Below are 144,179 nucleotides of genomic sequence, written 5' to 3'. Positions count from 1 at the left end.
CTCGCATTACTTCTGCTGGACGCTGACTTTGTGTGCTGGCTTACTTCCGTCCACTGCTATAATAAATAATACGTATGTACACAGTCATGAATAATACAATAAGTGTAGGTATACGAGTATCCTTACCCTTACATTTTTTAAATGACCCTTTTGTGTGTCCATAACTTTTTCTTGTGGATTTTTAGTTATTCATTGACGAGCGAGCTTCGCGATGTTCTTCTTACAACCGACAGAAGTTCGTGGATTCAATACCTGCTTTACTAACGTATTATATACACACACATACGAGGTATGTTCAAAAAGTATCGCGAATTTTGAATTTTTGCAGGTTACGTATATTCGAATTTCGATTTTTTTGTGGCGATATGTTGGTACTCATGTCTCCCACTCATCCCGACGAGTTCGGCCATTTTGAATGTTCAGTTAATTGGTGACAGCTGCTTTGCTCGCACGTGTTTCGACTCGTCTTCGATTTTTACTAATTCAAAAAGATGGATCAAAGAATCTATATCAAATTTTTTGTGAAAAACGAATTTAAGTGGGATGCGGATGCCATCCGAATGTTGACTGTGTCATACGGAGAAGTTACTTCGAACCAAAGCAACGTTTATCGATGGTACAAAATGTTCGCAAAAGGCCGAGAAGATGTAAACGACGAAAAGCGTTCCGGACGCCCGAGCACTTCAACAACAGACGAAAAAATTGATGAAGTGAAGAAAAGGGTATTGGCCAATCGTCGAATCATCGTTAGAGAAGTTGCTCGTGAGGCTCGTGCCATTCGATTTTTTTCAATGATTTGGGCATTAGACGGAACGCGGCGAAATTCGTACCAAAACAGCTCAATTTCGACCAATAGCAGCATCGCATGAATATTGCTAATGAGATGTTGGTATCTGAACTCTGTCCGCGACGACCCAAATTTGCTCCAGAGGGTCATAACTGGTGACGAATCGTGGGTTTACGGTTATGACGAGGAAACCAAAGCTCAGTCATCTCAATGGAAGCTACCGCACGAACCAAGACCGCAAAAAGCGCGCCAAGTTCGGTCGAATGCAAAAGTTTTGTTTACCGTTTTCCTCGATTGCAGAGGCGTTGTGCATCATGAGTTCTTGCCACAAAGTAAAACGGTCAATAAGGAATATTACCTGCAAGCTGTACAAGCAATCCGCCAGAAACGCCCGGATTTGTGGAAGAACAAAAATTGGCTCTTGCATCACGATGACTCCCCTGCTCACACATCGTTGCTTGTGCGTGACTTTTTGGCCAAAAACAACACACTTATAATGCCACAGCCACCGTATTTCTCAGACCTGACCCCCTGTGACTTTTTCTTGTTCACGAAATTGAAGAGGCCCATGAAAGGACGACGCTACGCTACGATTGACGAGATGAAGACGGCATCGAAGGAGGAGCTGAACGAGATGAAAAAAAAAAATAATTTTTTGAAGTGCTTCGAAGATTGGAAAAAACGTTGGCACAAATGCATAATATCTCATGGGGATTACTTTGAAGGGACAAAATAGATATTAATGAATAAATAAATAATTTTTGAAAAAAAAAATTTGCGATACTTTTTGAACACACCTTGTACATACATATATGCATACGTAGTTTGTAGAGGATGTAAAAAATTATTATCACATTTTCCATTTATTCCGATAGCTAAATTAACATAGTCAGCATTATCCAATTTCGATTAAAAAAATTCCTCATTTCATTGAGAATGAAATAAGAGCTTTGTGCCAGTCGGACTTGACGATTTCCTTGATTTAATTGACTTTTAGATGCTAGGTAGGCCACTAGCAGAGCGAGTCTTAGCTTCCCAAAGTGGAACCACGGCCTTGCAGTTGCCTTTGGTGCTGTATTGGATCCATAAATAGCACACCACCGGCTCCGCTTTTTCATCTTGATCGTGATAGTACTGAATAATATTTCGCATCTTCTCTATTTTGTCTTCATTTTAGTAAGTAGAAAGGCGGAACTGTCTTCATCAAACAAATCAGTGTCCAGAAACCTTTTCTGGAGCGCAATGCAATTTTTTATCATCATCGCCTGGTGCCGATCCAAATTGGCCAACTCCTGTAAGGAGGAGATCAAATATCTTTGGTGTGCAAGTAACATTCCGAGGACATAGGAACATAGAGAGAATGAAATTGCTGATGAGCTTGCCAGGAAGGGGTCGAATCATTTGGCTTGAGAATCCTTTTTCCGTGTCATCGACATCCACTTGATTGTTATTAAAGGAGAATAACACAACTTATTTCTCAGGAATGCGCAGGACAGATGCAGCTCTATTTCTTTGTGTGCTATTTCGAAAATCCTTTGGACCCAGTGCAATGGATGCAGGACTCGGAAAATCCCGGAGACGCTACACCATTCAATTTACAACCTCGTAGCTGTGTTTACTGGTCATTGGACGATCGGCGCACACGCGGAAAACCTAGGTTTAATGCAAAAGCTGTGGGGCGACCATATAGAGATGGAGACTGTTGAGCACTTTCTCTGTAAATGTCCGGGATTGGCAGCTAGACGCTTAAGGTCCCTGGGTGCTCCTCTTTTCGACAGCCTGGGTCGGTGTTTCAACCTAACTCTCATCAACTTTCTCCGTTACATCAATAGCTCTGGCTGGCTGTAGATATCTGCCTGTTGATGCTCTCATAAAGGTATCTAACCGGCGCTTTGATGCTACTTGAGGAGTCCCTGTCTGGTATTTCAACCATTGTAGCAGCGTTGAGTTAAAGTTTCAAATCCATTTTCAATTTCAGCAAATTTTCAAGAAAATTCTAAACTTTTTTTTATCAGCATTTTTAGAAAAATTCTGGGCAAACAGTTTTATAGCCCGCTGAATTTTTGTATATGAAGTGCAAGTTTAAGGAGGGCAGCACTTTAAATTTTCCACTGGTTCAAAATGGTGATTGGTGACGAATGTTGAATTCCCTAGCAATATCACGGCTACTTAATAGTCTAAGAGCTCATGACCAAAAAACTCAACATATTTTATACTTGTTGAAATTTTGTGTGAGACTAGTTTTTTAATACTAGAATCGATATCCGGCGGGCTGGCTGCTCAATAGCGGTCTTAGTTATGCGTTTTTATTTTTTAAAATTGTTAATAAAAAAAGAAAGTGTGTGGTAGTTCACGGAACCCGCACGATTGAAGTGAAACTTCTTTTATCAACAAATCAATAATTTAACTATTATTTCAATATAATGCATGCAGAAGTCATGGAAAGCATGGAATGGAATTTTGTTAAACAGAATTATTTATTTATTTTAATATAAAAAGAAATGAATTTATTGTACTCAATTACATTTGGTTCTCGGCATTGTCATTATCATTATTGGATTCGTTTTCCAAAAATGAAACAAGGGCTTTATGGTAACTGAAATACGTAAAAAATGATCTACATTCTAATCTATCAAGGTATCGATGAAATACTGCATCAATGGTAGTTCCGCATCTTGTTGTTGGTACTACAAATTATCACTTATCGTACAACCGGAGGATTCACTGTCACGGTGTTCAACAGTAGCTCTTAATTTTTTACGCTCCAAATACTCACGTTGCCGTTCAGCACCTGTTTTCGGTTTCCGTTTTTGTTGATTTGATGCCATATTTAACAGAAATCAATCAACAAAACAAAATATGTTTGTAAGATTTGCTCAAAACTACACACACACTCTATGACGCGTCTCGCGTTACTAATATAATATTGTGTTTGGGATAACTGTCAACTGTTTCCACCGAAATGCGTTCGCAAAGTGTATGGTCTTTGGTATGGTAAACAGATTTATGATACATTATTTTGCGGCGACAGCACAGCGCGATAGCCCAGCGGCTAGCAATGTGGGCTTCCGATCCGAAATCCTTGGTTCGAATCACAAGAAAATTTTTTTTTTTTTTTTTTTATGCATTTATTTCATTTTGTTTTATGATATGTTTATGAGCAGATTTTTTTCATGGCAGAAATACACTCGGAGGTTTGCCATTGCCTGCCGAGGGGCGACCGCTATTAGAAAAATGTTTTCATTAATTTTGCTTTCACCGAGATTCGAACCAACGACCTCTCTGTGAATTCCGAATGGTGATCACGCACCAACCCACTCGGCTACGGCGGCCGTCAATCAAATGTCATATTTACAAATTACATTCGATAAGAATGCAATAATAAACGACCGCATTACATTCACGACGACACGCCACGTCAGTCTTTTAACAGATGGCGCTGGCATAGCGTGAGTTTTACGTAGTTTAGCGTAGTTTTACTCCTCACAGCGTTTCATCCACGCCACGCTTTTAACAGATGGCGCTGGCGTAGCGTCACATATCGATGAAACGCTATGGTTTTACTCCTCACAGCGTTTCATCCTTCGAGACAAAAGAAGTTTCACTTCAAAAACATTTACTCAACATATTTCATACCACTTGAAATTTTAACAGAATTCCATTTACGGTCTGTATAAAATGAAACGATGGTTGCCACCCATTCTCATGGTCCCAAAGTACTGCCAGCCCATGTTGAAAGTGCGTTGATGGAAGCACAAGTCAACATATTTTATACCGGCTGTCTTTTTTACACGACATTGGCAATACAATAAATTGATGAAATGTGTAGAGCCAGCCCATTCTGATGGTCCCATCACATGGAAAATTTGGAAAATTTCATTCCTGTGAGTGCGAGCGAGACCGACTTACGTGAATGTGGGCGCGCGAGAGAGAGCGTATATCTTTTATATACAGTCTCTCTCACACGCGCTGGCTCTACTTTTTCACTAGGAATTTTGAATGGTGATTCATAAGTCGCCATCAGCCTGCAATACAATAGGGGCGGTATTCAAGGACAACAGTTTCCGGACCCAAAGTACGACGTCATGTATAGTTAGTTCTTTCCACAGTGTTGGCTAGTAAAGACGTAAATTTTAACTTTCCGTTCGATTCTCTTACTTGTTATTTAAAATGGAATCTTCCATCAAGTGCGTTTTTTGTAACAGCAAAAGTACAAATGATAAACTCTTTGCTTTTACCGTGCATACTTTAAAAAAGTGCCGGGAAGTGTTGGACATTCGGAAGAAATTTAATTTAAAATATAAAGATGTTATTTTACCAGCATCAGAATGTGATGACGGCTATCATATAAAATGCCATAAAATGTTCTTATCAGTCATGAAAAAGTATTATGAAAAAAAGGCACTTACATCATCGGATATTTCAGTTCAAACAGGTATGCAAATATTTATTTTACTGTAATAAGGGAAGGAATATAATACTAGTTCCGATTATAATTTTGTTTTTGTATTCAAATATATTTTCCCAGATGAACCGACACCAAGCACTTCCTCTGCTCACGAAATAGAACAAACACATCAGGAAGGTCAATCTGCCATACAAGAACCTTCAGGTGAAAAATTAACCGAGGCAGCATTAAGTGTGGAGCAGGATATTTGTGCATTTTGTAATAAAAAATATAAAAAATCCAAAGGACGTCAGGCACCACTTGTCAGAGGAGAAAAAAAAATTCTCATTGAAGCCTTGGCACAATATTTAGATGTTGTGAGAGATAGTGAATTATTTAAGTCACTTTCTAACGAGCCTCCGCACTTATTTTATCACAAAATCTGTCGGGTTGAATATTTTAATAAATTTAAAAGCAATCCAACTGCAGACACAAAATTTAATCTGAATCGGGAACTACACAAGGAAGCTGATGATGAAATTGATCAGTTCATCCAAAAAAACATCATTGCTCGTGGCAGTTGCTTCTTTTTAATATATCTGGGTGAAATATACGATGATATATTGAAGAAATTGTACGAAGACCGTGGCTATAGTTATGATGGTTCATGCAACCTTCAACATTTGCTGAATAAAATTCTTGATAAATTCAGTGATGAAATTAAAGTCTCAGCTTTCAGAAATAAAAACGTAATTTTACCGAAAAATAAATTAATATATGATGGCCTTTTTTCGCTGTTCCAAGAAGATGAAATACTTCAAAAAGCAGCATTCATTTTGCGAAGAAGAATTTTAAATATTGAAAAGAAGCCTTTATCATCGAATGTAAAGTTGAATGAATTGCTGGCTGGAGAATGTATGATCGACCGTGATTTGATAAATTTTTACGTGATGTTGTTGAGCGGTGCTCGAAATCGACGTAAGAATACCCAAGACTTATATAGAAAAGTCAATTCAATTGCGGCCGACACAATCTACACGGTTACGAATGGAAATATGAAGCCTGGAAAGGATATTACCTTGGGAATGGCTATGAAAAGTTTAACCAGCAGCCGTAAAGTTATCGATATTCTCAACAAATACGGTCACTGCTGCAGCTATCATGTTCTCGAAGAACTGGAAACCGAAGCTGCATTTTCTCCTATAGAAAGGACTCAGGAATGTCCTGAAGGTATTACGTTGGCATCAAATTTAAATACTGGGGTGGCTTCCGATAATTTCGACATATTTGTCGAAACAACCAGCGGGAAAGATACCCTACATGATACGGTTGGTATCATCTATCAAAATGTAATTAATAATGATAGCAATGCTGCTGATGATGAATGTCAACGTGACACAACTGCTGCAGGTCCATCAAAGAGACGACGCACATTTGATGCAATCTCCACAGAACTTACACCGTACACAAAAAAGGCGAGACTCTGAAGAAATAGAAAATGACTATTTCAGTTCAGACTCGGAATCTATTTCTGACATAGAAAATTAAAAATTTTGTTTTTTTTTTCTATTCATTTAATAAATTAAATAAATAAATAAAGGAGTAAAAAATTAGAAATAAAAACTTGTTTAAGAAAAAGAAAAAAAAGTCCCATTCTTTAATGAACAAACCTTTCATCCTTCCGATTTTTGCAAGACTGTACGGAGAGACAGAATATGAACAATATACGCTCTCTCTCGCGCGCCCACATTCACGTAAGTAGGTCTCGCTCGCACTCACAGGAATGAAATTTTCCAAATTTTCCATGTGATGGGACCATCAGAATGGGCTGGCTCTACACATTTCATCAATTTATTGTATTGCCAATGTCGTGTAAAAAAGACAGCCGGTATAAAATATGCTGACTTGTGCTTCCATTAACGCACTTTCAACATGGGCTGGCAGTACTTTGGGACCATGAGAATGGGCTGGCAACCATCGTTTCATTTTATACAGACCGTAAATGAAATTCTGTTAAAATTTCAAGTGGTATAAAATATGTTGAGTAAATGTTTTTTATTAACAATTTTAAAAAATAAAAACGCATAATTAAGACCGCTATTGAGCAGCCAGCCCGCCGGATATCGATTCTAGTATTAAAAAACTAATCTCACACAAAATTTCAAGAAGTATAAAATATGTTGGGTTTTTTGGTCATGAGCTCTCCGTCTATAAGTGTAGATGTCCTTTAATTATTTCTATGACCTCAACGATGTTTTCAGTAAGTCATGCAAGTACAGAAGATACTCAAAATGAAGGCCTGCGTTGCTTACCAAACTTTTTGGACTACCCAATACCACGATAATTGTATATAAAAATTTAAATAGCGCAAATATGCAGACAAATAAATTAGAGGAAATGGATAGCAATTAATTCAACTTATTTTATTAAACAAACAAATATTGGATCAAAGTGAAGTAAGTGTGAAAAGCACGAGCAGAAAAACAAAGTGAAGCAAACTTGACCTTCAAAACTGGAGGTGATCAGCTCTGCACTTTTCACTCTCCTTCCCCAGAAATACTTATTGTTTCTTAAAATTAAATTATTTCACACTCTCCAGTCAGCAATAAAGTGGAATGAATCTCAATTAAACAAAACTGGCAATCAAGAACCGAATTGAAAAACAAAAAACTATCTGAAAAATTATAATACAATCAGCGGAATGTAGGTACTTTGTAAAAGCGCAAATCGCTGTTAAATAAATAAAAACCGTTATATGTGCATATGTATGTATCACAGACGAGCATTTGAAATTTGCCCACTTACGTCATCACTCGGACTTCCGTTGCAACAATTCATTTTGCCGGCTTACATAACTCATCTGTCAGGGGGTACGTGCAAGTGCAGGTGTATATGTGTGTGTGTGTCCGTCCATATGCACATGCATTCATGGAATTATCAGCAAATGTTTACTGCTATGCAGTGTAATTTTTTTGTGGAGCTTTTTTTCTGCCTAAGCTGTTTTTCTTACAAAATTCCCTTTTATTCGTATTTCAACTAAAGCGAGTGAATGAAAATACCGTTATTGTGTATTGCATTCGTGCATTTGTATTTACTTATTCAGCTGGTCTTAGGTTTCTATTGTTTACTTTTTTGTAAATAAGTTTTTCCAATGAATTTCACTGACAAGAAGTCGATCCCTCAACGGAGTATGGCTTCTTGGTAAAATTTATATAAAAAATTTTTGCACTCTAGTGGTTTTATATTTTTTGTGGCTTTACAATAAATTATGTGGCTATTTTTATAATACCCAAACAGATTTTCGTATGGGTTGAATAATACATTTTTTTATTTTTTTTTTCTTCATTTTATTTTTATTTCAAATATTAATTTATATACAGCAGGACCTTCCATTTATTTAAGATATCAAGACGCACACCATAAATTGGGGGAGGAGCTCAGCCAAACACCAAATAAAGAGTGGAAACGTCTTGATGCTTTTTCATAAATGGGAGTACCTTATTTGACTTTACTTCATATTTCCTAGCCTCACGTAATTAAGTTTTTTATTTTATATTTTACTTTTTTTTTTTTGCTATTTCGTTTGTTCTTTTTCCTATTGGTTAATTTCCTTAAACTTTTTATTTTATAATATCTTCCTCATTTCACTTTATTTTATTTTACATAATTAATTTTTGTTTTATTTTGGTGTTGGTTTAAGTGGTGATTCTTCCAGAATCAAACTAGCGCTTCCGCACCATTTTGTTGCCACATCCTCATTACCAACTTGTTTAACAGTTATTTACAGCAAGACTATATCCAGTCTGTGCGGTTTAGGAACCTTATTAGGTTGTTGACGTCTAAGCCAGACAGTTGCTCGAGACTCTCGAACAGCGGTTTGGCCAGGGTTAACACTCTGTCCTTCCATAGGGCAGGGCATTCGCAGAGGAAATGGAAGATTGTTTCTTTTTCTCCGGTTGTGTGCAACTGTGACAGTATGTGTTGTGAGGGATGCCCATTTTGGCTGTTTCCTCTCCGATAGACCAAAAGCCAGTGGCTGTCGTTTCATCTTTATCAATGTCGTTGATTGCTTGAGACTGTTGGTGGGCCATAACTTTCTGCTAATTTTGCATTTCCTCTGGTCTCTCCATCTACAATCCGCAATTCGTAGATATTTTGAGGAAATTGCATTATTGATTGCACGCAGTGGCGTGAATACCGTTTCTGCAAGAGCGTTATTCATGGCAGATCCTCTTCTTGCCAGTTGATCTGCTTTTTCATTACATTGAATGCTCTGATGTCCCGGGACCCATACTAAGGTAACTTTAGGGTTTTCGCTTAAGGTGGTACGGCTTTGTTCCACCAGTTTAGAGGTTGTTGTCGCCGAATCCAGTACCTGGATAGCATCTTGGTTATCCGAAAGAATAGAGCTATTGCCCTTAAAAGAGGGATCTGCGATTAGTAACCTACAAGCTTCCCCAATTGCCAATACTTCCGCCTGAAAGACACTGCAAGCATTAGGGAGATGCACTGATTTTTCAATTTTAATGAGAATATATGCCAGCTCCAACACCACAATCCATGTTACTGCCATCTGTATAGTCAGTAGTGTCGAAGTTGTTTAGTGAGAATCCCTTATTCCATTCCATTTCAAGAAGAAATGGAATGAGAGTAGCAAAATTTCTAATGAATGCTACCGTCGGGACGATGTAGTCTGTCCTCTTCGAGATATACTGGGTTTGTCGCAGTAATAGACTGGCATGGCCATGAGTTTTTTTCTTCTAGCGACCCGTTTCATTGAACCTAAATGCACTCATTTTTGCCATATTCTTGATATGTAGATCTACCGGAATAACGTGTGCCAGTGCGTTCAGAGCCTCCCTAGAACATGGGTTGATTGCACTGACTTTTATTGCACAGGTTGATCTTTGTATTCTGCCAAGTAATTTGATGTTGTATTCTCTCTATAGAGCTTCAACCAAACCGTATGGCTCACGTTAAAATTGGTCGTATACCCGCCTTATACAATCATAATGTGTACTTGCTTTGAAGACACCATCTTCCTTCTAACATACGTTTACAGGCATATAAGGCGATTTCTGCTTTCTTTACCCGTTATTCAAAGTTCAATTTCCAGCTAAGTTTGGAGTTCACAATTACCCCTAAGCACTTTGCACTGGTTGAAAGTGAGAGGGTTTGTTCATTAATATGGGGTAGAGTAAAAATTGGTACGTTATATCTGGTCGTAAATAGCATGAGTTTTGTTTTAAGCCACAGCCTCTAGCCCAAGAGTTAAGCTCGCTTAGCGCCCTTTGAATGATCTCACTGATTGGCACTATTGGTACACAGTCCTGATGCCATTAACACCACATCTTCAGCGTACGGGACCACTTTTACCCCACCTCCATTAAGTTTTAAGATTTTACTAATAGCATATAACCAGAGAAGTGGAGATAATACTCCCCCTTGTGGAGTGCCCCAATGGACCTTCTTGGTTATGTTGATATTACCCATATTAGCTCGAATGATCCTGGTTTCTAGCATAAAGATGATCCAACTACTACAGTTTTCCGCCAATAAGTCTATCAACGGCCTTTGGATGGCATATCCAAGAATTCCGTCATGGTATATTGTTTATTATTATATTTATTTTTTATTTTACGTAATTAGTTTTGGTTATATTTTCCTTTTTTATTTCCATTTTTCTATTTTTTTTAGTTAATTTCTCATAATTTTTTTACTTCTTTTTTCATAACTTTTTGGTTATTTTCCTAAAGAAATGAAAAATATACATTTTAAAATATTTAAAACACTTTACTTTAATGAATTTCAATTTATTTTATTACACTTAATTTATTTCTTTATTTTATTCTTTTTATTTTATTTTATTTTTCTTAATTTAATTTTTTTCCTTTTACTTTACTTTATCTTACCTTTTGTTTCCTTTTTTATTAATTTTCTGTTAATTCTTTAAAAATTTAAATTAATTAATTAACTTTATTTTAATTTTTTTACTGTCTTTTATTTAATTTTAATTTATTATATTATATTTTTTTTTTAATTTTATTTCACTCTAACTAATTGTTGCAGTATTTTACTTTATTAAACTGAATTTAATTTTCTTCCGTTCTTTTATTGATATAAATATATTATTATAAATATATATAATAATATAAATAATTTATATTAGTTTTTGTTTGCTGGTTTTTCATTATTTATTCGGTAAATTCCTTAAAAAATTTCATTTTTTTTTCATTTTATTTATTTTATATTTTGTTTTATTTTATTTTTTTTATATTTTTTTTAATTTTTTTTTTTTATTTTTTTTTTTATTTTGTTTTATTTTATTTTATTTTATTTTTTTTAATTTTATTTTTTTTTATTTTATTTTTTTTTATTTTTTTTTTTTATATATTCTTTCTTTATGTTCTAATTCTCATGTTCTTTTTCTTTTTGTTTTGATTTCAGTAGTTTTACAAAAAAATTTAATTAATTTTCTTTCTTTCGAGAACAAAAAAAGGAAACTTAAAAACTTAAATTATTGAATGCCAGACTATTAAATATTTTACGTAGCGACAAGAAACGCAATAACAGTCGCATATTTTATCTCAGTTCTCTTTTTCATTTTTCAAATTTGCAAAAAATATTTCAAAATAGTTCACGAAAAAGAACCATCGCTACGTACATACCATTTGACAGAGCAAATAAAAAGAAAATATTTTCCGAAAATTCCGTCGAGTGCCCTGAGAAGCGCATGCAAAGTGGAATTTAGAATTTGGAAAAAGAAAGAATAACAGAATACATAAATTTCAAATTTTTGCGCGCACAATTTGGCCAAAAACGTAATATTTTATTTCTGGTATTTCAGATGGCAAGTCAAGTGTTGCCACTTTCGTGCCTCCTTATAATACATGCAACCACATACTCGTATACCCACAGATATACAAAATACTCTGCTACGAAAATCTAAGCCAGTGAGTAGAGGTTCTGGTAGTTGACTGCACTTTTTGTGACTAGTTGTATAGGAGAAATTCACCTGTACAGGTGAAGGCCATGAAACCTAACTCCATTAAAATTATATCACAAAAGCTTAGCATAAGGGGGGAGCCTCCTGTAGAAGCCTCAAAATCGGTAATTTTTTAAACATATTTTTAAAGGCGATAAAATATTTATATTATTTTGAAGCTTTACACAACTTTATCTATCCTTTCGAGAGTACAAAAAAAAATTGTTTTCATTTTTTTTTTCTAAAATGGCGGCTCAGGATCATTTCTTGTCGGCTGCCTACGGCGTGAGGTCCCAAACTGCTTTATTTATTACTCCTAATGTATCGATCTGAAACAAAAAAATGAAATCGGTTTTTATAACATATTAAGGGAAAGGATGAACCTATAAAATTAAAAAACAAGTATAAAATTAATTATAAAATTAGACTTAAAAAAAAGTCAGAATTTAGGGATATTTTATTAACATTTTTAACCCTCAAAAAGTAATTAATCAACGCGAAATATCTGAAATTTTAGGTTTATCCTTCCGATAGAAATGTACAGAAAGGCCTCACCAAACTTCAAACAAATCGGTCGATAACTTTTTAAGTTACCATACGAGCAGTTTTTAAACAAGTCGTTTCGAGATAATTGAGTTTAAACTTTGAGGTACAGGAGAAGCTATAATATTATGAATTTCGGCATGAAAAATTCACAGTATATTCTTAAGATACTATGTTTTCAGATTATCGAAAAAATCGAGTTTTTTAGGCTTCTTCGTGAGGTTCTCCCCTTAAGATAACCTAGTACTGGTTTCGTCTGAAGAATCTCGTAAAAATTTGGCACTCACTGTGAAGATAACGTAACTTTTATAAAACAATAATTTTATGGACATTTAACTTAAGTTAATTTTCACATTTAACTTAAATTCAATATTAATATTTAATTATTTATATATTTATATTTATATTAATATTAAAATTAACTTAAATTAAAGGTAAACTTCAGCTAAGATTCAGTAGAAAAAGGTTCGAAGACTGAAATATTTGTATGAGAGTTTAAAACTAATGTCCAGCTCTGGCGGCTAGGCGCTTCAGATTCTTTAGCGTGCCCTTTGGAGATGATTTGAGAAAATTCTCCTAGATCCCTTTTCTCTCATCCACTACATCAACAGCACTGGATGGCTGTTGATGGTTTTCTTTTCCCTAAATTTTTTCGCAGGTCCACATTATGGTATCAAACCGGCACGAAAGTGTACCTGTGGTACTCTTGCCATCTAACCTACCTACCTTAAAACTATGCAAATAAAGGTCTGTCGGTTGACATATTTAATCAACATCTTTTTAGCATTAAAAGTAGATAGCAGGCGCACAAATAAACACGCGAGCGATCTTCGATTCTCACATTATCGGAGCTAGTAAGTTTTACTGCGTGGTCTTTGCTCTATCTATAGAAATAACTCGCTGGCAGAAATAAAAGTAAACACAAATATTTCGTTTGGGTTTTATTTTTACATTTAATTTCACACTTTTTCGCGTTGGCAGCTTTGCAAAACAAGCGAAATAAATGCAAATTTAGTTTTCTAAAAATAAGAACTCGAAAATCCGCAACAAATACTGGCAGCTATTTTTGCTTTCGCTTGACGCCTCGTTTGCTCGATTTCATTTCACATACATAAATATTTCTGTCTTCTCCTTTCTGTAACATTTATTTTCTCACTTTTTCTACTTTTAATTGTACAACAAATTTCTTTTTAAGTTTTTTTAGTTTTTTTTTGTTTTGCCGCTGTGACGACACCTAAAAATATTTTCTTTTTCATTCGAATAATTTGTTCTTGAGCGGAAAAGTATTTAATGTCAGTGTCAGTGCGTAGGCGGCCCATCCGCCACAGCTGCGCCACTAACATACCAAACACTCTTACTAATTGCCTCGAAAATGTTTCTATGCCATAAGCACATATTTCTCTCGTTTTAATTACCTAAGCAGTAAATAATTTTTAAATTGTTTTCTTTCTTTCTAGAAACGACAGTGAATTCCCGAAAATCGGCGTTGGAAAATGCTCGCGAACGGCTCAAAGGTGAGTGTGCAGGGCAATTCATAAATGCGTTAACAAAACAAAATGTGTTTATAAGATTTTTGTATTAAAAAATAAACAGATATTTTTCAAATATTTTGAGGCTGCTAATGCAAGGGGTTGAGGAGTAATACTGTTGTTTGAATTTATATAAATAAACCATTGATCTGTTCCGGAAAGGTTTCCGGACCGTTTTATCTCTCGAAGAGGTGATCAGAATTGACCACCGAGATCCTATGAATTAACACCTTGCTACTTTTTTCTTTGGGGCCAAGTGACCCTGTATATGGATAATGGCTCACATTCGCCATTGCAAAAGTGCCCGAAAGCTTTCAGTGAGTCTATTCCGTTTAAACTTAACTGGGAATGTGCCTGGTTTAATGAAGCAGAATTCTTCTGTCTTTATTTCGTTTATATTTTTGACCCAGAGGGCGCCTTTCTCTTTTTCGCGCACAACCATCAGATACCGCCTCAAATAGAACATAACCGCTGAGGCTTTATTGTAGAAAAGGGGCATGTGGTAGTGCGGAATGGCACGCGTATTGTTCCCGAGGAATTTCATTAATCTTTAGAAGCAACTATAGAAGCTATTAGCAGTATTTGTTGATCACAGGTTTTCGGGATTTGTTCCGCCACATAACTTTCTTCCGAATACCAATATTAGCGGTGATTGATGAATCTGGGTTATCGTATTTTTTTTTTTTTTCTTTGTTTACTTCTCTCGAGAGCATAGGGCCTCGACAAGACTTTTCCATCGTACACGGTTCTAGGCTGTTGTTTTTGCACCGTCCGCCGTCCCATAAGATGTCGGCATCTGCTTGCGCAGCATCGACCCTCTCCAAGTGTTTTGTGGTCGACCGCGACCTCTGCTCCCTTGCGCATTCCAGTCCATTGACATTCTCGTGATGATATCTGATTCTCGTTACTGATAGTGTTTGGCAAGAATATTCTGCAGATGATGCGTAGGCAATTTGTTGATGAAGGATTGTAGCCTCTGTGTTAGTCCAGCCATGTTTTGCTTCGGTACAACAATACTGACTTTACGCATGAGCCGAATATTCGTAGTTTAGTGCGCCTAGAAATTTGTGAACTCCCCCATATGGTATGCTTTCGCCCGAACGCCATCCTTGCTTTGTTTAGCCTACAGTTGACATCTTCATCTGCTCCACCATCTGCCGTGAGGATGCAGCCGAGGTAGCCGACGACGAATTCCACCGGGCATCCGTCAAACAATATCTGCTTTGCGTTATTGTGATTAATTCTCATGGCATTAGTCTTGGCGCTGTTGACCTCCAGTCCGACAGCGCGACTAGTTTGTCCGCCTTCGCTTCAGGTCCTCAAGATGTCTAGTGAAATTCCATACGATGCCTTTACCATTATCGTATATTTAATGCAATTTCGGGATCTCGGAATAAGTCCCGGAACATGCCTTTTTTAAACTCCAATTTAAAAGCCCGAGATGGTCACCCATAGGTGCATTCACCTTCGTGTAAAAAATAAAGAAACAAATTAGCCCTATTGGGTTTCCTACCTGCCAAGGTCGAAAACATCTGGAATACCTTCTTTTTTTTGTCGAGACAACTAGCAAGTGCAGCACTAAGACATTAATTAAGGTCATTGTACTTCACTTGGATTTCCTTTTAATTTTCTTTAAATCTTCCCGATCTCCGAAGAAATCTGAGTAGATCTTGTAGTGCCAAGGAGCTAAGATGGTCGCTTCTTAACACATCAGTGTCAAAGACCTTAAACCTGATTCGAACGAAGTCGGGGCAGACGCGTCCGTCTCATCCTTCTCTTCACAAGCTGGGCAGAGTACACTGTCTGATATGCCCAACCCTTCCATGTGCATTGCCCACAGAAAGTGGCCCGTCATCAGTCCAACCAGCCGTCTGCACTTCCTTCTGCTTAATGACAGGAGGGTTTGCAACAGTGACAGGTAACATCAGTTTATTCCATCTGCATCCTCTCAAGCTCGCTTGTGGGTTGTAGTAACCCATTTGCTAACTGTGGCTTTGATCTGTCTTTCACGCAAAATAATCTAGATTCACCAAAACAAAAAGGAAACCGAAGTCATCAGTTTGTTAGGCATAGAGCACCAGGCCCCCCTTCATTTGACTAAAATACTTAAAACACCCACCCACTTCAACTTGTAGCTAAACTGTTATTACTATTAATACAATAATAAACATGTGTATGTATATCTCTATATGTACTGTACATTTGTATTTATTTGTTAATTTTTTCCACAAATATCGTGCAATCGTCAATCTTGAAATGGCTGACACGCAAATCTAGTGACACATCAAGAATTCTGATTGACAAAAAAAAATAACTATTTGACAAGCGCATGCCGAAATGTCAACAAAGTGGCGTGTATATACTTATACATACACAGGTATATGTACATGTGTATATATGTACCTATGCATGTATGATAGTGAATGCGTGTGAAAAACTGGGACAACCCTGAACTTTATCGGGTGTAGCCATTTTCGACGAGTGTGCCTCTATGTTTATATTTTAGTTTTTGGAAATTTCAGTTTAAATATAAAATTTTGAAATTTTTGTTGAAAGCATATTTGTTGAATTCAGTTGTATGTTATTTTTATATATTTTAAAATGCGAGTGGGTTATTCCGTGCGTTCAGCTGTTCACACTGTTAGAAATGCATAGGTGGGTTGTTATTTTCCGAGATTTTGCAGACTTTTAATTATATTTGCAAATTTAACAAATTTTCGGCTAATGGAATTTATTGGCACATTTTGACTTCCAAGAAAGGCGTGAAGAGAATAATTGTCATGAGATATTTTCTTGCTTTTCTTGCGTATTATAAATATTTATGCAAATGCAATTAATGTCTACACACATATACATATCATAAATATCTTACAGTAAAAAAGGGTTCTATCTCTTGAACAGCTGGTTCTAAAGTACGTATTACATATTTTGTGACTGTTCCGGAACTAGTGCCGAATGGAACAGTTGGTACCAAGTTTTGGTATAGCAGAGTAGCCGTATGCATAAAAGTGCGTATGTACGTATATACTGCTCGTATGAATATTATGATGACGTTCAAAGTCGGCGAGTGAACTAAAGCTTTGAATGCTGTGGTTCCCCGAATTAAATAAATATTTATAAGTTGTGTTTAAAATGCTAAGCAAAAAATGTGGAAAATGTCTTGGCAAGAACGTCACTCACACGCTTCATTTATTTGCAAGCTCATTGAATGTAAAGATTATTGTGCGAAATTTAAATAAATAAAGATTATTGTGCAAGATTTTTTCCACAGAGTACTACCACCTGTTCGTAAGGTGAATAGTATTTTATTGAACACCGCAACATGGGTTTGATAACAAAAGTATTTAAAGAAGCTTTAGTCCACTTTTTTTCGCTACTTTTTATTGGAAATGATAAGCCAAAAAAAGTATAAAACAAACATTTGTGGAGTTGCCACCTAAGGAAAATTAGAAACGGGTTTGAAAGCAAAAGTATTTAAAGAAGCTTTACTCTCCTCATTTGTTTCGATATTTTTTATTACAAATCCTAATCCAAAAAAATATAAAACAAAAAAAAAATTTTGTGGAGTTACCACCTATGAAAAATTAGAATTTTTTTAAACAATTGAATTATATATTGGAGTACGAATATCAAACGTAAGTAGTTTAAAAATCTTTAAAGTGTTTAAGGAAATTTTAATCCCCAATTTTTTTCGATAGTGTTACCACCTATTTTTTATTGCAAATATAGGAACATCTTAAACAGTCCACTTAAAGCTAAGTTTTAAGAAAAATCTAAAAAAAATTAACAAAAAAATTTTAGTGCGGTTGCCACCTATTTCTAAATTAAAAGATTTAAATTTTTTAAAGAATTTAATTAAATTTTGGAATACTAATATCAAACGCGAGTAGTTTAAAAATCTTGAGAGTATTTAGAGAAATTTTAACCCCCAATTTGTTTTGATAGTGTTGCCACCTATTTTTTATTGCAAATAGAGGAACCTCTGAACAGTCTATTTAAAGCTAAGTTTTAAGAAAAATATAAAAAAATTTAAGGAAAAAGTATTGAGTGGAGATGCCACTTATTTTTGAATGAAAAATTAGAAATTTATTGCTTAACTAAATTAAATATTGAAATACGGATAACAAACGGAAGTCATTTAAAACGAGTTTAAAAATCTTGCGAATATTTAGGGAAATCTTAATCCCCAATTTTTTTTCGATAGTGTTACCACCTATTTTTTATTGCAAACAGAGGAACCTCTGAACAGTCTAATTAAAGCTAAGTTTCAAGAAAAATTTAAAATATTTCAAGAAAAAAAGTTTTAATGCAGTTGCCACCTATTTTTGAATGAGAAGGTTTAAACTTTTTAAAGAATTGAATTAAATGTTGGAATACGGGTACCAAACACAAGTCTTTTAAGACGAGTTTAAAAATCGTGAGAGTATTTAGAGAAATTTTAATCCCCATTTTTTCGATAGTGTTGCCACCTATTTTTTCTTGTAAGTAGAGGAAGTTCTGATACAGTCTACTTAAAGCTAAGTTCTAAGAATAATCTAAAATATTTTAAGAAAAAAGTATTGAGTGGAGCTGCCACTTACTTTTGAATTAGAAATTTATTACACAACTGAATTAAGTATTGAAATACGGATATCAACCAAAAGTCATTTAAAACGGGTTTAAAAATCTTACGAGTATTTAGTGAAATTTTAATCCCCAATTTTTTTCGATAGTGTTGCCATCTATTTTTTATTGCAAATAAAGGAACCTCTGAACAGTCTATTTAAAGCTAAGTTTTAAGAAAAATTAATAAAAAAATTAATTAAAAAGTATCGAGTGGAGTTGCCACTTATTTTTGAATGAAAAATTAGAAATTTATTGCTTAACTAAATTAAATATTGAAATACGGAGAGCAAACGAAATTCAATCCCCAATTTTTTTCGATAGTGTTGCCATCTATTATTTATTGCAAATAGAGAAATCTCTAACACAGTCTAATTAAAGCTCAGTTATAAAAAAAATCTAAATTCTAAAAATCTAATATTTTAAGGAAAATTTTTTAGTAGGATTGCTACCTATTTTGAAATAAAAAATAAGAAGTTTATTACATAGGTAAATTAAACGTGTTTAAAAATCTTGAGATATTTAGGGAAATTTTAATCCCCAATTTTTTTCGATAGTGCTGCCACCAATTTTTTATTGCAAATAGAGTAATCCTTAACACAGTCTAATTAAAGCTAAGTTATAAAACAAAGTCTACAATATTTTATGTAGGTACATTTTTTTTAGTAGAGTTGCCACCTGTTTTGAAACAAAAAATTAGAAGTTTATTAAGCAACTGATTTAGGTATTAGAACACGAATATCAACCAAAACGAGTTTAAAAACTATTTAATTGAAAAACATTTTTAATGGTGTTACCACATAATTTTAATGAACAAATAGATATTTATTACAAGACTAAATTAAATTATGTGATATGGATATCACACAAAAGGTGTTTTAAATATGTATATAAATACAAAAACCACAACCAACCAAACAAAAACACATACAAGGTGGCGCAAAATTAATTTAACTTTAATTCTAATCAATTTCAATAACTTTTTTACTAATATAAATACAAAATGATTTTGAATGATGAAAATCTTTAAAAATTATAGATCTTCCGATAGGGTGATTAATTTTGTGCCACCTTGGGTACTACATTCAGACAATCATACGCACATATAGTATATATATAAATATTCATTAAGGTGTGTCACCAAAAAAAAAAGTTGCAGTTTTTCCACCGAAATTTTTGATTATTATAGCTGAAACGAGTACAAATAGTTTCTAAAAATATATTTTCTAAAAAATCGCCACAGAGTATAAAAGAGTTTACCTTGTAATAAAAAATAAATAAATAATTGGCGCGTACACTTCTGTTAGGTGTTTGACCGAGCTCCTCCACCTATTTGTGGTGTGCGTCTTCATATTGTTCCACAAATGGAGGAACCTACAGTTTCAAGCCGACTCCGAACGGCAGATATTTTTATGAGGACCTTTTTCATGGCAGAAATACACTCGGAGGTTTGCCATTGCCTGCCGAGGGGCGACCGCTATTAGAAAAATGTTTTTATTAATTTTGCTTTCACCGAGATTCGAACCAACGACCTCTCTGTGAATTTCGAATGGTAATCACGCACCAACCCATTCGCCTACGGCGGCCGCCTACCTTGTAATATGTCTACATAAAAATGTTTACAAATTTTATCAACGCAACCGATTTGTGCTAATATTTTCGAAAAAAAAACTCGAGGCGTGAATGCGTTAATTTTTCGAAAAATTAAAGGTGTGGTTAAATGGGTGATATGTGAAAAGATTGTGATTGTATGAAAAGATAATGTTCTGAAAAGGCTAATGTGTGAAAGAATATGATTAATCAGGTGAGATTGGTGTGAGTTATTCAAGTCTCCCTTAAAGTTTCCAATAAAATTCAAAGGTAAAATCAAAAATCTCCTTATTTTGATGAAATTTTTTAAACATTTTTTTGCATGCCTTCTAATCTTAAACTGCGCTCTCCTTTCAGATGATTTTTGAAGAAAAATATTTTAAAATTTTTTTTAGGATTTTTTTTTTTTTGAAATCGTTTCAGCCCACGTAAATCGAAATATGTTTTCCCAATATTTTGGCTGATTACGAGTATAAAGCGTTTTATAATTCCAGAGGAAAATAGTCCCGAATACTTTATGAAGCGTGATGCATGCTTATATATGCACAAACATTCTTGTATACATACATACAAATACATTTCACTTTCGCTTCTAATTACTCCACTCATATCAGTTGTCGTACAAAATGACAGTTGCCATGCAATTCAAAGCTGAAACAATTCAAGGTCGCTAGGTGAATTTCACAAAAGGGTACATACTCGTAAATATTATATATGTATGCATGTAAGTGCTTACTTACATACATACATACGATTATACCATAATAATAAGCAGGTGGTAATTTTTACGCTGCGGAGTGGCCTTCCACGTTTTTTATGGCAGTCAGTACATTTTCTATTTTATATAATATATAATATAGTATACTTTTTATAGAAGTATATACAAGAATTAGCTTATACACGAGCTTATACATACATACACATATGAGAAATAGAGGGTGAGCCAATGGATGGTTCATTTCAAGGAAACATAATTGAATAATTTTGAATGATTTTGGCTTTCCTTGATCAGCTTTTATGTCTTTGCTAACAATACAATAATAATAGTAAGAAAACCCCTTAAAGTAACAGAAAGAGGACTCGTACTGGATAGAAGGCCAAATTGGGGGCTCACAGTTGCAGCCTACCCTCGAGGGAAGAGTGGGAACGGGACGAAGTAAGACAGGGCGAGTCCATCCATGTATACACAGATGGTTCAAAACTCGAGGGCTGGCTGAGCGGAGGTGTATGTTTCGAGCATCAGGAGATCTCCTTCAGTTTTCGGCTTCCCGACTACTGTAATGTCTTTCAGACCGAACTGATGGCAATAATGAAAGCTATGACACTGGCACAGTGTGATGTGATACCTGGAGATGATCTCTACATTTTCACTGATAGCCAAACGGCGATAAAATCCCTCACAAAGCAGTCGACAACCTCCAAAGTAGCCATGAAATGCTGTACATCTCTTGACGAGATGGCTGAGTCATTTCACCGAATGATAACATGGGTTCCTGGCCATCGCGACATTGAGGGTAAATGTGGAGCCGATGAACTAGCGATACTCGGCACCAAATTGGCCGATGAGTACATAGACAATTACATAGGAATACCCTTGCAAACATGTAAACTACTTATCTTTGAAGAAATTGTAAGAGTAGCGAAGGAAAGATGGCGTAATGAAGCCACTTGCAAAATCGCCCGACAGCTGTGGCCGACTCTCAATGCTAAACGCACGGAACTTCTACTAAGAAGAGATAAGCACAGTCTTAGCACACTGATTTCTATTATAACGGGGAACTGTCTAATCGGTAGGCACGCAAAAGGATGGGTATGCAAACACATGACTTCTGCAGAAGTTGTCTAGACGAGTAAGAGGAAGAGACAAACCCGCACCTTCTGTGTCACTGTCACTGCTCTCTCCAGACATAGACTCGCCATTTTGGATAGACAGTCTTTTAATTGGAAGGATTCTGTCGGACTCTGTCGGAATGAAGGACCTTACAAACTTTTTGAAAAGTACATATTGGTTTTAGGAGGGATAACAGCTAGTTCCCCACGCGGCATCTCTATGGGCCATGAGCCTAAGTGTGTCTCACTGTGTACAACCGCTTCACCCTAACCTAACCTAACGAAGGTCACGCTCATTTAATTTTTGGGCATCGGATATAATGTGAAATTATAGAATAGATAACAGTAATAAATTTTGGAAGAGATAGTATCAAAATATTTGCAACAGCTTTTGAGATATAACCAGAATTATAAAGTGAATAGCTATGAACAATCACCTGAATCGCAAGAATCGTATAAGCGTCAAAGAAAACTTGCTTTAAATTTGTAAATAAATTTAGGATTTTAGTTACGAAACACCACTTTCATTTGCTGTATGACTGATGCTTGTCTGATAGTTGCGGCAAATTGTTTTGCGTGAAGAAGCATTCCTTTTATAACTCATGAATTATATCATTGCTACAACAACAACAATCCAAATACGTGCAATAAATCAAACTATAATTATCTGGTGTACACATACATACATACATTCGTACCTAGCACTAAAGTATACACTAACATACAAGTGTGCATTGCAACAACACTTGAACGCTCACCTCACCGCAGTTGTTAGTAAATTTCAGACTAAAGTGCTAATAGAAATTCTTGGAAGAATTGCACCTACGCCATGAAATAAATTAATTGCACACTTTTCAGTGAAGAAGCACCGTGCCGCCACCTTTCCATTGCGCTGTTAATGTTTTGCCACAGCAGGTAGCTCAACGCGCCACCAACACCTCGCCACTATGGCCACATCTTAGTTGGTATGCAAGCATGGCGTGTTGGTGGTAAATACCTCTTATACTTCGATCAGCATTCAGTGAATGGGTGGTGTAGAGGTGGGTGGACTCTTCTCTAAGATTTCAAGGTATTTAAAAAAATGCAAGTGGTGTAGATTTGAAGCCTGACGTACATACAAACATTCTCGTGCATGCAAATAAAAGTAAAACTACTTTTTTTTTTTTTTTCCTGAAAAGATAGATAAGAGTTTATTAAGTAGAAAAACGTTACAATACTTATGTTATCGCACAATTTACAGAATATGATTTAAATCTTAATTCTACATCATTATATTTGTATATTTATCACAGGTTTGGTTTTTTAAATGATTTTTTCTTTTTTTCGAAGGAAAAAACTACTATGAAAAACCTCCGCTATACATCTTACAAGCTAGGGTTAATCTATACGCATTTAAGTACCAGGGAATAATTGAACATTAAGAAAGTTCAGTTATTAGTAGTTTATTGTTATCTCTGAGCTGAGGAAGGCAGGCAGACAAACGAATGCGGCCAAGTGTTTTGCCAAATGAGTTCTTACTTTATTCGCATGCATTTTTATATATTTGTACACTCATTTTCACCAACCACTCAACCGCTGCCGCTGAGTGTATCAGAATAAAGAATTTTATTCGAATTACGTAGTTCTCGCGTGATGGAGTGGCACTAGAAATAAATTGAATATCGTTTTTGATTGTGTTCAACTTCCTGAAAGGTGTAATATATTATATATGTATGTAACTATTTACAGTCACTCACACCTTACTTGATACAGATACAATTTTTTTCGAATGTCTTCTATATTTCATAATAATTTTGTGAAAATGGAAAAACAGAGTATGCAGATACTGTGTTTTTCCGAATATAAGAGATCTCCCGAAAATAAGTCCTATCGAGATTTTAGGAACTTTTTGTAAAATACGACATCCCCTGAAAATAATTCCTAGTTAAAATAATGTGACAAAAAGAGTTCGTTTAAAATGAGTACAAAACGAAGGAGGTATTCCGTCGAGTATAAAAAGGGAGTGATGGAAGACTCCAGGGTTATAAATCTTCTGCAACATGATTGCTATGGATGAGACTGCGGTATTTCTAGACTAAGGAGCTCAAACTACAGTTCACCACAAGGCTTCTTCCTCAATTCACATTCCTTCTACCGGTTAGGATAGTGCACGTGTATTTTGGCGCTTCGTCTAAATGGCAGAAAAGTATCGCCATTTTTAATCACTGAAAGTGAGAAAGCCTGGTACACCCAAGCAGTTATAATATAAGAAAATGGGTTGATTTTTTACTGCCACCACTCTTGAGGGGTCAGAATAGAGGTTTACTAGTTTGGGATTCAGCCAGTACTGACCGCGCTAAAGACATGAATAACTTTCTTGCTGAGAGGAAGACTGATCAAATAATGATTCCGGCAGGAATGGCTCGTTACCTCCAGACACTTGGCATTGCAATAAACAAGCCGTTAAAAGATCATTTGGGGATGAAAATCAGTCAATATATTGAAAACAGAATGGTGAGAAATTATCGAGACAAGAAGTATTCATTTAACGATAGCTACATCGCAAGACATGAGAGATTCGGACCAATGATTCAACAGGAAATGGATTTGGAAGAAGACAGAATATAATTCAAAATTTTATTTATGACGATGTCTCCGAAAGGATGACATAACTGTAATAGAATAAATTTAAATTTCCGTATTCTGGGTAAAAAAAAATTAAACAAAAATAAATAAATATTCTGTTATTTTTGCCCTCCCCAGAAAATAAGCCGTAGCGCGTATTTTGGCCCAAAAAAAAAAGTAAGACAGTGTTTTATTTTCGGAAAAAGACAGTAATTTATTTATTTTTTTTTATTTTATTGCTCAACGTAAAATAAAGAAAGTGTCCTCTCATTTCATTGTAATGCAAAAAACAAAAACAAAAAACATATAGAGAATTCACACCCCATTTAGTACTTTGTTGGGTATGAATCACAGCTTGAAGACTATGTAACAATTTGTTTTTTTGAACGCTCTGGACTAATTTGGTCCACTCTTCAAGTATCGCCTTCTTCAAATCAAATTTGTTATGGATGTCATATTTTCTTATATTTGTCTTCAGAACCGAACACTTCTGGTGATTGCGCATGAGTTTCTTCAATGTGAGGGGAGATTAGGGGGTATCGCGCCATATAAAACATCTGCAATCTGGTCGAAATAAGTTTATTTTTACCTCATTTGCAAGATGTACGGTCCTCCAAAATTCGAGGGTCTTATTTAGATGGTGACACGAAAAGTGTAATCCCTTACTTTTATTCTTTGCATTTACGAAACGTTTATTAGAGGCTTGTTTGCCATTTAAATTGGCTTCTCTCAGTATTTTTCGTTGGATGGCAAGTCTTACTTAAATCCTTTTTGGTCATTTCAGTTAACTTTGGAGCGCTTTTTACTGGGTTTTTCTTCACATGGCGTACTAACCACTGACATTCTTTGTTTGCCAAAGTTTAATTTGAAGCCTGTCATATACGGGATATCGTATTAGAAAATCGTCGAATGACTGAAAGAGACTTAGTAGAAGACTCAGGCATCTCATTGCTTAGTTCAAGGCGCATTCATTAAAGATGGTGGCAGTAGACCAACAACAATGTTTTGTACGTTTGATTGTCGAAGCAAAGTATTGGGAAAGTAGAAAAGAAAGAACGAATTCGCCTTGTTTCATTCTGGGCTGACAGCCAACAAATCAGCTGATTTACCGATACCACTTTTAATAGATTCGCTTTGGTCTAGTTTAAGCAATATTTTTACCGAAAAAAATTGACGTCTTTGAAGTGGTTCAGTAAAGAGTTTTATTTATTTATTTATTTATTTATTAATGTCGTTTTCTTCCATATAAGAAATGTTCAAATGTTGCAAAACTCCAGGTTTTCCGGATCCCGGCATATCGGGATCTACGGTATCGAGATTCCTAGTACTAACTAACCGCTGCAGGCTATAACCACTAACACAATACTTCGATTAGTCAAGGTATAAAACACTTCACTACACTAATGCAAAATTTGTGGACATTCATAAAGTACAAGTACCTAGTTAAGGGATGGCAAGGAGATTCCTCGACTCTTTTCATTTACTGCCATAATTATGGGGATTCCATGGAACTCAATAACCTTTGCGCATAAATACTAAGTATTCTACTTAAGTGGGAATGCCTAGAACCAATACCTCATGAAACAATGAATTCCGCACATATGTATGTATGTGTATGCATCGGCGTAACTAACATCAAAGACCTTGCAGCAAGTGAGCTCACGGTGTGTGTGTGTGTGTGCACACACTGAACTCAAGTACTTGACCCGAACCCGCTAAGTGCCGCGCACAATGTTAATCCATTTAACGCTAACAACCAGGCTACAATTACACTAAGCCAACAACAACAACAACAGCAACAAAAGCAACATGGGTAAGAACCGTAAACAATTTAATAAAACTATACCTACAAAAGAAGAAAGCGAGAAAGAACAAAAATGTGTGAAACACCACTTGTCCCATTTTACCTGCACGCCAATACAGAGAGGGGAACAAGAAAGGGAACGGGAAAAATACATCGAAACAAAATATAAATTATTTAGAGTTTCATGGCGCATAAAAGGCGACGTGCGGCATGTCATGGATATAACAATAACAATACAACGAGTAGATATGTATGTGTTTATGTATGTATGTATGTAGATATGTATTTACCTTTGCAAATGAACACTGATCTGCTAAGGGTCAAGTACTGCAAACACGGCTCATCCCTCTGGGTTGGTAAGCAGAAAAGATGAAGACAGGTGCGATGCTTCTTATGTACCTCGGAACATTCCGGTTATTCGGTCGGTTAACGGTAGTTTTCGCTACCTGTATAAATATTATAAACGAGTAAGTGGCCACACCTCTTAGGTAATTATTACTTTTTATAAGTTCTTGGTATGAGTAGGATAATATTCTTAACTTATCGGGATCTCAACTCAACTCTGTTGCTAGCCTCTGTTGCTAGCCATACATACATATAAAACGCAGTCTGACATGTTAGAGGAGTACCCTGGTATAGCAATAATCAAAGTTTTTAGTTAATTCCTTATAAATACTTTGAAGCGACTCTGATGTTGAACTACTTTCAGGGTGTCCAGTGGCAGAATTAGGAATAAAAATCTAATTTAAAAAAGAATTACTAATGATAAGAGTTTACTTGTCATCCCTTGATCAATGCATACCCTCGCTTAGTCCAACCGGAACATTCTCCACTCATATTCCATCAAGGGAAGAGTGGACGGGGGTTCTACACCTGGGGACAGGGACTGCTGAACTTGTTCACGGATGGATCGAAGTTGGAAGGAAAGGTTGGCGGAGGAGTTTTTTGCGAGGAGCTCCACATCAGACTCAAATTCAGATTACCCGACCACTGCAGTGCTGCTCAGGCAGAGGTAGCCGCAATCGAGGAGGTAGAAGAAAGTAAATATTTACTCCGACAGCCAAACAGCAATTAGCGCCCACGTGTCAGTGACGGTTCATTCGAAACTGGTCACGGAATGACTGGACTGCGTCCGAATTCTTTGACATAAGCCTCATCTGGTTTCCTGGTCACAGCGACATTGCGGGAAACTGTGAGGCGGATGAGCTGGCCAGACAAGGGACCTATGAGGTGATTTCCCCGCGAAGGGAAAGAATTGGAATCCCCCTGACTACCTGCGGCATGCTCCTTGCAAGATGGACATCGCACCAACTCAGCGAGCGATGGGCAAGGACACAAACTTTTAAGGTCGCGAAATCCTTCTGGCCACGTGTGGACCGGGGGCGCTCGGGGGAGCTTCTGAGGTTGACAAAATATCAGCTCTCGAATCTCGTGGATTTTCTCACAGGACACTATGCGCGAGGAATGCATGCTGTGAGACCGGTATTTACCTGCCTGCTGATATAGCTGGCGTTGACATTCAAAATCTGATGAATTTCATCAGCAGCACAAAGCGGATGACGCAAACGCAGCACAGTCATCGCTTTTATTTCTGAAATTTATTTGCTCCAAATGTTGGCCATTACGTTGAATACTTACTTCGCTACTCCAATCAATAGAAAAGTGATGTCGGAATGCCATTAACTTCGCCAACGATATTTTCCTTTCCTGTGTGCGACTGAACTTAATGCATGAAAATTTCGCAGCCATGAATGAATCAAATCTTTACTTGAGGCATAACGTAAACGTCGAATATCGTAGAGCGAGCAAAATCTACCATGAGCACGCGAATCATTGGTCTTGAAATACGCTTCGATTTCGTACGCACGTTGTTCACCCGACCACTGTACGTAGCGAATAAATAACCCGCAAGAATAACGAAGCTAATGCGGTTACCTCTTTATTGTTTCTTGAAATTTTCACGTGTTCTTGGGATCTTCCCAACCCAAAAGGGGTCTTCTTCCTCTGCCTCCACCAGCTGGTACCGCACCGAACACTTTCAGAACTGGAGCGTTTGTATCCATTCGGACGACATGGCCCAGCCACCGTAGCCGCTGGATCTTTATTCGTTGCGCTATGTCTATGTCGTCGTAAAGCTCATGCAACTCATAGTTCCATCGCCTGCAACGGTCCAAAAATCTTCCGCAGAATCTTTCTCTCAAACACTCACAGCGTCGCTTCATCGGATATTGTCATCGCCCCAGCTTTTGTGCCATACGTTAGGACGGGCATGATGAGAACCTTGTAGAGTGTCAGTTTTATTCGTCGAAAGAGGACTTTACTGCTCAGTTGCCTACTTAGTCCAAAGTCGTACTTGTTGGCAAGAGAGATTCTCCTTGGATTTCAAGGCTGGCATTGTTATCGGTTTTAACGCTGGTTCCTAACTAAACGATGTCTTAGTAAATTTATATATAGAGGGTGGTTAAGTTTCAAAGGCGGCTGTTGATTTTGAATAAAATACAATTTTTTTAGGAAATTATTGGCATTTCTCTTTATTATGATAATATTAGTATGGCTCAATTACGTATAGAATAAAATATCGGCCAAATGGCCGCCGCGGCTCCGCGGGACACCTCCATCCAATGGTCCAAATTTTCGATGATCTCACCCTTTAGCTCTTGAATTGTTGCTGGCTTATCGACGTACACCTTTTCTTTCAAATAACCCCAAAGAAAGAAGTCCTACGGTGTTGTTGACGTTTAGGTGTGGTTCACATTCAACATCGGCCCTTGAAATTTAACCACATATATATAGGGTGGGCCATTTAAAATTTGCTTTTTGAATCGGCTATAAAAAAAAAACTAATCAATATTTTTTCAAACTAATTTTTTTATTTTGAGGATTGAACATTGTCATTTATGAATAAAAAATAATATCGTTCAAATGATTGCCACGACTGGCTTTACAGAAGGCCATTCGATCAACCCAATTTTTAAGCACATTTTCGATTGTTTGGGCTCCAATTTCATGAATGGCAACTTCGATTTCGTGTTTTAAAGCATCAATCATCTCTGGATGGTTCGCATAGCATTTGTCCTTAACGGCTCCCCACAAAAAATAGTCCAACGGGCTTAAATCACAGCTCCGTGGCGGCCAATTGATATCGAAATTTCGGCCGATTATGCGGTTTCTAAAAACGGTAGCCAAAAGTTCGAGTGTAACTTTGGCAGTGTGGCAGTTGCACCGTCCTGTTAAAATCAAATGTCGTCCATGTCATCCTCTTCAATTTTTGGAAACAAAAACTCGTTGAGCATGTCACGGTAACGTTCGCCATTTACTGTAACCGCGGCTCCTCGCTCATTTTCGAAAAAAAAATGGCCCGATGATGCCGCCAGACCAAAAACCGCACCAAACAGTGACTCGTTGTGGATGCATTTGCTTTTCTGAGCCCCAAATCCGACAATTTTGCTTATTGACGTAGCCACCGATGTGAAAATCAGAAAAGAAGAAGAAGACTCACCACTTTGGAAATTGGTTTTCAATATTTCCCAATTTTGTTCAAGCGTATAGCGTCCCATTTCGTAAATGTCAAACCTTTAGGTAAATTATGAACACATTTGACATGTCATTTGTGTTACCATTCTCAAAAAAATACTTGGTTCAAAAAGCAAACGCTATATGGCCCACCCTATATAAAATCCTACTTCCTAATGACAATGATCTATACATTTTACGCTTTGTCAAAAGCTCAGGATGGTTCAATATGGAAAGGGAAATGTAGCCCAGCCCCTGTGGGTCACAACGGACCCATTTTGTGGTCTAAGTGGCTTCGCTGTCTCTAAGTGCCATGCGGCTACCAAACCTTACCTAACCTGAGATTAATAAAGAATTACTTAATCTAAAATTAATTAAGGGCGTCACGTTTTTTTCGTAAACAATATCAGCTCTAGTCTCTTATGTCTAAATGTCATTCAGTGTTGCTTTCATCAGCTGCCTCGTCGGAAACAATTTGACAGGCAATTTGTTTGTGGACGAAAAGCTTCGTTCACTGGTTGCCACAACAGTCCGTTTTGCGTTACCGAACGGATTAACTTTAGCAGCATTCTCAATAATTATAGCATTACGTAAACAACAACATCTCCCTTCTCTGATTAACAACTCTTGTTTTTGTATCGTCTATCGATCTCTTCCGCCTTCGCCCATTTAGGTTTGGTTATATAAATACAATATTTTTCTCGGAATATCAACTACCGAAAAAAATGTTGATAATTTCGAGCTTGTAAAAATCCGCTTATCGACTCATTAGATACAGGGTTTAATTGAAAAATAATGAGCCTTCCAGCGCGGAGCGTCTGCCAAGCAATCAACCGAATCGGCTGGTGGGGGAAAATGATCGTTGGACCTTCCCCTTCCATTTCGCTGGCAACAGCGGTGCTGTGAACATCGCGCGAAAGCTGTTTTAAAAGTGTGTTAGGATTTTGCAGTGGCGAAAATGCAGCGATCGTTGGAGCAACGTTACTCCATAAAATTTTGCGTAAAGCTAAACAAAACGAGTGCCGAAACCATTGGGCTACTCAAGGAGGCTTACGGGGACCAATCTCTGTCCAGTGCCCAGGTAAAACGGTGGCACAAGTCGTTTAAGGAAGGCCGGGAGGATGTCGAAATCCAAGGTCAAAACCATGCTGATAATCTTTGTCGACTCTCGAGGCATCCACAAGGAGTTTGTACCTCCAGCAAGCACTGTTAATGCGGCATTTTACAAAGAAGTGCTCCTTCGGCTGAAAAACCGCGTCGCCCGGGTTCGGCCCGACCTAGTCAACAATTGGACCCTTCATCACGACAATGCGCCGGCGCACACCGCCTTCCTCTGCACCTCTGCATTGGCCAAGATGGGCGTTCCGGTGCTTCCCCACCCTCCCTACACCCAAGACCTGTCCCCTCCGGACTTCTTGTTCCCGCGCCTGAAGAGAAAGCTGAAGGGGAGGCGTTTCGACTCCATCGAGGCGATCCAAAAAACTGTGGCCGCCGAATTGAACGCGATTCCGTCGGGTGAGTTTAAAAAATGTTTCCTGCAGTGGAAGGACCGCTACCAGCGGTGTATTGACGCTCAAGGGTCCTATTTTGAAGAATATTAGTTGTATAAAAGGTTTAATAAAACTGCTTAAAAAAATAAGGTTCATTACTTTTCAATCAAACCCTGTATATGTGGAGTTTTAGGGTTTGTCTGTGTCGACATGGTGCATACCCTTATCTATCCAGGAGCAAACCTGGTATCTATCATCCTAGTGTGTCGACGATGATTTCATTGTGGTAAATCACCGTGAAGTTACAAGTTGAATAGGAGACCAGGAAAGCTATTCAAAGTGGCGCAGCTCAGGTGAAATATTGGAAAAAATTTCGGTAGGAAACCTAAAAAAATATTTAAATTGACGGCCAAATCCTACGCAGTGGAGCTTTTTTCAGCCAGTTAAGTTCAATAGGAAGCCTGAAAGGGATTCAAATTGACAAAGTAGGATTCAGTAGAAAACATGGCTGATAATTCAAGTTACCCCACACAGTCGTGTTTTTCTCGAGCTACACCAGGGTATCTTTTAATTTGCCGGTTGGAAGACCTGCAGGCACATCAATCCTTCTCAGAATAATTATTGCCTTGAAATAATTGGCAAAACTCAGTTTGCGCCGAATTCCAATGAATCCTTACTTTACTGCAAAAAACCATGATACAGCAGAACCGCACATAAAATCCAATCAAATCATTAATGATTTTATTTTTTATGCACAACAATAAGGTAATAAACGAATAATTTATTTTCCGCCACTGGCCACAGACAACCGGCGCGATCAACTTGATTGTGTCGAAGCGATTGCCCAGTTTGGTCATTGATCGGCGCTGAATGCCGGTGATTGGCAAAAGCCAATAAACACACCGCCACTTCATGTGCAGATACGGATATGTATGCATACACAACCAAGCCAACTTAGGAGAGAGAAGCAACAAAAAAGCGCAATCGAGCAACAGCTGTCCGTTGCAGCGAAAATATTTACAAGCGGCGATTCCACTGATTTGTGCGCGTATGTGGAAGATTGTAAAGAACAGGCAAGTGTACAGAAAAAAAGAACTGAAACATAGCAAGCTAAAACCACAACAACAACAATAATAGCAACATGACCGCGCCGCATCAACACAAATCAACAACCGCCAAACGTTGCACAGCTTTGAATCGGTCGGCAAAACGCGGCCACAGTCAATCCGCATGCAGTCAGACAATGCGCGGCCAACAACCGACAATCAACAGCCCAGGCAAGCCACTTGGCCGGGGCACAACCACCAACAACCAAGTAGATACGACATAACTTGTTGGCGACGCAAGTCTGCGAACGCAATAGCGCGCGCGCCCTCACCCGCCCCGCCACTGTGCAATGTGCGCGCGTTTTATTGACTCCAAACCAAACGCGACGGCTGCGGCAAACTGATTTAATAGAGGTGCGGCGCGAAACCGGTGAATGCGCTAAGTGCGCGCGTGATGTGCGTCTGTGTGTATACCTGTAAATCGTGCAGTCGCCACAATGGCGATTCCCAAACAACAACAACTACAGCAAAAAAAAAAAAAAGAAATATTAAAACCACAACAGAAGGCTGTAGAAAATTGTAGGCAGCAACACCAATTTGAGCGTACGAGCCCCGAACAACACACGCCGCCGTCGCCAACATTTATTTACAGACACGCCAGCGAACTGACATTCACAATGACGATGTGCATGCACACACACAAGCACACTCGTGTTACACATATACGCACAACCAATCAAAATAAATAAACAATTATAACGTCGATCGACCGCTCATATGAATCGAGTTAAGTTGAGTCGTCGCGCGCGCAGCTTTACTCTTTTCCAGTGGGTGAATATGTAATGCGAGGATCATTGATCGCCTGCGCGCATGATTGCAATGCATAAGGAAATGTTTTTTTTCTTTTTTTGTGTAACCAAAGATGCTTCTTATGTTGCGCGTCCATTGTTGAAACGGAAATGCGGCGGCAGTCGATTTAATAAAGAATGAACAATAGATCGAACAACTGATCAATCGATTGGAAGCTATCAATCGGCGAGTTAAATGTAGCGCTGTCGCGGCTCAAGGTATGTCTGTATGTGTGTGTGAACAAGTGAGTGACTACTGAGTGACTGAATGACTGCGCGTCGTAGTCAGCACTGATCGATGGTAGCTGTGGCACAGCTGCCTCACTCACAAACAAGAACAGCTGCGAGTGTTGATGGCTTAGGACACAAACAGAACAGCAACAAACAAATAAAAAAATTAAGTAGCTCGCTAACAGAAAAGCTTAAGAAGTCATCAGGTAGCCGTCAGTGGGTATGTCAATAGCAGCTCGCCCTCAGTGATTTACATAAATCATTGCTGACTATTTTGTCTGATGTAGATTTGCCTGTCTTCAATGTAACAAATAATCGTATTGCAATTACTTAGGCGCTGATGGTTAGAAAAGTAAATATTACCGAAGCTAGTAAAGATCGCGTTCACACAGTGCCACCTTTGGTTGAAACAACTTGTGACTTGTGGGCGAGGGGAGATGAGGAAAGGAGAGGAGCACTGAGTTGCTCGCGCTCGGGCAACTTGCTTTGAGTTGTCATAATTCTCAATGTTGTTGTTGGCTGCAGACTAAAAACTAAAACAATTGCAGTCGATGGAGTTTTCCTGTGTGAATGGCACGGACAACACCAAAAGAGAATTCGCATAGCAACAGCAACGAGAGCAGTGCAGTGAGCGCAAGGGGGACAACAGCAGCCATAGACACCTCGATCGCTCTGCACTGAATTCAATACCTCGATAGTTTTGCTTAGAAAACTAAATAACAAAGCTATTCAAGAAAAATTTTCTAGGCATACTCAAATTTTCTTATCTATGATGTGATTAAGCACCACGTTTTGGTATTTAACAGCTGATTATATTAGTAAATTGAGAGTTTCTCATTTGGAATTATATATATTTCCAATTTTAGTCTTCCATATCTAAGACCCTGATTTTGTGCGTAAAAATCGTGAACAGTGTAGGGCCACGTGCTCAGCGAAAGTTCCGTTGAAATTTACAACGCTAATCTTGCCCGATCCTTTCCTTTGCGTTTGTTACTCCTTCACTTAGAGAAACTTTTGCTGTTAATTAGAAAGATTGCGTAGCAAAATAATTTGTTATGCGAACTCTCGCGCTATTCAATTTCCAAACTCATAGCGGTGGTCAACGGCCACTGGCTGAGCGGAACTCATGTGGAGAAACTTGGACTTGCGTAAAACCCCAATTGCAGAGCAGAAGCTGGGGGATCCGGCAGAGAAAGACTGATGAACACTTTCCTTGCAAATGTCTGGGTCTGACGGGTAGGCGCTTGAGGTTCCTCAGTGTCCTTTTGGGGGATAGTCAGAGACAGTTTTCTAGCCTAGATCCCGTTTCTCTGCGCCATTAGATGGCTCTAGATGGCTTTTCTTCCTTTAAGTTTTGGAATTTTTAACAGATAGTGGTCTACATTACTACCTTGCCATTTAACCTAAATATGAACTCACTATAATGTGTAAATATTACTTTTTGGATTTTGGGAGCAGCCACATTTTTACTATTTAGATTTTGGCAGCGGCCTTGAGATCTCAGACACTCACATGCGTAGTTCATTTGAGCCTTCCGTCATGCGTTTCCACCCAAAAATGTCCAGTTGAGATTTCTACAGCTAATAAAGGATGCGGCTTTGTTAATCCCAAAAGCTCTCTCGAACACATCACCTCAAAAAAAAACAAAAACCGCTGCAGGTAAAGGAAACCTAATCCTTTTCCAAATATGCCTTGTCGCTACAGTTCGTCATCTCAACAAGAGTCTGTGCAGTTCTCGATTAGAGGAATAAATTGTGAGTTTAAGGCGGGTTCTTATGTCCAATTAGCGCAAGCTCTTGGTATCGACTCAGCTTTAAACTGTCTGGGAGTGCTGCGGCATTACCTGTAATATTTCTAAGACAATAGATGGCTGCTAGCCGGGTTGCACGTGGCTTGACTGTATGCCACTATTTGTTAAGGTCTAATAAATTTCGGCATCAGCCTTTTCGTTGCCCTAAATGTCATTTTATCTACATACCTTCAAAAGTGTCAAAGTAATCCATCTGCCAAGCTCATTAAGTTTGCAGTTAGAAGAAGAGCTGTGGAGTTTACTTACACAGCTACACACGTTGGATGTCTGAAAAAACTTCAGCTCAAGGGCTCAAGGGCGTAGTCTACGAAGTCTAGAGTCACCTCAATAACGACAATTGAAGAATAACCACAAACAACATTCTGAATGTTGAGGCATTACTCATGAATATTGCACTAGAAGCTAAGGCTTCCAGCTCTCCTACTCCTTTTTGTATAGCCGATTTCATTAAACAGTTCGGAATTGCACACTCTGCTATAGTTGCTTAGCCCTCTAGGACTCTTTCTTGTTGTTGTTTTACCCTAATATAGAAACGGTTCATTTAGGGAATTATTATTATTAGAAGGCCATTACGCACTGCGACCAGAGCTGATCTATTGTGAAAGGCCTATTTTGTAACCCTAGAGTTTTAGGCTTTTTAGAAATTTTAGCACAGTTTTGGGTTTGTTGTTCCAAAGATTGCATGGAGATACTACGATACCACCAAGGTGGTGAAGTCTTTGTCTGCCCAACGCAGGACACTCACAAAGCACATGTTCTGAGCTTTCTATGTCCATTTCGCAAAAGCGGCAGACATTGGTCTCGGATAGACCAATATTGTTTAGATGGTACCTCAGACTGCAGTAGGGAATAGTACCCAAATTGCTTCTCTACAATTCATTGAAAGCCTCACGAAATCACGGCCCAAAAAGAAAATATTGTACTCTCACAACTTTGTGGAAGAATCAAAATATTTGGCTTAGTTAATAAATATAAATTTTGCGCTGGCTCTATGAAACTCAGAAGTAAGTCTATGCAGTCTGTGTCAGAAGAAAAGAACCGATTTTTTCATCTAACTTTAAGATAGATTTCGTTCTGTTTTTTGATGCGTAATACAGGGTTGCCAATATTCGACGGACCCATCTGGCAACCCTGTATCTTTTGACAGAGACGTCAGATTGCTTAATGACATACCGCGTTGGAAGCGTCAGTCCAATCAGATTTTTACCATGGAACACGCCACGCGAGCGCTCCCAAGCTGTTGAAATTTACATTCAATAAAAGAAGTCAATTGTGAAAACTCAACGTGCGTATAAAAAATGAAATAATGTGAAAAGTGCGCCTTCTAAGAACACCATTAAATGTTTGTACGAAAGGTTATCGACTGGTGATGCTCTTTTTAATCCAAAGAGGCCAAATCAAAACCGACCAAGGCGTCGCCAAGGACATCCCAAAATCACCGTTCTCAGCAGTTGGGCATTGCTCGGACCACTTTACAACGAATTATCCGCATTGATTTGCATTTATTCCCGTATAAGACTCAATTCACGCAAAGATTGTTGCCTGCGGACAAGCCTCGTCGATTGGAATGGGCCCAAAGAGTCATCGAAATCCGTCGGGTCCGTCGAATATGGGCAACCCTGTAGTCCCACTTAAGGGCTACAACGCCAGTGCCAACTCAGGTTAGTGTCGTTTGAAACTTTCCCGTAAACGCAACCAAGTAAAAATGAGTGAGAAATACGCGAAAGCATTTCGAGGCGGTATTTTAATGCGCGCATTTGAAAGAGCCGAAATTATCTTACGCCGCGCCTGCAAAAGTGATTAAAAAATCAAAAAAGTTTTTTGTGATGTGGAATCAGTGGAATAAATGGGACAAAAAAGTTGATGACTTTTCCGAGCGCGTCTTGAAGCGAGTGACGACAAAACAGCAGGATAAAGTGATCGTCCAACTTTTTAAGCGAGACACTTCTTTGTGACTACACCAAGCAAGCAAATTATTGCTAAAAAGGAAATAGATGTGAGTATCAACAGCATCGAACGTCGACTGAAGGAGGCGAACATATCCTACTGTCCCACATCATCAAAACCACTACTCTCAAAAACGCAACCACTACTCTCATTGAGAAACGCAAAGTTGGAAACTTATTGGAGTAAGGTTGTTTTCTCGTATGAAGCAACTTTCTGGACTTGGGCTACACTTTGCCTATGACCCATACTAAAATCGTACAGCACACTGTTTAACACCCGGTGAAAGTGAAAGTTTCGTGTTGCTGCTCCGAGCGCGGCTTCGGATGTTTGAAGCTCTCCACCCAAAATTTGAATGCCGAAAAAATGGTCGACATTTACAATCGAGGACTTTTGAAGTCGGTGAAAAAGATGTACCCAGGAAAAAACAATGATTGGGTCTTGCAAGAGGATAATGATCCAAAACCCCAAAGCCGACTCTGTAAGGCCTGGAAACAAGGAAATGGCGTCACAGTAATGGCCTGGCCTTTCCAGTCCCCAGACGCCAATCCCATTGAAAATATGTGGGAAATAATGATAACGCATCTTGCCGGGAGGCCAGTCCATGATTGAAGTTCGCAAAATCTGGTCCTGTTTTGTCAACGAGCCACACAGAAAATCTGCTTCAAGGCATGCCGAGAAGATGCCAGGCTATACTCGACAACGGTAGAGGCTACACGGCTTATTGAGTAAATGCGACTCGTAGTTTTGTATGCTCCCTGTAGCACAGGTGCACTAATACTACATAGTACTCGTACCATACAGAGGTATACCTCCTTTTATAGTTTTATAGTTTATTGATCATTATTTATGTTTGTGTGTATGTCACTATATGCAAACTTCTTATTGCTTGCCATAAAAGCCTACATGCCATTTATGTGTACGGGTATACGAGCAAAAGACTACGTCATACCCACTCATTCATTCACTTTCACGATGATGTGACGGTAAAGGTGTCATTTAATCAAACCAGTTTATCAAATGTAGCCATTAAATAATCGTAAAAGTTTATGTAGTTTCGTTTGTTCATTCAACCTATCTTGGCCGATGGTTGAATGTCAATGGAAGAGTGATTGTAAAGAAAGAGGAAATGTGCATAGGCGTACGCATTTATTCAATGCGCTTTGCCTGTTTATCTTATTTGATTGATGTGATTAGAAACACCTTTGTGTGCAGGAACACTAGCACAGACACACATACATTCCTGCATATATACAATTGTGTTCACATAATTAGTCACCTCATCTTTTTACAATATTCGCAATATTTTTGTTGCCAACTTGGATTTTTTATATATTATAATTTTTATTTTTTTATAAAAATCTAATTCATTGCACAATAAAAATTTTATAAAGTTCCATGCTTTCTAGAAAATGCACAAAAACAAATTAAGGGGTTTAGATTAGATTATATTAGATTTGTGGGGGGGTTGGACAAGTCCAAGCACTCAGTCAGTAAATCATTGTACTACACCCGGATAAATTTCAGTAGAAAGAATAAAGATAGGAAAGATAACAAGTGGATGGTAAGACGGATAAATTGGTTTGAGGTCACTCTTCCACAAATCTCTTGGATTCATTGATGAATTTTAAGAGATCCGAAAGAGGAAGAGTATGATTTTTATCCATATTCAATATATCGCAACCCAACACCCTACGTCTGATTCTGGAAAATGCAGGACAGCTACAGAGAAAATGCTCTGCAGTGTCGTCATTCTCAAAGATAGGATAGGCATATCGGGCTGTCGGCGATCCCCCTGGGCAGCCATATGCTGACCATAGGCGTTGTGCCCTGTGATTACACCTGCCAGTACTATCAGCTCCTTTATGCTGAGTTTTAGTGGAAAGGTCGCTATTTTTCTTTCACAAAGCACTTGGCTACTCTCAACGAGTTCAACTCAGACCAACGACCTCTGTGGGTAGACCTCATGAAGTCGTCAATCCATAGTTGAATCGACGCGGAATTGACGTCTAGAAAGGGTTCAGGGCCTAGTGGCATACTTGCAGAGCCTTCATTTGCCAATTTATCAGCTACCTCGTTCCCTGTAATTAAGGAGTTAGGGGTAGTCAGAGGCCCGAAAAAATTAATATTTTCAATAATTTTTATTTGCTAGTCAATTGCTTTATTTAACAAAAATAAAAACATAGCATTAATACATCAGATTTCGTCTTGACTTTAGCAAAATTAAAAAAAAAAATTCTAGTAACTGTAAAAGTTATCGCTGTTTGTATGGAGCTCGAGAAATTAGTTTTATTAATAAATAATATTGTGTCTGATCGAAGCTTTTTTCAAAAATAACAATATGGCGGCCTCAGGAAATCTTTTTCAGATTTTCGAGAAAAAAACCGACAATTAATTGTTAAAAAAAATCGATAAAAAAATCCTGCGCTCAGGCACGAGTTTTTTTTTCAAAAGCAGTATAAAGTTTATTGAAATCTACTAAGCTGTTTTTAAGTTACAGTGATCACCAGTTCAAAAAACATAGTTTTGAGAAAAACCCATTTAGGTTAGGTTAGGTTAGGTTAGGTTAGGTTACGGTGGTAGTGGGTCTGCACGACCAACTCACTTAGACCGTACAGGTCCATTGTGATAGCACTGTGCTACACGGGAACCTCATTTATCTTCCTTCGTGGAACCATTTTGTGGCTCTTACGAAACGTAGTATTGATCCCAACCCCACGCCAGATAGTTCTGTAAGAGAATTAAAAAAGTATTTACCTAGACAACCTGCTCTGATTTTAGCTAGGAGTAGCACCCGCCGATTTTCCCAAAACGGATATTACTCCCTTTGCCCACTCCAGCGATTTAGCCTGGTCTTCGGTTAGCTGGTCTATTGCTATCTCTCCTAGTCTAAATAAGACCCTGTTGGCCGCCTTCTTCTCATAATAATTTTGCTTGGAGGGACGGACATGTTTAGCCGGTCCATCCCATTCTGCGCTTGTAAACTGTCTAGAGGTACTAGGCCCTTCTATGGCAACCTGCCGGTTAAGCTAAAAGCAGGTGCCGAGCCCCGCCCTCTATAAGAGGTTGAGGTGGGATGGGGATTGTTTGTCCTAAGCAGAGTTGCCCCCGCAGTTCCTGCTATTGGCCGATTTGAGGCCGGTTTACCCAAGCCTCCTCGCCCCCCGCAGTGCTCGCCGTTTCGCTTACGCCTCCTCTAGCTCCTAAAAGCGGCGGTCTGACCACTGCCTTCCTCTCAGCTGTAGCAGTAGTCGAAGCCAGCTTTGTTGGTTTTTTGGGAGGACCGACCTCCTTGTAAGTAACGTATTTCCTGTTCGAATTAATTTTTGGTCCCACGAGTGTCCGCCTGTGCAGAGGTCTGTGTGCACAGGTAAGGCTAGATAGAACCGGAGGTCTCCAGGTATCCGGAACACTCCGTTCGTGACTGGGCTATTTTTGGTCTGGGTCACCAGCCAGGCTGAACCTCGGCACGGGTCGTATAACACCATGTTCCGACCCAGGGCAGAGCTTGGTCATCGTTCAAAAAGCAGCCCGAATCAAGGGAATTGAGTGCATTCGCTCAATACTGGAATGTATTCAAAGCACCACACTATCATCCATTGATAAGGTCTGATTAGTGATTCGACTAAGCCTCCGCACCACGGCAGGGTGTCTGCCTTCGCGGAGGCCATTGAAAGTTGCTATCGGCTCCGGAGCGCCCAAGCGCCCTTTGTTAATTGTTGAATAACTCGAAAAATATTTGTGGGATTCACTTCAAATTAAAAAAAAATGCAAAAAACAAAAGTCTAATTTTTTGAAAATTCTGACTACACCTAACCCCCTATGAATGGATTGAAAAAACAGCACTCAATCACTCTGGTGCATGCATCTGGTCCAGTTCTGTTAACGTTATCTCGTTCGGTAAAAGCATATGTTCATATGTATTTAAAGTCGGATACGATACGTACATACATACATTGCATACCGCTTCACATATATCACAGTACATATGTACATATATATTTATTTATGGCACACGTAGTACGTACAGAAAAAAAAAACAAAAATTATATAGCTGCTATTTTTCATTAAAGCGCTGCGATCGCAGCTGGCGTTATTCATCTATTTCACATACTTACACACACACATATGTACATTGCACAATCTGCATATACCCGACATGAGTAAATATGGGCATAAATAGAAAAGCTGTTGATAAGAAATGTTATACTTAAAACCTATAAAAACAGGAATGCAACATCCAAACGCCATTGAATGACTTGTTAGATTTACTTAGCTCATTAGAATATACTCGCAACACATACTTACGTATATTGAATAATACAAACAACAAAGCTATTGACATGCGAATGTAAGAAAAGTTGGTGTCGGTTTCTTTACATTTCTCATTTTTGCATTCCAAGCGCTGGTTTTAAATAACACAGGAAAAATATTAGACTATTAGCACTTGGAATTTGCCAGCAACGCTAAAAACTGTGATGATTGAAATTTATATTATAGAGGGTCTTGTTTGAAAATAAAATATGTAAAAAATTAGATTTCTATTTTTCAAAATTACGGCTCCTAAGGGGTTAGGGGTAGTCAAAGTCAGGAAATATTTTTCAGATTTTTGTTTTTCAAATCGGGTTTTAAGTTACGGTGAACACCAGTTCAAAAAACATAGTTTTGAGAAAAATGCATTTAAAGTTTTGCTATCGATTCCGGAGCGCCCGAGCGTCCCTGTTAATTGTTGAGTAACTCGAAAAGTTATTTTCGGTTTCACTTCAAATGTTCACACAATATTTTAAAGATATTATACTTTAAGAAAATGCAAAAAAAATCCCATTTTTTGAAAATTTTGACTACGCCTAACCCTTTATTTATTATTTGAGGAAATGGCATAATTTAAATGCCCCCTTAATAACGTCTACGGCTGTCACGCGAGAATTAAAATTTTTAAGGACTCAGCCAGACATTATGGCATAGAGCTCAGCAATCTCGATCCAAATGTTTTGTTTCAGCGCTACAGTCATTGTTGGCTTATTCACGTAGACTTTGCTTTTCAAAAATCCCACAAAAAGTAGATCGTTAGTTGGTCCAGGTGACCGGTTTATGCCGCCATTACGTGAAATTAATAGACCGGGAAACATAGATTGCACTAATGCAATGTTTTTCCGTGTTGTATGGCTTGTGGCTCCATTCTGTACACTGGTTGCACATCACTCTGATTAGACCCATTATCACATAGGCCTCTGTAGTCTGGCTAATATGGTTAACTCCAGAGGAAACCCCCTAACCAGACTTTAGAGAAGTGTGTGCTTTAGTAATAACAGGTGCTTTGAGTACGACATCTCGGGATGCCCTTAATGCCATCCTAAACTTGCCGTTTTGATTCCAGATAGAGATCAATGGTTAAGTCCAGAGGATCTATTAACGGGATTTCAGCATACTTTCGATACCGACGGATCCAAAACCAGTGATGGAAGCGGATCTGGATGGTACTTAGACGAAGACACTAAGTACTCCTATGCCGCAGGACAGATGGCCACGGTATTCTTTACGGAGTTTTATGCTATCTTGAGCGTAGTATACTGGCTAATTGAGAAAAAGTGGCGGGGTAGCAGTTTTTGAATTTGTAGTGACAGTCATACTGCACTGAGAGCCCTCGCTAACCCACGCTGCTCTTCGAAATTGGTCGGTTAATGTAAGACAAAACTGAACAGTGTTGCAAAACACAACAAAGTTTGTCTTATTTGGGTGACTGGACACTGCGGTATTGCAGCGAGCGAGTTGGCTGATAAACTAGCTAATGAAGACTTTGCAAGCACACACCCAGTGGTGTTCCTGACCCTTCCTAGAGGTTAATTCTGCATCGATTCAACTATGGCTTGACGACTTCATGAGGTCTACCCATAGAAGACGTTGGTCTTAGTTGGGCTCCTGCAAAGTACCTAAGTGCTTTGTGAAAGAACCAAACAGGAAATTAGCGACTTTTCTCCTAAAACTCAGCAGAAAGGAGCTGAGCGTACTGGTAGGTGTAATCGCAGAGCACAACGCCTGTGGTCTACATATGGTCACCATGGAAATCGTTGACGACCCAATATGCCTGTCTTGTCGTAAAAACGAGGGCACTGCAGAGCATTTTCTCTGTGCCTGTCCGGCGTTTTTCAGAATCAGACTTAGGATATTGGGTTGCGATATACTGAGTAGATCAAGTTCATACGCTTCTTCTTCCGGATCTCACCTCTCCTCTTCACTATTCCTCTTCCTCATGAATGAATCCAAAAGATTCGCGGAAGAGTGACCTCGCACCAATTTGACCGTCTTACCATCCATACTGTATCTATCCCGTCTCTCTACTCCTTCCACTGTAATCTATCCGGGCGTAGTACAAAGATCTTTCTGACTGAGTGCTTGTACTTGTCCAACCCCCCACAAATCTAATCTAATCTAGTCTAATGCGATATCAATTGAAACCCGGCCACAAATAAATACCAATAAAATGACGCCACATATAAACACCCGCTAATATTTTTAATCATAAAAAACCTCAAGTGGGCATGCCAATGTGTGCGTGAATATTTAAGGTTTTAGTGGACGATAGTGGCCAACTGTGCCAAAGGCACACAACTCTCTGGATACATACAACTGCCACACGCATTGAAGGAAGAATAAAAAACCAAAAAAACTAATATCTACTCTAGTCGGTGGTGGCAATAACTTAAATGAAATTCTAATGAAATATTTATGCCCATTTGTATGTCGGTGTATGTGTCTGTGCATACATTTCTAAGCAAAAAATTAACTGCCAATATGTCTCCATAAATTGTTGTTGGGCGAAATATATACATACACACATATCAACATATGTTTGTGGTGGCGAAACAAAACTCGCAAAACTAGAATTTTTAAGCAATCACACACACACATTCATACATACAAGCGCATACCTACACACTCGGTCACAAATTCACGCCAACCCACTACAATTGACAAGCGACCAACAAGACTGGCTGGCTGAGTGCGCTATTGTTGTTGGTGTGGTTTTTGCTGACCGCTTAACTTCTTGTTTGATAGCTTTTACTGTTCTTGTTGTCTTTGCCAATGTAGTCTTCCACTTTATAGCCACATAGTAGGTACAGGAATAGAAACCTTGTTTTTTTTATTATTTTTATTTTTTTTTATTTTATGTTTTTAGTTGTTGCCATTCTATGCCGAAGTCATAGCATAGAAAAAATGGCAAGGAATTTCGATTGAGAGCAACATGTGCGCGATTGCCGCGATAGCGGTGGTGATGCTGACGCCGATGGCGCTGGCACTGTCGTTGGCTCAGCTGCAATTCCCTCAACGTGCGGGCAAACTTAGTGGCGAATTTAAAACGAATTTGTTGATCGGCGCACAATGAGCAAATATACATACGGTATTATTATACATATTTGTATGTATGTATGTAAGCAGCTCGTACTATGTAAAAATACGCATACACACACCTAAATATATGTTGGTACATTTGCTGGTAGAGTTGCCACGAATGTGTTAAAAACTAAATGAGATTGCTTTGAAGTGATTTGGGTCCACATTCACGTATTCATGCATACTAGGGCGGGTCGATTTAAAAATCGCTCATTGCTCTGTGAAAATCGTATTCTAGGGATCAAAATAAGAAACTTTGCCGAAGGAACCATACCTCTGAAACGAATTCTGATGTCCCCCAAACTTGGGTCGAACGAAAAATCCCACTTTGACCCATTTAGAGTGATCCAATCGAGTCCAAATGTATGACCGACCCCCACTAACTTTGGACGGCCGATCCACCCATGCCAGTGGCACACCCCCTGGAACTCCCCTGGGGGGTTTCCCATACAATCATTTCAAAATATCACCATTTTTGGTCTTTACATGAGAAAAGAAACTAAAAAGTTCGACCCAAATTGGGGGACATCAGAATTCGTTTTAGAGGTATGGTTCCTTCGGCAAAGTTTCTTATTTTGAGCCCTAGAATATGATTTTCACAGAGCAATGGGCGATTTTTTTGCCTCCCCACAAATCGACCCGGCCTAATGCATACATATATTTCAATTTGAATTTTGTTTTTGAATAACTTTTTGGTAAATAAAATTTTAAAAAAGTTGTAAGTGCTAGAAATCTTTATTTTGTACGCTCCTTTGCATGACTGTTTGTGTACTGCAGTTGTCTAGTTTACAAGTGCCAAATATGATTCACGTATTTGCCTTGTCCCTATTTGGGGTCTACCCTCCTTGTCCGCATACGCCAGGTTCCTCTGTTCTGCGTCGTCACATCATCAAGGTGTTGCTCTCTTATGGGGGTAGTCAGAGGCACAAAAAAATGATGATTTTCAATATTTTTTTTTGCTAGTCAATCGCTTTATTTTACAAAAACAATATAGCATTAATACATCAGGTTTCGACTTGACTTTAGCAAAATTAAAAAAAAATAATAATAATTTTAAAAGTTATCGCTGTTTTTGTGGAGCCCATTTCTCCAGAAGTCCCTTGCGTTGATCATCACAAGCCCTTGGAGATTAATCTAAAATCAATCGGAAAAGAGAAATTAGTTTTATTAATAAATAATCATGCGCCTTTTCAAAATTAACAATATGGTGGCATCAGGAAATATTTTTCAGATTTTCAAGAAAAAAAACTGACAATTGGGTCCCGGGGTCCCATTTCCTTATTTCTCCACTTTTGGCATGTCTAAATATGTATAATTGGGAAATATAGGGTGGGCCATGTAAAATTTGCTTTTTGAATCGGCTAAAAAAAAAAAAAACTAATCAATATTTTTTCAAACTTTTTATTTTATTTTGAAGATTGAACATTGTCATTTATGAATGAAAAATAATATCGTTCAAATGACTGCCACAACTGGCTTTACAGTAGGCCATTCGATCAACCCAATTTTTAAGCACATTTTCGATTGTTTGGACTCCAATTTCATGAATGGCAACTTCGATTTCGTGTTTTAAAGCATCAATCGTCTCTGGATGGTTTGCATAGCATTTGTCCTTAACGGCTCCCCACAAAAAGTAGTCCAACGGGCTTAAATCACAGCTCCAAGGCGGCCAATTGATATCGGAATTTCGGCCGATTATTCGGTTTTCAAAAACGGTAGCCAAAAGTTCGAGTGTAACTTTGGCAGTGTGACAAGTTGAACCGTCCTGTTGAAACCAAATGTCGTCCATGTCATCCTCTTCAATTTTTGGAAACAAAAACTCGTTGAGCATGTCACGGTAACGCTCGCCATTTACTGTAACCGCGGCTCCTCCCTGATTTTCGAAAAAAAATGGCCCGACCAAAAACCGCACCAAACAGTGACTTGTTGTGGATGCATTTGCTTCTCTACAGAAACGTGTGGATTTTCTGAGCCCCAAATCCGACAATTTTGCTTATTGACGTAGCCACCGATGTGAAAATTAGAAAAGATGAAGAAGACTCACCACTTTGGAAATTAGTTTTCAATATTTCCCAATTTTATTCGAGCGTATAGCATCCCATTTCGTAAATGTCAAACCTTTAAGGGGGTAGTATGGTTAATTCGGTGTAAAACAAGCAGATTTTTCGAAATTTTTTTTGTCGACACAGTTGATTTATTCAAAATTTTAAAATTACTTCATTATAAAGTCATATTTAAAGAATATTGTGTGAAATTTTCATTGATTTTTATGAAGAAATGAGTTGGTGGCAGCGAATCTTCGCGGACGTCTCATAAAAAAGTTTTATTGCGGTGTCCCTCAGAACTCATTACTGGATCAACTAAAATCAAAAAACCAAATTGATTTCATCAGCTAATAAAGTTTCGCAGGTAACAACATCGAATTTTTTTTTTTTTTTAATTTTTTAAAGCGCTTTGAAGTCAAAACACCGATTTTTCATAAAAAAAACTTGAAAACTTTGTTGTTTTAAAATATGACAAAATTTAAAAAAAAAAACTCGACGTCATTACCTCGTGAATAAAGTAAAGAAACAAAAAAAACAAATTTGAAAAGAATCGGTGCAGTAGATATGAATCTACAGTGGACACCGACCGTAAAAAAGGCAAGTGTGAGAAGAACGCGTTTAAAGATTTGTGAAGATTGTGAAATCCGGTTGGAGAGGTAGATACTTAATCCTTTGTGTCTTTGTCAATTTTACTCTAATGCACTTCAAACTTTCACACAATAATCTTAAGATGTTATAGAATAATTTAAAAAAAAAAAAAAAAAAATGAAAAAAAAAAAATACCATACTACCCCCTTAAGTAAATTACGAACACATTTGACATGTCATTTGTGTTGCCATTCTCAAAAAAATAGGTGGTTCAAAAAGCAAACGCTATATGGCCCACCCTGTACAAAACTTGAAAATTAACGAAAATTAGGAAAATACTACGGGAGTAATGTCTTCACAATACCCGACGCTGACTAGCCCACATTAGCCACTGTACCACTTACAAGGAAAAAGTATTACAAACTTTTGTTTAAACAATTTAAAAAGAGTTTCTCACCGCATTAAAAAATGCAGAATAAAAAACAAATGAAAAACAAATCGACTGCACTTCACAAAATATTTTGATCAACTGCCCATTACTGATGAGAGTCGAATTCAAAAGACGAGCAGCGTAAAACATCAGTTATATGAATTTTGAAGTTCATACGAAATCTTTTTAGTGCATATTTATTATTATGAAAAATACAGACGTTGACCACATTACCCGAATAGCCCACAATACCCGATCTTACTCTATATATTTTTCGCAGTATACCGTTTTGGCACCGTTTAATGTCTTCATAAATGATTTTTGCCCTTCTTAGACTTCATTTTGGAAAATATTTTAATATCAAAATTATTATTTTATTATTATTACCAAAGTAATCTAAACTGTCTCTCAGCCAATTTTGTTTTTGAATACCTTTGAACCTCAAAACCAACCTTTCCCCCTTTTGTCATATGACCTGTAGAAATCATAGAGGAAACAATTTTCCACATCAGCGCATTTACCTAAATTTACGTGCCACGTAAACCTGTTCAACTACAAGTTTCTCCTTTCATGTCATCTTTCATATCTACAGAATACATTTTGAGTGCTGGTCGTCGAGTTAAGTGATTTAGATAGACAGAAATGGCAATTACTTTAATAGCACCTGCCTTGAAAAATTACATCTCAGTAATTATTTCAGGAAACACCTCAACCAACATAATTGCACTCACTTAATAACTGCAAACTCACTTTCCTAAACAAATTCCAAAACCCAATAATACTAAATCTATAATCCATCAATCCCTTAATCCACACCACTCAAAATACATTAACAGCGCCTGGCAACCCGGCAATCTTCATTCGCATTACCTCAGCCATGATCTGATCAGCTCAAGAACGATTATAGCGCACAACCGTAGAACACTTCAAAGACAACGGAAAATAAAATATATGAGTATGAGAAAAAGCAAATATCAAGCAATGAACAGCCGAATGACCCAACGAGAATCAATCGAGAGATTGTCTGCTGTCAGAGCAGTACGAGTACCGCCGCCTCCACCCTCAGCGCAGCCCAAGTGTTGCGCTGCTGAAAACAACGTTCACTACGAAAATAAAAATAGCAATAACCAACTACGTCAAAAGAACAACAATGGCTAAGAATAACAACAAGCGATGTATGTAGGTATGCTCCAACGTATGTGTGTGTGTCCATCGTGTATAGATACAAAAACAAAAGTTATATAAAAACAGTGTGAGGCACTTTGGCGTCTGGTTGTCGCCAACAGCTTGGCACATCTCTACCCGCAACGCACTGCACCAATGGAAAGCACAGCAGCAACGTGTCTTCGAAATCGGATGATTCTTGAATATACGTTTGCTGGCTTTGAATTTTTATTCATACACTATTTTTTTTTTTCATTTGTATTCAACATTGTTTTTGTTGTATTATATTTTGTTTTTGATTTTGTTGTGGCACCAACAACAAATGGCATACATGCCTACACACATCCATGTATAAGTAGTATCTTACCGATCGTGCTGCTCATGACAGTCATACGCGCGATGATGATGATGTTGCATTTGATGATCATCAACACCTTTTTAGTATTGCCCGGGAATTACGGACGATGGGGATGACGCGACGTGACGTTGGTTGTTGATTGGCAGCGTTGAATGAGTGCGCGCCACAAATGTTCAGATTCGAGGAGCAGCAGCAACAATGTGAGTGTTTGCCTTCACTCAAATACAATTGTTTGTTTATATGCACATACATACACACACACACAAACATATACATAGCAACTGTCTGGGACGGCAGCGAGTGGAGAAGCACTTCCTAACATCGTCGTCTATCGTTCGACAACGTTTAAATGCCGCGCCACCAACGAATAGGCCCATCAGTCGCCACCACAATAGCAATAACAAAAACCGAAACAAAAACAAAACAACAAAAAAAGACAAATCGATGCGATCACCAGAAGCGCGCGCGCGCGATCATTGACGATCGGCATTTAATGGACGACGTTTCGACGACGGCGACTCACTTGTTTCTTAAGGCGCGTCGCTGGCTCACACATTCGCCACTACATAGGCGGTAGTAGTAGTAGTTGGTTGCCCACCACCACCATCGTTCAGCTGCTGGAGCTATTTTAGTGAGTAATCGAGCGGCTGAGCGAGTGAGTGGGGGTGTGGAGAGCATGTGACGACCATCACTTCAACTGTTTCATGGCTTTTTGTTGCTATTTTTTTTCGTCGTTGTGTACAATTGCGGGTTGGTTGATCATTCGACTCGTTCTACGCATTCGTCGTCATTCGCTCGTCTGTTTGTTGGTGTTTCGTGCGATTTCTTTTTTGTTGACTTTGTTGATTTGCGATTACGTTCGCGTTCGCAATTCTTTATTCCGCCTCTGGCTTCGCGCCCTCAAATTGTTAAATATTGTGCAGCTCTTCCTCTTCTTTTTACAAAGTTTTTCATTTGCATTCGATTAAAATTCATACATTCGCTATTTGTTTTCATTGTTCATTGTTCATAGTGAATTGAGTGTAGCACTTCAACGGTAGCCTACACACACATACACACATACATGCATATGCGTACATAAATCAGGCAATGGCAGATCGCTCGGCCTGTTGGTTATTGTTTGTTGGTTCGTTGAGCATTTCTGTAGTTTTTTGAGTTGATTTGTGGAATGGTAGATTTTGCCGATTATTGAATTTTCAGATTGTTCGCATAAAATCAATCATTGATACCCAACAGTTGCTTTATCGCTGATTGAACAAAAACGGAATGCATATACATACACACATAGTGCCTATGTGCAAACAGTGATGGGCAAAAGTCTGTATACACCCTCTCTTTCGTTGGTTTTAAAGTCCAAAGAGGTTATTGAAAAATGTGTTGGTACAGTTTTATTTGAAACTTTGTTCTAATCGCACGTGTAACCTGACCCAGTCGTCCTGTATGAGGCCAATGTCAGCGTTTCTTTCGACCAGGAATACCGCTAAATTCTGAAATCGTAACAGTTTTGCTCTTTTTTCAACAGAGGCAATAAATAATTGTTATTCTATAACAAAAATTAATTTTTTTTTCGGTCAAATATAAAACCTAAAACTTAGCCGATACTTAAAATCGTTAAAAATTGGCCCAAAAGGTGGTTTGTAACAGAGCAGTGTTTAATATAATAATATAGTTAAAAAAAAACAATTGCAAAAAGGTAAACTGCTATTTTAGTTCGAAAAGGAAATTAAATTTTTTTTTTTTAATTTTTTGTTTTTTTTTTACCGAAAAAATAAAAGTCAAATTTCAACTTTTATTTCTAACCAGCAAACATAAAGCCAGCCTCTTTACTTGTCATTTTTGATAGCAAAAATATCAGTCAAAAAATAAAGGTTAATTGACTTGAAAGGCAAAAAATAGTTGAATTGAAAAAAATTTGGAAAAAGTCAAGCAAAATTTAAATCATCTAAGATTAATATTCCTTGGGCAACAAGCATCGCATGGCACAAATGTTGACTTTTTGAATTGAAATTTCGAAAATAAGTACTATTTTTCTTCTTCTCTTCTTAATTGGCGCGATAACCCCTTACGCGATTTTGGCCGAGTTTAACAAAGTGCGCCAGTCGTTTCTTTCTCGTGATAACCGGCGCCAGTTGGACACACCAAGTGAAGCCAAGTCTTTCTCCACCTGATATTTCCAACGCAGAGGAGACCTTCCTCTTCGTCTGCTACCACCAGCTGGTACCGCATCAAATACTTTCAAAGCCGGAGCGTTTGTATCCATTCGGACGACATGACCCAGCCAACGAAGCCGCTGGATCTTTATTCGCTGCACAATGTCTATGTCGTCGTAAAGCTCATCGTTCCATCGTCTGCGATATTCGCCGTTGCCAACGTGCAACGGTCCAAAAATCTTCCGCAGAATCTTTCTCTCGATCACTCCAAGCGTCGCTTCATCGGATGTTGTCATCGTCCAAGCTTCTGCGCCATACGTTGGACGGTCATGATGAGAATCTTGTAGAGTGTTAGTTTTGTTCGTCGAGAGAGGACTTTACTGCTCAGTTGCCTACTTTGTCCAAAGTAGCACTTGTTGGCATGAGAGATTCTACGTTGGATTTCAAGGCTGACATTGTTATCGGGGTGCATGCTGATTCCTAAATAAACGAAGTCCTTTACAACCTCGAAACTATAACTGTCAACAGTGACGTGGGTGCCGGTAGACGGTTGTTTGAAGACAGGAGGTACTTCGTTTGGTCCTCGTTCACCACCAAACCCATTCGCTTTGCCTCTTTGTCCAGTTTGGATAAGCCAGAACTAACAGCGCGGTTGTTAAGGCCGATGATATCGATATCATCGGCATACGCCAGCAATTGTACGCTCTTATAAAATATTGTGCCTGAGCGATTAAGTTCTGTGGCTCGTACGATGCTCACCAACATCAGGTTAAAGAAGTCACACGACGGCGAGTCACCCTGTCTGAAAGCTCGTTTGGTATCAAACGGCTCAGAAAGGTCCTTCCCAATTCTGACGGCGCTGCTGGTGTTGAGCAACGTCATCTTGCATAGCCGTATTAGTTTTTCGGGGATACCTAATTCAGACCTCGCGGCATACAAATAACTCCTTTCCGTGCCGTCGAATGCAGCTTTGAAGTCGACGAAAAAATGGTGTGTGTCGATTTTCCTTTCATGGGTCTTTTCCAAGATTTGGCGTGTTGTGAATATTTGGTCGATTGTGAACTTTCCAGGTCTAAAGCCATACTGATAAGGTCCAATCAGTTGGCTGATGATGGTCTTCAGCCTTTCACACAATACGCTCGCTAGAACCTTATAGGCGATATTAAGAAGAATAATCCCGCGATAATTGGCACAGATTACATGATCGCCCTTCTTATGGAATGGGCAGAGCACACTTAAATTCCAAGCGGCAGGCGTGCTTTCATCCGACCATATTTTGCATAGAAGCTGATGCATGCACCTTACCAGCTCCTCGCCGCCATGTTTGAATAGCTCAGCCGGCAGTCCGTCGGCGCCCGCGGCTTTGTTGTTCTTTAGCCGTGATATTGCTATTCTCACCTCGTCATGGTTGGGTAGCGGAACGACCATTCCGTCGTCAACGATTGGGGTATCGGGATCTTCACATTCTCGGTGACATGAGCAGCTGTCACTGTCTAATAGGTTCGTGAAGTGTTCTCTCCATAATTTAAGATTGCTCTGTACGTGAGTCACCAGTTCGCTGTCTTTGTTCTTACAGGTCCGTCCATTTTACCTTACCTAAATTACATTTTCATATCTGATCTTGTCACTTGCAAAGCACTTCTATTTACATATCTTAGAATACCCAAACTGTCGATCGTGTCGTCACAAATTTCGTGTACCAAATCATGCAGTGTACCGATCACTTCCTGCGTTACGCTGCTATTAAATTAGAACTCGAGCCCTGGTCCACCTCCTTGCATTCACTTCACTTACAGAGCTCAACTTTTCCGAGGAGAATTTACTTGTAGCAAGTATTTCTAGTCGCTTCCCTACGACGTTCTAAGCAACTCATTTTCGTTTTCAGCAATCATTTTATTTATTTCTTTATCATATTCGTTTATTAGTTATGTGTGTTTTTTTTTTTCTTTTTTTCAACATTTTTTTCTTTTTATTACTTTTACATATATTATGTATGCACATACATACATACATATTATTTGAACTGTTTTCGTCGTTGTGCGCTCTTATCGCTTGTTCTGCGGCTGTCATGTCATAGCTGTCATTGTTGCTAGTTCTAACAGTTGTTCGTGTTGTGCTGTATTATCGTATGTTAAACTCGTTCGCGGTATTCGCTGTTGTCTAGTGTGGCCACCACTAGCACAGCAATTGTTGGTTTGGTTGGGGCGACTCTACATTGGTCGCGTTGGTCGTAGTCGTATCAACACATAGGCACCATTTTCGTCGCTCGTTGTTGGGTTGACGTACACGCCGTCTATGAGTCTTCAATTCTTGCGAACTTGTCGCATTTTTTTCAGTCACTCGTCGCTGCGAGCGTGGTTGGTATAAAAGCGATGATTCTTTAGCAGATTGTTTTTTTATTTTTGCCGCGTTGTTGTACCTACTATTTTATAACTCGCATCGTCAACGTTCTCTTGAGAGTAACTCTTATTTAGCATTGCGTGTTTTTACTTGATTGCTTTGATGATAAGAACGATCAAGCTGGCAGGTGCTAAAAAACTTTAAAGAATGTGAAATATGTATTTTTTTTATAAACTGTAAGTTTTTTCTTAGCAAAATCTTAAGTGCCAGAGCTCGACGACGAACACTCAATCCGTATGACGAACAAAGCTCGCAACGTGAACGATCGCTCAGTGCAGATCGTGCGTGTAATCAGTGGGGAAAAAAAATGCAATAACAAAAAACACAAGACAATCAGTAGTGCTACATAACCACAAGTGCTGGGCGACGATCATCTGTTGCATTTTCGCAGGCAATCAAAAGAAAAAAGCAATCAGAAAACAAGTGATCGTAGTCGTCGTCACCGGCACACTGACGACGCCATGCAAGTCAAGTGGTGATTTAAATTGCACAGTGTGAAGAATATACGAAATGTGTGTGTGCTGTGTATGTATGTATCTAGAAGTGCAGGCAGTAGCAGCAGCTACAAAAACATGTATGTATGTATGAGTAAGTGTGTATGTATGTTTGCGGCATACAAACGCTAAGCCAGCATTATTGGAGACACACCGACAACGCAAGTACATACATACATACATATGCACTACCTACATATACGTATATGTATTCAATGCCCCTTTCTCTCTCTGCCGGTCCGTCCCTCAGCCTGTGATGTCGCATTCAATTAACCCTCCCGCTCACTCGAACTATCATGTCTGTCCGAATGTCTGTCGATGTGTCTGCTATTCGGTCACAAGTGTAAAAATGTTGGCCGTTGCTTTGGGTTATTGTCTCCACTGTCCGGGTTCCATCGGCGCCGTTGGGCCACACAGTCACATAGTCACAGACACCAAAGCCAGACTTGTTTAGCCGTTGCTGTTGTTGTGCACTTAAATACACTTTTTTTCGCCTCTTTTGTTTTTTGTAATTTTCTGCTTCTTAGTTTACCCGCTGTTGAGTAGCTGTTATTCTTCCCCTTATTTGTTGTGTTGTTATTGTTATCATTGCCGACAACGCACTATCAACGAACTTGAGTGTTGGTGGGGCGTCTGCAGTCAGCGCTAACTTCAACATCGCAATCGGTGTTCCTCGTCGCCGCTGCTACTGCTGCTGCCAGATTTCTTGGACAGCACGATTTCTATGCACAAATGTATGTATGGCTGTGTGTATGCCTATAGGCAAGCCAGTGTGCGCTGCGACGTCTACGTCGGCGTTCGATGTTCGACGTTCAACGATCACTGCATTATTGTGTTTTGTGTGAATCAAATAGAAAATATTTCAGTTTAAGCGTAACGTTGCATACGTCAAGACCACGCGATTCTCTGTGTGCTGTCGAGTTAGTGTGAAGAAAAAGAAGTAGTGAGAGTGACTCGTCGAGAATGAAGAATCGATCGTGTTTATTGAGATCAACGTACGAGTATGAATTGAATTTATGTTTTTTGGGAAATAAATAATTGCATATCTACTTTTGTATGTAGATATGTACTATACATACAAAGCTTCCAAGCAGCACCACATTTTAAATTTTTATCGACAGCGCAGGAAACAAATGTTTTTATTTCGAAATGCCGCACAAGTGTTGTGAGCGGGCAAATAGATCGTTTCGGGAAATGAAAATTTTACAAAGCAAATAATTACTGAATTGAATAAGCAAAAGAAAATATGAAATATTTCCTCGTAGTTTCAGTAAATCAAACTAGTGAAAAAAGTGTGTCATCTCGTTCAATGGAATACTATGTCGAAACGCGAAGGTGGTAATATTCTTTCATAAAATTTTAATTGCATAAATCAACAATAATGCCAGCAGCGCCTTTGAAGTGCAACTGTGTAAGTGTGTGTGTGTGAGAATCATTAAAATAGTGCAAACAATTAAATGAAAAGATTTATTATGTGTTGACTGACGCGATCGCCGACGATCAGCTGCCAAATGAATTTAGAAAAATTTGAATTTCTCTAATTGAAACCGAGCATTTAGAAAAGTTTATATTTTTAAGAAAAATCGCACACTGTGCCACCACAAAACCCCTCAACTCATGCAGACAGAGTTTAACGAGAAAAGTTCAAGTGATCTGCAAACGATCTTCACTTCGCCTGAAGCAACCCAAACGTGCGCGTTAAGAAGCAGATAAAATTCGATTGACTCACTCCATAACCAAAAGTGCAAAGAATAACTGTGTCGCCGCATTTAATTGAGTTCCACGAATTTGCTGTGAGAATTCTACCAAATCAAGCCAAAGTAGCAGAAAAAACAAAACACGAAGAAACGCAGCCCAAAAACAAAAAGAACACAAAAGCAAACATTAAAACACTTAAGAAAAAGGTCGAGGAATACCCTGCCGGCACATCCCATTTTCAAACTAAACACGCACGTGCAGTGTGCCCGTGTATGTGTAAGTGAACACACTTGAGGAGGTATAAAAAGTGTACGCCGTAGCCGTAGACGAAGGCGAAGACGCAGACGAAGTCAGCACTGGCGACACAGTGTCCGACGTTCAAGTGGCCGACGGAAAAGCGCAACACTGCCTCCAGGAAGCAACAAGGAGATCAAAATGCAACAGCGTAACAACAACAACCACAGCACGCACACACATATTTGAAGTCATTAATAAACGAGTGCCGTGTGTACGCAGCAAGCAATCTAATAAAAACAAAAGGTATGTATGCATTTAGAAGATACTCACTCGCGTATTTAAATAGCCACACAGCCACACATTAGTATATATGTGTGTATATGTACATATAGTCCAAGCAAAGGTAGACGCAAGAACAAGCGAGGTAGTGACAAGTGGCAAAAGTTAAGCGGCGACGGCAGATCAACCAATAGCGAACAGCGCAAAGAACCTGAAAGGGAAGCAGGGCATTTTTAAAACAAGTTGAGCTAAATATGTATGTAGTTGAACGTTGTTTTGTTTTTTGTTATTGTTGTTGTTGTTGTTATACTAGCTTATTGGTAAGCAGCATGAAATGCGCATGGCGCCAGCATACCTGCCAACATCTATGGAGGTATGTCGATGCGAGCGGTCGTAGTCGCCATTGCGGCAGTTACCGTTGCACGCGAGACGCATAAACAAAACGAGCGACGGCATTGTTGTTGGATTCGAGTCATAACGTTGAAATATCAGGCAACGAGGCAACGAACACTAGTTTGGCAAGATCATCAACGACAGCGAGAAGACGATCAAATAACACAACAAGATCGGTTAATACCTGAAGAAACTAGAAATTGTCACAACGATATTTCAAAATATGTAGTATAATATCAAAATCGACAACAGCAACAACAGTAAGAAGTACGATAAATAAGCTAGTTAAGTTACGCAGTTAAGTTAAGAGCTCCAAGTGGCTTTAGAAGGCGGAAATTTTATATACGCGAAAAAAATTGTGATCAGAAATAGCAGCAACTAAGTTTGCGGTCAGGCAGCTACGGTGTTGCACTGCGTAAGTGGCATATAAGCTAAAGTTATAGCCAGAGTAGTGATTAGGTGCATAAGTGCGTGGGTGGTAGCATGCATGCTAGGGTGCATCGCTTTCCATACAAAAAAAAATGATGCTGTTTGTCCGACGGAATTATAAAATTTGTTATAAATATAGGGTTTTCCGATAAGAGGTGTTATTTTCATATTCAAAGAAAAATACTATTTTTTTTATATAAATGATCGGATGTTTATTTCATTATAAAGAGGAAGGTATGCCGTTATTAGTGGAAAATAACATCAGTCAAATGACCACCACGACCACGCACACAGGACAATATCTTTTTCATGAAATTTTCAATAACCGAATTTCAACGTGGCTGCCCTATGTCCTCGATAGCCTCACGATTTCCATCTTTGAGGTCTCGAATCGACCCTCTGCTGTTGGCGTAGACCTTCTCTTTCACATGGCCCCAAAGAAAAAAGTCAGAAGGTGTTAAGTCAAAAGATCTCGGTGGCCGGTGGCCAATTGTGATCACCTCTTCTAGAGATAACATGGACCGAAAACTTTTCCCGTAAAATATCTATAGTTTCGTTGCTTGTGTGGCACCTAGCGCCGTCTTGTTGAAAAAAACGTTGATGTTGTCCAGATCAATACCATCCAATTCCGGCCATAAAAAATCGTTAATCATCTCTCGATAGCGCAATCCATTCACCTGTAACTCCTGATATTGGAAAACCCTTTATTTTAAAACTTGCGCCAAAAAATTTCTAAAAATTTTAAGATTTATGTAACCTAAACCGTTGTGAAAGTACGGTCGTGTCTGGATATAGTGAACGTCCGATATTGTGGAAATTTAAATTTTTACATGGAATAGTCCAAATAGCAAAGCAAGGAAAAAGCGGGTATTCTTTTAACCCTTTGGGGACGAGTGTCGGCATATAGCCGCCTATATTAGTTCGTAGCCGCAAGACTTGCCACGTCTGTGATTCTGAGCGATAAGATACGCATAGGTATAGTAAAAGAGTCACGTTTTCATACAAAGATCTTAGGGGCCTTTAGCGATGAAGCCTTATCTTCCTTATAATGTAAACGTACAATGTGAGACGACGGCTGAGGCAGAACGAATTTCAGTTCTTCGATTCAGTCTCTCACTATCACGGTCAGAGGAACCAGCAGGCTTTTTATATATTTTTATATTTTATCCTACGCACGATGGCTAAGCGATCTAGAGATGATACGTTAGATAGTGGCAGTTCTGACGAGTATTACTTTGAATCTGATAAGACGGAAGCTGACGGCATTACTTCGTCAAGTCGAAGTGAAGTCCGAGCAATAAGGAATCCACTTAGGCATTTCAACATTAGCAGTGATATCAGTTTGTTTATAATTATTTTTTGATTTTATAAAAAATTTTTCTGGTGTTAAATAAAGCTTTAGTATTTATATCGTTCAACGTATTTTTGTTCTTTACTGCGCACTCCTATACATTTCGCCCTCAGCGACGCTCGCCTGCCGAGCGCCTCAATCCCCAAAGAGTTAAATAATACTTCTACTATGGCTGTTGATTGCTAGAAAAGCTGCTACCATTTGATGTTTTTTTTTTTATGTCGAGTTGGCTGGTTGGTTGCGAAAGTTTGTTATTTCGTGGATTTAAAGATTTCTGTATGCTAATATGGCGGCCAATATAGCCGAATGGATTGGTGCGTGACTACCATTCGGAAGATGCAGAGTGCATTCAATGAGGTTTGATGGATATTTTCCTTACCGATGGGTCCAAAATGAAATAGAATCTGGAGCCGGGTGGTACCTAAACGAGAATAATAGTATGATAATGATCCTTAAACGAGATCATTACGCTATGGGAGGAATAGCAACTGTTTTCCTAACGGGAATTTTTGCTATTCTGAAGGTAGCAGAATGGATAATTGAGAGGAGATGGAGCGCGAAACAGATTGGAGTCTTTAGTGACAGTCAAGCTACACTAAAGGCTCTGGAGAACGCAAATCAAACCTCAAAGATTTATCAAGAATGTAAGAAGAAGCTTAATTCTGTCGCAAGACAGAATAATCTCGTACTTATATGGGTTCCAGGATACTGCGAATGAAATTGCCGATGAATTGGCTAACTATGGATCAGCGGTTCCCCCACAGGGACCAGAGCGAATAGTCGGAATCAGTTCTGCACGAATCAAGAAGTGGATCAGCGTTTATGTACGCAACTTACATAAAGAGCTATGGTCCGTTCTGGAATGCCGTAGAACTGCAAAGTGTTTTGTGACAAGCCGGACAGAAAACTGTCGAACTTTCTTCTAAAACTTTGTAGAAAAGACGTTCGGTTGACGATCGGTATTTGTTAAAGGACACAACCCATGGAGTCAGCATATGACCACCATTTGGATCATTGAGGACCCGTTTGGCCTGTCTTCCTTAGAGGAGGCGGATGGCACTGGATGATAATTTTCTCTATGAGTGTCCCACATTTGCTAGAGCAAAGCTACGAATTTTAGGTTCCGATGTCATGAGAACAAGAAAAATTCGTTCTCTCAAAGTGGAGGTTATTTTCAGATTTATCAAAGACACTGGAAAATTCGCACAGGTCCAACTACCTCTATGACTATATTTTACCCTATCTTGTTCCTTCTGTTACTTCCTCCTTTCCTCCCTGACTATCTACCCTTTCACTTTCTAAAGCTTTAAATACAATGGACTTTTAAGCCTAAGTGTTTTAGGAGTTACCAAATCTCTTGGCGCTTATTGACTCGAACTTTCAAATTTCCAAAAATGTGCATCATTCGGAAGTGCGTAAGTTCGACTGTAAGTACTGCAAGAAGCCAAAAGTAAGTGTTTCGGCTCGTCTTCCTAATCACTGTGGCGTATTTCAGGCTGAAATTCTAGCCATTAATATTGTCTGGTTAGGAAAAATGTGACTACCTTCGGAGAAGTCTATTTTTACTACGATAGCCAGTGGCGATTAAACCTCTTGGTGGAGTCGTCACTAATTCCATTATTGCTCACAATTGTCGGGCGTCTCTTAACGAGATGGTGGAATATATTAGCAAGCATTTGATATGGGGATCAGGGCATAGTGACATACCTGGGAATTGCATACAAATTAGCGAGATAGGCTACTACCACTTGCGTCCCTCTTGCTATGGAGATTGTAGGTATACCCCTCTTAACCAACAAACTGCGTGGTGCAAGTAGCATTATCACTTCAGCCAATACGAGATGGGTTAATAGTCTGACATGTAATGCTACAAGAAGATTTTGGCCAAAGAGCAACGCCAGCCGCCAGAAGACGCTACCTAATCGGTCAAGGAAAAACGTTTCTATGTTATTTGCTTTGACCACAGGTCACCACTGTCTCATAGTTCGACATGCTCGAAGATTGAACGTACCTCAATTCGACTATTGCCGAAGCTGCAAGAAGGAGGACGAGGAATAGTCCGTTGGGCACCGTTGCTGTTACTGTTCCGCTTGACATGCCACTACGTTTAGATACTTTTGTTATCGTTTTTAAATTAAACTGATGACCTTAGGGATATTAGTGTCAACCAGATCCGTGGGTTTGGGCTTAAAACAAAACGAATTTACGAGGAGTAGCAGATTAACTGCTGCTGTGGTATCATAATGAATCGGTAACGGTCTAAGTGAGTTGGTTTAGAGGCCGACGGCCACTTCTCATAAAAGAATTCATAAAGTGAGCATAATTTTGTTTTTTAATTGAATCAAAATAATATTTGCGGAAAGGGTGAGAGAATATGTTTCCATCGATACCATAGAAGTCTAAATGCAGACTTGATTGAAGACCTAATTTCTCAGCTTGACTGTAATTTTTGGATATTCCAGAATAACAGCGAGATTAGTTTGACTAAGTGCCTATTTGTTTGAATTAATAGAAGAAGACAGCTGTGAATAGTATAATCGTTAGTGCAAGCGTCAAATACTGTAGACAAAATAATCATTCTCGAACCGTTTCAAGTTAGTGAATCGCGCTACAGGGTTGACCTTCAACTATGGTGAAAAACGAAAATGAGCGAGTAACTTCGTCACCAGCATTCGGCAGCAGAATTGTCACTCGCTCGTTTCATACATATGCACATACATGACCAATCAAGCGCAGTACAAACGGCAACGAAGCAACATCAGCGAAAACCGCGTTGATTTTTTGCTTATTTCACTAGCATAATCTCAGTTTTTTTCGTATACAATCCGCCTTCTTAACCCCAGTTGCGTCATTAAGTCAGCCAATCAGCTGATTCTTTCAATTTAGCTGAGAGCCGGTTAACGGTTAACGATTGGCCACACCATATGAATTTTTTTTCGACAATTTTTTACTCATTAGGCTCACAATATAATTAGTGACCCACGTAAATAACTTTTTGTATACATAATTCACAGTCGCGTTGTTAAAAATGTGTAGAGGCATACAGAAAAAATGGAAATAAATTTCAGCGCAGACCCCAGACAACGACAGAGAAGCGGAAAGAGATAGACGGACAGACAGATACAGAGTCAGACACTCGAACATCAGATATGGGACGCCAAATAAACGGTCAGACTGATAAAACAGAACACATGCCCGACAGTCACAATAAAAACAGATGCATACAACAACAACAACAATAATAATAATAGCTGAAGAGCATTGTACATTTGACGGCAACTGCAGCGCATTACAAAAACAACAACACTTGAAGCAATTAACATGCAAAGGTCATTTTTATTAGGAAATCAACACAGCCAAGCAGGCAACAAGTAAGTGATGAGCAAACATGCATACATACAGACATACAGACATATCTACGCATACATACGTATCTACCATCGCATGTTTGTGTGCGCATTGTATATTTAGTTTAGCCAGCGCTACACGCGTACATTTGCTTGTATTTTTTGTTTCTCCAATTTACTTTTTTTTTGTTTAGTTTTTGTTTACTTTGACCCACAATGCGTTAAGTCATTGTCTGTCCATATTATTGTTGACTTTTTTCTGTTTTTTTTGTTTTTGGTGTGGTGGCTGCCTTATTTTTTTATCTGCGCACGTATGCCATTGCATCTACATATGTACATATGTATACATTTGGATGTGTGTGTGAGTGTCGGTTTGTAAAAAGAAATTGTAAATTTTGAGGAATACCCTTATACATACATACATACATACATACATACATACATACATACATACATACATACATACGAATATGAAACGTTGGGCATAGCGCTGAGTCAAAGCATTCTCATGTGGCTTATGAACTTTCTGAGGTACCTGCATATGGACGTACCACAAACCCAGCGCTACGTACACTTGTGATCACATAAATCAGACCCTTCAGCTTTTTACAGTATTCACGACATTATTGATTGAGAATTTTTTCGTTAATATTTAAAAAAAATGTGGTTCATTAGTTGAAGTTGAAAATTTTGATAAGTTTTTGAAATTTTTTAAATTTTCGTTAATTTTTTTTTTTGTCAGGACAGACTAGCAAGTACAACATTCAGACACAATTAAATCCATTGTACTGCACTCGGGTTCCCTTTTTAATTTTCTTTAAATCTATCCAACCTCCAAAGAAATCTGAGTAGATCTTGTCAAGGAGCCAATGTGGTCGCTTCTTAACAGATCAGTGCCAAAGGCTGACCTCAAGCCTAATTTTAGCGAAGTCCGGGTAACGCACAGAAAGTGGTCCGCCATCTCATCCTCCTCTCCACATGCTGGGCAGAGTGCACTGTCTGAGATGCCCACCTTTTCCTTGTGCTTTACCCATAGAAAGTGGCTCATCATCAGTCCAACTAGCTGCTTACAGTCCCTTCTGCTTAATGACAGGAGAAACTGCGACAATCGGTCGGACATGACAGGTAACATCAGTTTTGTCCATCTGCAGCCTCTCTCTCCACCTGCCAGGCTCGATTGTGGGTTAAAGTAATCCGTTAGCTAAGCGTGGCTTTGATGGCTGCTGAAGGGAGTAGCAGAACGGACTCCGGGCCAAAGAAGTTGGCCTCAGAGCCCATACTATCTAGAGAGTCAGAGATCTCGTTACCCGCGATACCCATGTGTCCCGGGATCCATGTTAGCACCAGGATATTATGTATACTGACATATTACATATACTGACTCAACTGCCTTGAAGTGGTTGGAGGGCTGTCTAAGGCCATGAGCGCAGCTTTGCTGTTGCTGTAGACACGTACCCTTCTGCCTCTCCATTTGTTTTCCACAACAAAGTTCATCGCTTCTTGAACAGCATACACCTCCGCTTGAAACACAGATGTGTGCATTCCAAGAGCAAAGTGCAGTTTTGTCCCGCTGGATTCCACGTAGACACCATAACCGGAACTGTGCTCGGTCCTGGAGCCATCCGTGCAAATGTAAAAACAGTCTTTGCCGAGCTAATTTTCAGCATTTGACCACAATTGAGCCTATGGCATCACCACCCTGTATCTCTTTTCAAGTACGATTTTTGATGGCATGGAGTCAAGGGGCATGCGGAGGATCGTTGGATCGATTTTCATGCCTTCTCTGTTGTCCAATGCCGAGCAGGGGGCGTACCCATTCCCATTGTACTTCAGCCGGCAGATGGCCTTCAAGGCCTCTCCTTGGATGAAAACATCAAGAGATGGTAACCTAAAAAATAACACATGGGCGGCTCTAGGTTTATTGCATTCACCTCTAGTTCTGTTAGAACTAAACTTAACAAAAAAGCTGTTAAAATTTCATGCTTTCTATTCATTAGTTTGTGAGTTATTATACTAAGAGTGACGCTACTTTTGTTATTTTCAAAACAATGTATCCAAAAAGGTTTCGTGTTTTAATTGTCCATTGCTTTTTGATGGGAAAAAATACCGTTCGAGCGAGGAAATGGCTTGAAAAGTGTTATGGGGACTTCGCTCCATCAGAAACAACAATCAAACGATGGTTTGCTGACTTCAAACGTGGTCGTAGAGACACCGTTGAGGCACAAAGCAGTGGTCGTCCAAATGAGGCGGTAACGCCAGAAAACATCCACAAAACCATTTTGAGTGATCGAAAAGTGAAGTTGCACGAGTTAACTGACATCGTAAAGATATCCAACTACAGGGTTGGCCATATTAAACTGACCCATTGAGTAACCCTATAACTTTTTACTGTAATTTGAAATCTAAAGTTTACGTCAACAAGCCAAAGACACTAGGCGCACTTAAGGCCAATATCCGACGGGAAATAGCCGCCATATCGGCCGAGACGCTGGCCAAAACTATGGAAACGCCGAAAAACGGGCACATTACGCTATACGAGCTAAGGGCGACCACTTGCGCGATATCATATTCAAAAAGTGATGTAAACGAATCTCCTTGAACTAAATTAAATGTTTTTCACAATGAAACACAAAAAAATGTTTCTTTTTCCATATTTTTTTAATAATCACATGAGTCAGTTTAATATGGCCAACCCTGTACATATCCAAATACGTGCTAAGGGCGACCACTTGCGCGATATCATATTCAAAAAGTGATGTAAACGAATCTCCTTGAACTAAATTAAATGTTTTTCACAATGAAACACAAAAAAATGTTTCTTTTTCCATATTTTTTTAATAATCACATGGGTCAGTTTAATATGGCCAACCCTGTATATCAGAGTTTGGCCTACGTGAATTGAACTTCGCTTTGTTGCCACACCCACTGTATTCGCCAGATTTGGATCCCAGCAATTATTGGCCGGTCAGAACTTTCGCTCGAATGAGGAGGTTTTCGCTGAAACTGATACCTGTTTTGAGGCGAACGATGATTCGTTCTACAAAAGTGACATTTAAATGTTAGAGCGGCGCTGGATTGATTGCATTGTGCTTGATGGAGATTACGTTGAAGAATGAAACTAATTTCGAACAAAAAAAAAGTGTTTTCTTTGTAAAGCCCGGGACTTTTTAGCCCATGTGTTATATATAAGTTAGTATTGAGTATGGGAATAAGTTTCCATCTTTTCTTAGTGAAATGATATAATGTGAAGTATGTGCCATTGGACGCTACAACTTTACTCCATCTTTCAGGCAGTATAAGGATGCCACTGACGAGAAATCCACGATCTTTTGACTTGATCCATTCATTGAGCCAGTTTGCAATGCTCTCGTAAGATGTGAACCGCTCTCCAATAAGGGCTGACTGCATTGATCGGAACAGATGGTAACCTGAAGGTGCAATGCCCGGGGAATACGGTGGGTGGGACACGATTTCCCAATTTTGTCCCTCTAAATATTTCTGAACCAATTTAGCAACGTGTGGCGTGGCGTTGTCATGCAGCAAAATCTGTTTGTTATGCTCACCGTCCCGTTCCGGCCGCTTTTCTTTGAGAGTGCGATTCAAACGCATTAACTGATGTCGGTAACGATCGCCAGTGATGGTTTCAGATGGTTTGAGGAGTTCATAATAGATGACACCCTTCTGATCTCACCAGATGCACAACAAAACCTCTGAAGTATGAATATTTTTTTCGCTGTCGATGGACCTGCTTCACCTGGCAGGCTCCAACATTTTCGACGCTTAGGGTTATCGTAATAGATTCATTTTTCATCGCCAGTGACGATGAGATGAATAAAACCTTTTTTTTCTGCCGTTCAAAAAGCATCTCACACGTCACCAAACGTATCTCCATATCCCGTTTCCCTCAATTGATGTTGCACCCAGTTATCTGCTTTCTGGCCTATTCCCATCGCATGCAAACGTTTAGCGACGGTTGATCTGTCAGCATTTAACTCTTTAGACATATCATCAAGGGTTCGACATGCATGATGGGTGTTGACTTGCTTTTCATAGGTATTGTCCAGCATTACGCCAAATCCTGGAAAAGACCCATGAAAAGCAAGTCGACAGCCATCATCCCTGCTGAACGAGGGTAAAACGAAGTATATGCTGTCTACAACGCGGAACACACGAACGCACGTCATTTCGGACAACTATATCTTCGAAGATGTGCCAGAATTTATTTATCTTGGCACCGCCGTTAACAGCAACAACGATATCAGCCTGAAGATGAAACGGAGAATCACTCTTGCTAATAGGTGTTACTATGGGCTAAGTAAGCAATTGAGTAGTCGAGCCCTCTCTCGCAAGACGCTCATCATACCCGTGTTGCTTTATGGCGCAGAGGCATGGGTAGTGTCACAAAACGATGCAGTCGCTCTTGGGCTGTTCGAGAGAAAAATTCTTCGTAAGATCTTCGGTCCTGTGCGCGTTGGCGAAGACTACCGTTCAAGAATGAACCACGAGCTGTATGAGCTCTACGCCGACATTGACGTAGTTCAACGCATCGCCATCCAACGCCTGCGTTGGCTAGGGCACGTCGTGCGTATGGATGAAGAAGCTCCAGCAAAGATGGTGTTCGAGGGCGAAGTCCAAGGGAGCCGACGCAGAGGAAGACCATTGCTCCGGTGGAAAGACCAGGTGGAGGAAACCCTATGCTCGCTTGGTGTACAGAATTGGAGAAGGCACGCGCGAAGCAGAGGCGTCTGGAGAGAGCTAGTGAGGTCGGCCGTAACTCGGTAACGGGTGGTTATGGCCACCTAAGTAAGTAAGAGTATGTTCGAAGTTTTTCGGTGCCACTTCGCTCGTTCGACCCTTATCATTTACGTCGAAACTGCCACTTTGGAAGCGTCGAAACCACTCTTTGGAAGTTGTATTTGATGGAGCGTGATTACTGTAAATATATCATTAAAGATCCATATACGAAACGTTTCAGCTGCACTTTTCTTTAGAAGGTAATAATGAAGCATGACTTCCCGCAAATGCTGGTTTTTCGGGACGAGTGTGGACGTCATTTTGACGACAAATAAAAAAGGATCTTTCAGCTTCAAACGAATGTCAACTACTGCTATCGAGACCTCACATATACACCTTCAAATCACCGGTATATTACTATAGCGAACACAAAAATAGTATCAGCAGCGACACCTTTACGAGGGCGGAAACTTTTTCCCATATCCAATATAATTCTAAAAAGCAGTTTTCATCAAAAAAATGTATGCACCGAGGGGCAATCTGAGGGCGCTTGCCGTTTTGATCATCTTTGTATTTTCCGCCACAAAAACTTGAGTCTTTTTGTGTTAGCTGTTTAACGAAATCTTAACTTAGTTACAACCCACACATCTGGCAACACTTCAAATGTAGGGTAGCCTCTTTAATCATACCAGCTAATCTTTTTACTTGTATTTTATACGTAAATTTGTTCGTATGACTTGAACCAGCTGTGCCAGAATCTCTACAGCCGTCAAATAAAAATAAATATTTGGCATTCGCGCGCATGCACTGATCCGATTACTATGCCGAATGGCATGATCACAACCATCTTCAGAGACAAACACTTTTTCATTTTTTTTTTGTTTCATTTTAGTAGCGGCAATATAAATTAACTTTGTGAATTTTTTTCATCATCAACTCGCATTTTAATGGTGCTTTATTTTTCGTTTTTTTGTTTTTTTTTTTGTTTTTTTTTGTTTTTTTTTTTTTGTTTTTTCTATCGAAACTGTGAATTGCTTTATTGCCAACGCTAAAAACACTCACACACACGCACATGTAAAGCCTGTGTCATTTCACTGTATATTTATTTTTATAAACGTTTTTTTCTTTTAATTGGCTCTCAGCTATTTTCGTCACACTGTCATGCTGTGGCGAGTGTGAAATACCAGTTTGACAAGATCAGCGAAGCAAACGTAATCGACAACGCGGAGTAAGAGGTGATAGCGTTGGTGTTGGTGGTGCTGGTGCTGGTGATGTAGTTGGAGGGTGGGGCGGTTTGAGGAGTGCGCTGTTGGCGGGGCTGTTAGCATTTGTAGCGGCGTTTAGCAGCTGGCATTCCAAGTGAACACCGCGTCGCGTCATCATCGCCAGTTGTCTGCGTTGTGTAGGGTGTTCGCCGTGCTGCGCTGTGCTGTATGTTTGTGTGGTGGCGCTGTTAATTTTCTGGCCTTTGCTTTCCCCGCGCTTTGGGTCCATCAACATGCTATAATTGTTTAATTGTAGCTTTTACGATTCGGTTGCTAGTGTAGTTGTCGCTTTTGTCATTTCGTGTACGACGTCGTCGCGATTGCCATGTCTGTCACCGCGAAATTCCGTCCTTCAAATGTGCGATTTTGCGCTATTGAGTTGCTTTTGTTGTTGTGCTCTTTTTTCACTTTTTATTACTTTTTGTTTATACTTTTTTTGCCTCTTATATCTCTTTCTTTTACGGTTCATTTGCATGTCTCACCACCAGCTTTTGTCATCACATTTGTGTGTGTGTGTGTGTGTGTGTGTGTGTGTATGTATGTATGAATTCCTGTTTCTACGCTACATTTTTCTGCACTTGTGTAGTTATTTATTTTTAAACAGATTGGCAATACTCACTTCTGCGTATTTTACGCTGATTTCTTTGTAATAATAACTACCGGTTCCAATCACCAGCCGCGGCATGAGCACTGCGTCCAAGCAAAAAGCACAGCAAACCCAATCAACTTTACCGCTTTTGGCTGCTCAGCGTCAATGGAGCGTACGGCCACTTCAACACCCGCCATTTGAGGTATCTGGTAAGGTAAACTGGGCTGTCGTATGGAGTTTTTATTTACGCTACTGATTGTGTCTTTAGCTTCTTATTATGCACTGCTTCGCCACTTCGGCTCCCCTCTGCAGAGTCGCCATGTGTTGTTATGCTTGATCTTTTTTTTATTTATGTTTTGTGGTTATGGCCATTTTCAGGCACATTGTCAAGTGTGCGCAACGATCGATTCAATTCACCTTTGAATGCGTAGCAGCTGCTTCGCTTTTGATTCCATTTTCGATTGTTTTCTGGTCGATTTTGCATACAATTATGAATGCTGCCTTTTTCCTTATTAATTCATTTATTTGATTAAGTGGTTTGTGAATTTGTTGTTGCATAAGCTTTGGCATCGCACAACAGTGCCTTTCTCGTATTAATTTGATTGATTTTTTTTCTTTTGCAGCCATCGCTAGTCAGCGTGTGTAGGTATGCGTAGATAATTGAGCTGGTGATTGGTTTTGATTGATTCATTCAGCTTTAAATTCATTTATACTCGGATTGTTAGAGTTTGATACACTTAACGGTTGTTCGTAAAGGTCTAATGAAATGGAGCTACTTATATAAATACAGGGTGAGCCAAATAAGACCTACTAATGTCCATACTAAAGTCCATAGTTTGCCTAGCAGTATGCGCAGTTGCTCCATCTTGTTGAAACTACAACTTAGGATACTGCTCCGCCATTGGCTGCAAAAAGTTTTTAATCAATGTTCTGTAAGAAGCTCCTGAAATCGATTCCGGCGTTTCATCCTCATTTTCGAAGAAAAGTGGACCGATAACTCTAGTGGCCATAACACCGCACCAAACAGTACATTTAGATGGGTGCAACTGATGCCCTTGGATTTTCAGAGCCCCACAATCTACAGTTTTGTTTGTTGACATAACCATTTAGATGGAAATGCGCTTCATCCGACATCAAAACATTATTTAAAAAATAAATTTGTGTGGCTAATTGTGTAAAACGAATAGCGTATTGTAGTCGTTGTTGGTGGTCTTGCGATAGCAGTGCATAATAAATTTCCAACAATTCAATTATAACCTACAAAAAGCGAAAAATAAATAATTTATTTGTGCTTAACATTAGTACATAGGTCATATTTGGCCCGCCCTGTATATAAATATGCCAATATTTGCGGAAAATGTATATGCCGGGATACCCGATATTTTTAAAGTGATTCCAGGATGCGGAGATTCACCTTTGGATTTTTTAATCTGATTATTAAGTCAAAATAGGAAAATATTCATCATCATCTTGGCGTTGCAGTCCGGGGTGGGCCATTGCCTCCTCTACAATACGCCTCCATTCTTCTCAACAGTCCGCTTTCGCTCTATGTTGTAAGATTTTCATCTTTCGTGTATCGTCTTCTACGTCTTGCAACCATCGTCTCTTTGCCCAGCCTCTCCTTTTTGCTCCTTCAGAGTTTGTTTCAAACACTGTTTTGGTAGTTCTTTCGCTGCTCATTCTTAAAATGTATCCATACCACCGTAATCTTTGGGACTTTATAAACCGTGTTACATTTCCTCTCACGATTAAAAATCTGAGCTCGTGGTTATACCGTTTACGGTATCTACCATCTTCTTATCGTATAGGGCCGAATATTCTTTTTCTTTTTTTTCTTTTAAATCGCATCAGTAAATTCACGATCTTCAACTTCCGCCGTCAGGGATCGCATCAACGCCGTCAACAAAGCGTATTACGCCCACCTTAACTTGTTCAAATCCCGACTTTTGTCTAAAGCTACAAAGTTCACTATGTACAAGACTCTTATTCGACCAATCCTAACATATGGTTGTGAGGTATGGACTCTTAAGGTTGATGATTGTGCTCAGATTGCTCGCATGGAAAGAAAAATTTTAAGAAAGATCTTTAGCCCAATAAGAATGGATGAAGGTACCTATAGAATCCGATTGAACTCGGAACTGAACGATCTAACTCAGAACGAGACAGCTGTGCGTTTTGTTAAAGCGCAGCGCATAAGATGGCTAGGTCATGTGATCCGTATGCCTGTTGACTGTACCGTGAAGAAAGCCTTGACAGGAAAGCTAATGGGCGTGAAGGCCAAAGGCTGACCGATGAACCGTTGGATAGACGCAGTGGAACACGATCTAAAGAAGCTGGGAATGCGTAACTGCGAAGCAACAGCTCAAGATAGACCGCTTTGGAGGAGCATTTTGAAGGAAGCTTTGACGCACCCCGCGTTGTAACGCTATGAAAGAAAGAAATTCACGACCTTAACTTTGAGGGCCCATGTTTCACAGCCTTAGGTGAGACCCTTTTTTGTTCCTTTGATATCAATGAAGGCTTCATAAGTTTAATATGGCCAAAATATGCTCTGTTAGCTACCTGAATACGGTCTTATATAGATAAGGACATATCCTTATTTATGCTGAGCACTACGCCTAATATTTAAACTCTTGCATGAACTCAAAAACATAATTTCGGATTCTTTTGTGACTATCATGAAAGGATCGTGCCATGTACTTCGTCTTTTCTTCATTTATATTGAACCTCCCTATTTCTCGCAGGAATCACAATGTCGTCAAAGTATTTTTGTGGTATACCCACTTCTTTTAGGTGAAGGCCATCTACCGAGAAAATAATGGATTTCTTAAAGGTCTCAGGAGCTCAAGTGCGTACCAAAAAGCGCATATCAGGAGTGCTTTGCGTATTAGAGGAAGAAGCGCTAACATAAATGTATTAAATCTAGATGGAGGATTATTTTGAAGGAAACAAAATACGTGTCGAGAAACAAACAAATTCAAAGTCATAACACAATTCATGCAGTTTGGCGGCGACAACTCTGGATGCAAATGGCGGTGCGTTCTTGTGGTGAAACAGCACCCTCTTTTTCGCCAAAACCGACCGTATCTCCTTAAAATTTTTGTGAAAGCGGTCCAATAACTCACTGTAGAACTGTCCAGTGTTCGTTGAACCTTCTTCTAAAAAATCTACGAAGATGACGTCGTTCGCGTTCCAAAAAATCTTCGACATGACCTTTCCGGCCGATGGGACTGCTTCGCTTTCTTTGGATCATATTCCGCGGGAGAAATCTATTGTTTTGATTATTTCTTAGTTGTTAGTTGTCTGATGTGTAATGATGAATCCATGTTTCATCAGCGATGACAACTCGATACAAAAATTCTTTCGGTTCTCGCTTAAATTGCTCCAAACACTGCTTCGAAGTTAACAGCCGCATCCGCTTGTTGTTGCTTGTGAGCAATCGCGGCTCCCTTCGGTCCGACAATTTTTTCATCGCCAACTTATCATGTAAAATATTAATTGTCGTTCCGGTCGGCATACCTAAGGCCTCTGTAACTTCGCGCACTTTCGTTGGTCGATCAGCGAGAATCATGTCGTGGACTGTTTGAATGATTCCACGATTCCTCGTTAACCACGTCTGTCGGACATCCTGGTCGCTCCTCATCAAAACCAGATGTTCGCCCGCGTTTAAATTCACCCACGTTGAACTAATATCTAACTGTGGTTAAGATGGCGCAGCGTCCCCATAGTCATTATCCAACTTTGCTTTCATCTGCTCGCATTTTTCTCCATCCAAAAACAAAAAGCGAGTTACCGAACGATGCTGCTCTATTTCCATCTTAGCGGAAATCACGAGACTCGTCTTACTCGAATTTTTGAAGGAAAACGTTTTATTGAAGGAAGACGTAGGATTGGGTGGGCACAGATTTCATGGCTGCAAAATATTAGACATTGTACGGGATTCGGAAATATCAGAAACTTATTGAATGCGGCATGAGTCACAGAAGCTCTTAGAAAAATTCCACCCAGTATTTTTTAACAATTTTTTTATATAACAAATTCACGTACATATATAATATAAAATTTGGTACGATCGCTTACGCCCGAACATGCAAATAAAGGAGAAGAGAAATAGTAGTAGTGACAAGAACAGCTGATGGGCTGACGTCACTTGAGATGTGTCTCCAAAAAAACTGAGATTGTATTAGTTAGGTTAGGTTAGGTGGTGATGGTTGTCCAGAGAGTGGACCCACTTGAACGAAAGAAGTTTGGTTCATCCTTTGTGATACCATTGCAAGAAGGGAAAAAGAGGTTAGGGGAAAAAAACGATAAGACGAAACGAAGAGGGGTGGGGAGGGTTGAGTATTTGTGGACTATGAATGGTGACTAATTTGCGGTTGTGTTAGACGTTTTATGCTGCTGATGAAGTTCATCAGATTTTTGTATTAAGACCTGCTATATCAGCAGACGCAGAAAAGAAGTGAGAACCAAGATGTTTGAGTCTTAGGCCCGCGAGAGCGGGACAGTTAAGGAGCAGGTGCTGAGATGATTCCATCTCATCCTTCATACAGCTGATGCAAAAAGGACGCGAAGTAGTTCCGAGTCTCATGGCATATATATCCAGCGGAGAGTGCCCCGTTAGGATTGTGTTGGTTATATACGAAAACAATCAACCAATGAAAGCGCGTTGCTATCTGAACAACGACCGATTCACGACGAGTGTATGCATACATGTGAAACGATCGTGCAGAATTCGGCTGGCGACTCGCGCCCGTGACGTGGCAGCCGAAGTTCCCCTTACAATTTTATTGTTCACCATAGCTAAAGAGCAGACCTTGTAAATCTGTTATCCCTGCTGATGATCTTTTGCTTGATCATCTTTTTTTTTTTTTGTTTTTCCTTGCTCACTCCTCTCGGGAGCATAGGGCTCCAACAAAACCCAGTCTTGCGTTGGTTTCGTTAATCTATTTTGATTTCTGACAGGGTAGGTGATTAGCCTGCTGCTAGCTTGATCTTCTAGTAGTAACAAAAAAAATTAAAAAAAAACCCCTCAACCAACCATTTGCAAATAATTAAAACAAGGCGGTAACGTTTTCAAGATTTGTTTTACGTACCTCTTAAAAGTGAGTATTATTTATAAATAACATTTATCCTGCAAATCAGGGCGGAATTCGCTAATTTCACATACATTTTTTCAACCTATTTCGAATACGTAATCCCCAAGACCAAAATATGCATACATACGCAAGCCTAGAAAACAAATTAAGAAAAATACTTAATTTCGAATACAAATTGTTTAAAAATAAAACACAAGCAGCCGAATTTTTGTGGATCTATTTTTTCTAGTTTTATTTTTATTTTGGCAACCGCAGTTTGCCATTCAGCGGAACTCAGCCTGCACTCACTCATTTGTTTTTTTTGTACCCAAACAGAAAAATCCGATTATATGATTTGACTGCTGAGAGAGAGCGGGGGGACGGGGATGCATCGCATTGTGCCCCCTCTGAGAAAAAAAGAAACAGAATTTGTTTTAACTCAAATGCCTGCCAGCCAGCCAGCTAGTTGGCGCTGTGTATTTGTTGATTTTGGCAGCCAAGTTGAACGGATTTTTTTGCTTTTTTGCCATTTAATATTTTATGCATACAAAATTCTTTTATTTACCTACAAATGTATGCATTCAATTCACCCAAATGTTCGCTTGTGGGTGTGTGTCCCCGTATTTTTGTGTGCCATTCAAAAAGTGTGAAATCACCGCCAAAAATTTTTGAAATCATTTTGCGCGAAATAAAATAATCGTATTTCGAAAAAGCAATAAATAAAAATAAATATCAAAATTGCCTTAATATTTTTTTCTCTTTTTTGTGTTTTTGAATGTCATTTGACGTAGTCGTTCGCACTAAAAATAGCTGGGAAATTTTGGTTTTTTTATTTTTTTACTATTTTTTTGAAGCGAATCTGCCTGGGAAGCGCGACAGCGACAAGAAAATACATAATTTAATAAAATATTTAGGAGTGAACGGTGGGCGGCAAACCCACACAATTTCTGGTGGGAATTTTCTTGAGTAATAAATTTTCTTTTAAGTGATTTCTTGTTTTCGTACCAAAATATCACCAAAATACTCGAATGAGAAGTGTAAACAGGCGGCCTGCTATAAATAAAAAAAAACTCATCAAAAGATTGCTTGAATAATTAGCATAAAAAGTATTCGCATACAAATAATAAAATTTTCTATTGAGTTTTTTTAGCTTTAGCTTCGAAAATTTTTGTAGCAAAGAGTTGGAAGACATCAACATGCTTAGAAACTTTGAGTTCATCCCCCTGTCAACGGCTCAATGCATACCCTCGCTTGGTCCAAACGGAACTTTCTCCACTCATATACCATCAAGGGAGGAGTGGACGGGGAGCTACACTAGGTGAACTTGTTCACGGATGGATCGAAGTTGGAAGGAAAGCTTGGTGGAGGAGTTTTTTGCGAGGGGCTTCCAATCAGACTTAAATTCAGGTTACTGGACTAGTGCAGTGCAGCTCAGGTAGAGGTAGCCGCAATCAAGGAGGCAGCTGATTGGCTGCTCGCATGCAAGAAAGTAAATATTTACTCCGACAGCCAAGCAGCAATAGGGGCCCTCGGGTGACGGTGCATTCGAAACTGGTCAGGGAATGTCTGGCCTCACTTTCGACTGCGTCCGAATTCTTTGACATAAGCCTCATCTGGGTTTCTGGTCACAGCGACATTGCGGGAAATTGTGAGGTGGATGACAAGGGATCTGTGAGGTGATTTTCTCGCTAAGGGGAGGATTGGGATCCCCTTGACCACCTGCGGTTTGCTCCTGGAAAGATGGGCTTCGCGCCAACTCAGCGCGCATTGGGCAAGTACACAAACGTGTAAGGTCGCGAAATCCTTCTGGCCATGTGTGGGTCGGGGGCGCTCTTGTGAGCTTCTGAGGTTGACAAAATATCAGCTCTCGAATGTCGTGGGTTTTTCCACAGGGCATTATGCGCGAGGAAGGCATGCTGTGAGACTTGGAATTACCTCTAGTCCTTTTTGGATTGGATGATTAATTTTGCGCCACCAGAGCAGACACTCCTATAGAGTAGCGAAATGAGTTCCTGGAATGGAATGAATGGAATTGTGGATACTCAAAAGTTTGCAATGCACTTCAGGTTGAAAGAGACGATTTAAAGGATAAGAAGTGACTGATGGGGTCAGTATTCATTACTGCTCTGTAAACTTCCTTACGTTTTTTTATGAATCTCTGTACTTTACCGAATGAAAGAGAATATAACTCGTCCATTTTTGGATTGTAACTGGTCCAAACATTTACCATTTAAGTCTGGCGAAAGTCGGACAGTGGCAGAGAAAATGCTCTGTACTATCCTCATCCTTCCAACAACCATAAGTCGGCCCCTATCAGGGTTCATAGCTCACACCTGCTCTGTCCGTGCAGAAATTTTACTACCTCCCTGTTAGATATTTTCAGGAAACACCTGGTTGTTTTGCAGCTCAGATTTTTTTGATTCTAGCTTTTGAACTTCATTTCAGGTTCTACTTACATGCATACTATTGTTGCAGATATCGAGGGGTCCCTCTCTCAGAAAGAGTTTACTGTGTGCGCCTTCTTCGACATTGAGGGGGCTTTTAACAATGTGCTTCCGGATGCAATCACCGGGTCTCCGGATGAACTAAAGATCGGAACTGACCTTACTAGGATTATGCATAAAGTTCTTAGCGTTAAAGCGGTCGCAGCAGAGTAGGACGGCGCCTCTCTTCGCCAGCAGGTGAGCAGAGTTACTTTGCAAGGTGGTGTTTTCTCGTCACTACTTTGGGTTTTTCTGCTTATCGATTTGCTAGAGGAGCTAGAGAGGAGAGGCGACAAGGTGATTACTCACACCTATGACGTGGCACTTATTGTCAGAGAAAAATTTTTGGATACTCGGATGGAACTGATGCAGTGTTATCTGAATCTAGTTGGGAAATGGGCCGCGAATTGCGGACTCTTGATAAATCCTCTGAAGTCGGAGCTCGTCTTATTTACGAGGAAATATAAAATACCTAGAGTCGTACTCCCTTCAATGGCGGACGTTCCGTTGGTGCTCTCTAACAAGCTAAAGTACCTGGGACTTATCCTTGAGGGAGCGCTAAAGTGAACGCCCAACATTGAGGAGAGAATTAGGAAGCCAAGAGTCGGCTTGTATGGTTGTAAGAGCGCTATCGGCAAAATATGGGGCCACTCGCCTAAAGTTACGTTTTGGCTTGTACGGAGTCCTTGTCTGCTGGAACTCGCTTACATCGCGACATCAGTTAAGAAGCTTGAAGAGGTCCAAAGATTAAAATAACTTCGGCTTTCACTTTTTTGCGACACCTGCGGATATTGCGCGCTTAAGTATCACACATCTGGTGAAATTCATTAGTAGCTTGAAGTGGTAAATACGACCGTTGGTTGTCATTCCCATGGCAGTCGGTTCTACCTTACCGGAATGACCGGGGTTTTTACCAACCAAGGGCTGCCGCCCAAGTAAACTAGCCCTGTCTAGTGTACCGTACCCCCACCGTTGATTGTCATGCTCTAATACAAAGCCCCTTCTTGCTTTTTACCAGCTGTTTGATTCCTTTCCTTCGTCTGCTTCTTCTTTTGCGGCTCTGCAGAAAATATTATTTAAAATGACTTCGCATTGGATCACCCTTTACATGTTTAAATCATTTTCACACTTTTCTATGCTGATTGCGGACTACCTTCTAATTTTTTATACTAAAAAACATTTACATTTTTCTTGCTCGTTAACTACTTTTATTTTCTCGCTTTGTGCGCAAAATTTTTCACCAAATTTTTTAATCGTTTTTTTTTCTGCGCTCTATTCTTGTTTATACCTACACTCTTGCTTTTTAGTAAATTGCTAAACGAAATCGTTGCTAAATTTTTCTCATATTTTTAAATAATTTATGCCATTCATTGTTAGGTGCGATTTTTTTTTTCAGTTTTGCTTTTTGTTAGCGCGACCTATCCGCATTTCGTTTAGCCAGCATTTGCGATATATTTGCTGGCTATTATTTAAATTAATTATTGCTTTGCCAAACACAAATATTTTTGCTCCATTTAAATGCCGCCACCAAAGCGCGTGAAGCAGATGTTTTCAATATCACTGCGAGGGTCACTACTCGTATATTGAATTTTAGCATTCCTAAGTTTTGATAGGTGCCAACGGTCATTTCGATTGGAAAGCGTGATGTATTTGGGCCTAACTTTTTCTACACGCATTGTTATTGGCGAGTAGTTTGTGTTGTTTTAAATTTAGTTTAAAAAAAATCACGAAAATTTGTTCGCAGCGATTCATTCATATTTTTGATTTCGCTTTTAGAAGCACTGGAGGAGCACGAAGTTCGAGTTATTTCAGTTACTATGCCAGCAAAAATGTATCTTTTGGTACCAGGTTAAACTAAAAATGGTATGATCATCTAGTAGTAGTAGTAACAAAAAATATTTCTTTCCAAATTCCACAAAATTCGAAAAAAAGTTTCAAAAAATCGCCCATGTGAATAAGGTTAGGTTTGGCAGCCGCATCGCACATAGAGACAGCGATACCAATCAGACCACGAAATGGGTCCGTTGAGAGTTAAAAAAACCAATTTTGGAAAATTTGTACCGGTACGCTTCAAAAGACACGTCTAAGACCGGAACTGATTACAAAACCTCCAGCTATGCATTTTTGATTTTAAGGCTCAAATAAATATAATATATATTTTTTTTTTATTTTCCATTAGCCGCTACAAATTTTAACTCCATCTAGGTTAAGTTAGATTTCTGTGGCAGTCGGTTTAGAATAGCCAACCCATTTAGGCGATGTAGGCTCATTGTGGTACACAGGAACCTCAGCTATTATTCATCATGGAACAATTTAGACGTCTTTGCGAAGCGTAGGATAGTTTCCTCCCTACACCGAATAGTTCACAATTACACAGAAAGTGTCCTACTGTTTCTTCCTCTTCCTCGTCTCTACAGCATCTGTAGTGTTCATAAGAAAAAAATCCTACCCTCGAAGAGTGTCTACCTAACAGTCAATGACCGGCCACACAAACCACGACCTGACCTTTTGTGTTAGCTATTTTCTCTCTTGAGAGGACCTGACCTTTTCTTATCTATTTGCGGCCAAATTAGCCTGCTTGTAACACAAGTATTTTCTTCTCTCCATAAACTATTGGCCTCCCGAGGGAATATTATTGTTTATTCTTAATTTGCAAGTTGCCATAGGAATTCCAATATTGCCTCTGTTTGCAAGCAGTGGAAGATTAGTACCTTTTTAGCTGGCTCATCGGCCTTGCAATTCCCTTTAATATATCTAGGTCCCGGAAACCATATAAGACTGACCTTGAAGCCGGTAGTAATATCATTTAGTCTGTCAGGTACGCCTCTTTGGGGGTGAGATTGGGTTAAAAATGCCTTCGCACCTTATAGTAACCCTCGCTAGTACGTGTGTGGTGATTCGACTAAAAATATCTCTCCTCTTCTCTTGGATTTTTCGCTCCACCCCGCAACTGCTAGCGAGTTAGAGGGCCCTAAGTCCCAACAAAGGAATATCTGACAAGCTTCTCTCACTAAGCAGAGTAGATCTGCGTCTTTTAATAGGATATCTTACAGGTCACTGCAGCCAGAAGTATCATCTTAATAATATTGGTCTATCTGAGACCAATGTCTGCCCCTTTTGCGAAATGGACATAGAAAGCTCAGAACATGTGCTTCGTGAATGTCCTGCGTTGGGCAGACAGAGATTTCATCACCTTCGTGGTATCGTAGCATCTCCATGCATTCTTTGGAACAACAAACTCAAAATTGTGCTAAAGCCTAAAACTCTAGCGTTACAAAAATAGGCCTTTCACTATAGATCAGCTCTGGTCGCGGTGCGTAATGGCCTTCTAATAATAATAATAATAGAGGGCCCAGACGGCGTCCTAAGAAGAATACTTACTTATTCACCCTGCGTCCAGGGTTGCCTGTTTTGAGAAACCTACGCTCAATGCTCTTCAGCATAAGTTTCCATTTCACGCTTCTTTTTTCGGATTGTATCCTCCACGAAATTTGCGACGGCATTCCATTTTTCTTCGTCTATCATCGTTTTCTCGATTGTTTCTTCAGGTGTAAGTTTACCATAGCTCGTTGCAGACCTGTTCGCTCTATGTTCTACCTCTCGCATTGGAAAGATGTGTGCTCCGCATCATCATACTCAGCATCTCCATAAAAGCAGTTTCGTAGGCTCACTTTTCCCATCCACCTCAGCAACCTTTGGTCTTAATATAACAGCCTGCATTGATTTGATGGCGGCCTGTGTTAAGGTACACAGTTACCTCACTTTATGGCTAAGACTTTTGCCTGGTAGACGCTACAATAGTCCAGAAGTCGACCAGATAATTCTAGTTTTAATTCTCTCTTAGTTCGCAGCATCGACCTTCTCCAAGTGTTTTTCGGTCGACCGCGACCACTGCTCCCTTGCGGGTTCCAGTCCAGTGCCATTCTCGTGATGCTATCTGGTATTTTTTTTAATGTGTGACCTATCCATCGCCACTTTCTGCGTTTGATTTGCTTAAGGTTTTGCCTCGTTCGTTAGTCTCCACAGTGCGTCGTTACTGATTGATTGATGAAGGATTGTAGCCTCTGTGTGATGGTGTTAGAGACCAGCCATGTTTCGCTTCCGTATAACAATACGGACTTCACGCATTGGCCGAATATTCGTAGTTTAGTACGCCTGAAGATTTCCGAACTCCCCCACACTGTATGTATTCGCCCGTCCTTTCTTTGTTTGGACTGCCGTTGACATCTTCATCTGCTCCACCATCTGTCGTGAGGATGTAGCCGAGTTAGCAGAAGCTTTCAACGAATTCCACCGGGCATCCGTCAACCAGTATTTCGCCTTGGCGATGTTGACCTCCGGTCCGACAGTGCGTGACAACTCGACTAGTCTGTCCGCCTTCGCTTGCAAGATGTCCGGTGAAACTCCACTTGATGTCTTTTTTGTGCAGGGTCAGTTGGCTCATGACGTCATCAAGGACGATGGCGAAGAGAAGGGGCGATAGGAGACAACCTTGCCCTACGCTTATGTAAAAATTTGTTTCTCCTCTTCTCCATGGTCATTGAGTTTGCCACTCTCTTCTTGATGGGACGTTACTCTTGAAGCGCCTGTCAAAGGTGGGTTTAGGAAAAGAGTAGTCGATATCTTGGTTATAACTACCCATAGTATGCAGTACAGAAGCGTGGGCGAATCGCCAGGGATCCATAGCGTGCCACGTATTTTCCCACCAGATTTAGAGCAGGCAAGTTGACTAGCAGCTCGAGTGCATTATTTGGGATAATCCTTAAAGCGCCGGTGTTGCATAAAAACGCAGTTCTAGTTGTGGCTGCTAAAACAAGGAAAAACGAAGTAAAACACAGAGTTACACATTGCATCAGTGGCGCCAGCAAGAGGAAGCGGCAAGCGCGGTAATAGCATAGACACAACAACAATTTAGCGAAGTTCTCAACCATCTGTGCGATCCTTCTGCCAGAAAAATGTGAAACACAGATGGCGCTCCAAGCAATAAGAAGGCGGTCTTCCTAAGCAACGTCAGGTGGGCATTCCCACTACTTAGGACTGCTAGCGGTGGGCTAATCACCTACGCTGGCAGACATCGAAATATATTAACGAAACCAATGCAAGACTGAGTCTTGTCGAGGCCCTATGCTCCCGAGAGGAGTGAACAAGGAAAAAAAAGCACTGTGCTGGACTAATTTATTACTTTTTTTTTTATTCTTGCTTTTAGGATACTTAGTTTTTTTTTTTAATTTCATTGTTATTAGTTAGTAAAAACCTATTTTCAACCTCCGTCAACTCAACACGTTGACGTACATTTGCACATCCTGCCACACATGCCTTCATGCCTACATTTCTACACCCGCGCACACGTTCAAAACATGATTTGCCACTTTACCGCCTCGTCTTAACCTTTCGTTTACCTACACACACACACAGACACCCTGTTCATTTGGGCACTTTTGAGAAAAGCATCGCATAAATCGTTTTGTTTGTGTATTCAATATTTAGCGCGTTTAAAAAAAAAATACTAGCAGAAGTATTCAAAATGCTAAAGACAACAATAATTATAGTAGTATTTCATGCCACTTCAAGCGACGAAAAAAAATCGGAAAAAATAAATTCAAGCACAAAAAAAATAAGCAGCTATTTATTAACATTAGCTGAAATGATGAAAATTTGTACGTCAATATCTGGGAATTTCCGTTGTGCATATTTTCAAATAAAAAAATAACACAAAATTTGAAAATGAGATCCAATTTTTTTGCGTTTTTAAATGCTTTCTTAAGTTTATTTTGTCCATTTCAACTGCTCTTTAGAATAATAGCGCTTATATTTTGGTTTTTACGCAGGGTCTTTCAAGTGCGAGTTTCTTTTTTAGCGGTGGTTTTTCTTGTCAGCTCGCAAGTAGCAGTAAAAAGCTGATAATTTCGAAAAAGTGATTTCGATTTCACTCGAGCAACGCACAAAAATAATTGAAATTCTCTACTCAAATGGAAGTTCTGCGAAAATTCTCAACATTGCAAAAGTTTTGTTAGATTCTCTACTAATTACAGCTGTCAATAAACAGATTAGTAATGCATATCCGAAATATGTTTTTAATTTGAATTTGAAAAGGCGACTAGCACTTGCAACACTCTGTATTTTGATGACGCGCCGTAGTAGTCATTAACTTTTTCATATTTTCCGGCAGTTTCTATTGCAGCTATTGCTTGATGTCATCGCGCTGCTGCTTGTTTGCTGGGGAATTTCACTTGTAAGCATCAACGAGTGAAGCAGCTGGTTTCTTTTTTGCTAATTTGATTTTTATATTTTTGGTTTTTCTTTTTGTTTTTTTTTATGTCACCCACGAAAAGCGCTTGTCAATATTTAGATACATTTTCTAGGATTTTACATTTGGTTTTCTTACAAGGTTTTGTGTTCGAAATATGCAAAGGTCATTATCGTAAATTTTTGAATTGTTATTGGCTGTACAATTAATTTCGTATTTTTTGTTAAAAAAAAACCATTTATTTATGTATAAAAGCGAAAAAATATTTTATTCAAAATATTGTCCATCGGAAGCGGGAACTTTTTCCCCGTCTTTCACGCAATGTATGGATTCCATCCCAAAACAACTTCTCATCTTTTGCGCCCAGAAAGTTATCAAGCCATTTTTTAATACCTTCAGCGTTGGTGAACTGTATTCCAGAAAGGTGATTCTGCATCGACCGAAACAAGTGGTAATCAGAAGGGGCTATGTCTGGGATATAAGGCGGGTGAGGTAGAATTTCCCATCCGGCATTTTTCAAATAATTTTTGACCGGTACTGCAACATGTGGCCGAGCATTGCCATGATGGAAAATCAATTTCTCGTGTCTGGTCGCCCATTCTGGCCGTTTTTCGGCTATTGCTTGCTTCAAACGTATCAATTGTTACCTTTATAGCTCTCCCGGGATCGTCTGGCCCGACTTTTAGAACTCATAGTACAGCACACCCTTCTGATCCCACCAAATACAGAGCATTACCTTCAAACCATGAATATTCGGCTTTGTTTTCGACTTGGCTGGTTGGCCTGGCTTCACATATGATCTTTTACGCTTTAGGTTGTCGTATCCACTTTTCATCGCCAGTGACAATATGATGCAAAAATGATTAGTTTTTGTGACGATTAAGCAGCATTTCAGACATACAAAATCGTCTCTCAACGTCTCTCGGCTTCAATTCGTGTAGCACCCAATTTTCTTGTTTGTGAATGTATTCGGCTGCTTTTAAACGTTTAGAAATGGCTTGTTGCGTGACTTCCAATGTTTTCAAAGTTTTGTGTTTGACTACTAATCCGTCTCCCCATTTAATTTTGACTGGAGATTTCCTGAAAGCCTGTGGTTTGATGTCATTGGGCACACGGTGGTGAGAACTCCGAAGTTATGGCCAATAAGAGACCGTTAGCCTGCTCTCAGCGTGTTTGCAGGAATCAGCTGATTTGTCCACGTAACGGGGAATGTGACAGCAATTTACCTACGATAAAACTGAGTTTGTGTTGGTGATATAAGAAAAAATCAACGCAGCCATTGCTCATCCACTTCTCCCTCTTTCCTCATTCCTTCTATTCCATCTGAACAACGACTGATTGGGAGAGCGTAAAAATGCATGTGATATGAGCAGACGCGCAGTCATGCTGTGAATCTGCAATGACGTAGCGGTCAAAGTTACTCGCACAATTTCGGTTTAGTTGGTCAAACCGTGTAATCTGTCATCCGTGATAGCGCCTTCCTTTGTTTTAAGTCTTTATTATTTGATTAATTGCTTCTAAATCACGAAGGTTAGTACGCCTCCAGATATTTCGTGGGCGACTGAGTCGTCTGTGTCTTTGAGGGTTCCATTCCAACGCTCTTCTGTGTATGCTTTTCCTGTCCTTTCTGGGAGTGTGCCCGGTCCATCGCTATTTACGACCTCTTTTTCACCTTTTGGGTTGGTCCCTGCTCGATGATCGGCGCCTAGCTAAATACTCGTTAATTAAGAAAGCGATGTTATGATAAACATTTATTGAATATATTAATGATTTATCCCTTTAAATTGCAATGCAGACGAGTGCTTCTCTTAGAAGATGCCTCAATAGTCCATTCCTGCCTTAACAGGCGCCAGCTTGCATTACTATGAGAACAATTTTCAATCTGATATTAATTCTTAACTCAGTGCATACTGGGTTTTAGGTGCTCCCAATTACTCACATTTCATTTGAAAAAAGCTCCCCCCATTGCCTGTATTGTCCATTTATTTAGTGTTGTGATGTTCCGATTACTTTGCACTGACTGTGGAAATGTAAATATTTGCAAAACAAAAAAAAGTAACCGGAGCAAACAACCCAACATACAAACGAATAAAATTTTCTAGAAACACTCCCATTCAAGGATCGCATTATAATTGGGAAGCACAAAACTTAGTGCTTAAGATAAAATAATTTGGCATAAAAAAGTGGATTTTTTGGTATACATTTTAATTCCCCCAAAACGAACAACGTTTACTCTTTTAATCATTTTTAATATCTGCACAAAGAAAAAACACATTAGATGAGTGCAAAAAACAAAAAAACATTTGAGTGAAATAGCACAATTTTACAGATAAGATAAAAGCACTTCAGCTGCTCTTTTTTTTGCGGCCAGCAAATGCCAAAGCTTATGAATTATCAAAAAATGAGGTGGATTATTATTTTTATTGTGATTGTGTGACATTGTTTGCCCTTAACGAAAGTACAAGTTTACTTTCTTCAGAGCTAGAAAATTTGTATTGTATTTGTGTGTTATAATTTGGTACAGGACATTCCAAACGCTACTACTCGACAGCTGCTCATACGCCCAGTAGGACAGGGGACATTAAAATAATTCGCAAAATATCAAATGGCATGAAATTCATGAAATAAATGGAGGAAAAGAAATAAAGTTAAATTAAATAAAATAAAATAAATTGAAGTAAAATAAAAGAAAAAAAGTAAAAAAAATGGAAAATGAAAAATGAAAACTTTTAAAATAAAATAAAAATAAATAAAGAAGTTTAATACAAAAAAAAAAATAAAAACCAAAAAACTTAAAAATAAAAATAAGAATAAATAAAATAGTTGAATTGAATAAAAAAACTAAAAAAGCATAAAAGTAAAATAAAAAAATTAACATATAAAAATAAAATGTAATGAAATAAAATAAAATATCATTTAAAAAAACTAGCAAATCAAAAACAAAAAAACTTATTAAATTAAAAATAAAAATAAATTAAATTAAAGAACTGAGTAAATGAAAATAAAATCGATTGAAATAACATCCAACAATAAAATAAGAGTAAAAGGAAAAAAAAATAAAATAAATTAAAAAAATTAATTGAATTAAACACAAAAAAATAAAATTATAATAAATAAATAAAATCTAATGAAATACAACAAACTCAATCAAAATTACAATAAAATAAAAAAATAAAAAATAAAAAATAAAAATAGAATAAAACAACAAAACAAAAATATTTAAAAAATTAATTTAAGCACAAATAAAGTAAAATTTAAGAAATTATAAAAAACAAAAATAAGTAAAATAAAATAAAACTAAACCTTAAAAACTAAAATGCAATGAAAAAAATACAACAATTTCAAATTAAATTAAAATAAAATATCAAATCGAAAGGTAATTAAATTTAAAATAAAATTAATTAAATTAAATGCAATAAAATTAAAACAAAGTACGAAGTAAAATAAAATAAAATAAAATCAACAAAAATAAAATAGGTATATGCAAATGAAATACAACAACTTCAAATGCAAATAAAATAAAATAAAATAGCAAGGCAAAAAAATGTATAAAATTAATTAAATTAAAAATAAACTAAAATTAAATTAAAAAAAAATAAACATTTAAATAAATTATTATAAATAAGATAAAAAAATTTCAAATAAAAGAAAACTTAATAAATAAAAATAGAATCGAATCAAATAAAATAAAATAACAAATCAAAGGATCGAGAAAAATTAAATTAAATTAAATTAAAAACGAATTAAAATTAAATTAAATTAAATTATATTAGAAAAAAAAAAACAAAATTAAATAAAATACAACTACAGAAATAAAATTGAAATATAAAGAATAATTGCAGAATTCTGTCCAAGTTATCTGGGTACCGGGTCACAGTGGATTCGAAGATAACTGCAAAGCTGATGAGCTCGCAAGAGCTGGAGCTGCGCAATCAAATGTTAGTAACTTACCCACAATCCACATTCCGCTCTCAACATGTAAATTGCTCATTGATCGAGAATTTCACAGCATTGCTGATCGGAGGTGGCGAGTGGAAACTACTTGCGTTACGACCAGACAAATCTGGCCATCTTACAACCTGAAACAGACAAAAACCCTTATATGGAAGTCTTTAGAAACACGAACTAAGGCCTATAATATCTCTTATCACCGGCCACTGCCTTTTGAGCACTCACGCACGTTGGCTCGGGGATCCTCAAAACGACCTGTGCAGATACTGAGAGGACGAAGATGAGGAAGTATCGAGCAGGCATTTGCTGTGCAGTTGTCCCGGTCTAGCCAGAAGTCGACTCGCTCTTCTAGGCTCTCCAACAATTGACAATCTTTCAGTACTCTCGGACTTGAAAATCGAATCTCTCATAAAATTCTCGAAACGAATTAATATCTTTGACCAAAATCTATAATAAAAATCTTGGTTAGGTGGGGAAATCGTATAATATATTATAATGAGCTTTAGGGTAACACAACGGACCCAACTTGCGGTCTATGTGGCACTCCGATGCGGGGTCACCCTTAAACATACCAACCAACCAACCAAAGAATAAAATGCAACAATTTCGAATTAAAAAAAAATCATATAAAAAATCAAACAAAATTTAAAAAATTAGTTAAACTAAAAATAAAATTGAATTAAATCAAATGAGATAAAAAATAAAATAAAATGTCAGAACAAAAATATTTAATTAATTTCTAATTATTTTATTTAAATATTTTTGTTTTGATATTTGATTTTATTTTTTATCTCATTTCATTTAATTTAAGATAAATAAATAAAATATAAGAATTTCAAAAGGAAAAAATATAATAACAAATCAAAAAAAATTAAAAATGAGTTAAACTAAAACTAAAACTAAAACTAAAAAAATAAAATTAAATTAAATAAAGAAATACAAAAAAAAAAAAAAAATCAAAATAAAATCTGATGAAAAATAACAATTTCGAATGAAATTTAAATAAAATAAAATAACAAATCAAAAAAATTTTAAAATTGAGTTAAACTAAAAATAAAATAAAATTAAATGATATAAAAACTACAAAAAATAAATGAAATAAAATCTAGTGAAATATAACAATTTCAAATAAAATTGAAATAAAATAAAAAAATAAAACTAAAGAATTAAAAAAAAATAGAAAAACTAAACCAAAAACAAAACAAAAAATTAAATTTAAAAGACAAAATAAAAAAGAAAACAAAATAAATGTAACCAACAAAAAACTAAAGTCATTTAAAAATTATATTAAATAAGTTAAAAAAACAAAATGCAAATTAAAATAAAATCTAATGAAATATGACAATTTCAAATGAAATCAAAATAAAATTAAATTAAATTAACTAAGCTTAAATGCCATACAGTAAATTTAAATAAAATTGAATTAAGTTAAATTATATATATGTAGGTATGGCTCTTACATCCTTTATTTGGTGCTTGGCCGACATCCTCCTCCTATTTGTGGCGTGCGTCTTGGTGTTGCTCCACAAATGGAGAGACCTACAGTTTTAAGCCGACTCCGAGCGGCAGATATTTTTTGTGAGCAACTTCTTCATAACAGAAATGCACTCGGAGGTAAGCCAGAGCCTGCTGAGTGGCGGCCGCATTTCTATCACTTGATGATGCAAGCACGAAGACTCGAACCCGCGCACTTCTGATTGATAGTTGCGCACCAGGACATTCGGCTTCAACGGCTGACATGAGATAAAAAAGCGAAATACAATAATGTAATTAGAGTAAATTCAAATGAAATGTAATAAGTTTAAATAATAAATTAAAATATAATATAACGAAAAAAAGAAAATAAAAGTCATTTATATGAAATAGTGTTAAAATATATCAAAAACATCAAATAAAACAAAAATAATGATTTATAAAAGCAATTAAATTTACTAAAGTTATATTGAATGTAAATGACTTAAATTATAAGTGCGCAACTAAGTTCCCGCTGTTTGTCAATACATGCCGTCAGCAGTGTGTGCTAGTCGATTCTAACATAACCTAAACGTGATAAACCAAACTTAAATAAATTTAAATTTAATTAGATTAATACAAACTAATTTACATATATAAAATCTAATAAAGCAGAAAAATTAAAATAAAGTAATAAAACACTAACGATTGAAATAAAAATTAAACAAAAAAAATAAATAAATAATTACAAAACTCATAATAAATGAAATGTTTACCAAATTAATTGCATATTTAAATCAAACACACTACTGTGCTCTTCAAATCATACACAAACATCATTTACTCATTGCCTAAACAATCGTGAAAATATCGCATCATCAGCAACATTGTAGCCGTTGTTACAGTCGCTGACATTGCCAGCTTTACTGCGACAGTGACATGTGGCTGTGGAAATAAAGAAAAAACCAACAACAGTAACAATAGCAAGCGAAGTAAACACGTACTCGTCCCCATGCATGCTTACGTATATGTATGAATGTATGTATGTATAGGTAAATAACTGAAACTCGTTTCCAGCGAACGAACAAAAAATATCAAATATACGAATGAATACACACGGCGCTATTAAAACGAAAAAATTGTACATATTTCAACTTGATTCATATTTACCGCAGCTATTTACACGCAAGCGGCTACCCCAAAAGCCCCTAAGCCCGCTCACTCTCTCACTTTTCTCTTTCGATATCTCCATCTCACTCGCTCTGTGCACACTCATCGCTGTTGGTGGCTACCTCACCAACTTGATTCGCCCGTTTTTGCGATCGGTAGATTGAGGGTTTCCTCGTTTCTGGTGAATCGTCAAGCATAAGCAACAAAATAGTAAAAAAAAAAAACAAAACGATGATGAAGAAGAAGAATGAAACGAGTACGAAAAGCAACAGCGCAAGCACATGTACATATGTGCATACATACATACATACTTAAACTTATATCATCGCATAAAATACAAATAGCCAACGCTGCGCTTCGCTCTTAATACCAGTTGTTTGTTTTGTTTCTCGTCTTTTTTGTATGTGTTTTTTTTTTGTTTACTGTGTCGGGGGCAACCACGTCCGCTTAGTAGCCTCCGTCTGCTTGCTGTTCCTCCCGGCTTGTACGCAAGCTGATATGCCGCTTAAAAAGCTTATCCAACGCTTCACCGCTAAATACACTCTAAACGACGGGGCACACAGACACATGCACATTAATACACTGCACGTAAGTGGCTCAGTTGCTCGTGTACTATCAGTGAATCGCGCGCTCACTCACTCACTCACTCACTCACTCGCCCACTCGCCCACTCGCTCCTCATTTGGCCATTTGGCCGATCGTCGCCGTCGCTTTGTTGTATCGTTTGTTAATGAGCCACCTAAACATTCGTTCGTTCAACGTGCTTAGTTTGTTGTTGGTGTAGTGGCTGTTCAGCAATTCACTTCATTATGTTGTTAATTAAGGAAGTTCATAATAATGATAATGATGTTATGACGTCGCATTGTTGTTTCGTTTTTGTTTTTGCTTTTGTATTTTGTATTTTGCAATTCTGCACTGTTGCTATTCATTTTTTATTGTTGGGTAATTTTTGCCGTTGCTCTCTGCACAGCTACACAGTAATTATTTTTGTTTAGTTGTTGATTACGGTTGCTCATTTAGTTGTTGATCGTTGTTTTTTTTCCTGTTTTTGCTCTCTTTTACTGTTGTTTATCATTTCGAGTGTGTGAAATGGATGACGCGTCAGCGATTTGCAGTGCTTTCCAGTTTGAAGTTCCATAAAATATGCGTGTATGTATGTATGTGTGTGAGCAAGTGTGTTGTTTGCAATGCGCGTTTGGTTGGCACCCGTTTTCAAGTTTTCGCACTCTACATTCACGTTATCGCTGTTTGCTCATATGCACATACACATGCATGCATACAGATTTGTGTGTTTAGCTTTTATTCGTCTGCTGTTGTATGGTTTTCGTGCAATTAATTTGTATAGTAAGCGCTAGATAATTATTATACGTATGTATGTATGTATATATGTATGTATGTACATAAAATATGCAAATACTTTTGTAATGTGTACAGTGAAACTATTTTAACTTGAATTTTGTGTTGCATTTCTGCTTAAGGGACTTAATGCCGATTAACTGAAATTCCTAAAAGCGTCTTAAGGGGTTAGGGGTAGTCAGAGGCCCGAAAAAATGATGATTTTCACGAATTTTTTTTGCTACTTAATTAATTTATTTAACAAAAATAAAAACATAGCATAAAAACATCATGTTTTAACTTGACTTCACCAAAATTTCAAAAAAAAAAAATTAATAATTGCAAAAGTTATCGCTGTTTGTGTGAAGCCCGTTTCTCCAGAAGTCCCTTGCGGTGAACATCACAAGTCCTTGCAGATTCATCTAAAACCAATCGGATGAGAAAAATTATTTTTATTGATAGATAATCTCGAGCCGGATCGAAGCTTTTTTTTTTTCAAAATGAACAAAATGGCGGCCTCAGAAAATTTTTTCCAGATTTTAGAAAAAAAACCAACAGTTAATTGTTAAAAAAAAATCGAAATTTTTGAAAAAAAAAAAAAATCCTTCGATCAGGCACAAGTTTTTTATGTTTTTCAAAAGCTGTATAAATTTTATTGAAATCTACGTAGCGGTTTTTAAGTTACAGTGTTCACTAGTTTGAAAAACATAGTTTTGAGAAAAACGCATTTAAAGTTTTGCTATCGGCTCCGGAGCGGCCGAGCGCCCTTTGTTAATTGTTGAATAACTTGAAAAGTATTTGTCGGATTCACTTCAAATTTTTACACAATATTTTTAAAACATTATACTTTAAGAAAATGCAAAAAACAAAGCATCGACTTTTTGAAAATTCTGACTACCCCTAACCCCTTAAATGGTTTGCAGCTGTATTCAGCACTGTACTTACCTTAAGATTATTAACAGTTTTAGGTATTTAATGCAAATTATCAACAAAAAAGTCGCATTTTGCAACTCAAGAATTTATTCAGCTTAGCTGAATATGAGGCATAAGTAAAAAAATAGTATTGTTAGCTATATTCAAAAATGGCGGAAACTTCATTCAGCTTCTTTTTTTTTTTTTGGTGGGTGAGGTAGGGTTCAAAATGCCTTCGCACTTACAGCGACCGTCGTCTACTGCGTCGTGTGGTGTGGCCACTAAAACGATCCCTCCTCTCCGTCTGGGGAGACACCCTTCCTGGAACTGCTTTCTATATTACTTCGGGAGGGCCCAGAACGGCATCCATAAAGGACCAATTTTATTCACCCACGTCTGGGTCCACCATATTTGTAGCCAGCTTTCATGCTATAGGCTCGTCTTCTTGTGTCTCTATCCGAGCGGCTTCGCTTTGTTGCACTGTGTCGAGGTAAATCTTTTTTTTCGTAGTATTTTCCAGTATACCGTAATCAGGATCTTATTGGTCTCGATCCTGATGAGCTTTACAGCCCTGTCGCTGGAGATACACGGGGTCTATGAGGCTTTCGAGCCGAACCCCTTCCTCTCCTGCCGGATTTTAGTCGCCTCTTACGACAGGCATACCTTACCGCGAATGTATTCTTTCCCATAACCCGCTGGGTCGACTTCATTCAGCTTAGAAAAGTATGAAAAGATTTACTGTAACGAAAATCAGCATAAATTGCGCGCTGAATAGCAAAACAATTTATTCAGCATTCTGCTCTAATCAAATTTTAACATAAATTTCAGCAAAACAGCGCCGCATAGTTCAAAACTCAGCTGAATATCGCGAAACTCCGCTGCCTCTACCTTGGTGCTATAGATATTCATGAAATATATTCTCAGCTTGCCCTGGCTGAGTTATTTTATTATTCAGCTAAGCTGAATGTGTCAAAATGTGTCTGGCTTTCTCACTTTTCAAGTTTGCTTACAAAATTACTTTCATTAGCTTTTGGTTTCATACTCTTTTTGCTTACAAAAAGTTGCCTTCAATTCAAAATTTAGCCGAATATCTCGAAACTCAGCTTACTCTCGCTTTAGTACTACTGTTATACGGTTCATCTGCAGATATGGTATCAAACTCTTGCTAAATATATTTGCTTAACATTTTTCAAACTTATTTTAACTTTTTTTTTCATTGAATTTTTTGTTTTTGTTACCCATTTAAAGCAAAAAATAAGTTACATTCAGTTTCGTTTGTTAATTTAATTTAATTTATTTGCATATCTCACTTACGTCGTGGACTCCCCTTAACACAAACAAAAAAAAATCAAAAATCCACTTCCGCTGCTCTTCTCGCTCTCTGCTGAATGGGCTTAGGCATATTGCATTTTAAATTTGATTTCCATTCAACACACACAAACACGTTGTGCAATAATTATATTGTAATTTTCATTGTTGTTGTTGGCCTACTGGTGCTCCCCAGACCTTCCTTAGTCAGCGCTAATTATCACCTCTGCTTTGGCAACAAACTACAAAAATTGTTTGCTGCCGCAGTGGCTGCGCTTCATCTTGTTTCAGCGTTCACTCGCTTCTGTTGTGTTGTACACGATCAATGGCAGAAATAAAAATATTTAAGCATAAACAACAGCGTCCGTTTGTAAATCGTCAAAATCAATGCAGTCAGTGCAGGCTCTCCCTGCTGAGCAGTCAAGCAGCGAAGCAACCAACGAACTTAACAACCAGCCAAGCCAAGCAGCGGAATAATCAGCAAATTTTTCTATTGTTTTTTTTTTTTTTGCTTTTTTTACTATCGCTTTTGTTGTTTGTGCTGCGCTTAGGGCAGACCAACTCGCTGTAGTTTGCGAGTTTTTTCTGCTTCAACTGCTGGGCTTTTGTATATTTCAAGTTGGGTTTGGATGGCTACTATTTTTTTCATCAATTTTTTTCCGATTGCTCTTTTGATTTGTGTTGTTATTATTAGCGGTCATTATTTGCGCGTCAAAATCAAATTCAATATGGGTATGCACATATACTTTTACGTGCATTGCGTTTGTGTGTGGGTACTTCACTTAGCGCTACCGCACTTCACGATTTCATAGCTGTTGCCTATACGCCAGTCTTCCCGTATTTGCATTTATTCATTTTATTGCCGTTTTATTGTAGTTATTGTCTTAGTTTTTGCTATTATTATTTTAACGTTTTCTCTGTGGAATAAAATTAAGATAGTTAAAGATTTTAATACTTGCAATCTTACCGTTAGATCACAGCCAGTGCAGGAATCAAATTTTGCGTGACTGAAAAACTTATTAAAGCTAATATTGACTAAAATTGTTTTCACAACATTCACCATATCTCATGAAACTAGTTTAGCAACTGCTCACAAAGTAAGTAGTTGCGAACTGGTTCAAATATGCCTAAACACGCTAATAATACATATTAAGGCGTAAATCACCAATTTATAACTTTATGTTCATGTTGAAACCAGCAAATATCCAAATAAAACTAGTTGAACAATTAACTTTGAATTAAATCACTTCCCAACTGGGCATTTAATAGACGCGATCAGTATGTGTTGTGTGTGTGTGTGCGTTCGCGCTTCATTGCACACACACACGCTTACATAAGCATGCACAGAAATAATTATTCAAAAGTCTCTTTGGGGCGCTCCCGGCATACCGTGGTGTGACGGCAGCGACAGGGCAGCGCTTACTCCAACTGACCGAGCAACTCAGCTGACTGGTTTGCTTGGTTACTGGCTGGCTGGCTGGCTTGCTGGCTAATCGTATGATTAGTTGTTCGGCAGACTAGGCACGCCTTGTTATGTAGCTGAGTCGCTGACTGCCTGACTGGCTAGCTAGCTGACTGCTTGTCAGACTTGTCAGCTTGTTTGCACACGACGCTCACTCTTCCGCTCCGCTCTTCCTCTTTTATTACCTCGTTTCGACACGTTCAGTGAGTAAGTGTGAATTTTGTGGTATGTGCTGCTGAGCCACTTGAGCGCTCAGCGGCGGTGGCAGTGACGGCGGCAGAAGCGATACATACATACATATATATATATAGGTATGCACGTATGCACGTATTTGCATTACTAACTTCATTGTGTATAGTCAACTCCCCTACGCACTTCACACCCCTTCATCACATGTATGTACATACATATTTCTTGATTATTCATTCTTTGATGGAACTTGTTGCTGCCGCTTGTGGCCGTAAAAGTCGAGGTTGTTCTCTTCAAATGCCTCTTTTGCTTGCGGTTGGGCCGAGCCGCCTTTTTGTTCGTCTTATTACTCTCTTGATTGTGTTCGTATGCTTTGTATCACAAGCGTACACACATATCTACACTCAGACCCACCGACAGATGTTTGCTTTTATTATTATTATGCCCGTCTTCGTTCCGTTGCGCTTATTTTATAAACAGCATTTTTTATTTCCTTTTTCGTTTTGTTTATTTTTCTACTCAGCTGCTCTGCTGCCTTACTCATGCATACACTCGTTTAATACTTACATGCATACATACATACACACATAAATACATATGTATGTTGGTATATGCGTATTTGCTAGATTCGCCTGTAGATGTGCGTGTCTTTTTGCAGTTGTCTGCGTTTCTTTTGCGATTGTGATTTTTACTTGGAAATTGAATGAATTTCGCTTGTCCGTCTAGTCGCGTTTCGTATGCGAAGTCGTCCACAAAGCATAAGTGTGCGCGCGCGTCCAATTGATACGCGGTCGATTCTTCGAACTTATTGGTGGAACCATTTCAGACGTATCTAAATAAGTGAATAAGTATATTTGTTTGTGTATGACACTTTGGAGCTTGGTGAATACGACGTGTGTTACTGATACGTGCCAGCCTACACTGTTGATACTTGCTTACACACAAATGTTTGTTGTTGTGCTTCCTCCGCCCAGCCAAAGCCGTAAACACTTTGCCGCGCTGCGCGTTTCGCTCACCGTTCGCTGGTACATTGGCGGTGCGTTTTATTGCATTGCTTTCGTCTTAGCGACAACTGTCTACGTTGCCAACGTAGAAATTCCTTATTACTTATTATTACATTTTCAACGTACAAAGTGATTTTTTGTTGTTGCTTTTAAGACGCAACACACGCGCGTCTCTCTTTGCATCTCTCAATTCGCTGATGTCTTGACCTTTTTCTGGTGTGTTTTGCTTGTGGTCTTTCGTTTGTTTGCTTTTATTGGCAGTGAGTTTGCCCCGTTAAATTATTGCGCCGTGCATATCTGCTGATATTAATAGGCAGCGGTAGCAGCAGACAGCAGCGCGATAGCAGCCAGTCACTGTGCGTCGCCTCTCGCTTAGGCCATTTTTATTGCTCACAGCTCGGCCGCGCACATCTTCAGCGTCATCGTCATCATCATCATAATCAACATCGCAGCAACAGTTCAATTCAGTTCAGTTTGCCGCCTCAGTAAGGCGGCTACGTCAGTTGCTCGCATTTTGGTACAAATATTTTGCATTTTTGTTGTGTAAACCTGAATCTAAAAAACACAAAAAACAAGAACAAAAATGAACAAACAACGTGTATAGAGAATCACTTTTGTCGTGGACATCTCTATGGGAATTCTTGTAAAGTGAAAAAGTGTGTGTTTGCCTTTGTATTTTCTGGAATTTCATTTCATTTCCGCGAATCGCAATTCATCCAATCTCAATACAAACAATCCGACACTGTCTACGCTACCCCAGCAATCAGCCATCGTGTTCATATTCGTGTTATTCGCCGACAATACCCTACCAACAAACAATACAAGTGGCTCAACCGCACTTCGATACCGTCAAGTGTTCAATTATTACGTCTGTCATACTGTTGGTTGGTCGTTCACTCACTCGTTCGTTCGTTCGTTCGGTGATTCGTTCGCTCGTTTGCTTAGTAAAACAGGCGTTTTTGTTTATAAATTAGCTGACGTCGCAACGCGCATTCACTCGCCTACAACCGTACATACATACATATGAATGTATGTGCATGTGTGTGTACACCTCCGCACATGGATTTACTGGGTGTGAATAACTCATTTTTTTGTTGCTGACATTACTGGTGTTCCTGTTGGCGCTGTTTGCCATTCACGTTTATGGTGCTGACTTAAATCTCGTATTCAACATCCAAAATTCAACAAGCTTCAGTAACGTGTAAGTGCTATACAGTGTTAATTGTTTAATTAATAAGACATCATACGAGTTTTTTTTTTTTTGCCTTGTCTGCAGTATTCATTGTGCCGGCGATCAATTACAAATTTTACACTCGAATACAATGTTTACTAATAGTTAAACGGCGACGTTTTTTCCTGCGCGCGCGTCGAGAATATATGCGCCATAACATCTGACCTTGCTTGGAGGAATGCCGAAAGTGATACAGCGATTTTTGGTAGTAAAAATATTTGAATAGACGTCGAATGTATATGAAGTGATTAAATTAAGTCAAACTTTGCTCTCTGATACAAAAAAGAAATAAATTAAGCATAAAAATACTGCATACAGCGGAGCTCAATCATAATGCAAATAAACTTAAATCGAATAAACGTGAATTTTTTAATAAAGTTAGCAGCTTTATTTAAAGTGAATACCATAATATCTCTGCCATTCAGCTGAGCTGAATTATTGTGTCAATAAATCTAAATGAAATAAACGTAAATTTTCTGGCGGAAAAATTGTATTCAGCTGGGCTGAATACTGTTTTGAGTTGTTCAGCATAATTTTGAGACATGATTCTGTGACATTTCATTATTATCGAACGTATTTAGTAAAATATTAAATCAAATTATGGCAATTTACATGAAGGTTTTGCTTTCTTAACCATATATGCAACATATTATATAATATTATCATAATATCCGTACCATTCAGCTGAATTTGTGGCAGCATAAATTTTGTGGCGAAAAAATTGTACTCAGCTGAGCTGAATACTGTTTTGAGTTATTCAGCATGATTTTGAAATACGATTCTGTGAAATTTCAATATTATTGAACGTATTTAGTAACTAGGCTAAGCTAGGCTAAATACTGCTTTGAGCTATTTAGCGTGATTTTGAAATACAATTCTGTGACATTTCATTATTATTAAACGTATTTAGTAAAATATTAAAAGAAATTATGGCAATTCACATGAAAATTTTGTTTTCTTAACCATATATGCATGTATAGATTATATTACGATATTATCTGTACCATTCAGCTGAGCTGAATTATTGTGTCAATAAATCTATACGAAATAAATATAAATTTTGTAGCCGAAAAATTGTATTCAGTTGAGCTGAATATTGTTTTGAGTCATTCAGCGTGATTTTGAAGCACAAGTTTGTGACATTTCATTATTATTAAAGGGATTTAGTACAAAATGGTAATGGTGATGGTATGCATACATAAGTCTATTACCATACTATCTGTACTATTCAGTTCATAGATTATAGAATCAACAAATCAAAAACTAAATAAAAGTAAATTTTCTGGCGGAAAAATTGTATTCAGCTGAGCTGAATAATGTTTTGAGTTATTCAGCATGATTTTTAAAGTCGATTATGGGGCGTTTCATTATTAAAAAAATTGAGTAAAATGGCGAGAGTTCTAGTAACATTAAATAATTTCTTTTAAAATAATTTCAAATACAGTAAGAAGCGAACAAGAATATATTTTATAATAGGAAAGTGCTTTTTATATAAGAATTTCCTAATTCAACAATTTGCGGAATAAAATTTGGCCATACTGAGACTTATGCAATTGAAAAAAGTGCGCTGAATAACTCAGAATTTTATTCAGCTCAGCTGAATTTAATTTTTTACAGTATAATTTCATTTACAACTATTTCAAAAACAGTGGCAAGCAAACACTATTTTATTTTAGCTTTTACTTATGCATATTCGTTTACCAAATGTGCGCTGATTAGCTAAAACATGTATTCAGCTCAGCTGAATGTATCCTATCATTTAGTGTAACTAAATTTTGAGAATTTTTAGCTATGCTGAATATATAAAAGCGTTGCTGACTAAGGCTAAAACTTAAGGGTAAACATATTTCGCTTAACGTACTCTTCACGCAAATTATATTATAACATTATTGATTTTATTCAGCTGAGCTGAATAAATATTAGAGCTAAAGCGAATAAAAATATTATGTCATAATGTTTCAATAATTTAATAAACAATGTAGATACTCTGGTTTTAAACTGCACTTGTTTTTGCTTCCGTAAAGCTTAATTTTAATTCGTAAATTTCTATATCAGCTATTTTGTTTACTTGCCGTCAAATTTTATGCACATTCAGCTGTGCTGAACTCCAATTTACACAATTCAGCACACTATTTGCTTTGATAATTTATATTTTTGCTATGTTTTTATTATTTTTGTGTATTTATTTTTAACGAATGATAAGTTTCTTTCCATTCAGCGAAGTTTAATTGCACTCCGCCCACACTAGCTGAAAACCATATAACAATTTTTTTTGCCAACCGATGAGCTAGACTCGCATTCAGCTGAGCTGAATACTTTTTTCCTCAATTCAGCGCATGTTTTCAATAATTTTTTCATACGTTTTCTTCTAAGGCAAGTATGCAAGTATGCAAGCTGAGCTGATTCATCCTTGAAGTTAATCAAGGCATTAACATTTGTTCACTGAATTCAACAATAGTAATGCTGAATAAGAATTTTTACGAACTTTGTTTTTTGTGATGCTGGCAGAAAACACTTTTTATTTATAAACTCTGCTGATCTGCACGAAAGTGAAATAAAATCTGCAAAATTTAAGTTTAAACAAATTTTTATTAGGCGATCACTTATGGATCCGTAACTTTTTTCTTCTTCTAGTTTTCTGCGACTGTAAATTACCAAAATTTAATGTTTTCCGTTTTTTTTTGTACTTCCGTATGTAATTGCTTTACTTCTGCTTCAGCTTTACGAGTGCATATGCACAGAAGTTAATTGTAGCGAGCCTTTCTCATTTTATTCGATACCTCGCCACTTTCCGAGCCAACTGCACTCATGCCAACACGCCCCGCATCTTATTTAGCCCACTATTCTATCTATAAACTCTGCACCTTCGTCGCGCCTGGTCTGCATGCTGTTGTTGGTGGTGCTTCTTGCGACTCACTTAGCGTATTTCAGGGAATACCCACGCCGCATACCAATCACCTTAAATAGCACAGAATTCCGATGCAAGTTTTTTTTATTTTTATTTTTTTATATTTTGCACATTGCCAAACAAGAGGCAACAAGCCACAATGTGTGGCTGGCTGCGAGTTCACAAAAAATCCGCATTCTAAATGCGAGTAAATGAAAATAAATTTCGAGTGCAAGATACTGAAAAAATAGCAAAATACTAGGCGGGAAAAAAGCGCATTCATTGCATACGTATTGTACATATATACATATTTACATTTGTACATGCGTGCTAAAATCAGTTTCAATTTCCTTTGCCACAACCCGGCACTTGGCGGTAGTCGGTTGCACACATTTTGTCAGCAAGCAACGAGCGATGACGTACCATCAAAGGTAGCTGCTGCTGCTAAACGCTTTTGTCATTTTAATTGTTGGCAGCCTCAGCGGTATTGCAGGTATGTGCATATGTGTAAGTACCTGTGTACGTGTGTGTGTCTATATTTAGAGTCAGTAATGATGTTTGGCGACGACATCTAATTGCCGCACCTTCTTTACAACACCACAGTAACAACAGTTTTAAATCGCATGATTGTTAGCATTTTTAATTTTTTTTTATATAATTTTTTATTTTCCAATTTATTATGACTACTGCGGAGTGTATTTGTTGGAATTTGCTGGCAATGTTGTCATTTTTCTTTTACAGTCATCGCATCGACTAACTGCCGTGGTATTGTTTCTGCTGCTATGGCTCACTTTTTGTCACTTTTGCAATTCAAGCGAATCGTTTTTCAGAGCCGCAGTCAATAGTTTTTATTACAATTTGCTTTTTAAGTAAATTGCCTTTTATTTTTAAACGTAGTTTTTATTTTTTTTTTTATTTCACGTTTTATTAAGATTTCCCTTCCATGAAAACTACCAGTAAAGTTAAAAAATATTAAAAAAAAGTATAATCAACGGATTGATGTGGCCTACAATAAATACAGAAATTCGGACTTTTTTAATGAAGCAATTTTAAGTACTAATTTAATTTGTCATACGTAAGTATTTTGTTGTTGTTGGATCTTAAGATACAACAGGATGCAATAAACTCAATGTGTAGACTCCATAAATATGGTTTCTGGCACGAAGACGGAACTTCGGGACGCAGAGAAATCTTGAAGTTGCTATCTGAGCAGTATCCACTGTTATTGGCACCTAAAGACGACCTGATGCCCACAGTTTCATTTGGAAGGAAATTTGATGTCAGATTTTCATTGTGTGAGCAATCCCATAAATGCATTCAGGGAAGTTGGACGGATACTTTCTTTACCGATAGGTCCAAGAATGAAATAGGGTCTGGAGCCGGATGATACTTAAGCGATAATAATAAGTATCCAAACGGAAATGTTTGCCTTCCTGAAAGTAGCCGAATGTATAATCGTGAGGAGATGGAGCGGGAAACAAATTGAAGCTTTCAGTGACAGTCAGGCTGCACTGAAGGCCCTGGAGAACGCGAAGCGAACCTCAAAGATTGTTCAAGAATGTAAGAAGAAGCTTAATTCTGTCGCAAGACAAAACAGGCCTGTACTTATATGGGTTCCGCGACACTCCGGTGTTCAAGGAAGCGAAATTGCTGACGAATTGGCCAACCGTTCATCAGCGGTGCCCCCACAGGGGCCAGAGCCAATAATCGGAATCAGTTCTGCAGGAATCATGAATTGGATCGGCGATTATGTATGCAATCTGCATAAAGAACGATGGTCCGGTCTAGAACGCTGCAGAACTGCAAAGTGTTTTTTGACAAGTCCAAACAGAAAACTGTCAAACTTTCTACTAAAACTTGGAAGGAAAGACGTGCGGTTGATGGTCAGTATTATTATAGGACTTGTTTTGCTTGGAGGAGGCGGATAGCACTGAGCACTTTATCTGTGAGTGTCCTGCCTTTGCTAGATCAAGGCTACGAGTTTTGGGTTCCGATTCCGTAAGAATGAGTAATATTCGTTCTCTAAAACTGGAGGATATTTACAGATTTACCAAAGAATCTGGAAAGTTCTCAGAGGACTAACTATCTCCTTCTCTGTCTCTATTCTTTCCTATCTCTTTTCCTGATACTTTTCTCTTTCCCTCCTTGACTATCTACCCTCTTTCCAGAGCTCTAAATACAATTGGTTTTTAGACTGAGTGTTTTAGGAGCCAGCAAATCTCTTGGTGCTACTTGACTCGACCAATTCAAATTTTCAACATAAAACCGATTGTCGTGGGACAATTATTTGGAATCAGAGTCGGTTAATCCGAATATGCGTTAAAAAATGCAAATTGATAATTCCGGACCAAATTTGACGAATAGTTTTAAAACCAATTTGAACCAGCATCGCTTGCTCTTGATTAAGCTAAAGCCTTTGGAAGTAAGCAGAGCAACCCTCTCGCTTTCATGTGTTTATCAATGGCATCATTAATGTCAATATTGACCGCTCATTTCTCTTCGAAAGAAGAGAACATAATTTTGAACATTTTTCTCCAAATTTGAATTTAGCTCTCTAATCAGCAAATTCGAAAATTCCAAAGTGTAAATTTTCGACAAAAAGTAACGAATTTCAAACAATATTCATATTGAAATTTCATATTGGGTATGCCATTTTGGATTTGCGCAGCCGTTGAAAGGGTTAACCAAATATTTGCCCACAGAAGTCGAAAGTAGTCAATATCATTTATGATCGCAATGACTTGAGGTCGGTCAACGAAAATTTTGTAAAAATGTTTCTGAATACTCGCACAGTCAAATTCAGTGCATTTGTTTAAAAATATTCGAGTGGACACCACCCGTCATTAGCAAACCTACAGACACCAAAAATGTTGAAAATACTATGATTCTTAATTGGCGGTGCTGTTGAGAATTAACTTTGGAGATTTGGAAAGTAAATTCTCAATTTGGTTCTTGCGAGAAATCGCAGCAGCTGCTTAGAAGGGAGCAATTGTAGGTCTTCCTCCTCTAGTAGGTACGAGCCCAGGATTCTGTGTCTCCTGTGGCCTAATGCCTCACAGTTGGTGATTAAGTGACTCCTCTTCATCACAGCAGAACCTGCATGATCTTGTGCTAGATAACCCAATTGTGGTAAAGTGTTTATTACAGGCAAAGTGATCTGTAAGTGCTCCACAGAGTAATCTGAGGCCCTTTCTATCTAGCGTTAGAGCAGATTTTACTCTGTTGACATTGAATTTCAAAAACTTTTTGGAGAGATTAAGGCCGCTTGTGCTGTTCCAGTGGTCCCTGATTTTAGTTTGGTTCCATTTTTGGGTTTTCTGTTTCATATTTTTTTTGTTAAAGCTGAAAAATGGAGATAGTCCAATAAATAGCACTTCTGCTCTTTTTTTGGCATAAAAGTCTGCCTTCTCGTTCTCTTCGTGTCTCTCATATCCTGGTACGCAAATCTGTGAGACCTGATTATGAGTGGCCAGTTTGTTGAGTGTCTGTTTACACTCTATTAGGACTCTTTACTTGAATGTGAAACTATTCAAGGCTTTGAGAACCGATTGGCTGTCCGAAAGTATTTTAATTTTTACTTTCTCGAACCTTCTTTTGTTTATGATTTCCACTGTTTCCATTATGGCAAAGAGCTCCGCAAGGAAAATTGTGGCCCCTGTACTTTGTGTTCGGGATTTGTGCTCAGGAAGATCTGCTGGTTTAAGTTTTTATTTCATATGAAAAGAGAGTGCTTTCTTAGTACCTTCCTCTTGTATTGCTAAATTTAGCGGTGGTAAATTTAAAAGCGCTTCCATGCCAGCAGTTGGGGTAGCTCTCATGGCCCCTGTTATGCTTAGACACGCCAGCCTTTGTGCATAGTTTACACAGCTTTGATATAATAGTAGTTTGATTTGTTTTAAACCACCATACCAAAACGCCATATTGTACAATAGGTCCTACCATTTGGGTGTAAATCTAGAAGGTCATTTTAGGGTTCAGATCTCAGGATTTAGCCAAGAGGGTTTTTTTTGTTGTCCAAAGGTTTTTCGTTGCCTTTTTTATTACTGAGTTGAGGTGGGCCTCCCAAGTGAGTTTTTTATACAAGCTAATTCCTAGGTATTTAACTTCTTCCTTTATAGGTTGTTGTTGTGGTGGTTGAAAATTCCCCTGAAAATGCTCCTAATTAGTGACCAGCACCGTTTTACTAACACTATCTCGTGTGATGATGTATTTTTTGTATTGTGTATTTTTTTTTTTTTTTGTACTTTTTTTTTTTTATTTTTTTTTGTTTCCAAGTCAGATCCATTTAGTGAGGTCCAAGTATAGCAGCAAATCCTTTACCTCGATGTCTGAGATCTCCTTAATTTGCTGTAGGGAAGGCTTACCGAAGGATCGGAGTCGTGCCCTGGCTAGTCCCGGACATTCACATAAATAGTGGAAAAAACTTTCCTTCGCCCCTTCCGCTTAACAGCTTCTACAGATAGGATTGAAGGGTAGATTGAGTCTAACTGCATGATCCCCTACTTTCCAATGACCTGTACGGGTTGCAGTGATGCGTGAAATGTTTGGCCGAGAACATCCTAGCAGGCCGTTCGTTTTTTGGATTTTATATGACGGCCATGTGTTTTTTGTTGTAATACATGTAGGTATTTGCTTCCATCTTCTTTCGGCTAAAGGATGATAGTGTGAAGCAATGGATGCTTTTAATGTGTTCAGTGGGTGGAGACTGCCACCGCCTCTGCTATGTCTAGTGTCGAACTTTTTCTTGCTAGCTTATCCGCTATCTCATTGCCCCGTATAGGAGGCGCTTTATAGGTACGTCTGTTCCATTTATTCCCAGGGTAGGTATATTTGCAATCCTTTTTCTGGTAAATGGGATAATAGTGGTTTTGGAAGAAATGCAAAATGCTTACACAAATTCCAATCGAAGAATAAATTCGAATAGAATCAACTTCCGAATCACGTTATAGAATACGGCCTCAGTTCCTTATAAGACCAGATCCACATCCATCATATCGCCAGATCTGCCACTGACTGTTTGCAGACCTGAAAGAAATGCTCTTCGGTAAGAAATTTCGGTCGAATGAAGCGATTATCGCTGAACCGGAAACCTATTTTGAGGCAAACGCGTTTTGGAACCATCTGTGTCTCAACTTAACCGCAAATTGAACGCAAATAGCTTGATTATAAAATTTTATAAATTATTATAATTAATTTCTTATTAATTAATTCAATAAATAAATAAATAAAATATCAATTTCCCATCGAAATAGATTTGTGTGTATGTATGGAAATAGATATTTGTTGCTGTACGTTGCCGCCAAAAACAATAGCCGCATTTTCGCTTGCTTCTGGATTGTTGTTATTAAATGTTAACGTCTCATTTGCGAAGCATCTATATATTGTATGTATGTATTTGTGTGTGTAACCCTGCACTTTGACTCTATTATTACATTCAGCGCCATTCAGCGCGTTTCTGCTTTTGTCACTGCTTGGCATTTGTGAATATGTATGTATGTACGGGGCTCAATCGCGAAAATATGCGCGCCATAGTCAATTTGTCGCTCGACATTTAAAAATATCATACAAGCATATTTACATACATATATACAAATTCTTATATGGGCGTGCGTGTGTGTGTGCCTGTAATTAGAGTGTACTGTTGTTCATTTAAATTAGTGCCAGCACATTGTTTTATAAATTTTGACGCTGTTTCTGACATTTTACTCGCACTCGCACTCGCGTTTGCATTTACACTTCTTCACTTGTTTGATTGTTTGTTTACGAGTATTAGTTGTTGTTGTTGTTGTGCTCGCGTTGTTGGAATTGCTGGCATTTTCATATTTACAATCGTTTGAATGATAATTTCATTTTTACGAGCACCTTTGTACTTTGCACAGACACAAAAAACAAGTAAATATTTAAATATATTCTTAAACTCACATTAAATACTGAAAGGCATACGAGTGCTACTACTGAGCAACGCTGCTGTAGGTATTCGTAATGGCTATGTAATGATGTAGTTTTATACAATACATGTTAGGCGCCTTGGCGTACATGTTGTTGTTTTCCCTTTTGCGAATAGTACTTAAAGCGAAAAATGTTTACCCTTAAGTTTTAGCCTTATTCAGCTACGCTTTTCTATATTCAGCATAGCTGAATTCTTTGCTCGCATTATTTGTATTAGTTTAGTGTAAAGCTTTTGATGATAGGATACATTCAGCTGCGCTGAATAAATCTTTTAGCTAATTAGCGCACATTTGGTAAACGACTATGCACAGGTAAAAGCTAAAATAAAATAGTGTTCGTTTCCCACGGTATTTGAAATAATTTGAAACGAAATTATTTTGTAAAAAATTAAATTCAGCTGAGCTGAATAGAATTCTGAGCTATTCAGCGCACTTGCATGTTGTTGTTTTTCCTTTCGCGAAGAGTACTTAAAGCGAAAAATGTTTACCCTTAAGTTTTAGCTTTATTCAGCTACGCTTTTCTATATTCAGCATAGCTGAATTCTTTGCTCGCAATATTTGTATGAATTTAGTGTCAAGCTGTTGATGATAGAATACATTCAGCTGCGCTGAATAATTTTTTTAGCTAATGAGCGCACATTTAGTAAACGACTATGCACAGGTAAAAGCTAAAATAAAATAGTGTTCGCTTCCCACGGTATTTGAAATAATTTTAAATGAAAGTAGTTTGAAAACAATTAAGCTGAGCTGAATAAATTTCGGAGCTATTCAGCGCACTTTTTTGAATTGCTTAAGTCTTAATATGTGCCAAATTTTGTTCTGCAAATTGTTAAATTCGCAAATATGTATATAAAAAGCACTCTTTTCACTGTATTTGAAATAATTTTAAATAAAATTACTTTGTAAACATTTAAATTCAGCTGAGCTGAATAAACTTCGGAGCTATTCAGCGCACGTTTTTGAATTGCATTAAGCGCTAAATAAAATACTGCGCTATTCAGCGCACTTTTTTGAATTGCATAAGTCTCAATATGTGCCAAATTTTGCTCTGCAAATTATTGAATTCGCAAATCCCTACTAATATTATAAATGTGAATGTAAGTTTGTTTGTTACGCTTTCACGCCAAAACTACTGAACCGATTATTACGAAACTTTGTACACATGTTTTTGGAGGTGATAGAAGTAAAATAGGATACCTTATTTGTGGATAGGGTTCGAGATATAGGTCAAAACGTGGACCCGGGTAACCTTCGGATGTGTATGTACAACATGGGTATCAAATGGAAGCTGTTGGTGAATGCTTTAGTTCAGAGTATTCTTCATGCCGCTCCGTGACTAGGGTCTCGAGATAGAGACCAAAACGTGGACCCTAGAATGTGTTTGTACAATATGGATATCAAATTGAATCTGTTGGTGAATGCTTTTGTGAGTATTTTTCATGCCGCTCTGTGACTGGGGTCTCGAGATATAGGTCAAAACGTGGACCCGGGTAACCTTTGGTTGTGTATGTACAATATGGGTATCAAATGAAATCTGTTGATAAGTGCTTTAATACGGGGTAATTTTGATACCTATTGATGACTAGGGTCTCGAAATATATGCCAAAACGTGGACACGCCGTGCCTTCGAACCGAATTAAACCAAACTTACACACATTGTTAAGGAGGTATTGAAGATGGTTTCCGTATAGTTTGGATGCCTATTGGTAGATAGGGTCTCGAGATATAGGTCAAAACGTGGACCCGGGTAATTTTCGGATGTATATGTACAATATGGGTATCAAATGAAAGCTGTTAGTTAAAGCTTTAGTTCAGAGTATTTTTCATGCCGCTCCGTGACTAGGGTCTCGAGATAGAGACCAAAACGTGGACCTTAGAGTGTGTTTGTACAATATGGATATCAAATTGAAGCTGTTGGTGAATGCTTTAGTACAGAGTATTTTTCATGCCGCTCCGTGACTGGGGTCTCGAGATATAGGCCAAAACGTGGACCCGGGCAACCTTTGGTTGTGTATGTACAATATGGGTATCAAATGAAAGCTGTTGATAAGTGCTTTAATACGGGGTAATTTTCATAACTATTGATGACTAGGGTCTCGAAATATATGCCAGTGATGCTTATGCGAAATCTAAATGCTCCTCTGCTATGTAATGGAACAAGGCTTCGGATAACAAAATTGGGGCAAAATATACTTGGTGCTACAGTTGTACCTCGATTAACCGGGTTGCTCGGGACCGGGCTCAGCACGGATAATCGAAAACACGGTTGAAAGAGGTTTTTTGAAATATTCAAAAATTTTATTATTTTTATTTATTTTTAAAAAGAACATGTAAATTTGCATCTATTAACATACTTATGAATACAGATACATATCTTATTACTGTTTTTATAATATACTTTCATATACATAAATATAGGTACATAAATGCATATTTATATAAATTTAAAATATTCGTTTAAAGTAGTTTGTCTTTTAGAATTCATTTGTTCCTTAAGTAAATGACTTTGTATGCGATACACTTGTATTTTGTCTGGTTCTGAAATACCTGTACCAGTATAGTTTTCTAAGAACTTTAACAAAACACTACTAGCCTCTATTGCTTGAGCTAATGTGGGGGTTTCTACCGTATTACCTCCATCTGATTCCTCTGAATTTGACTCAAGCTCATATTCTTCTGTTTGATTGACCATGTTAACGATTTCATCATCAGATACAATAGCAAACGGTGCGACATCAATATCGCACTCCATCCACTTTGAGATAGCATCAGCTGTAAAACCAGGTGGTATTAATACATCTGATTGTATCTTAATACTAAAAGTTGAATCATTTTCATCATCTTGAGATAGTAAGTTATTCCAAACTTTATTTAAAACACGTGGGGTTACAGAATCCCACGAAGTCGCTGCTGTCCATAAAGCTGACTTAATGTTCAAAGATTTAACAAATTAGTGTCGACTATTAGAATCCACAAGCTTTTGCACGATAAATTTACGGTACTGGCATTTGAAACTCCGAATGGCTCCTTGATCCATAGGCTGAATCAAAGATGTACAATTCGGTGGTAGATATTTTACTGTAACATTATCAGATATCATTGCATTTACATCCGGGTGTGCTGGACAGTTGTCTAATAGCAAAAGAACTTTGCAATTCTTTTCGAGACCAATGCGTTGTAAATGTTCTCTTACCTCTGGTACAAAATTGTTTTTAAACCACTCCAGAAATAGCTCTTGTGTTACCCAAGCTCTCTTATTAGACTTATAAACTACAGGAATGTATTTAACATTTTTTAAACATCTTGGATTAGCACTTTTTCCTATTATCATCAATTTACACTTGTGAGTCCCAGCTGCATTTGCACAAAGTAAAGCTGTGATTCTTTCCTTGGACTCTTTGTACCCCTCAATAGAATATTCATCACCACTCGCCAACGAATTTTGGGGCAAACACTTCCAAAATAGACCGGTTTAGTCTGCATTATAAATTTGTTCAGTTGTAAGTTGTTCATTTTTAATGTATTCGTTTAAGTCTTCCACAAACATCGTTGCAGACACATAATCAGCACACTCCTTTTCTCCTGTGGATTTCAGCCTACGAATTCCATGCCGATTTTTGAATTTTTCCAGCCAACCAGATGAATACTTACACTCGGAATTTATGTTTAATTTACCATGAAAATATTTTGCCTTCTCAGTAATCATTTCGCCTAGAAATTGCAGGAAATTTTCAGTTTATGTGGATGTCTGGATTTGAGTAATATTACCTGTAATGGGACATCCCTTAAATCTTTCTTGTCGAAACCATTCATATGTTGCAAAATCAACCTTTGGATTTTCGGATTTTTTCAGAGTATGTCTATTTTTTAAACCGTGAATTGAATCACTTTCCGATTCATATTTCAAAATTTTTTCTTTGTTTTTTATTAAGTCTCGTACAGTTTGTTTGCCAACACCATATTTTTCAGATAAAAAATGAACGGATGGGTTCTTGCGATATTCGTTAATCAGTTCTATTTTCTCTTTAATTGAAAGAACTTTTCTTGCTCTTTTTGTCAGTTTACTTATTGATGGAGCCATTTTCACAAAAGCACCTGTTAAGAGATCAAATTTCACTTACAGACTGAATGAAAGTGAAATTTGATACAAATTTATTACATAAAAACAAAAAATGGGAATCCCCGAATTTTATTTCTTTGCACTTACAGAATGAATGAAAATGAAATTTGATACAAACTTATTACATAAACAAAAAATGGGAATCCCCGAATTTTATTTCTTTGCACATTCACTTAAATTGAAAAAAGTTATTATACGCCGCACGGATAATAGAGGTAAAGCACGGTTAATAGAGATATAAAATCAAACACACAGCATGCCGGTTAACAGATGTACCCGGTTAGTAGAGGCCCGGTTAACCGAGGTACAACTGTACTATTTTAACAGGTATGGGTAAGGGAAAAAGTGTTATCATACCTCGCATTCCAATTATTCCCACTGACCTGCCATTCCAATTCAAAAGGGTTCAGTTTCCCGTCAAGCTTAGCTTTGCTGTTACCATAAACAAAGCACAAGGGCAGACATTGCAGGTAGTGGGAGTGCATTTAGAAAAGCCATGCTTCTCTCACGGTCAACTATATGTAGCATGTTCGCGAGTGTCTAATGCCCGGAATTTACACATATTTGCAAAAGACGGAAAAACTTATAATATAGTCTACAAAAATGTCCTAGATTAATACTCTCCATTATATCGTTTTGAATTATAAGAATTTAAAAATTATTTATTTTTGTTACAGTGAAGTATATTTTAGCATTTGTTGTTGTAATCAAATAAAGCATATTTTAAGTTTTTGAAACTCATTGAATGTAGTAATTTTTAAATACTAAATCACATTGATTCAGTCCTATTGAAATGTAATGATCTGTGATATTTATTTAAGGGCTTCAAAGCGAGCGAAGCCGCGGGTAACAGCTAGTTTTTATATAAAAAGCACTTTCTTATTATAAAATATATTGGTATTCGCTTCCCACTGTATTTGAAATAATTTTAAATAAAATTATTTTGTAAACAATTAAATTCAGCTGAGCTGAATAAAATTCTGCGCAATTCAGCGCACGTTTTTGAATTGCATACGTCTCAGTATGTGCCAAATTTTGTTCTGCAAATTGTAGAATTCGCAAATTTGCATATAAAAAGCACCTCCCTATTATTTGTATATATACATAGAGACAGTGAAACCTTTCCTAACGGACAATAACTATTAAATGGGCATCTCCCTTGGACGAACATTGTTTCCTATACCAAGTTTTAAGTATACATTTTGGAACAAATTGCTCTCTCTTGGCCGGACACGGACAGTTACGCCCTTTTGGGCGTTTGGCCGAGCTTCTCCTCCTATTTGTGGTGTGCGTCTTGATGTTGTTCCACAAATGGAGGGGCCTACAGTTTCAAGCCGACTCCGAACGACAGATATTTTTTATGTCAGAAATACACTCGAAGATTTGCCATTGCCTGCCGAGGGGCGACCGCTGTTAGAAAAACCTTTTTCTTAATTAATTTTTTACAAAATAGTATTCAATTAATTCAAAAATAAAAAAGTTATGAAATAAGCCACCCCTCCCCTTGAGCGGACACCGCTCTTGTGTGGACCAAAGTCGACTGACGGTGAGTGTCCGCCCAAGAGAGGAGGTTTCACTGTAATTCAAATCACGTCTCATAACCAATTACCTTCAAGGAAAATATGTGTAGAAATCTGCAATTATAAGCATCTAGCAGCCAGCACGCTAGACGCCATGATATGCTAATTAAATGTGACAAGCAATGCAATGATGCTAAATTGCACTAACTGGGTGTGAATAGTAAAAAGTCACTCTAAACAGAAACCACTGCTGCATACTAATATTTGCCTTTGCTAGCAAGTCAGAGAGGCAAGCAGAAATTCAACTAATTCAATTTCAACACGCCATACGTCACGAGACGGCGTGGCAAGTATTTGTCTAATTAACTACACATAAAAGCGCCTTAACGTCCTACGATTAGAGTTTTATCTCCTTGTGATTGAGCTTAACCTGTGTTTATTTTGCGCGCCCCTGAAGCTAAAAGTTTACGATGCACAAACGTTTTTATAATATTTGTACGAAGCGTATCAACACTATCGCGAGCATTTTGCTGCTTGTACACTTATCAGTAAAAAAATCGGCGATTAGACAATTTTGAAGAGTAATAAAAAGAAGAAATTTTGAAGAGTTTTGAAAAGAAGAAATTTGATGAACTTTGAAAAGATGCGTTTTCCGACTGCAGGTACATTTTGTGACAATTTAGTAGCACGTCTTTTTAGCGAAACATTTGATTAGTTTGTTTTTAAATGTTTTTAATGAAAGTTAGGTTAGGTTACGTGATAATGGTTGCCCAGAAAGTGGGCCCACTTGGACGAAGTCCGTCTTTGAGGTCTTGAATCGACCCTGAGCTGTTGGCGTGGACCTTCTCTTCCACGTGGCCCTAAAGAAAAAAATCACAAGGTGTTAAATCACAAGATCTCGGTGGCCAATTGTGATCACCTCTTCGAGAGATAACACGGTCCGGAAACTTTTCCCGTAAAAGATCAATGGTTTCGTTGCTTGTGTGGCACGTAGCGCCGTCTTGGAGAAAATAAACGTTGTCCAGATCAATACCATCCAATTCCGGCCATAAAAAATCCTTATTCATCTCTCGATAGCGCAATCCATTCACCTTTAACAACTGGTATTGGTAAACCCTTTATTTTGCTTTCCGATATTTGATGTTAGAAAGGTGTTGCAGTTAATATTGTTGTTGTTGTTGTTATTTTTGTTATTATTGTTGCTATTGTTCTTCTTATTGTAGCAAAATAAATATTCCCCATACACGCAAGGCGAACGCTGCTGGAGTAACTGGATGTAAGTACGCCCGGGCCGTTCCAGTAACGTAAAACCGACTGTCGCTCAAAAGGTTCGGTCAAATCAATCAACCTGAAATAACTAAAATTACTCGGTTATAATGGATTATCATAGGCAACCTGTTTGAAATTTTATTTATATATTCTATAATATAAAAAAGATTACCTGAAAACACACATAAAAATGCAGTAGAAGATCATTATCAGATTATGCCAGGCTTGCAAGGTAAAATAGAAAAAAGTTTTCTAGAAAAAAAAACGGCATCAACTCGTTGTTATCTATCGTTCAAGTGTTTGACGCACACGAAACCCCAAACACAATCACACTCACTCTTGATGTATCATACATATATGTGTGTATGTGTGTATGTATATAACATATTTCCTTTTGATTAGCGCCTCTGCTTCAAGTGGGTAATTTACGCTGTTAATGCACTGCGAGTACGAACCCATTGTCAAATAAATTCAAATGCCAAAGCAAATGCGAATCATATTTGCAGGCTACAAATGTGAGTGAACTTTAAAATTATCTTATCATTAAAACAAAAAAACAAACAAAAACGAAACAAAAGTATAATAATTGCGAAATAGCAACTATAGTATTTATAATACCAAATAAAGCAATACTGCTTTGGTGGAAAAATTCTATAGATATCTACAAATCCTGATTGCTTTGCGATTAATTTTGTTCGCTTTTTACCCACACTTGAACTTGTCGCTGCACGCACTTTTAGTGAAATGTTAAATCAATTGATTTTATTTCATTTGTTATTAGTTTTCTTCTTTTTTGCGACGATTTCCCTTTCACAAGTATCCACACGTGCCAATCAAAGGTTGAAAAAATTCACTTTACTTTGCTTAGCTAACATTGTATTTCTTGTTTTTTGTTTTTACTTTCCCCGTTATCAAAGCGTTCCAGTTAAAAAAATGAGAGTACAAAGATATGAGAGTGTAAAACAAGAAAACAAAAGAAAATGTTACTAAACAAAATAAATGATAGCCGGCGTCTCGTTAAAACGCTAATCTGCATTACGTATACGCACGGGCGTGCACGGGTAGTAAGAGAGTTAGCGAAAGCCTTTACAGAGTGGCGCACACTATCTCTCACTCACTCCCTCCCCTGTTACTCTATCTCTCTGCTATCCTCTCTTCAGTTCGTGCTTGCTTGCGTTTGTTCAACAACTTGCACACTTGTTGCCCATGCCATTCGACGACGGTCACCGGCGCAAAGGAAATGCAGAGGAGAGATTACGCGCGCTGAATGACTGAGCCAACGTTCAAATATTGTCGCGTACAGTCATAAATAACTGTGTTCATATGTAGATGCACATGCATATGCATGTGTATATAAAATGAATTGTAAAATGAATTTGCAAAAATGTAAACGAATAATCAAAAGAACAAACAAAATCGTTTAGCCAAATAACGAGAACAAAGTGTGAATAAACAATTAGAGCAAAGTGGAGTGTACAGGAGAAATTTGCAAAAATGTGAGCAAAAAATCTTTACTTATTTGCGTACTAAGGTAGCAACTAAGCGCAATAAAAACGCTTTTATTATTATGCCAAAGTGTCACTATCAAAAACGTCTAATAATAACAACAAGCTGCTACAATGATAACATGAAACTGCGAGTAATTACATAGTAATGGTGACATTTATGAAGTGAGTTGGTGTATTAGTGAATGAGTGAGTGGACTCGTGAGCGGGCATTTCGAGCAATTGAGGGTATCCGCTCTAATCGGGTGCATTTGTGGTTCTTTTTTTTCTTTTTCTGTCAACCACTTACACTTAGCACTTAGCTTACAGAGAAGTGTATAAAGTCTTCGGTTGTGGTTGGCAGTGTAGCAGTATGTTGATGACAGTGAGTAGTAGCTGAGTAATATTGGATATGTGCAGCGACGCTGTAGTTGAATCAACATGGCATACGAGTATATATATGCAGAATAAGCACTCAAATAAAACACCTGTTTCTTTATTCAGCAAAGCTAGTGTTTGAAAAACCCAGCTGAATTGCACAGAAGTTAAAGAATTTCATATAAATTAAATTTTCTACTAAAAATGCACCAACAAGTTCACACATTCAGGAAATTTCGCTTTTCAGAATCGCTCAGAACTTGATGTATTTAAATAGGTGCTTTCCATTTCAATATATGTTGCTCTCTGGTCAAAATAATGAGTATTTTTTTATTCGCCCAAAAAAAATTTTTTTCAAGATTTATCGGCAATTTTGTTTTTTGGCTCAAAATCGTTTTTTTTTTTTAATTATATAAGAAAAATTTTTTTTAAAGGCTCATAACTAAGTCAAAAATGAACCGATTTTAATAATTTTGAGTTCAAAATGATCGTCATTACTTACACGAGCGATTTCATTTAGAAACAATTGCAAAAAAGTAGTTGAAGATTTTTTATTTTGCAAAAAACAAAAAAATTCGAAATTTTTTCGAAATTCAATATTTGAAAAAGTGTATTTTTTTTTTTTAACATTTTCCAAATCAAGAGAACATCTCAAACTTCAATTGAGCTGAATACCCAGTAGCTAAAATGAGTTGTTTTTGAGTAATGAAGTTTTAAGTAAAAAACCTGTTTCGCACTTTTTGTTATTTAATTTTCCAGCGCATTTAATTTTCCATGCTGACCGAAACGTCAACGCAGTTAGTCCATTGTTTCACGGGCTGTGTGGCAAGTAGCGCCATCCGCCGTCTTGTTGAACCCAAATCGCTGTGGAGATCAAGGGCTTCAATTTTCAGCATCAAAAATTCGTTTGTTATGGCGCGATTGCGTTCGTCATTCACTGCTACATTGGCGCCAGCCTCGTCTTTGAAGAAATATGGGCCGATGATTCCTAAAGCCCATAGGCCGCCCCCAAAAATCGGTTGGTTTTTCAATGGATTTAATGGCTGCTCTTGAATAGCGTGGGGTTGCGATTCAGCCCAAATACCGTAATTTTTCTTATTGTCTTAGGCATTACGCCTAAAATGGGCCTCAACGCTGAACACCATAAGTTTGCCTGAGAGGTGTTGTGGTTGTCTGAGAAGCGGTTGAGTATTTCTATTGAAATAATCCTAATTAGTGATTAGCGACATTTTACTACTACCGATGTTCTCGTGTAATGACTTTTTTTTATTGAGTCAGATCTATTTCGTGAGATCCAAGGGATCTCTATGTCTGAGATTTCATTACTATAAGAAAGGCTCACCGAAAGAGCGAAGTCTTGCTCTAGCTAGACCTGGACATTCACATAGGTGGGTAGGTAGGTGAAATGGTTGAAGTGCCAGTCTGGCTCTTCTCAAGTAGCACTAGAGCGCCGTTTTGATACCATTATGAGACGTCCAACAGGCAGATATCTACATCTAGACAGAGCTGTTGATATAACGGAGAATATTGATGGGACTAGGTTGGCGCACTGCCCCAGGCTGTCGAAAAGATCACCCAGTGACCTTAATCGTCTAGCTGCCAAACCCGGATAGTTACAGAGAAAGTGCTCAATAGTCTCCTTCTCTGAAAGGTCCCACAGCTTCTGCAATGAGGGTTAAATGGTAACCCTAGCTTTTTCCCCGTGTGTGCCTATCGTCCAGTGACCGGTAAACACAGCTACGAGTTTGGAAATGGAGTGGCGAGAAGTCTCCAAGATTTTCTGAGTCCTCCTTCTATTGTCCTTGAGCCAAAGGGTTTTCGCCCTAGCACATGAAGAAATGGAGCTGCGTCTTTTCTGCGTTGAGAAATAATTTGTGCAGTTCCTCTTTAACAATTGTCAGGAGGATGCCGATGCCCGGGAAGGAGGTCTCTGAGACCAATTCAGTCCCCTTCCTGGCAAGCTCAGCAGCAATTTCAATTCCCTCTATGTTCCTATGTCCTGGCTGGCACTCAGATCAGAGAAATGTTACCATCTAAGAGATTTCATATCCTCCTTACAGGAGTTTACTTATTTCATACTGCACCATGGCGTCGTATGAGCCTTGATCGCGGCTTGCCTACCGGAGAAAATGTTAATATCTCCCTCGCTTCCGCGTTCTCTAAGCATTTTTCCTGCAGGATCGCAAAGACTTCTGCTTGAAAAACACAGTTTAAAGGTGATAGATAAATTGGCTGATTTAGAGAAAACCCCTGCTCCGACTCTCGATTCCGAAGTTCTAACTGTTTAATTGCCCGAAGTAGTTTTTTTCACGTCAATTTTTCATTCATTTGTTTGATTCAATCGATTTTCGATTGTATTAATTTAATTCTAATAATCTTGATTATTCTAATATCGGCCATCTATCAGCCACAATTTCTTGCTTGTGGATTAAGCTCTGGAGCAGTTTTAGAGCATACTCTCAGGCGCATATCATTTGCATACAAATTCTCATTAGTTGACTGAGAATTGCACAACATCCTGGCGAGCTCACGACATCAATATATCAGAGCTTCTTCACTCATTACCAAGTCATAACTGATTTTTTATAAAGCTAAATTGCGAATGCGTCCATTTTTCTTTATACATCTAAATTTTCTTTAATCTACAAGGCAAACGTGGCAATCTCGCATTATTATTTTTTTTTATTTCTTTCTTTTTTTGTGCTCCACGCTTTAAAATATGATTTTTCTTAATCGCTTGTCCCTTATTTTATTTTTATTAATGTGTGTAATGTTAATTTTTTTTTTTTCATCTTTGTTTTTTGTTTTCTGCCTCGTCAATCACTTGACTTCTTCTGACGTCAGTGGAAGCGTTATCAGCACAACAATTAAAGCATTGACTTGCATGGCACTGTTTTATTTTATTTATTTGTGTTTTTACTACCCTATTTTCATGCATGCACATACTTACATATTTCGCTACTTGAGACTTACTTGCGTATTGCCTTAATTATTATTTCGCTATAAATTTTTATTATAAGTAATATTTTTCTTGATTTTTTTTTTCGTTTTTTTTCAACAGCTAAGTGCTATTTCTAATAACTCAAATATGAGGCAGTCGTTGATGTGTACGCATTTAAGTGGAAACTTTTGACTCAATGACGTTTTATTGTAATTTTTAGCAGCACTTTTGATTCTAGTAACACTAACAGGACTTTAGAAAATTACAAATACAAATCAAATTCACACCCACTTAAATACGTAACGCGCTTTACAATCAGACAAAAATATACAAAGGAGCATACACATACACAAATGAGCATTTAACCAGACGGCGGGTGCCTTACAATATCGGTGCGTTCATAAATCAAGCAACAGCTACTGTTTAAAAATAAAACCTAAAGAAATGCGATTAAAGTCATAAAAATATTTTGACAGATTGATGGCAGATATTACTTAATAGTACACACACATATGTACGCATCATGATTCAATTATTAAAGGTTTGCTCACTTGTGACATTCGAATTTTTACACTCCCTTACAAAAGGTCGCATTTAAGAAGGGCGAAGAAAGCGGAAAAATTAAATACCTTTTTGGTAAAAATGGTAGCTAAAAATGTTTTGTTTTTACTTAAATTATAAATGGTACAAGCAGAAATGGCCAGAAATAATAGTAGAAAAAGCGGTTATTAAGTTAAACCCCGATTATATTTTGTGAATTAATTTTTAAATTGGAAACTGATCACGAAGTTGGAAAGTTTTGCTAATATGACGCTATAATTTTACCTAAGCATTATGGCCCTAATGAAAGCCTTTCAGAGAAGAAGCGAACTCATCATAAATTTAATTGACTAACAACAAGCTGTGAACATACTCACGCCTTGCTTTACTATGCTATGCCCATGTAAGCTTGGAGTTTTGACCCCCAAGTCGCGATTATTCTTACATTTCTAACTACTTGACAAACTACCACGGGCATGAAACACCAAATGATAGAAAATGTTGTTTCTAATAGCAGAGGCTCCTCGACAGGCAATGCCACACCTCCGAGTGTATTTCTGCCATGAAAAAACTCCTCATAAAAAGCCATCTGCCATCAGGAGGCTATGATTTGTTACATATTGCTAACTGAGCTCTTGTTGGTAACTTATGTATCTTTAAAGTAACCTAGTAAGTACTTCCCCAACCTGTATTTGAAAGGCATCGGACTCAAATAGTCAAAACGTCCATCCTTCATGTTCATTGCCCTAAAAAGATACTTTATGATATCCTGATTTAAGCTGTATGTCAGTATGTTTTCCATATCGTTTTGGTTATTCACATACCGAGCAAGTGCTTACACACCGCTTTGCTAAGAATTTCTAGAGTTAGCAACCCAGTGTCTTGCTAAGGGAGCCGATTTGTCAAGAGGAAATGAGAAAGCTGCTTACTGAGCAAACCTTTTATTATTGAATCATGATGTGTACGCATGCACATATATGTTTATATTGTTGATGAAATTTTTTTTATTTTTTTTTTATTTTTTATTTTTTTTTTCTTTTTTTTATTTTTTTTTTTTTTTTGGATTTTAGTTTTTTTTTAATTTTTGTCACCTGTCATACTTTTATTCTATTCTTCAACAAAAAACAAAACGTTAAGTATTTTTTCGCAATTTTTAAGTAATATTTAGTGACCGCTACCCACAAATGGAAAATTTTTTTTATTATTATTTTCAGAATTTTTATTAATTAAAAAAGTTAAATGTAGCATAAATCAAAAAATTATTAGATCAAAAGATACTTTATGCCAATAATGTAGATTTTTTAATCTCAAATGATGAGAAAACTTCTTTCAATTTGTCTACATTAGGGCGGGTCAATTTCTAAGAAACAATTTTTATCGACATCGTGCTCAGCAGTTATCGATTTTAATTAATACAAAAAATCTAAAAATATAGTTCACTACAGTATAGACCTAAAGTCAATTTCGAGCCCCTCAAAGTTTGCAAGAAACCATCTCTAACTCATACGAAAATTAAGTGCGAGTTATGGCAATGAAGATAAAAAGTAAAAGTGATTCTCCACCTGCTATTAAAAGTAATTAGCGCCTTTTTACTACCAAAAAAATAATGAAAAAAATAATAATAATTCAAAAAAAAATTTTGAAAATTAATTTTGGAAATATTGTGAAATTTAATTTTTATTTATTTATTGTAGATCTACAGCTATTGCGACCTCGGTAGTCTAGCGTAAGTGCATCCTGCCATCCCAGAGGTTGTGGGTTCGAATCCTACGTAAAGCACGGCCCTCGCACTTTTCCAAATTTACCTACTTTCCCAGATTCTAAAAAAAAAAAATTCATTCCTCAAACCTAAAAGCTTATCCATTGCATCCTTATTCTCGCACAATAGTCAGCGCATTATTTGCATTGTGTCTGCTAAAACAAGCAAAAACAAAGAAAAACACACAGTTACACATTGAATCAGCTTGCCGGCGGCCACGGTAATAGCGCAGACACACGAAATTTAGCGAAGTCCTCAACCATCTGTGCGATCCTTCTGCCAGAAAAATGTGAAGCACAGATGGCGCTACAAGCAGTAAGAAGGCGTTGTTCATAAGCCACGACAGGTGGGCATTTCCACCACTTGGGACTGGTAGCGGCAGCCTAATCGGCTACCCTGTCAGAAATCAAACCAGATTATCGAAACCAACGCAAGGCAAGTCTTGTCGAGGTCCCATGCTCTCGAGAGGAGTGACACAAGGAACAAAAAAAACAGCTGCTTTTCCTATTAAAAAAAAAATAATTGGCGCGTACACTTCTCTTAGGTGTTAGGCCGAGCTCCTCTTCCTATTTGTGGCGTTCGACTTGATGTTGTTCCACAAATGGAGTAACTTACGGTTTCAAGTCAACTTCATGGCCAAATGCAATTTTCCGAATAGGTAGAAGTCACAGGGAGCCATATCAGGCGAATACGGTGAGTGATTGATGGTTAAAATGCGATTTCTTGTCAAAAAATCAGTTATAAGAGTGGATCGATAAGATGGTGCAAAATCATACAATAAGCGGCAGCTTCCTCCTTCGCGGTATTCCTGGTGAATTCGACGAATGCGATGCAACAAACGCTTCAAAACGCCAAGATAGAAAATTGCATTGACGGTTTGGCCCATGGGCATGAAATAATTGCGGACAATTCCCTTGGAATCGTAAAAACAAATGAGCATCGACTTGATTTTTCACTTTTCCAAACGCGATTTTTATGGTGGTGCCTAGTCTGGGTCCTTCCATTCAGCATTTTGACGCTTAGTTTCAGGTTCATGTTGAAATTGAAATTTGAAATTTGGTCGAGCCAAAGAGCCTCAGGAGATTTGGCGGCTCCTAAAACACTCAGGCTAAAAAGCCGATTGTATTTAAAACTCTAGAAAGAGGGTAGATAGTCAAGGAGGGAAGGAGAAAAGTATCAGGGAAAGAGATAAGACAGGTTCTTGTTGGCAACACCACGTTTCATCACCAACTACAATGTTGTAAAGGAAGTTATCGTCTTTTGCCGCCTCTTTAATGAGGTCTTTCGAATGTTGAATTCTGTGCAATTTTTGGTACTCAGTTAAGTTGTGCGGAATGAAACGTGCACAGACCTTTCGTAAGCCTAAATGATCAGTTAAAATGCGATAAATCGATGTTTTGGAGATATTCAACTTCGCTTCCATGAATTTCAACGATGATTTCGGTTCATTTTTGATAAATTTACAAACAATTTCGATGGAGTTTTCGGTGATTACTGATTTTGAGCGGCCCGTATGTTCATTGTCATTTACATACTCACAACCATCCCTGAAACGTGTAAACCAGTCATGAACTCTGGCACGAGATAGACAATCATCACCATAAACTTTTTTCATCAAATCAAATGTTTCGGTAAACGTTTTACCGATTTGAAAACAAAATTTGATATTAGCTCTTTGTTCGAAACTCAGTTTTGTACCGATGACTAAAACTTACTGACCCTTCAGACGCAATAACTTCGCTTCCACTGAACCGAATGTCACCAAACTTTCACTGTAAGTCAGCTAGGGATGTAACTTCCAACGCACTAACTAATAAAAAAAACATTTTTATGCCGCCAGTCTTGTTTATTTTGGACTTCACCTTGTACATGCGAAATACCCGTACAAGTAAGTTTGTTTAATGAATTTCCAAATAAGCTGCCAACCGCAGTTATTCACATTTAAATAACACAAATTATACGGTCGACGTAATATTTGTAAATTTTTTTTCGCTGCTACTCTTCTAACTTACTCATATTTATTTATATGAAAGTGTGGCTGTGGGTTAATTACACACAATTCAATGGAAACAGTCGACCACAGACAAAATGACTGGCTGGTTCATTAAAAAACAAAAAAAATTAAAACACGTGAGCACTTCGGCGACGGTATTATTCATTCATGCACACACACACACGACCAAGCTGTATATTAGATAAACTATCTATAATATGATTTATTTAATTAGTGACTAAACGTATTAAATGGATTCTCATTACTTTTTGGCGCACGCAAACACACACACATACTTTTATGCGTATCCAATTAGAAGCAACTGTAAATATTCTTTTGCTTTTGCTTTGTTAATAGTGAACACTTTTTATTGTGGTGAAATAATGAGATCGGCTTATTGACTATCAAATCGCACGAAGCAATCTAATCGCGTGGGTATACATACATACATACGCACACAGGTGTATGGAATACATTTTTTATATGCGAATTATTTTTATAAGCAATATATTTTTGTATGCAATGTATTGTTAAATAAAATTTGTAACATTTCTACGCATTGAGGCGGTTATTTTTAGAACAAAAGTGCGAATTATTCGTGAATAAAAAATATGAAAATTTAAAATGTTATGGGAATTCCTTTGAAATATCGAACGGCTCTTATACTCACATTTGAAATGTAAGCTAAGCAGGCCTTCGAAATTCAATATGTATCAATCGGTCTGTCTGTAGGGCAGAAATTTTTGGAATTCCGCGATTGCTTTCGAGCTTACGGCAATTTCAACTCTGTGAAGGCCCTCGCCTCATTTGAAATGGTGGTTTTGTTGAGTGTTTCTTTAAAAGTGTGTAAAACGGAAAGGAAAAAGTATTTTTAATTTTTGTTTTCAGTATTTTATTTCTTTATCCATTGTTATAAAATAAAAATTTTTTTTAGACATACGAGGTGCGTTCAAAAAGTTGTCAGCCTTCAAAAAATGGTGTCTGAAATCAAAAAGACAAAAAGGTGACAGTAAGAATGTCGTTATAGTGTGAACTACGATCTTTAAAAAAATATAAATTTTAACAAAATGGCGGACGTTCAAACATGAAAACCCGTTTTTAGACCCTGTTTTTTACTTTAAAGTTCCGAAAAAAATTCTAAAATTTTTTTTTCCGAATAATCGTAGTTAAAATGATAACTACATCATTTCTACGTCATTTAAATTTTATTTCATGGAAATTGATTCAGTATAACCGGCTATATCTGTGGCCATTGTCCATCTGAAGTCCATTTTTTGAAGGCTGACAACTTTTTTAACGCCCCTCGTATGTCTAAAAATAATTATTTTTAACAATAGATTAAGAAATAAAATACTGAAAATAAAAATTTTAAATATTTTTTCGTTTCCGTTTTACACGCTCTACGCTCTTAAAGAAAACAACATTTCCTGTGAGGCCTGGGCCTTAAGTGCTTATACGAGTATACAGTTAGAAAGCCGAAAAAAAGCGAATTTTCCAGAACTTTTTCTGATAAAACTTTTAAAATAAGGTTATCTTTTAACTGTATCTCATGACTTAGTATTAGTAAAAATATTTATTTGGAAAGGAGCCCTCTCAAAAAGACGTTTTGCGGTATATATCTCTGAACTGGATCCTCTGAAATTAAAAAACCAAACAGATTTCGTTAAAGTAATGTTAAATCTATTAGTTAGTCGAAGGAATAAGCAAAATAATTTTTTTTTGACAAAATGGCGGTTTCTAAAAAAAAAATTGATTTTTGACCAAATTTTCGGCCTTAAATTGTTTATAAAAAAAATATTTATCGGTGAGAAAAAAACTTCGATTAATTACTAAAAAATATATTTAAGAAGCTCATGTTAAAATTTGAGACTAATCGGCTTAGCCGTTTTCGAGTAATGTTGGTTACCGACTTCGAAAACCGCTCCGGCCTTACACTTTCAAGCACTCTAAACGCTTTTTCAAATTTGCGTGTAACTTCTTAAATATATTACATTAAGAAAAAAAAATAAAAAACAATTTTTTGAAAATTCTACATTAAGGGGCTGTAATGTCAAATACAACTGAAGCAAACGCTAAAAGCTCTGTAAGCACTGGACATCAAAACGATCACTGCTTTGGAGTTCTATCAATGGTCGCAATTTTATTAATTTTCGTCACTATTTTCCCCTTTTCTATCCTATCCGTTTCTTTTTTTCTTTCTTTTCTTTCTATTTCGCTGAATTTTTTCACTGCTTCCTCCCCCTTTCTCTCTCACTCTTCAATTGACTACCCATGCGGTTTGCTGCCATTAAGTCTGCATTTTGTTTTTTCATAAAGTCGCATAGAATTTATTGTTGACTGGTTTTTTATGATTGAATTTTAAAATTTTATGCGCAAAATTGATTTAAGCTGCTAATTAAAAACATTATAGGTAGGTTATATTTTTAACATTCAGTATTTTTGCATAACGAAAAAAAAAACGGAAGAGATGAGACAATCCACTGTACAAAAAAAGATACCAGTCTAACGGTTAGACGCGATAGAAGTGAAACCTTCCGTAAAACAAACTGAGAGAGAATAAGACGAAAGCAGCATTAGGAGCGGGATAATTATAGGTTCATTATAATATTGCTATAAAGTTCATATTTTATTTTCTTCATTTTATTATTATTCATCCTCAATGTTTTCAATTTCAACAAATGATACGAGTGGCTTATGATAGCTAAAATATGATACAAATGCTTTGTTGTCAACATATCTTTGAAATACCGCGTCAATGGTTGTTTTTGATCGTGTTGTCGATTCAGTGCGATTGTTACACATTTTTAATTGAGAACGTCAATTAAAGGAACCGCTGTGTCCAATGCAAAATTTACGTTAAAATCGCCACTTAAAATCATTGGAACTTTATTGTAATCTTTTCTAAGTATTCGCGATACTTCTGGTGTATACTTTATTAAATTTTCGTGATTGAATTCCGTGATGCTATTTATTGATTTTTTTTTCTGTCGATATTCACGACACTTTTCTGTATTATTTTTCGGCATAATTGCGGTAAATATTTAAAAATGAATATATTTACGAATATAAAAATACACACGCGGTTGCTATTATGAGCGTATTTGTTTGAAAATCGACTTTTTTTTTTGGTTCTCCGTCACCTTTGGAAAATATAAAAATACACACGCGGTTGCTATTATGAGCGTCCCCAGCAAAACCTGCGTGACCGAAACTCTAACACAATTACACATATGCACTCGTATTTGTTTGAAAATCGACTTTTTTTTTTGGTTCTCCGTCACCTTTGGAAAATGTGTAAACAGTAAGCAAACTTTATTCATATATTTTTCCTCATTTTTGCATCAGTAAAATTAAACGAACGCCGTAGCCGAATGGGTTGGTGCGTGACTACTATTCAGAATTCACAGAGAGAACGTCAGTTCGAATCTCGGTGAAAACACCAAAATTAAGGAAAACTATTTTTCTAATAGCGCTCACCCCTCAGCAGGCAATGGCAAAACACCGAGTGTATTTCTGCCATGAAAAAAAGCTCCTCATAAACATATAAAATAAAATAAAATAACTGTATAAAAAAAAATTTTTTCTTGTGATTCGAACCAAGGATTTTGGATCGGAAGCTCACATTGCTAGCCGCTCGGCTATCGCGCCATGCTGTCGTCGCTGTCCTAAAAGTTATTTAGTTCGTCGCTACGTGTATATGTAATATTCGTAGCCAAGAGTGTCGCTTTTTTCGTTTCACTTTTTCTCAAATCACTCTCAACGATTCTAAAGAAGTTTTCACTTCAAAAGTAATAAGAAGCTGGAAAACAAATTCTTCAAAACTAAGCGAAACTTTTTTTTTATGTCTCTAATTCTTGCTTAGAAAAATAAATCAATGAATCGGTTACCGCTTGAAAGCCAGGAGCTCTGAAGATTGGTTGGTTGGTTGGCTGAAGTGGTGATTCATTCAGAATACAGCTCGCAGTTCCACACCCATTTGTTGCCACATCCTCGCAATCAACTCGTTTAATGGATATTTACAGCATGCCTATATCACGTCTGTGTGGTTTAAGAATCTTATTTGGTTGTTGACATCTACGCCAGACAATTGTTCGAGATCCTCGAACAGCGGTTTGCCTAGGTTTAACACTCTGTCCTTCCATAGGGCAGGGCATTCGCAGAGGAAGTGGAAGATAGTTTCCTTTTTCTCTAGTTGTGAGGATTGGACTGGAATAAAAATTATTTTTTCTAATGAGGCGACCATAAACAGTTTCACAATAAACCGTAGTAGTGCTTTGTGAGTGCATTTTTCAATGGCTTTTATGAATGTTCCTTAAATGAGTTACCTGCAGGCTCACGATTAGTCTATCATGGTGCTTGCTACGGTAAACATAGGCTTGGAAAGCACTTAGCCCAGCTCACTTCCCCGCTCCATTCCCACCTCCACACTTACAGGTAATCATTAAAATCTGTGGATTTTCTAATAGTCAATCGGTTTCTTCATAATTTCAAGCTTCTGCTCCATTTGGCATGCAGAAAAGCTTCATCGATTTACTGAATTCAAGCTCAGATTTTGCTGCCTGAAATGAGTTCAAGGATCAATAGGTCTATGTGATGGCTTTCAGCTAGCCAGGTCAACCTATATTAGCGAAATATATGCGAGTAGTGTCCATTTGTCGCATTTGTCAAGACGCGCGCCAGAAGTAGGTGGGGAGGAGCTCGGCCAAACATCTAACAGAAGTGTACGCGCCAATTATTTATTTTTATTTTTTACGCGAGTAGAGTTAAAGTTTTTAAAAATTAAATAACAGAAACTTTGACGAGAAGTTTGGAGAAAATTTACGAAATAAAATTACTGAACTGAAATGAAGTTGTAGCCAAACCACGAATTTTAATTTCGTTTTAATTTTGAGCTTAAACTGAAGCTGAAATTCAAGCTCTAGTTCGTAGCTATATCCAAAATCGTGTCCGAACTCACGCTCAAGTTCGAGTGCACGTTTATTTGCTTGCTTGATACCCAACTGTTCGTCGAAAATGAAATCAGTGCGCTACCAACGCTCTCACAGCATCGCCATCCCATTTCAAAGTGAATGTTGTTTTTGGTAGCTCTTGACCCCCTCAGAAGACTAATAAAGTTTATTGTGAATCAGTTTTCTGGCCAAGTGAAGCCGAGTCCTTCTCCACCTGATCTTTTCAATGCAGAAAAGGTCTTCCTCTTCCTTTGCGCCCACCAGATCATATCGCATTGAATACTTTCAGAGCCGTCGTCCATTCGGATGACATGACCCAGCCAACGTAGCCGCTAGATCTTTATTCGCTGCACTATGTCTATGTCGTTGTAAAGCTCACACAGCTCGAACGTTCTATCCATTCTGCGATGTTCGCCGTCGCCAATGTGCATAGGTATAAAAATCGTTCGCAGAATCTTTCTCTCAAATACTCCAAGCGTCGCTTCATCGGATGTTGTCATCGTCCACGCTTCTGCGCCATACGTTAGGACGGGCATGACGAGAGGCTCGAAGAGTGTTAGTTTTGTGCATTGAGTGAAGACTTTCCTACTCCATTGGCTACTTAGTCCAAAATAGCCCTTCTCTTTTGGATTTCAATACTGACATTGTTATCGCTATTAGTGCTGGTTCCAAAATCGTTATTTTAAATTCTTCTTCTTCTCCTCCATCATCTCTATTGTAGGACTAGGTCCTGTTTTTTCAGCGAAAAAATCTCTCTCTCTCTCTCTCTCTTAGCTTCAGAGTCTGTGGTGGATCATAGCTTCATCAACAATCCTCCTCCAATACAGTCTCTCTCTTGCCTCATTTTAAGTCTGCTTCTACGTCATCAAGCCATCTCTTTCTTCGAAAAAATCACCATATGTTATTGCTTTTTTTTAATACAAATATAACTACTGCATCTTTCGGATCGGCATCCAGACGTCCAACACTCGTGTCGCGACGCTTTGGTTGTCTTCCTTGAAGTCGTGGGGTTTTAAGTTGGCCTCATCACTAATTTTGCCCACTCATCCTCGCCCATTCTCCTTACATGCTGGTTCCATTCTTTCTTCTTAATATAAACACTTCTACGAATAATATAAAAAATTGCATTTATATAATTTTTAAGTTATTTTTACAAAAGCGTAGACCAATTTTTTTCAAAATTTTCTTTGGCAAACTCTGCTCTAACTAAATCACACTTTTTCTCTTCATTTTTCCCGCACAGATGATCCTGGTGGCACTACGCAGTCACGCCTAACGCAACAGCAGACACAAAATCTCAGCAACAGCAATATGGATGCTGCCACAACAACAACAACGACAAAACACTACAATAAAACAGCAAAATTGCAAAATAATCATCAACGTTCAACGGAACGACGTGGCACATATCGCAACCAGAGTGGTGAGGCGCAAGCGAGTGCACACACAAATGCGGGTGATAATGTCAAAGTTCAGAAACAAACAGCCAAGCAGGCAAAGGCGGCTGCGCAACGCGCCGCTGCAATGGCCGCATATACAGCGACACTAGAGAGAGGCGGCAACAAGGCGACAGGAGGTAGTGCCAAAGATCCACTTGCGATCAACAGCGATGCAGCGCCAATGCTCAGCAGTGGTGGAAGTGGCGGCGGCGGCAGCAAAGCGGCGCGAACCAAGGAAGCTAGAGAGCAAAAGACTGTTGCAAAATCGGAAACAGCAGTCGCAGGGCGCGGCGAAATCGCCACAGCGACCACAGCGAATGCCAGTACCACCAGCGCAACCAGCAGCAACAACAAGCACAGTGATAATAGTAACAGTAGTTTAAGTAAAAATAATTTTTCATTAAGTCAAAGTGAAATGACGCGCAAAAGTGAAAAGCTGATGCAGCAGGAGGAGGCCGGTATCAGTGACAACAATAACGGTGATATCAAGGTGGCGTCGTCAACAGCGGCAGTGGCAGTTGCTGCTAAGAGTAAAACAGTGGATACTGCAGCGACAACAACAGCAGCAGCTGCGCCCACAGCTGTGCCATCCGCAGCGTCTAATACTTGGAATAATTCTCGATATTTGCATAAAAAGTTTAAACGTCTCGCCAGCACAACAGACGTGGATAGTATTGTGGCGGATAGCCAAAGTGCCATTGTTGCCGGCAGCAGCGCTAGTAGTGATGCGGGTAGTGAAGCGCCGCAAACGCGCACCACATCGCTATCCTCATCTGCATCGACCAGCTCGATTTCACCGCCACCAGCAACAACACCAACGTCAACGCCAACGCCCACTGCAATGGTGACGGCAACAACGACGACGACGACGATGCCACAACCCAACGCGCCAGGAGGTAGTGTTCATAGGGCCATTAGCACGGCGCTTACAAACGGGCATATCCATGCGGGCGCGGTGGTTACAACAATTGAGCAACTCAACTCTAGCAATAACAACAATATGACGAGCGTTAAGCCAAATATTGCTGCTCCAAGCAGCAACAGCAAAAGTGAGAATAACAACAATAATGGCTCATTGAGTTTAACGAATGACGGCGGCGGCGTTCTGCCGCAGCGGCAACAGACGGTACAGCAACATTTGGAAGCTGAGCAATTGCCGCAAACTATGCTGTACTTTTTCGAAAATCAACAGAGTCAACCCAATAATAGCGGCAATAATAGCAGCGCTAGCACGTCTTCTCCCAACTCAGGTCGCTATGTCTGTCCCTATTGCAATCTCAATTGCACGAAACCATCGGTGCTGCAAAAGCACATACGCGCCCACACCAACGAGCGTCCCTATCCGTGTGATATCTGTGGCATTGCCTTCAAGACGAACAGCAATTATTATAAGCATTGCCGGTAAGTTTCACCGTTATTCCACTACTAGAAAACAGTTAATAGTTTTTTGCCGCTTTTATGGCAGATCGCGTTCGCACGCCGCACGCAAACGGGGCATTGAAGTGCCGATCGGTGCGGATGATGGCCTCTTTGGCGGCTCCGATCAGGAGGGTGACCCGGAATTAAGCAACAGCAGCTCGGATGTGGTACGTATTTTTGTGATTTGTTTGGGACAGTTTTTTATAGTTTTCATTGATTCTTAACTCTTTCTGCAGATCAGTCGCACTGCTTCCCCGCTGGATGAGTTGAGCAGTACCTCCTCACCAGCCGTGGTGGGCGCATCCACGTCCGCGACAGCTAGCAACTTAAGCCCACAGCAACTGCAGCAAGTGCAACAACAGCAACAGCAGCATAAGCAAACGCAATTACAGCAACAGCAACAGCATGCTTTAGCCATGCAGCAGCAGCAAACTGCCACAACGCAGCCGCCACATGTAGCTCTGCTACCCACACCCTCGCCGTCTTCGATATCGTCCGCGAAAAGCGCTTATCTGCAACAACCAATTCAACAGCAATCGCACCAGCTGCCACTGGGCTCACCCGCTGCAGGTACGCTACCCCCGCCGACCACGTCAAATGCCACCAACATTACCACCATCGTAAACGCAACACCCAAACAGGTTGGCAACGCCGAGCACAAACCATATAAACCGAAATTTCACAACGCCGCGCTTTATGCTACGACAAAGGAGGCGGCCGCAGCAGCCGCCGCCGCCGCCGCTGCGGGCATACCACCTGGTCTTCTGCAACCACTACCACTACAACAATTGCCACAGACACCACAGCACAGCATGCCTCCAGCAGCGCATTTAGCTATGCTCCCGCACACTCAAGCGCCGCCACCGCTGCCGCCCGTTTCACATCATCCCTCACTTTCGCCCAGCACGCAAGTGAAGCTGAACAACCACATCAGCACGCACCAACTACAACTTCAAATGCAGCATCAGCAGCAACAACAACAACCGCTGCACGTGCTACCACCTCTCAACGCAGGCATACAGCTACACCATGTGGCGGCTATGTCGCCTAAAAGCGCTGCTCAGCGGCCGGATATGGTGAACGCGGCCGCAGTTGCGGCAGCGAACATGAACTATCTAGCCGCACCGCGCATGATCTACCCTGGCGCAATAGATTTTCCACCAGAGGCGCTGCATATGATGATGCCGGAGAGTAGGCAGAAGCTACACTACCAAGTGCAACAGTATAAGTGGCTGGAGCAGGAGCTGCAACAGCACTTGCACAAGCTAAGTCAGCAGCAGCAACCACAGCTACAGCACCTACAGTCGCAGCCACAGCCACAACCACAGCCACAGCCACATGCTCAACCCACGATACTGAAACCGACGGCTACAATGCCAATTCACGCGCGCGCTGCCAGCAGCAGCGGTGGAAATAGTCAACACGCGAGTGCTGCAGGTATGCAACAAATGGCAGCAGCTACAGCAGCATCGAATCTTACACTGCAGTCGGCGCAGCAGACGCCGCTGCAATACCTCGCTAACACAGCCGCCGGTCAACAGTCGACGTTAGGTGGCAGCAGCGCCAGTGGCGTCAGTAGCACCACCAGCAACACCACTGCAGCTCTAAGCTCCGGACTTTTGCACAGCAACATCTCGAATGCCGCCGCTAGCGGAGCAAATAAGGTTGCAGATTTGGTGCAGGAGCATATTTCCAAACTGATCTCGCAAAATGAGGCGATCGTAGAGAACAAAGCGGTTCTTTTGCAGAAGAAATACCCAAAGGGCTTGAATCGCTCGCGTAGCTTTAATAACAACAACAACAATAATGGTAGTGGCAACATCAACAGCTCGGCAGCTACATCGACAAACACTGCAGGTGGCAGTATTAGCTTGGTTAGCACTCCTGCCGTTGCCAATGAGAGCGCCACCAACGCCAGGCTGGCGCAGGCTATCGTGCAAAAACAACAACAGCAACAGCTGCAGCAGCAGTTGCAGCAGCAACAACACTATCAGCAACAATTCCAGCAGCAGCTACTGGCTGGCACACAAGCAATACAAATGCCGCCACCAACCCAGCAGCAGCCGCAACAACAGCACCTTGCACAGATACGCCTCGAGGAGCAACATCAGCAGCCCCAGTTTCAACAGCAACAGCAACAACAACAACACATGCAACCAAACGGCATATCGAAACACTTGACGGCAGCGGCCGCGCCAAAGCCTGGCCCCTCAACCGGTTCCACACCGCAGCAGCAACTTCCAGCAATGCATCCGCAGCATCAGCAGCAGCAACCGTCAACGAATGTTTACCGCCAGCAGAATGTGAGTGGACAAGCTGGATTTCCGTCACAAGAGTCATCGCAGCGTCCAATGTCATCGCCTACAACAGCACAAACCGTCGTCTCGTCCCACAAGGAAATCATGAATGCAATGCAGCAGATGAGCGCATTGCCAATAGCCAATAGCAGCATAAATGCAAGTGCAAATTCCATACCATTAAACCTGTCGGCCAAGCCGAGGGTGCGCCAGGAAGAACCAACTGATGTCATTCCATCTAGCAGCTCGACGTCTACGCCGAGCAGCACGCCACACAAGCGCCAATCAATAGAGAACCCAATCTCAACTTCCAGCAATGACGGTTCGACAAGCGGTTCTGTGGCGGGTGCGTCGGCGACTACCGGTAGCGGTGTGTCAAATGCCAAGCAACCAACAAACGTCTCGATAATCAAAAACTTGTTGCTGAATGCACGTGGCTTAGCTGTGCCCACTGGCGAGGGTGAAGACGCTGTTTACAACTGTCCACTCTGTTCCAGTGCATTCCGCACAGCAGAAGATCTGCAGCTGCACAACAGTACCTACTGTCAAGGAGCCTCAAGCGCACCCATCAGCCCCGTGTCATCACCATCCTATCGATATTTCCGCTCCAACTCGATCACACTTAATCTGCCTGAACTGAAAAACTCTCTTTTTCGCTCACGTGATCCGTTGCCACTGGCTAAGTTGGCTTGGTATCAGCTGCGCACTAAACCGAGTTCGTTGGTTTTAAGTCGGCTAAGCGCCTCGCAGGCAGGCAGCTCGAAAGCTACAACGACTACCACCACCTCAGCAACATCTACAGCGCCGACCAGCTCCACCAGCAGTAATAGCATTGCCAGCTGCGTTGCCTCGCCGCGGAGCACACCACCAACAGCACCTCCTGCCACTTTGTCATTGCCCGACCCGAATATTGTGCGTTTAATTGACGCACCACTGCCTTCCCCGGGACCACTATTGGGTAAAACGCCACTTGTCGATTTTGGAAACACCAGCGAATCGCGCAAATCAGAGGATGTGATCATTACCAAAATGCACGAAGATCGTCAGTTCGACGCACATACACCAGCGAAACGCGCCAAAATGGCTATGGATAACGGCGAGTCGTTCGTGCTTGCGCCAGCCCCAGCCAACAGTGGCGGTCTGATGGCCGCAACTTCAAGCAAGCGCATGAATATCAATAGTATCAGTGGCGGTGACATGCAATTACTGTCCAACACCAACACCACCGACCTCAGCATTGCCAACAAGAGGGATGAGCGCATGCGTCGCTTCACCTCTTCCGGTGGCTGTATCATACCAATTTCCGAATGCAGTGACATGGACAAGAGTCCCAAAATGATTCGTACGCCACTGCTATCGGGTGGCAGCTTTCAGGAGGTTTCACCCAAGCCGAAGGAGAAAGAAAACAAAAATGCCGTTTCATTACCCTTCGCCAGCAGCTCCACTTTTGCGCCCAAACTTGGTCTACCCGTGCTCGGCTTGCCTACAAATGGACCTCAGCATTTCCAGTTTCCCATCAACCCAATTACGGCGTTTAATCCACTAACGCTGCCACCCTTACATGGCATGCCGGGTGGTGGGGAGAAAATTATTCCCCATGTGCCCGGCATACCAGGTCCCAACAGCTTGACACCACAACTGCCGCCACCGCAGCATCTACAGTCATCACAGATGTTGCCTGGTGGACGTTCACTAAGTCCCAATCGCAAGAAAACACAAAGCCCCATGTTGATTTCGAGCAGTGTAAGCCCTAAGTCGTTGGCACTACCGTCACATGAAAATTTGAAATCTTTATCACCATTCGGCGGCGTGCAAAATGTGCCTAGCGAGTTTGAACGTGCACCACCACCACCCGGCATGCGCAATGCACGCAACTGGAATCAAAATGTTGCAGCAGGCTCGTTAAGTAAACCTGGGAGTAGCAATAGCTTGGATGTGCCAAAAAAAACATTCAACTTTACGCGTATGGCCGACAATATAAGTCCGCGCAAAGGCGGCAGCACTAATGTACCTAAAAGCTCGCCGCCCGAAAATGAGGTGCGACATTTCAACTTTGACCATTTAAGTAAGGACGGAGAGAGTAACCGCGCACCAGCGAGCTCTGCACTCACGCCTCTACACGTCGACATTACTGCTAGTGCTGCAGGTCCAACCCCAAATAGCAGTGGCTCGGAGCTCACTGATGTGGAAACGAAGAAAACCAAGTTTTTGCGTCCAACCAGTCTACCACTCAAGCCGGGCACTTTCACGCCGAAACGCCACCACGGGATCACCCCAACCGCCAATACACTGCCGCTTATATCGCCGGAAACGCCACGCCCTTCCAAATCGTGCGTGCAACTCTACCTTAACGGTCACGCCTACACATACCTGGGACTCAAGTGCAGCACGAAAATGTTCTACTGCACGGTGAACTGTCCGCAACCGTCATATGTGGCAGGTAGTCAGAAACTCTCTATGTACAGTGTGTGGCAAGTTTGTGCAGAAAACAATCCACACCCGTTGGGCTTCAAGCCGAAGGTGGTGATGTCGCTGTACGATTCACGTCAGAAGACCTCCGCGAATACAATGGCTGGCATGAATAAACTACCATACGCTTTGGTGGTCTCTCAGCAAACCGTAATGACACCTTTCGACAACCACCCGGGCCAGTACCAGCATCACCAAATGAAGCAAATCTCACTCAATACAAATACTACGGAATGCGGCGAGCAGTCGAAGAAGACTAGCGCTGGTAGTAGCGGCAGCAGCAGTGGCAGTAGCGGCAGCGTTGAGGGCGGCGTCAAGAAGGAGTCGTCAGCTGGTCAAATGTTAGTCGGAGGCTACGAATCGCATGAAGACTACACTTATATACGTGGGCGTGGTCGCGGACGTTACGTCTGCTCGGAGTGCGGCATAAGGTGTAAGAAACCCTCAATGCTGAAGAAACACATACGCACACACACTGATGTGCGGCCATACACATGCAAGCATTGCAATTTCAGGTGAGTCTGAAGGCGACATTAGCCTTATTTCTTATACATACAAATATACTAATTCCTTTTCGTTTGTAGCTTCAAAACAAAGGGCAATCTTACCAAGCATATGCAGTCGAAAACACATTTTAAAAAGTGTCTAGAACTTGGCATCAACCCCGGCCCAATGCCTGCGGACGGCGAATTCCTCGAGCCTGAACCAGAATTCGATCAACAGTCGACCACATCGGCCGGTGGACGCACGTCGTCCATTCCAGGCGAGTCGGACTCGGATGACTACAGTGACAATGAGTCCGAAAGCAGTGGTAGGCGTAATTATCCATTCTGCAAAACCTGTAACTTACTCCATACTAATATTAATTTACTTTCATGCCACACAGATACCGACGAGTCGAAGTCGCGTCTGCTGGAGCATGAAGCGGCGCGTGGTTTGCTTTCGCTCTCGATGACGCCACCCATAGGGCAAAGTATTTCGCCGCGTCCAAAAAGTGAACCATACCCATATCAGCACAACGAGCGCGTCGACCCATCCGCAATATCTTTTGCAGGGCAGATGAGTGCGGCTGCAACAACCGCCACAAGTTTATCTACAAGCAACACACATCCCACCGGCATTAAACGTGTCATATCGTTCAGTTCACCGAAACCACCGTTCGACTATCAGAAGCAAGAGCAGTACTACTCCAACCCTGAGGAGTCTAAGCCGAAGCATAGCAATAATGCCGCCGCAGCCATTTACGAAAGCGCGCCCATCGATCTCACTAAACCACGTGCTGCCGTAAATCCAACGCCTTCACCAGTGACCACATCCATCTCAGTGGCACCTAGACTAACTGTTGATGAGTACAATACTAGCGCAGTAGTGCCACTGCCCGACCCACCAGTACAAACGCAAGCGCAAATACGTGACGTTATCTTCGGTAGTAGCAACAATGAATCGGGTTTCCTTAAGACACTCATCTCGGTGTCGGATAAGGTGCGTAGCTCCACTGAAATGCTTGAGAATTACAAGAATGGCGATGAGTTATCCCAAGCCTACCAATATCACAAAGCCTTTCAATATCACAAAATCAAACAGATTCAAATGAATCGCAGCTTCCCCGATGCGATCAATGTGAGCGCCATTAATCAAAACCTTGCTAGCACGCCAACGTTGAGTACCGTTAGTGTAACCAATGCTGGACCAAGCACGGCGCTTACTACGACGTCGAATGCTAACAGCGGCTTGCGCATTTCAGATAACATAGCCACTACGACAGCTATGGCTAGCAGCAGTAACGTTAACCACGCCACGAGTAGCGTGGATTCCATTGGCGCCAGCTCAGCCAACAAAATGGCACTTAATTCAATAATCAATGTGACGAATGTTGACAAAAGAGAGAAGAGAGAGAAGAGTACAGCTGAACTGCAAGTGCCAGCGATCGAGGTGAGTGTGGTGCTCACTGACGAGGCGAAGAATGAGCAACCAGCAAATGCAACTACAGCGCCCGGCAACAGTAAAGCGAACGCTCAACGCAATGCTGGCAAAAACAAAGCGGCATCAATAAAATCTAGCACTATTTTGTCTTGCAAATCGTCTGACGAAGGAGAGGACAGCGAATGCATTTCCGATCAAGAGCAATCAGCTGTTGGTCACACTTCGAAAGGTAGCCGAAATGTTAGCAATACTGCTGCCGTCGCCACCACAGAACCGCACAATGCCAAACTGCCTGCAGTTGTTGCACAACCCGGCACCACCGACTTCACGGGCGTGCTATCGGCGCCAGGGCGTACGGTCGTCGTGGGTGAGGATGGATTGAAGAAGTCCGGCAACAATGAAATCCAACCGGTCTATCCGCGCGTGCGCATGTCACCAGACGGACGACCGGTGTGCAAAGTATGTGCCAAAACCTTCCAAACCCAAGGTCAGCTGTCGTTGCACATGAACATACATTACATGGAGCGTAAATTCCGTTGTGAACCTTGTGGGGTCTCATTCCGCACGCAAGGACACTTGCAAAAACATGAACGAGCCGAAGCGCACAAGAACAAGGTAATGATGACGTCCACCTTTGGCGTACCGACGACCTCCAATCCACGCCCATTCGAGTGCACCGACTGTAAAATTGCCTTCCGCATACACGGCCACCTCGCCAAGCACTTGCGCTCCAAAACGCACGTGCAAAAACTGGAATGCCTACAAAAGTTGCCATTCGGCACCTATGCCGAAATCGAACGTGCCGGCATAAGTCTCACCGAGATCGACACCAGTGACTGCGAGAACTCGCTCATCTCACTCAAAACACTAGCACAAAAGCTGATCGAAAAGGACCCCAACAAACTGGGTAGCTACACAAATCCATCGGACATGGGTGGCATTAACAGTAGTAGTGGTGGTAATGGTGGTGGTAGTGGTGGTGGTGGTCTAGGTAGTGTCGTAAGCGAATCCACGAATACAAATACAAACCACAGCGCTATCGTGTCGCAGGACAGCGCCTCTGAGGATGATTTTAGTGCTGCCACAATCGCGGCCGCCACCGCAATCGCCTCATTGGATAATGATAGCGCGGCAAACACGCCGAAACGCGCCAACTCCACGTCCGAAGATGAAGCAATCGCAAGCGGACTAAGTAACAATCTGAAACGTCGGCTGCCGGGCAACTTTAGCAATGGCGAAGAGAGTGACAATCCCACCGAGGGGGGTGGCAGTGAGAAGCGTACACGTGTGTCGTCACTTTCAAGTGTCGGTGCGGCTAGCGCGACAGCGGCAGTCGGTTCGCCAGCGTCCATTACATCGTCAAATGCATCGTCGAACAACTGACATTATGCCTACGCGCCGCCGAGCGGATGAATAAGGGATGTGCTGGCACTGCAACAGGCGCAGCCACCAGCGCGCCAAACGTCATCGAGGCTGCTGCCACCGCCGCCGCCACCACCACCAGCACCACCAACACAAACAATGTCGACGCAATGGCAGTCGTCGGTTCTACGGCGCAACGATGTGAATGGCAGCAATGACGGTGTTGCATGGTGCGGTGGAGATGGACTGGAGCAAAAACAATTTCACCTGCAGTTGCAATACCAGCCACAGCAGTTGATGGAAACCCAATTCGTAATGCCACAGCTGATACAGCGAAAGTACTAGCGGGTGCGGGTGCTAGAGAATGCGAAAAGCCTTTTACTTAGTGTTTTGTAATTTGAAAGCGGAGTAAAGAAACCAGATATATGTAATATATATATAGGCATAGGCGTATGTAGTAGTAAATATGAGTGTGTAAAGATTTAGCGCCAATTTGTAGGCGCAGTTGTGCTCATTGTGCGAAATCTAACAAACAGAAAGCATTTTCGAAGAGATCCAGCAGTCAGCGCATATCCTGTATTACATATCGTGTGTATACAACAATTTTTATGAACTCGATTTTTTTTCACTTAGTAGTGAGCATGAAATACAAAATCAAATAAATCAAAAAATATACAATAGAGTTTTTATGAAAAACAAAAACATGATTAAAAATAAAATAGTTGCAAAAAGTAATTGAAAACAAAAAAAAAACCCGTTGAGCACAACTGTGGCTACTTTTTGCCCAATGCAAGTTGCGTGTAACTGCGACAGTTAGTAGAAGCTGGCGAGGTTCAGCAACACATAACAACAAGGCATATAACGGCTACCTTAAAACATTTGTAGTTTTTTTTCATAATTTCTCTTCAACGAAAGCAACAACACTACGAGTAAGCGCAAACGTGAAAGAAAATCAACAAATTAACAAACTTAACTTAGCTAGGGAAACCAACTATCATTGCTATTTTATAGCCAGACAGACATACATATGTATTTCCAAAAAAAAAAACAAAAACAACAAAAAAGAATAAACACAAATCAACTCTTTATACTATATACACACACCTACAAAAAACATATACAAGCACACTTTAGCCTCAAAGAAAAAAAAAACACATACATATATACCTAGGCATAACCACCTAAATATACAAAATCTATAACTATACATACAGAGTAGACACATAGAATTTTATGTAATTTCATATACAAAACTCACGAAAAATTATAATGCAAACCAAATAGAAAAATCCACAAATCCTCGATCTACATACATACATGCAAACATACATACAAACATATACAAACTGCTCTACCCACTATCACTTTATATTTCTATACAAAATTTATAACCATATGTATGTGCGTATGAGTATTTTCATACATGTATGTAGTTACGTATGTATGTATAGCGAAAAGCAAAAATGTTTCGATTGTAAGAAACTGCTACTATTTTTAATTAAATTTCTTAATGTGTTAGGTATTACATGTACATACATACATACATACATATATATATATATATGTATATATATATATATAAACGTATATTTAAAAGAAAATCTTTCTTATTTGTAATTATTAACTATATATCTACATACACACACATACATGCATACATACATATGTACTCTCTAAGTGCTGTGAGTCTAATGGCTTAGCCTCCATAAAATTAAATTTAATTCAAAGTAACGAAAAAAATTAAAAAAAAAATTAAATTTAAATAAAAGTAAGTAATAAGCGCTATGTAAATTTAAATAAAATTTAAATAATTAATTATTAAGCACTAATCACTAGGCTAATGCTGTGGAGCAGCGTCCACATCAAGTCAAAAAATGCTATTCATTAAAACAGAAAAAAATTAAAAAAAAAAAACAAAAAGGGCACACACACACACACACACAAACAAAAATATGTATAAAAAACAAATGTTGGCCGCCGTAGCCGCATGGTTGGTGCGTGACTACCGGTCGGAAGTGCGCAGGTGCGAATCTCCGTGCATTAAACATCAAATAATAGAAAAAGTTTTTTCTCATAGGGGCAATGCAAACCGCCGCGTGCATTTCTGCCATGAAAAGGCGCCTCGTACAAAAAAAAAATATATCTGCCGTTTGAAGTCGGTTTAGAACTGTAGGCCCTCCATTTGTGGAACAACGTGAACAACTTGCATGAAACAGCAAAATGATAGCAAACGTTTTTTTTTCAATAGCGATCGTTCCTCGGTAGGCAATGGCAAACCTTCGGCCAAGGAAAAGCTCCTTGTAAAAAACCATTTGTCGTTCGGAGTCGGCTTAAAACTGTAGGTCCCTCAATTTGTGGTGCAACAACAAGACGTAAACCACAAATAGGAGAAGGAGCTCGGTTAAACACCTAACAGAAGTATGCGCGCCAATTATTATTATGTTTTTTTTAAGCAAAGTTTTATGTAGGATGTGTGTAAAAACTGTTAAAAACTGCTAAAAATATAATTTAATTTTTATGTGTAAATTTTGTTAAAATGTAAGCGCTGCACAAGCTAACTTTAACCATTAAGGGGGCAGATACCTGTAAACGGACATATTTACCCTGATTCTCATTAAAATCATTTAAAATGAAGAAGTCAATATATTTTTTTCAAAATTGGCATATAGTTTATTTATACATTAAAATAATTTAAAAAACAATTTTTTTATTTTAATTATTTAAAATGGTGGCTGTACACTCAATTCTTCTACGAAGGTCGCAACGGGGCTTCTCAATCGGCGGCCGTTATAGCAACGGCTTCAGTGACCTAAATAAAAAAACCAAACATTTTTTTGGTTTATTAGTGTCATAATTTCTATATGATTTAACAATAATTAAAAAAAAAAATCGCGGAATAAAATGTTTCATAAAAATGAATTTTGGTACGAATTTTCCTACTATTTTTGCTTCGAAAAAATTATTTTTTCGAAAAATTTTCAAAAACTTGAAACACATAGAAAGTAATATCATAAAAAAGATGTGTGCCAAATTTCAGGGAGATCGCTCAATAATTTTTCGTGTTATCGTGTACGCCAATTCGAAAAATATAGTTTTGAGAAAAACGCGTCTAAAGTTTGAATACAACGTAACTATACGTCTCTCAGCGCTCGAACGCAAAGAATAGAGTCGTCACGGCTGACGATCTATAATATAAAAAATACTTAAATTTACGTTCTAAAATTTTTTTTAACATATTCTTAAAGGATTATAAAGGGTGGTTAAGTTTGAAGAGCCGGTGTTGATTTTGAATAAAATACAATTTTTTTAGGAAATTATCATTTCTCTTTATTATGATAATATTGGTATGGCTCAATTACGTATGGAGCAAAATATAGGCGAAATGGCTGCCGCGGCCTCGCGATTTTGTATCTTTCCATGGTTCAAATTTAGTTAGTCTGAGATTGAAAAATGTCGAGTGAAATGCAGAAAAAAATTTACGTTTTGATGTGTTCACTTTAAACATCGGCCCTTGAAATTTAACCACCCTTTAAAACATTTTTTTTTTTTTTAATTTTACAGATATCTGTCCCCTTAACGACGTTGGCAAGAAATGTAATAAGCCGGGTAAAAGCGAACCCTTGGAGCATCTTCATTGCCTCTGTCCGGTTCTCTCGAAAACTAGACTATGCTACCTGGGTGCATACTGCTTTGCTAGAATTTATCCCTGATCTGGAGCTCGAGCGACTCCTACAATTCGCGAACAGTACGCACATCTTGAGTGATGCATATTTTCGCTAAATAGGACTCTGATCTGGTATAGCTATGGACCAAAATGGTCGCTGCCTGGCTTCGGCCGGCGAGTATAACCTAACCTAAGCGCTGTATGAGTATTTCCACACACACACATGCAAACACATCTAATTTAACAAATTTTTGAGCTGCTGTTCTTAAATAAAGGGGCTTTCAATAAGGAGTGCTATTTCGATATTCAAAGAAAAATGCTATTTCTTAATATAAGTGATCGGATGCTTATTTCATTATAAAGAGGAAGGAAGGTATGCCGTTAATAGTGGAAAATAACATCAGTCAAATGACCACTACGACCCTGAGCTGTTGGTGTAGACCTTCTTTTTTACGTGGCCCCGAAGAAAAAAGTCACAAGGTGCTAAATCACAAGATCTCGGTGGCCAATTGTCATCACTTCTTCGAGAGATAACACGGTCCGGAAACTTTTCCCGTAAAAGACCAATGGTTTCGTTGCTTGTGTGACACGTAGCGCCGTATTGTTGAAAATATACGTTGTCCAGATCAATGCCATCCAATTTCGGCCATAAAAAATTGTTAATCATCTCTCGATAGCGCAATCCAATTCAAAATAACACCTGTTATTGGAAAACCCTTTATTTTGCGAATTAATTTTTTCCAAACTGGAACTCTGGAACTTAAACTGTCGATAAAAACACAGAAATAATCGCAGTTGTTCGGTATCGTCGTAGTAGGCGTAGCAACGCCCAGTTTACAGTTTTACCGTTAAACAGTTTTAAACCATTTGTGAAGAAATTTTACGCAAAAATAATGTATTTCTTTTTCCACAAATTTTTTTTTCCTAACTTATAATTAAATTAGTAGAGCAGTTACGGTTGTAGCAGAAAAAAATGTTCTGTACAAAATCTAAATTTATGTAATTCCTTATTCTTTTCTTCTTCTTCTTAATTTGCGCGATAACCCCTTACGCGATTTTGGCCCACTTTAACAAAGCCCGCCAGTCGTTCCTTTCTCGTGCTGACCGGCACCAGTTGGGCCCACCAAGTGAAGCCAAGTCCTTCTCCACCTGATCACTTCCTTTCGAAGTGCTAACTTCAAGTTGGGAAACAAACAGAAGTCGCGCGAGGTCATATTAGGTGCATACGGCGCTTGCACGATGATATTTACTTGGTGTTTGTTCAAATAATCCAGCACAATTTGGGCTCGGTGCGATGGCGCGTTATCATCATGCAAAATCCAAGAATTGTTTGCCCACATTTCCGGCCGTTTGCGACTTACAGCAGCTCTCAAACGCTTCAAAACGGATAATTAATATTATTTATTGCCTGTCTGGCCCGATGGAAGGTACTCATGGTGCACTGCACGCCTTGGCAATTGAAAAAAGCAGTCAACATCACCTTTCCGGTACTTTTTGGTCATGGGTATACGGGAAATGTTGCTGTAGGGAGAATCCGTGGCTGGTTATAAATCCGGGTCGCTGTTTCGGTTATGTAGAACTGACTGTAGTGAGAACGTATACGAATGCGTCATTCGAGTGACCCAAACTCCAAATTGTCGTGAGAGCAACCCTGAATATCCAACTTTGCGCTCTTTGAGAGGTAGTAATGTCTGAAATATCAGCTAATTTATATAGCAGATTACTTTTGTACTAGTATGTATTGGGTATATCAGGATTAATTCCTTTTTATTTTGAACCATTTGCTCGTGGCTCGCTCGCTTGATTTTGGTTCAAAACTTTAAGCAGTGATCTGTTGATTTCTTCATCAATTGATTACAACCCCTTTCCGCAGCGCCTATTTATCTATAAAGTTGCTGAAAAAAAAATGTCACTCACATAAGATTTTCATGGCGCCGTTAACGCCAAATTGTGCTGCACATAAATTTAAGAATTCTTCAATTCCGTAATCGATAACCGAGCAAGAGAACTTCCGAGCAAAACTTCTAACAAAGCAGTTTATTTGGCTAGCCTCTTGAGCCCGAACTAGCCAAGGAAAGGCAAAAAAAAAGCTAAGTCGGATTAATTTGCTTTGTCAGAAGTCCACAGATGCGTGTGATTTGTGCTAATTGACTTTTTTACAGCAATCCCTTGTTATGTACGCTGAAAGGAAATGCGTGTGTATGTATGTGCGTACAAGCATAGCTGCTGGGGCGCAAGTGTCCATAGCGAAATTTTGATCATTTTACCTAATTTTTCTAGTTTGTTAGTTTATTTGCATTTGAAAATTCGGCAGTGCTGCTTGAAAAGTTTACTAATTACTAATTACACAGTGTATTCATAGTAAAATTTAATAGAAAATAAATTTTTAGTTCTTTAATGTGAAAGAAGTTGGAAACTATGATACCTATAGCAGCTTTTTTTTATATTTAAAACTAAACGTTTTGCACTTTTTCGTAATTTTAAATTTTGTGCCAATAACGAGACTGCGCATGTAGTAATTACATACAAATATAATTAAAGTGTATCATTATTTTTTTTTTTTATAATAATATGTTCCCCCCCCCCCCCCCCTTTTTAATAATAATAATAATTTTTTTGTTTTAATAATAATAATAATTTTTTTTGTAATACTATTTTTTTTTTAATATATTAATAATAATAATTTTTTTTTGTAATAATAATATTTCTTTTTTTTTTAATAATAATAATATTTTTTTTTGTAATAATAAAAATATTTTTTTTTTAATAATAATAATAATGATTTTTTTTATCAAACGTTGCATGCTTTTACGTTAAGGCTTTCAATTTTTTCATACAGCCGCGCAAGAATTAGTAATCATAAATAAAATTATAAGCTTTAATAATTATAGTTTAAGCATTTTATCAATAGTGCAAAGTTATATAGTCTATTTTTTTATTCAATTATAAAACAAAAGTAATGATTTTTTTTATTGTAGTTGATAACAAACGCGCTATGCTAATACATATTTAATAGTCGATTTTAAATTAGCCTAATTTTTGCGCTTAGAATTCACTTGGTTTTTGCACGCAAGGCAAAACAAAAATCACAAAAACGAAAAAAACAAAAAAAA

The 144,179-nt window shown here is 38.7% G+C and overlaps 1 protein-coding gene across 1 annotated transcript; it reads left to right on the top strand.

The window, feature by feature from the left end:
• Positions 1–32,805: 32,805 nt before the first annotated feature.
• Positions 32,806–138,911, top strand: LOC129246501 (uncharacterized). The gene is made up of 7 exons (XM_054885371.1): positions 32,806–32,979; positions 56,712–56,802; positions 127,737–129,333; positions 129,398–129,518; positions 129,588–134,632; positions 134,702–134,928; positions 135,004–138,911. Exons 1-7 carry the CDS (start codon positions 32,806–32,808, stop codon positions 137,421–137,423), a joined length of 9,675 nt encoding a protein of 3,224 aa, XP_054741346.1. The 3' UTR covers positions 137,424–138,911.
• The last annotated feature ends 5,268 nt before the right edge of the window (positions 138,912–144,179 follow it).

This window comes from Anastrepha obliqua, chromosome 4 (genome assembly GCF_027943255.1).
Source record: "Anastrepha obliqua isolate idAnaObli1 chromosome 4, idAnaObli1_1.0, whole genome shotgun sequence".
NCBI classification, from domain to species: domain Eukaryota; kingdom Metazoa; phylum Arthropoda; class Insecta; order Diptera; family Tephritidae; genus Anastrepha; species Anastrepha obliqua.
This window is presented reverse-complemented; position numbering and strand designations above follow the sequence as displayed.

Bases quoted from the DNA above. Each gene is read 5' to 3' on its own strand.
- LOC129246501 (XM_054885371.1), top strand. From the start codon at position 32,806: ATGACCGCGCCGCATCAACACAAATCAACAACCGCCAAACGTTGCACA. The intron at 129,334-129,397 runs GTAAGTTTCACC...CTTTTATGGCAG, and splicing joins AATTATTATAAGCATTGCCG to ATCGCGTTCGCACGCCGCAC. The intron at 134,633-134,701 runs GTGAGTCTGAAG...TTTCGTTTGTAG, and splicing joins TGCAAGCATTGCAATTTCAG to CTTCAAAACAAAGGGCAATC.